The following is a 144,179-nucleotide window of genomic DNA, read 5'->3' as shown; positions in this document are numbered from 1 at the left end:
ATGTACAAGAATATAACTAGTATAATACTACCTCCTATATACAAGAATATAACTACTATAATACTGCTCCTATGTACAAGAATATAACTACTATAATACTACTCCTATGTACAAGAATATAACTACTATAATACTACTCCTATGTACAAGAATATAATTACTATAATACTACTCTTATGTACAAGAATATAACTACTATAATACTACCTCCTATGTACAAGAATATAACTACTATAATACTGCTCCTATGTACAAGAATATAACTACTATAATACTACTCCTATGTACAAGAATATAACTACTATAATACTACTATGTACAAGAATATAACTACTATAATACTACTCCTATGTACAAGAATATAACTACTATAATACTACTCCTATGTACAAGAATATAACTACTATAATACTACTCCTATGTACAAGAATATAACTACTATAATACTACCTCCTATATACAAGAATATAACTACTATAATACTACTCCTATGTACAGGAATATAACTACTATAATACTACTCCTATGTACAGGAATGTAACTACTATAATACTACCTCCTATATACAAGAATATAACTACTATAATACTGCTCCTATGTACAAGAATATAACTAGTATAATACTACCTCCTATGTACAAGAATATAACTACTATAATACTGCCTCCTATGTACAAGAATGTAACTACTATAATACTGCTCCTATGTACAAGAATATAACTAATATAATACTACCTCCTAGCTGTGAGGACGTGTTTTTTGTAGCTCTCCTGAGGCTCCTGATGTCTGGAGATAGCCCAGGGCGGGGCCACCCTGGGTGGGGAAGTTCCCCTGCCAAGGCCCAGGCTCCAAGGCCTTCTCTGGGAAGCAATTCCCAGACAACTAAAAAAAATGGATGGAAATCCTAAAGTCCCCAGTAATGGGAATTGTGTCCAGTGTGTCAGCAGTCCTAGTGCAGCAAGCCAAGATGGGAAGAAAGTTGTAAAGGAAGAAGTAACGGAAGCAAGCAGTAGTACGGTGCAACAACCAAGCAAAATGGTTGAATGTAAGGAGCAAACTTTGCAGCCTGTGCAGACTCCATTGCAGGTTGCAGGTGTCCAGTCCACCCCACCCTCCTGCAGACAGAGGAGAACATCCCCTGGAGAAGCAGACCATGCAGGAGAACATGCAGCAGTCTGTATTGGTACGGTCTGAGCGGACAAGATCTGGAAGCGGTAACTACAAAAATGTAGTGAAGGCAGTGGAGGAGATCAAAGGGAGACCAGCGGGGAAGCTTCAAGGTACCAGCAGTACAGTCACTGGAAATAAACTGGGACATAGTCCCCCAGTCTGGACATTGTGGGCCCATGGCAGTGACAACAGCCGTAGCATGTCAGAAATCACAGGCTACACCAACCAGAAGCCATACTGGGGGTAACCAACCTGCAAAGCTTTCCAACAATGCACAGACTGTCACAGCTACTGAGCGAGCACCAGAACTGCGCCTGGCAGATGAGATCCCAGCACTGGTCAAGCGACTGGAGACATTGAAGGCCAGTAAAATATATCTGCAGAGACAGATTGAATGTGCGTATAATCTAAAAAAGTCTGCATGCCCTGAGAAACTGGTGTTACTGGACAGGAAGCTGAGCGCACTGGCGAAAGAGCTCGCCGAGAACGTACGGGAGACCGAGACTGTACTGGAGCAAATGGGACCGGTGGGAGAATCATACAGAAACCAGCAGCGGTTCCAGGAATACCAGAAGTCACCATCACCTTGTGCTAAAGCTGGGTCTGAACCCTCTCAAGGTGGCAGCCAGCAGTCCCATGTAAAACCAGTTCTGCAGCCAGCAAGTTTCCCTTTTAAGGAAGGGAATTTGTACGGGAAAGCGACCAGTGTTCAGCAACAGCAAAAAACCTGCAGCAGTTCTCAGCAAGGCACCACAAGTCCCAGCAACCAGCACTTTGCAACCAGGTCATGGACCCCTGCCTAATGGTAATGAAGTAGCAGCTGTGCAGACACCACAAGTCCCAGGAGACAAGTCATTGCAGCAGGACTATGGACTCTTACCTGAAGGTACTGGGGGAGTAACATATTTGGGGTTACAGGTTGTGGACTCTGTTGTGCAGGACTCTGCTGCCGCTGACTGTAGTGGTAATATGGACTCTGCTATGCAGGACTCTGCTGCCGCTGACTATAATACTAATATGGACTCTGCTGTGCAGGACTCTGCTGCCGCTGATTGTCTGACTAATGTGCCTGATATTATGGATATTCCTGTATGTGATAACGGCCCAGCAGGGGAAGGTGTTTCTGGGGGGGATCCTTCACGATCTATGGCGTCAGACCCCTCTGCAGTCCAGTCTCTGGAGTCTGGTGATATTGCAGACATAGAGGTTGATGGTGGGGGCGGACACAGGACAGTCCAGTGTGCAGGACTTTCCCCCTCTGGATACTCGCACAGTAGCAGAACCACATGGTACAGGTGCTCAGCAGCCCACACAGCGCCCACAAACACGCCAAGATGGCGGATCCGGCCGTACCTCCTCAGGGAATGCCTGGAGCCGCGGTGCTCCATCTTTTGCATCAAACTCCAGTTATACAGGCCAGGCTTTCAGGAGGAGGAATGTAGTCAGGTTTAGGCACGGAGGTGCCAAGGAGGATCTGCCGGATAGGAGGTTTGTGGTCCGAGAGCTCCTATGTACCCAGATGGGCTTTGTGCCGACTGATATCCTGGCCGTCATAAACCTTCCTGACCGCCAGGGGTATGATGTTAGTTTTAAGCTGATGTCTGATCTGGACCGGTTCTGGGCCAATCTCACCAGGTTGAGAGATACGGAAGGTTGATCAGTTTCATCCCCATCTCTAGGCCAGATACAGCCTCTGTCACAATTGTATTTTGGAATGAAGCCGTTCCCCCTCAGGATATTGTCATCTGGCTCAGGAGGCATTGTGACCTCATGTCCGATCTTAGTAAGAACAGGGATGAAGACGGGGTCTGGACCGGTGGGTGGAGGGTCCTGGTGAAGTTGCGTCAGCAGAACAACATAACCCAACATCTGCCCAATTCGTTCTTTATAGGCCGAGAAAAAGGGATCTGCTTCTATGCGGGTCAGCCTCGCCGGTGCTTCAAGTGTGGGAAGGCCGGCCATGTGGCCAGTGTATGCTCCATGGTAAAGTGTAGCCTATGTAATGAAATGGGCCACGTGAGTGCCACATGCCAAAGCATTAGGTGTAACCTGTGCGGTCGGATCGGTCACCCCCACAGAGATTGTCCTGATGCCTGGCATAACATCTGTAAGGATAGCCCTGATGAGGACTTGCTGGCAGCGGCTGATGACATACAGGAGGAGGAGGAGGCGCTATTGTCAGGGTCAGTAGTCACGGAGGCGGAGCCTCAACCACATACAGGTGATACCACCCAAGACCAGGCCGAGTCAGGTCCCATTGAGACGACCATGGAGGTTGTCGAGCAGGTTGTACAACCCTCAGTGGTCGTCTCTTCTCCTGCCCGATCATCCAACAATAATAAAAGGAGGAAGAAGGATAAAGCCAGCCGTAAGCCTGAGGGTGAGTGGACCACGGTAAGAAAAAGAAAAAGCCCACAAAGATGAGAGTAAGTAGTGCAGGCGAGGTCACTGCAACGGGGAATAGATTTAGTGTCCTATCAGAGTCAGACGGAGAAGCAGAACTAGACAGAGAACTCTCACGAATGATGGCGGAGTATGAGGATGAACCAGAGGGTGATCCTCCCAATAAGAGGAGACCCCACCGAGATGAGGGGCAGTCCGAATCAGACATGGAAACAGCTGGTCACCAGGACACCTCTGACTCTGACCTATGACAATGGGGCCCATCTCTCTGTTTCTCATATTCCTAGTTGTTCTGATGGCAGGTTTCTATCTTAAAGTTATCTCTAGTAATGTGAATAGCATCCGAGCAAGGAGGACAAGACACGCAGTGTATGAACATCTGAGATATCTTGATGCCGATGTCTATTTCTTACAAGAAACCCGTTTAAATACTTTAGGACTAATACGAGAAGCAGAGAGAGAATGGAAATCTGGCCCGTCCTTCTGGTCTCTGGCGGTGGAGCCTTATGCCGGGGTTTCTATACTGTTTAACACCCCTGATGTCACCATACACAGACTCACTGAGGTTCTGATGGGGAGGTGTCTGGTTTTAGAAGTTACCATCCGAGGCAGAAGGCTCCGACTCATTAATATCTATGGTCCACCGCAGTCGGTGATTGAAAGGGCACGTCTGTTTGATGAAGTCAAGCAGTACTTGTTTACATCTGTTCCGGTAGTCATGGCAGGGGACTTCAATGCCACCATGTCATCCAGTGACAGACCTACTGGTCGGCCTCTCACCAGGGACTGCAAGGTCTTAAGCAGAATTATTTCACAGGCTGGTCTGTCTGATGTGTTTACTGAGGGTGGTAGGAAACCAAAATTCACTTACTCCTGCGCTGGTAGATGCAGTCGGATAGACTTAGCTCTGGTCAGTCCCGCTGAGCATGTTAGTGAGAAAAGTGAAAAGACAGTCCCTTATTCTGACCATCTGGCTTTGTATTTTTGCTTGGGCTCCACAAAACGCCCTGATATTGGGAGAGGCCTATGGAAGCTCAATTCCAGCCTCTTGGACGATGACTGTGTCCGGAGTTGTGTCCACTCTCTATTTCAGAACCAGCTTGAGAGAGTGGTGTTTTATGACAACATGGCAGACTGGTGGGAGGATGTCAAGGAGGAGATCAGATCCCTCTTAAGGAGACTGTCAGTTAAGAAGGGGAAGAGTAAGTATAGCCAGTATCTCAGGCTGCGGAAAGAATTAGAGTCACTCTATTCGGCGGGCGGGGATGACCAACAGAAGATTGACCGGCTGAAATCTGAGATCAGTCAGTATCAGTACCGCAGGTATACATCCCTGGTTCTTGAACGGGATTATGGGTCCTTAGGGGCTCCGGATCCTTTTGAGAATTGCAGGGAGCGGGTGGCAAATAAATCGGTCACAGGTCTCACTGACTCCCAGGGTGTGTTACAGGAGTCTCGGGAGGGTATCCTGGGGGTGGTGAGAACTTACTATGCTGACTTGTTTCAGAAGAAGGTTTTGGATAGAGAGAAGGTGGCTCAATTCTTGGAGGCAACTCCAGGTCCTGATACTAATGATTTGGACTTTTCTCCTTTGACAGCAGAGTTAACAGTGGAGGAGGTGAAAGAGGCCATAGATAAGTTACATCTGAAGAAGGCACCAGGTCCAGATGGGATTACAGCTGAGTTCTATAAGAAATTCCGAGACCTCTTGGCACCAATTCTCGTGGATGTATACAAAACTAGTCTAGAAAACCACCTGATGCCTCCATCCATGAGAGTGTCCTCCCTGATCCTGCTGTCTAAAGGTAAAGAGCCTAGTGACATCAAGAACTGGAGGCCGATTGCCCTCTTGAATGTCGATAGGAAGATTCTTGCAAAAATTCTGTTCTCTAGATTAGTTTGTTTGTCCCCGGCACTGTTGGCAGGCTCACAGTTTGGCACAGTTAAAGGGCGGAACATCTCTGGAGCAGTTATCTCGATAAGGGAGATGTTTGAGAGATGTAAAGCTCTGAGGTGTGGGAGATATGTTGTGAGTCTTGACCAGGCTAAGGCCTTTGACAGAGTAGACCATGAGTATCTATGGGCGACTTTGACAAAGTACGGTATTCCGGGACAATTTGTGGATTGGCTGAGAACTTTGTACCGTGAGGCGGAGAGCTTTCCTCTGATTAATGGTTGGCAGGGTGATGCTTTCAGGGTTGAGGCAGGGGTGAGACAAGGTTGCCCACTGAGTCCATTACTGTATGTGTTTGCCATAGACCCGTTTCTTAGGTCACTGCAGGAGTGTGATTTTCAGGGGGCGCCGGTCCCCCACTGCTTGCCCCTGAGAGTTGTTGCCTACGCGGATGATGTGACTGTGGTGATATCTGAGCCTCGTGAGGTGGAGATGTTGTCTGCAGCCATCAGAAGTTACTCAGAGGCCTCCGGGTCTCTTGTCAACCTTGAGAAGAGTCAAGCTCTCTGGACGGGTCATACTGGTCCTACATTTGATCTGCCGCAGTTTGCCCAGGCCTCCTCCTATATTAAGATCCTTGGGGTGAAATTCGGGAGGGATGATAATTGCAGACTAAATTGGGAAGAAAAGTTGGAATCCGGAAATGCAAAGGTTCAGCGATGGAAGAACTGGAGGCTGACCTATAGAGAAAGGGTTAAAATGTTGAAGACTTGGTCCCTGTCTTCTTGTACGTCTCTGTTGTCTTTCCTTTGCCAGAATCTTTCTCCGCTAGGCTCTTTAGCCTGTTCTTCCAACTTTTGTGGGGGAACAGGTTGAACCCAGTAAAAAGAGGGATAACCTACCTACAGAGGAGAGAGGGTGGGCTGGATATGTTAAATCCAAGGGTGTTTTTTGACTCCATGTTTCTAAAAGTAAATTTTGGTTGCCTGGACTCAGATAACAGCTCCCTGTGGGTAAATAGTATCAGGGACTGGATATTGCCTTTTGCAGAATCCTGGGTGCGAGGCGGCAGCCTTAAGAGGGGTCGATCGACTCGTGACTACCTCCCCCAGTATCTGGACTATGGCATAAGGTGCCTGAAAAAATGGGGTATTGAAAAGACCTATCTGGTGAGTAAGACCAGGAGAGATCTATACACCAGGGTATGTAAGACCTTCTATTGTCTCCAGCCGGCATTGAGGGACTGCACATCTATAACCCTGAAGGATAGTCTGAGGCTCCTCACTGGTCTGAGGCTCCCTGCAAAGTTCTTTGACATTGCCTGGCTATCTCTGCATGGGAAACTTTTTGTAAGAGGCAACTTAAAGCATCTCAGTGTGACAGATCGGGCATGTCCATTAGGTTGTCAGCAGGAGGAGACCATGGCACATTTTATATCAGAGTGCGGGGGAGGGCGAAAGATCTGGCAGGAAATATCCCGGAGGCTGAAAATTCCCCGATTACAATCACTCAAATACCCCGAAATCATATATGGCATCCCAACTAATATAGGTGACATTAACCGGGAGACCCTGTATATTATTATTACTGTCATCAAATATTATCACTGGCATACGAGGACCCAGGTGTCCCTACACAGAGAGCCCTTCCGTCATATGACCGCTGTCACATATATCATGTCTGAACTGAGGTGGATAAAGTCTCTGGAGGTCAGAAAAAAGCCAGATAATGTAAAATTGTGGAGAAATGTATATATCGATTGCTGAATATTCTGATAACACTGCAAATAAGTCTGTTCATTTATTTATGGATTTATTTATTTTTTCCCCCTCTTTATCCTGCCAGCAATGGACTCTTAAGTTAAAGTGATTCTCATTTTTGTTATCTGACAGACATGTCTGATTTATGTTATATTATTATTATTATTATTAATTAGTTATTAATTCTGCTGGAATGTAATGTATTTTTGTTTTGTTTTTACTAATAAAAATTACCTCCTATGTACAAGAATATAACTACTATAATACTGCTCCTATGTACAAGAATATAACTATTATAATACTGCTCCTATGTACAAGAATATAACTACTATAATACTACTCCTATGTACAAGAATATAACTATTATAATACTGCTCCTATGTACAAGAATATAACTACTATAATACTGCTCCTATGTACAAGAATATAACTACTATAATACTACTCCTATGTACAAGAATATAACTACTATAATACTGCTCCTATGTACAAGAATATAACTACTATAATACTACCTCCTATGTACAGGGATATAACTACTATAATACTACCTCCTATGTACAAGAATATAACTACTATAATACTACCTCCTATGTACAGGAATATAACTACTATAATACTACTCCTATGTACAAGAATATAACTACTATAATATTACTCCTATGTACAGGGATATAACTACTATAATACTGCTCCTATGTACAAGAATATAACTACTATAATACTACCTCCTATGTACAAGAATATAACTACTATAATACTGCTCCTATGTACAAGAATATAACTACTATAATACTGCTCCTATGTACAAGAATATAACTACTATAATACTACTCCTATGTACAAGAATATAACTACTATAATACTACTATGTACAAGAATATAACTACTATAATACTACTCCTATGTACAGGAATATAACTACTATAATACTACTCCTATGTACAAGAATATAACTACTATAATACTAGTCCTATGTACAAGAATATAACTACTATAATACTACTCCTATATACAAGAATATAACTACTATAATACTACCCCTATGTACAAGAATATAACTACTATAATACTACTCCTATGTACAGGAATATAACTAGTATAATACTGCTCCTATAACTACTATAATACTGCTCCTATGTACAAGAATATAACTACTATAATACTACACCTATGTACAAGAATATAACTACTATAATACTACTCCTATGTACTAGAATATAACTACTATAATACTACTATGTACAAGAATATAACTACTATAATACTACCTCCTATGTACAAGAATATAACTACTATAATACTACCTCCTATATACAAGAATATAACTACTATAATACTACTCCTGTGTACAAGAATATAACTACTATAATACTACACCTATGTACAAGAATATAACTACTATAATACTACTCCTATGTACTAGAATATAACTACTATAATACTACTATGTACAAGAATATAACTACTATAATACTACCTCCTATGTACAAGAATATAACTACTATAATACTACCTCCTATATACAAGAATATAACTACTATAATACTACTCCTATGTACAGGAATATAACTACTATAATACTGCTCCTATGTACAGGAATATAACTAGTATAATACCGCTCTGATGTACTAAATGTTTATTGATCCTATGATATATTTATTACCCTCAGGACCCTGATGGGATATATGAGAATTAATCTACCAGCCGCAGGTAACAGTAAGATTTCGTCATCTTATTGTATGTGATATAAATCCTTGTGTGAGTCTTCCGGGTATACGGTATATATTGTATATGTGTGCTGTGCACATGTCACCACCTCCAGCAGATAGGGCAGGTTTTCCCCATATACAGTGCAGCACTCAGAGGTCATGTCCTCTCGGCCACCTTCAGACAGTTTAAGCCCCTCCTACTATGTCAGGGGTGTCCCGCGCTGTGTTATGGGGGGGGGGGGGGGCTGTAGGTTTTGGAGCAGTATATATATATATAATATCACACGCCTGCTATACATATACAGTATATACTCCAGTACATCTTTGTTCGGCACTGACCGCTCCTTCCCTCATGTCTTGCAGGTCCTGTCTCTTAGCCCACAGACCAGACCTCGCTACAAGCCGTCTGATGGGCTGGATGTTCCCGGTCACTGTTTTTGCCCCTCCTGTATCTCACGCTCCGTATACTCCGTATATTGCTGTATATTTCCCTCCCGCTGTAATATTATACATTGTGAAGTCAAATATAAAACAGTTTTGAGTAGTCTTCAGTAGTTGAGACCTTTTTAATGCCTGACTAATACTGATGACATTTTTGGAGGTTTCGAGACTGCTCCGGCCCCTTCATCAGGCGGTGTAACACAATACCTGAGGCCGCACCTTGTACAGGAATAGAGGGTGCAAAGCAGAACAGGCAACGAAACGGCTCCGAGAAACTGATCTCTCAGTGCAGGAAGGTTCTCTGGGTCAGTCACGTGGTGTCTCGTAAAAATGTCATAACTCTGTGTGACTGGTGTAACCCCCCATTACAGACTAGTGTAACCCCCCATTACAGACTGGTGTAACCCCCCATTACAGACTGGTGTAACCCCCCATTACAGACTGGTGTAACCCCCCCATTACAGACTGGTGTAACCCCCCATTACAGACTGGTGTAACCCCCCATTACAGACTGGTGTAACCCCCCCATTACAGACTGATGTAACCCCCCCATTACAGACTGGTGTAACCCCCCCATTACAGACTGGTGTAACCCCCCCATTACAGACTGATGTAACCCCCCCATTACAGACTGGTGTAACCCCCCATTACAGACTGGTGTAACCCCCCCATTACAGACTGGTGTAACCCCCCATTACAGACTGGTGTAACCCCCCATTACAGACTGGTGTAACCCCCATTACAGACTGGTGTAACCCCCCCTTAAAGACTGGTGTAACCCCCATTACAGACTGGTGTAACCCCCCTTTACAGACTGGTGTAACCCCCCATTACAGACTGGTGTAACCCCCCTGTCACGGAACAAAGGTATACGTCTTCCTCCGGATGGTCTTTTGAATCAACACGGACGCAAGAGGTCGGGAGACAACAGCAATTTATTGTAATCCACAAAGTTAGTAGCCGGCGGCGGTCACATCAACCGTAATAACAATAAGTCCACAAAAGTCACAATCCAATGATAACTTTGGTTCCTTGGTCCTGTAACTAAGTCCTGGCTCTCTGCAGAGCTGTGCACAGGCCGGCTAACACATACTAACTGCTAGCTATATACTATATACTAAGACTGTTACACCTATATCTGTGGGTGGGAAGGGCTGAGCCACAGATCCTTCCCCCCTCACCTATGCCAAGGAGAGCAGACTCCCTGTCTACTATGGACAATGCACCATCCAACATCTTCTTGGAGACACTGATCAGATTATCTCCACCCATTGTCCTCACTAGTTAGAGGTATTTGCATACAATGTGCTAACACACTAGACCCGAATCAGCCAACTACACACTGATGTTTACAACAGGTTAGAGAATACATTCCACATGAAATATATATTACACATTGCCTATAGTATAGACTCTAACCATCCCGTGACAACCCCTCCCCCTCTCAAAACATGTGCATGACACAATTGGCCTACACAGGTAAATTGGGGAATGCACATCAGTCTCTATAGCTCATATTTCCTCCTGCCGGGATAACCCATCTGCGTTCTGGTGTTGGTTCCCTCGGCGGTACTGAATGGTAAAGTTGTAGGGTTGAAGGGCTGGCATCTGTCAGAAAATCCGGTGGATCCATGTTGGCTTCTCCCTGAGCTTGGCTTCGGGTCACTGCTCCCACAAAGTGGCACTGTAGATTTCCAACATCGTTGCCTAACGGAACATCGGCCGGCAGCCCGCTCATCACACCAATTGTGCATCGTTTTGGTCCATAACCATAGTCGAGTTCCACGGTAGCTTTAGGAATACGTCTTTGAGTACCCCCTGCCAACTTGATAGAAATGCCAGGGCCCTCCTCTAGGGCCTCGGGTCGCACAACTCGGGGGTCCGCTACCGTTAGGAAAGCTCCCGAGTCCCGGAATCCAACAACTGTTCGGCCATCCAGTAGGACCTCCTGCAAGTGCTTCCGCTGAAGGTTTGCGGGATGTGTGGCGGAAGGCTGAATCCCATAGACCCCTGGAGGTGGAACAGATGTGTCATTCATGGAGTCATCTGGAAATGGGGCCAAACTTTCTGTCCTAGGAGTGGTTCCCAGGTAGTGAATAGGCCGGGATGCCACGGTGGCCCGTGCCCCCATGTTAACAGGGCAACTAGCTTGCAAATGTCCAGGCCGCCCGCACCCAAAACATCTGCGCTCTAGCATTCTTCCAGTAGGTCGTTGTCTAGGGACAGGGTTGTTCATAGCTGGAGGCCGATGGGCTGGGACAGGGGTAGAGGGGGAATTGTAATCCTGAGGCCGGGCACGAAAGGTGGTTGGCTGGCTGAAGGGTGTCTGGCGGACTGTGGTAGTTTTCCGCTCCTCTGCAAACAACCTCTTCCACTGCGGCTTGATGGTCAGGCCCTCATCTGCAAGAGAAGCAGCTTGCTCAACTGTGGCTGGGTTCCGTTCCAGCACCCACTCACGGATCTCAGCGGGGCACTGGGAAAAGAACTGTTCCTTAAGTATGACTTGGAGGATCTTATCGACTGTGACAGCCTCCTCTCCTTCTAGCCAGCGCTTGCATGCTTGCTTCAACTTGTGGGCGAACATGTGGAAGGAGCTTCCCCATTGTAAGACAAAGAGCGGAACTGAACTCGGTAGGTCTCTGGAGTGACTGCATAATACTTCTGCACCGCTCTTTTAATGGCCTCATAGTCCCGCTGATCACTAGGGTCCATGGCTCTGAGAGCTTCCGCAGCCCCATCTCGTAGGTGCCCCACCAGATACCGGACCCAATCCTTCTCTGGGACTTCCATCAGGTGGCACTGGTGTTCGAAGTCCTGAAAATATCCATCAACATCCCCAGCCGCTTCCTCAAAGGTCTTGAAGTGTTTATGGGAGACATATGGTGGTTCTCTCACTGTTGGGCTGGGGGTCGACGTTTGATTATAATTCCGCGCAGTTATCTCAGCCATTCGCATTTCATGCGCCATTCTTTCCTTTTCATACGCCATTCTCTGTTCCTCCTTCTCCGTTTCCTGAGCCCTCTGTAACGCTCTACTCCTTTGCTCTGCAGTTGCTCCTAGCCCCAGCACTGCCAATTCCTCCTCATACAAAACAACCCATCTGCTCTTTTGGGTCTGTACCTGCCACTCCCGTATCTCTACTGTCTCCTGGGGGCAGCCCTCCTCATGGTCGCTTTGCAGGGTCATCTCCTCCAGTGCCTCGATCAGTGCTCTTTCGTTCTTCCCTGGTAACTCAGGTTTAGTTCCCGGGCCCTTACTTGTAGACTTGCCATAGTCCAGTTCCTGTATTCTGAGGTTGTGGCTCCATTAATCGCTGAGCTGCTGTAGTCCATCTCGCTGTCCGCTGTTGATCCCACCGCTGCCAACCAGTTGTCACGGAACAAAGGTATACGTCTTCCTCCGGATGGTCTTTTGAATCAACACGGACGCAAGAGGTCGGGAGACAACAGCAATTTATTGTAATCCACAAAGTTAGTAGCCGGCGGCGGTCACATCAACCGTAATAACAATAAGTCCACAAAAGTCACAATCCAATGATAGCTTTGGCTCCTTGGTCCTGTAACTAAGTCCTGGCTCTCTGCAGAGCTGTGCACAGGCCGGCTAACACATACTAACTGCTAGCTACAACTATATACTAAACTGTTACTTCCTATACCTGGGGGTGGGAAGGGCTGAGCCACAGATCCTTCCCCCCTCACCTATGCCAAGGAGAGCAGACTCCCTGTCTACTATGGACAATGCACCATCCAACATCTTCTTGGAGACACTGATCAGATTATCTCCACCCATTGTCCTCACTAGTTAGAGGTATTTGCATACAATGTGCTAACACACTAGACCCGAATCAGCCAACTACACACTGATGTTTACAACAGGTTAGAGAATACATTCCACATGAAATATATATTACACATTGCCTATTGCCGGACTCTAACCATCCCGTGACACCCCCCATTACAGACTGGTGTAACCCCCCATTACAGACTGGTGTAACCCCCCCATTACAGACTGGTGTAACCCCCCATTACAGACTGGTGTAACCCCCCATTACAGACTTGTGTAACCCCCCATTACAGACTGGTGTAACCCCCCCCATTACAGACTGGTGTAACCCCCCCCATTACAGACTGGTGTAACCCCCCCATTACAGACTGGTGTAACCCCCCATTACAGACTGGTGTAACCCCCCATTACAGACTGGTGTAACCCCCCCATTACAGACTGGTGTAACCCCCCCCATTACAGACTGGTGTAACCCCCCATTACAGACTGGTGTAACCCCCCCATTACAGACTGGTGTAACCCCCCCATTACAGACTGGTGTAACCCCCCATTACAGACTGGTGTAACCCCCCATTACAGACTGGTGTAACCCCCCCTTAAAGACTGGTGTAACCCCCCATTACAGACTGGTGTAACCCCCCTTTACAGACTGGTGTAACCCCCCATTACAGACTGGTGTAACCCCCCCTTACAGACTGGTGTAACCCCCCATTACAGACTGGTGTAACCCCCCCTTAAAGACTGGTGTAACCCCCCCTTACAGGCTGGTGTAACCCCCCATTACAGACTGGTGTAACCCCCCTTTACAGACTGGTGTAACCCCCCCATTACAGACTGGTGTAACCCCCCCTTACAGACTGGTGTAACCCCCCATTACAGACTGGTGTAACCCCCCCATTACAGACTGGTGTAACCCCCCCTTACAGACTGGTGTAACCCCCCCCATTACAGACTGGTGTAACCCCCCATTACAGACTGGTGTAACCCCCCCCTTAAAGACTGGTGTAACCCCCCATTACAGACTGGTGTAACCCCCCATTACAGACTGGTGTAACCCCCCATTACAGACTGGTGTAACCCCCCCTTAAAGACTGGTGTAACCCCCCATTACAGACTGGTGTAACCCCCCTTTACAGACTGGTGTAACCCCCCATTACAGACTGGTGTAACCCCCCTGTCACGGAACAAAGGTATACGTCTTCCTCCGGATGGTCTTTTGAATCAACACGGACGCAAGAGGTCGGGAGACAACAGCAATTTATTGTAATCCACAAAGTTAGTAGCCGGCGGCGGTCACATCAACCGTAATAACAATAAGTCCACAAAAGTCACAATCCAATGATAACTTTGGTTCCTTGGTCCTGTAACTAAGTCCTGGCTCTCTGCAGAGCTGTGCACAGGCCGGCTAACACATACTAACTGCTAGCTATATACTATATACTAAGACTGTTACACCTATATCTGTGGGTGGGAAGGGCTGAGCCACAGATCCTTCCCCCCTCACCTATGCCAAGGAGAGCAGACTCCCTGTCTACTATGGACAATGCACCATCCAACATCTTCTTGGAGACACTGATCAGATTATCTCCACCCATTGTCCTCACTAGTTAGAGGTATTTGCATACAATGTGCTAACACACTAGACCCGAATCAGCCAACTACACACTGATGTTTACAACAGGTTAGAGAATACATTCCACATGAAATATATATTACACATTGCCTATTGCCGGACTCTAACCATCCCGTGACACCCCCCATTACAGACTGGTGTAACCCCCCATTACAGACTGGTGTAACCCCCCCATTACAGACTGGTGTAACCCCCCATTACAGACTGGTGTAACCCCCCATTACAGACTGGTGTAACCCCCCATTACAGACTGGTGTAACCCCCCCATTACAGACTGGTGTAACCCCCCCATTACAGACTGGTGTAACCCCCCCATTACAGACTGGTGTAACCCCCCATTACAGACTGGTGTAACCCCCCATTACAGACTGGTGTAACCCCCCCATTACAGACTGGTGTAACCCCCCCCATTACAGACTGGTGTAACCCCCCATTACAGACTGGTGTAACCCCCCCATTACAGACTGGTGTAACCCCCCCATTACAGACTGGTGTAACCCCCCATTACAGACTGGTGTAACCCCCCATTACAGACTGGTGTAACCCCCCCTTAAAGACTGGTGTAACCCCCCATTACAGACTGGTGTAACCCCCCTTTACAGACTGGTGTAACCCCCCATTACAGACTGGTGTAACCCCCCCTTACAGACTGGTGTAACCCCCCATTACAGACTGGTGTAACCCCCCCTTAAAGACTGGTGTAACCCCCCCTTACAGGCTGGTGTAACCCCCCATTACAGACTGGTGTAACCCCCCTTTACAGACTGGTGTAACCCCCCCATTACAGACTGGTGTAACCCCCCCTTACAGACTGGTGTAACCCCCCATTACAGACTGGTGTAACCCCCCCATTACAGACTGGTGTAACCACCCATTACAGACTGGTGTAACCCCCCCATTACAGACTGGTGTAACCCCCCATTACAGACTGGTGTAACCCCCCATTACAGACTGGTGTAACCCCCCATTACAGACTGGTGTAACCCCCCATTACAGACTGGTGTAACCCCCCATTACAGACTGTGTAACCCCCCCATTACAGACTGGTGTAACCCCCCATTACAGACTGGTGTAACCCCCCATTACAGACTGGTGTAAACCCCCATTACAGACTGTGTAACCCCCCATTACAGACTGGTGTAACCCCCATTACAGACTGTGTAACCCCCCTTTACAGACTGGTGTAACCCCTCCCTTTACAGACTGGTGTAACCCCCCCCATTACAGACTGGTGTAACCCCCCCATTACAGACTGGTGTAACCCTACATTACAGACTGGTGTAACCCCCCATTACAGACTGTGTAACCCCCCTTACAGACTGGTGTAACCCCCCATTACAGACTGGTGTAACCCCCCTTTACAGACTAGTGTAACCCCCCCATTACAGACTGGTGTAACCCCCCTTACAGACTGGTGTAACCCCCCCATTACAGACTGGTGTAACCCCCCCTTACAGACTGGTGTAACCCCCCCATTACAGACTGGTGTAACCCCCCCATTACAGACTGGTGTAACCCCCCATTACAGACTGGTGTAACCCCCCTTTACAGACTGGTGTAACCCCCCATTACAGACTGGTGTAACCCCCCCTTACAGACTGGTGTAACCCCCCATTACAGACTGGTGTAACCCCCCATTACAGACTGGTGTAACCCCCCCATTACAGACTGGTGTAACCCCCCCATTACAGACTGGTGTAACCCCCCATTACAGACTGGTGTAACCCCCCTTTACAGACTGGTGTAACCCCCCATTACAGACTGGTGTAACCCCCCATTACAGACTGGTGTAACCCCCCATTACAGACTGGTGTAACCCCCCCATTACAGACTGGTGTAACCCCCCTTTACAGACTGGTGTAACCCCCCATTACAGACTGGTGTAACCCCCCATTACAGACTGGTGTAACCCCCCCATTACAGACTGGTGTAACCCCCCTTTACAGACTGTGTAACCCCCCATTACAGACTGGTGTAACCCCCCATTACAGACTGGTGTAACCCCCCCATTACAGACTGGTGTAACCCCCCCATTACAGACTGGTGTAACCCCCCCTTACAGACTGGTGTAACCCCCCATTACAGACTGGTGTAACCCCCCTTTACAGACTGGTGTAACCCCCCTTTACAGACTGGTGTAACCCCCCCATTACAGACTGGTGTAACCCCCCCATTACAGACTAGTGTAACCCCCCCTTTACAGACTGGTGTAACCCCCCTTTACAGACTGGTGTAACCCCCCATTACAGACTGGTGTAACCCCCCCATTACAGACTGGTGTAACCCCCATTACAGACTGGTGTAACCCCCCCTTACAGACTGGTGTAACCCCCCATTACAGACTGGTGTAACCCCCCCCTTACAGACTGGTGTAACCCCCCATTACAGACTGGTGTAACCCCCCCCATTACAGACTGGTGTAACCCCCCCTCACAGACTGGTGTAACCCCCCCATTACAGACTGGTGTAACCCCCCATTACAGACTGGTGTAACCCCCCTTTACAGACTGGTGTAACCCCCCCATTACAGACTGGTGTAACCCCCCCATTACAGACTGGTGTAACCCCCCATTACAGACTGGTGTAACCCCCCATTACAGACTGGTGTAACCCCCCTTTACAGACTGGTGTAACCCCCCCATTACAGACTGGTGTAACCCCCCATTACAGACTGGTGTAACCCCCCTTACAGACTGGTGTAACCCCCCATTACAGACTGGTGTAACCCCCCCATTACAGACTGGTGTAACCCCCCCTTACAGACTGGTGTAACCCCCCCATTACAGACTGGTGTAACCCCCCCCCATTACAGACTGGTGTAACCCCCCCATTACAGACTGGTGTAACCCCCCCTTACAGACTGGTGTAACCCCCCCATTACAGACTGGTGTAACCCCCCATTACAGACTGGTGTAACCCCCCTTTACAGACTGGTGTAACCCCCCATTACAGACTGGTGTAACCCCCCATTACAGACTGGTGTAACCCCCCATTACAGACTGGTGTAACCCCCCCATTACAGACTGGTGTAACCCCCCATTACAGACTGGTGTAACCCCCCATTACAGACTGGTGTAACCCCCCTTTACAGACTGGTGTAACCCCCCCATTACAGACTGGTGTAACCCCCCATTACAGACTGGTGTAACCCCCCCTTAAAGACTGGTGTAACCCCCCATTACAGACTGGTGTAACCCCCCATTACAGACTGGTGTAACCCCCCATTACAGACTGTGTAACCCCCCCATTACAGACTGGTGTAACCCCCCCATTACAGACTGGTGTAACCCCCCATTACAGACTGGTGTAACCCCCCATTACAGACTGGTGTAACCCCCCCATTACAGACTGGTGTAACCCCCCATTACAGACTGGTGTAACCCCCCTTTACAGACTGGTGTAACCCCCCCATTACAGACTGGTGTAACCCCCCATTACAGACTGGTGTAACCCCCCATTACAGACTGGTGTAACCCCCCTTTACAGACTGGTGTAACCCCCCCATTACAGACTGGTGTAACCCCCCCATTACAGACTGGTGTAACCCCCCATTACAGACTGGTGTAACCCCCCATTACAGACTGGTGTAACCCCCCCATTACAGACTGGTGTAACCCCCCCATTACAGACTGGTGTAACCCCCCCATTACAGACTGGTGTAACCCCCCCATTACAGACTGGTGTAACCCCCCATTACAGACTGGTGTAACCCCCCATTACAGACTGTGTAACCCCCCATTACAGACTGGTGTAACCCCCCATTACAGACTGGTGTAACCCCCCCCATTACAGACTGGTGTAACCCCCCCATTACAGACTGGTGTAACCCCCCCCATTACAGACTGGTGTAACCCCTTTGTGTCAGAGGTCGCCATTCCTTTATATTCACACACAGTCCGATCTTTTTTGCTGTTGAAATTTCCTCTTAACCCCTTCCTGACATACACCCTAATATTACGGCGCCCACACACCGCTGTAGTACTACGGCAGCTGCATGGTGCGCACACAGAACCTGTGTATGTTACGGCTGACAATGCCCTGTAAAACCCGCGGTCGGAACCAGGTTCGATCGCAGGTGTTAACCCCAATCAAACATGACCGCGGCATCTCAGGGGTTTCGATTAGAGATGAGCGAGTACTGTTGGGATCAGCCGATGCGAACAGCACGCTCGCATAGAAATGAATGGACGTAGCCGGCACGCGGGGGGTTAAGCGGCCGGCCGCCGTCAAAGCGGAAGTACCAGGTCCGTCCATTCATTTCTATGCGAGCGTGCTGTTCGGATCGGCTGATCCCCACAGTACTCACTCATCTCTAGTGTATATCTAGTGAAGCAGCGATCAGCCGATCCCATGGGGACAAAAAAAAAAGTGATAAAAAAGTAAAAATAAAAAAGTTTAAATAAGTTTAAAATAAATTATAAATAAATAAAGCCCCAAAAATCCCTTTTTCCCCATATAAAATGTTTTATTATGTAAAATAAAGAAAAATGGAAAAAAAACATTCCATATTTGTTATCGCCGCGTCCGTAATAACCTGAATAATAAAATGAAAACATTATTTAACCTGAACGGCAAACGTCATAAAAAAAAACCCGTAGAAAATAATAAATACAAAATAATGATTATTCACCACCTTTCCCTTACAAAATGTTCAATAAAAAGTAATCAAATAGTCAGAGGAAAACCAAAAGGGTTCCAATAAAAAGCAGAGGTCGTCCCGCAAAAATAAGCCCTCAGCCAGCTCTGTCTAGCGAAAAATAAAAACGTTATGCACTTTCAGAAGATGGCAATGCAAAAATAATTGATTTTTTTCCCCTAAATTGAATTTTTATTCTGCACAAATAGCAGCACATTAAAAAATCATATAAATGAGGCATCGCCGTAACCGTACCGACCCGAAGAATAAAGGTCACATGTTACTTATACTGTACACTGCACGCCGTAACCGTACCGACCCGAAGAATAAAGGTCACATGTTAATTATACTGTACACTGCACGCTGTAACCATACCGACCCGCAGAATAAAGGGAACATGTTACTTATACTGTACACTGCACGCTGTAACCGTACCGACCCGCAGAATAAAGGTCACATGTTACTTATACTGTACACTGCACGCCGTAACTGTACCGACCTGCAGAATAAAGGTCACATGTTACTTATACTGTACACTGCACGCCGTAACTGTACCGACCTGCAGAATAAAGGTCACATGTTACTTATACTGTACACTGCACGCCGTAACCATACCGACCCACAGAATAAAGGTCACATGTTACTTATACTGTACACTGCACGCCGTAACCGTACCGACCCGCAGAATAAAGGTCACATGTTACTTATACTGTACACTGCACGCTGTAACCATACCGACCCGCAGAATAAAGGGAACATGTTACTTATACTGTACACTGCACGCTGTAACCGTACCGACCCGCAGTATAAAGGTCACATGTTACTTATACTGTACACTGCACGCCGTAACCGTACCGACCCGCAGAATAAAGGTCACATGTTACTTATACTGTACACTGCACGCCGTAACTGTACCGACCTGCAGAATAAAGGTCACATGTTACTTATACTGTACACTGCACGCCGTAACCGTACCGACCCACAGAATAAAGGTCACATGTTACTTATACTGTACACTGCACGCCGTAACCGTACCGACCCGCAGAATAAAGGTCACATGTTACTTATACTGTACACTGCACGCTGTAACCGTACCGACCCGCAGAATAAAGGTCACATGTTACTTATACTGTACACTGCACGCCGTAACCGTACCGACCCGCAGAATAAAGGTCACATGTTACTTATACTGTACACTGCACGCCGTAACCGTACCGACCCGCAGAATAAAGGGAACATGTTACTTATACTGTACACTGCACGCCGTAACCGTACCGACCCGCAGAATAAAGGTCACATGTTACTTATACTGTACACTGCACGCCGTAACCGTACCGACCCGCAGAATAAAGGTCACATGTTACTTATACTGTACACTGCACGCCGTAACCGTACCGACCCGCAGAATAAAGGTCACGTTACTTATACTGTACACTGCACGCCGTAACCGTACCGACCCGCAGAATAAAGGTCACATGTTACTTATACTGTACACTGCACGCCGTAACCGTACCGACCCGCAGAATAAAGACCACATGTTACTTATACTGTACACTGCACGCCGTAACCATACCGACCCGCAGAATAAAGGCCACATGTTACTTATACTGTACACTGCACGCCGTAACCGTACCGACCTGCAGAATAAAGGTCACATTACTTATACTGTACACTGCACGCCGTAACCGTACCGACCTGCAGAATAAAGGTCACATGTTACTTATACTGTACACTGCACACCGTAACCGTACCGACCCGCAGAATAAAGGTCACATGTTACTTATACTGTACACTGCACGCCGTAACCGTACCGACCCGCAGAATAAAGGTCACATGTTACTTATACTGTACACTGCACGCCGTAACCGTACCGACCCGCAGAATAAAGGCCACATGTTACTTATACTGTACACTGCACGCCGTAACCGTACCGACCTGCAGAATAAAGGTCACATGTTACTTATACTGTACACTGCACGCCGTAACCGTACCGACCTGCAGAATAAAGGCCACATGTTACTTATACTGTACACTGCACGCCGTAACCGTACCGACCTGCAGAATAAAGGTCACATGTTACTTATACTGTACACTGCACGCCGTAAACGTACCGACCTGCAGAATAAAGGTCACATGTTACTTATACTGTACACTGCACGCCGTAACCGTACCGACCCGCAGAATAAAGGTCACATGTTACTTATGCTGTACACTGCACGCCGTAACCGTACCGACCCGCAGAATAAAGGTCACATATTACTTATACTGTACGCTGCACGCCGTAACCGTACCGACCCGCAGAATAAAGGTCACATGTTACTTATGCTGTACACTGCACGCCGTAACCGTACCGACCCGCAGAATAAAGGTCACATGTTACTTATACTGTACACTGCACGCCGTAACCGTACCGACCCGCAGAATAAAGGTCACATGTTACTTATACTGTACACTGCACGCCGTAACCGTACCGACCCGCAGAATAAAGGTCACGTTACTTATACTGTACACTGCACGCCGTAACCGTACCGACCCGCAGAATAAAGGTCACATGTTACTTATACTGTACACTGCACGCCGTAACCGTACCGACCCGCAGAATAAAGGTCACATGTTACTTATACTGTACACTGCACGCCGTAACCGTACCGACCTGCAGAATAAAGGTCACATGTTACTTATACTGTACACTGCACGCCGTAACCGTACCGACCCGCAGAATAAAGGTCACGTTACTTATACTGTACACTGCACGCCGTAACCGTACCGACCTGCAGAATAAAGGTCACATTACTTATACTGTACACTGCACGCCGTAACCGTACCGACCTGCAGAATAAAGGTCACATGTTACTTATACTGTACACTGCACGCCGTAACCGTACCGACCCGCATAATAAAGGTCACATGTTACTTATACTGTACACTGCACGCCGTAACCGTACCGACCCGCAGAATAAAGGTCACATGTTACTTATACTGTACACTGCACGCCGTAACCGTACCGACCTGCAGAATAAAGGTCACATGTTACTTATACTGTACACTGCACGCCGTAACCGTACCGACCTGCAGAATAAAGGTCACATGTTACTTATACTGTACACTGCACGCCGTAACCGTACCGACCCGCAGAATAAAGGTCACATGTTACTTATACTGTACACTGCACGCCGTAACCGTACCGACCTGCAGAATAAAGGTCACATGTTACTTATACTGTACACTGCACGCCGTAACCGTACCGACCCGCAGAATAAAGGTCACATGTTACTTATACTGTACACTGCACGCCGTAACCGTACCGACCTGCAGAATAAAGGTCACATGTTACTTATACTGTACACTGCACGCCGTAACCGTACCGACCCGCAGAATAAAGGTCACATGTTACTTATACTGTACACTGCACGCCGTAACCGTACCGACCCGCAGAATAAAGGTCACATGTTACTTATACTGTACACTGCACGCCGTAACCGTACCGACCCGCAGAATAAAGGTCACATGTTACTTATACTGTACACTGCACGCCGTAACCGTACCGACCCGCAGAATAAAGGTCACATGTTACTTATACTGTACACTGCACGCCGTAACCGTACCGACCCGCAGAATAAAGGTCACATGTTACTTATACTGTACACTGCACGCCGTAACCGTACCGACCCGCAGAATAAAGGTCACATGTTACTTATACTGTACACTGCACGCCGTAACCGTACCGACCCGCAGAATAAAGGTCACATGTTACTTATACTGTACACTGCACGCCGTAACCGTACCGACCCGCAGAATAAAGGTCATGTTACTTATACTGTACACTGTACGCCGTAACCGTACCGACCCGCAGAATAAAGGTCACATGTTACTTATACTGTACACTGCACGCCGTAACCGTACCGACCTGCAGAATAAAGGTCACATGTTACTTATACTGTACACTGCACGCCGTAACCGTATCGACCCGCAGAATAAAGGTCACATGTTACTTATACTGTACACTGCACGCCGTAACCGTACCGACCCGCAGAATAAAGGTCACATGTTACTTATACTGTACACTGCACGCCGTAACCGTACCGACCCGCAGAATAAAGGTCACATGTTACTTATACTGTACACTGCACGCCGTAACTGTACCGATCTGCAGAATAAAGGTCACATGTTACTTATACTGTACACTGCACGCCGTAACCGTACCGACCCGCAGAATAAAGGCCACATGTTACTTATACAGTACACTGCACGCCGTAACCGTACCGACCTGCAGAATAAAGGTCACATGTTACTTATACTGTACACTGCGCGCTGTAACCGTACCGACCCCCAGAATGAGTCACATGTTACTTATACTGTACACTGCACGCCGTAACCGTACCGACCCCCAGAATAAGTCACATGTTACTTATACTGTACACTGCACGCCGTAACCGTACCGACCCCCAGAATAAGTCACATGTTACTTATACTGTACACTGCACGCCGTAACCGTACCGACCTGCAGAATAAAGGTCACATGTTACTTATACTGTACACTGCACGACGTAACCGTACCGACCTGCAGAATAAAGGTCACATGTTACTTATACTGTACACTGCACACCGTAACCGAACCGACCTGCAGAATAAAGGTCACATGTTACTTATACTGTACACTGCACGCCGTAACCGTACCGACCCGCAGAATAAAGGTCACATGTTACTTATACTGTACACTGCACGCCGTAACCGTACCGACCCGCAGAATAAAGGTCACATGTTACTTATACTGTACACTGCACGCCGTAACCGTACCGACCCGCAGAATAAAGGTCACATGTTACTTATACTGTACACTGCACGCCGTAACCATACCGACCTGCAGAATAAAGGTCACATGTTACTTATACTGTACACTGCACGCCGTAACCGTACCGACCCGCAGAATAAAGGTCACATGTTACTTATACTGTACACTGCACGCCGTAACCGTACCGACCCGCAGAATAAAGGTCACATGTTACTTATACTGTACACTGCACGCCGTAACCGTACCGACCCGCAGAATAAAGGTCACGTTACTTATACTGTACACTGCACGCCGTAACCGTACCGACCCGCAGAATAAAGGTCACATGTTACTTATACTGTACACTGCACGCCGTAACCGTACCGACCCGCAGAATAAAGGTCACATGTTACTTATACTGTACACTGCACGCCGTAACCATACCGACCCGCAGAATAAAGGTCACATGTTACTTATACTGTACACTGCACGCCGTAACCGTACCGACCCGCAGAATAAAGGTCACGTTACTTATACTGTACACTGCACGCCGTAACCGTACCGACCCGCAGAATAAAGGTCACATGTTACTTATACTGTACACTGCACGCCGTAACCGTACCGACCTGCAGAATAAAGGTCACATGTTACTTATACTGTACACTGCATGCCGTAACCGTATCGACCCGCAGAATAAAGGTCACATGTTACTTATACTGTACACTGCACGCCGTAACCGTACCGACCCGCAGAATAAAGGTCACATGTTACTTATACTGTACACTGCACGCCGTAACCGTACCGACCCGCAGAATAAAGTTCACATGTTACTTATACTGTACACTGCACGCCGTAACCGTACCGACCCGCAGAATAAAGGTCACATGTTACTTATACTGTACACTGCACGCCGTAACTGTACCGATCTGCAGAATAAAGGTCACATGTTACTTATACTGTACACTGCACGCCGTAACCGTACCGACCCGCAGAATAAAGGCCACATGTTACTTATACAGTACACTGCACGCCGTAACCGTACCGACCTGCAGAATAAAGGTCACATGTCACTTATACTGTACACTGCGCGCTGTAATCGTACCGACCCCCAGAATGAGTCACATGTTACTTATACTGTACACTGCACGCCGTAACCGTACCGACCCCCAGAATAAGTCACATGTTACTTATACTGTACACTGCACGCCGTAACCGTACCGACCTGCAGAATAAAGGTCACATGTTACTTATACTGTACACTGCACGACGTAACCGTACCGACCTGCAGAATAAAGGTCACATGTTACTTATACTGTACACTGCACACCGTAACCGTACCGACCTGCAGAATAAAGGTCACATGTTACTTATACTGTACACTGCACGCCGTAACCGTACCGACCCGCAGAATAAAGGTAACATGTTACTTATACTGTACACTGCACGCCGTAACCGTACCGACCCGCAGAATAAAGGGCACATGTTACTTATACTGTACACTGCACGCCGTAACCGTACCGACCTGCAGAATAAAGGTCACATGTTACTTATACTGCACGCCGTAACCGTACCGACCCGCAGAATAAAGGTCACATGTTACTTATACTGTACACTGCACGCTGTAACCATACCGACCCGCAGAATAACAGTCACATGTTACTTATACTGTACACTGCACGCCGTAACCGTACCGACCCGCAGAATAAAGGTCACATGTTACTTATACTGTACACTGCACGCCTTAACCGTACCGACCCGCAGAATAAAGGTCACATGTTACTTATACTGTACACTGCACGCCGTAACCGTACTGACCCGCAGAATAAAGGCCACATGTTACTTATACTGTACACTGCACGCCGTAACCGTACCGACCTGCAGAATAAAGGTCACATGTTACTTATACTGTACACTGCACGCCGTAACCGTACCGATCCGCAGAATAAAGTGCACATGTTACTTATACTGTACACTGCACGCCGTAACTGTACCGACCTGCAGAATAAAGGTCACATGTTACTTATACTGTACACTGCACACCGTAACCGTACCGACCTGCAGAATAAAGGTCACATGTTACTTATACTGTACACTGCACGCCGTAACCGTACCGACCCGCAGAATAAAGGTAACATGTTACTTATACTGTACACTGTACGCCGTAACCGTACCGACCCGCAGAATAAAGGTCACATGTTACTTATACTGTACACTGCACACCGTAACCGTACCGACCTGCAGAATAAAGGTCACATGTTACTTATACTGTACACTGCACGCCGTAACCGTACCGACCCGCAGAATAAAGGTCACATGTTACTTATACTGTACACTGCACGACGTAACCGTATCGACCTGCAGAATAAAGGTCACATGTTACTTATACTGTACACTGCACACCGTAACCGTACCGACCTGCAGAATAAAGGTCACATGTTACTTATACTGTACACTGCACGCCGTAACCGTACCGACCCGCAGAATAAAGGTAACATGTTACTTATACTGTACACTGTACGCCGTAACCGTACCGACCCGCAGAATAAAGGGCACATGTTACTTATACTGTACACTGCACGCCGTAACCGTACCGACCTGCAGAATAAAGGTCACATGTTACTTATACTGCACGCCGTAACCGTACCGACCCGCAGAATAAAGGTCACATGTTACTTATACTGTACACTGCACGCCGTAACCGTACCGACCCGCAGAATAAAGGTCACATGTTACTTATACTGTACACTGCACGCTGTAACCATACCGACCCGCAGAATAACAGTCACATGTTACTTATACTGTACACTGCACGCCGTAACCGTACCGACCCGCAGAATAAAGGTCACATGTTACTTATACTGTACACTGCACGCTGTAACCATACCGACCTGCAGAATAACAGTCACATGTTACTTATACTGTACACTGCACGCCGTAACCGTACCGACCCGCAGAATAAAGGTCACATGTTACTTATACTGTACACTGCACGCCGTAACCGTACCGACCCGCAGAATAAAGGTCACATGTTACTTATACTGTACACTGCACGCCGTAACCGTACTGACCCGCAGAATAAAGGCCACATGTTACTTATACTGTACACTGCACGCCGTAACCGTACCGACCTGCAGAATAAAGGTCACATGTTACTTATACTGTACACTGCACGCCGTATCCGTACCGATCCGCAGAATAAAGTGCACATGTTACTTATACTGTACACTGCACGCCGTAACTGTACCGACCTGCAGAATAAAGGTCACATGTTACTTATACTGTACACTGCACGCCGTAACCGTACCGACCCACAGAATAAAGGTCACATGTTACTTATACTGTACACTGCACGCCGTAACCGTACCGACCCGCAGAATAAAGGTCACATGTAACTTATACTGTACTCTGCACGCCGTAACCGTACCGACCTGCAGAATAAAGGTCACGTTACTTATACTGTACACTGCACGCCGTAACCGTACCGACCCCCAGAATAAAGGTCACATGTTACTTATACTGTACACTGCACGCCGTAACGGTACCGATCCGCAGAATAAAGGTCACGTTACTTATACTGTACACTGCACGCCGTAACCGTACCGACCTGCAGAATAAAGGTCACATGTTACTTATACTGTACACTGCACGCCGTAACCGTACAGACCTGCAGAATAAAGGTCACATGTTACTTATACTGTACACTGCACGCTGTAACCGTACCGACCCGCAGAATAAAGGTCACATGTTACTTATACTGTACACTGCACGCCGTAACCGTACCGACCCGCAGAATAAAGGGAACATGTTACTTATACTGTACACTGCACGCCGTAACCGTACCGACCCGCAGAATAAAGGTCACATGTTACTTATACTGTACACTGCACGCCGTAACCGTACCGACCCGCAGAATAAAGGTCACATGTTACTTATACTGTACACTGCACGCCGTAACCGTACCGACCCGCAGAATAAAGGTCACGTTACTTATACTGTACACTGCACGCCGTAACCGTACCGACCCGCAGAATAAAGGTCACATGTTACTTATACTGTACACTGCACGCCGTAACCGTACCGACCCGCAGAATAAAGGTCACATGTTACTTATACAGTACACTGCACGCCGTAACCGTACCGACCCGCAGAATAAAGGTCACATGTTACTTATACTGTACACTGCACGCCGTAACCGTACCGACCCGCAGAATAAAGGTCACATGTTACTTATACTGTACACTGCACGCCGTAACCGTACCGACCCGCAGAATAAAGGTCACATGTTACTTATACTGTACACTGCACGCCGTAACCGTACCGACCCGCAGAATAAAGGTCACATATTACTTATACTGTACACTGCACGCCGTAACCATACCGACCCGCAGAATAAAGGCCACATGTTACTTATACTGTACACTGCACGCCGTAACCGTACCGACCTGCAGAATAAAGGTCACATTACTTATACTGTACACTGCACGCCGTAACCGTACCGACCCGCAGAATAAAGGTCACATGTTACTTATACTGTACACTGCACGCCGTAACCGTACCGACCTGCAGAATAAAGGTCACATGTTACTTATACTGTACACTGCACACCGTAACCGTACCGACCCGCAGAATAAAGGCCACATGTTACTTATACTGTACACTGCACACCGTAACCGTACCGACCTGCAGAATAAAGGTCACATGTTACTTATACTGTACACTGCACGCTGTAACCGTACCGACCCGCAGAATAAAGGTCACATGTTACTTATACTGTACACTGCACGCCGTAACCGTACCGACCTGCAGAATAAAGGTCACATGTTACTTATACTGTACACTGCACGCCGTAACCGTACCGACCTGCAGAATAAAGGTCACATGTTACTTATACTGTACACTGCACGCCGTAACCGTACCGACCCGCAGAATAAAGGTCACGTTACTTATACTGTACACTGCACGCCGTAACTGTACCGACCCGCAGAATAAAGGTCACGTTACTTATACTGTACACTGCACGCCGTAACCGTACCGACCCGCAGAATAAAGGTCACATGTTACTTATACTGTACACTGCACGCCGTAACCGTACCGACCCGCAGAAAAAAGGTCACATGTTACTTATACTGTACACTGCACGCCGTAACCGTACCGACCCGCAGAATAAAGGTCACATGTTACTTATACTGTACACTGCACGCCGTAACCGTACCGACCCGCAGAATAAAGGTCACATGTTACTTATACGGTACACTGCACGCCGTAACCGTACCGCCCTGCAGAATAAAGGTCAGATGTTACTTATACTGTACACTGCACTCCGTAACCGTACCGACCCGCAGAATAAAGGTCACATGTTACTTATACTGTACACTGCACGCCGTAACTGTACCGATCTGCAGAATAAAGGTCACATGTTACTTATACTGTACACTGCACGCCGTAACCGTACCGACCCGCAGAATAAAGGCCACATGTTACTTATACAGTACACTGCACGCCGTAACCGTACCGACCCGCAGAATAAAGCTCATATGTTACTCATACTGTACACTGCACGCCGTAACTGTACCGATCTGCAGAATAAAGGTCACATGTTACTTATACTGTACACTGCGCGCTGTAACCGTACCGACCCCCAGAATGAGTCACATGTTACTTATACTGTACACTGCATGCCGTAACCGTACCGACCCCCAGAATAAGTCACATGTTACTTATACTGTACACTGCACGCCGTAACCGTACCGACCCCCAGAATAAGTCACATGTTACTTATACTGTACACTGCACGCCGTAACCATACCGACCTGCAGAATAAAGGTCACATGTTACTTATACTGTACACTGCACGACGTAACCGTACCGACCTGCAGAATAAAGGTCACATGTTACTTATACTGTACACTGCACGCCATAACCGTACCGACCCGCAGAATAAAGGTAACATGTTACTTATACTGTACACTGTACGCCGTAACTGTACCAACCCGCAGAATAAAGGGCACATATTACTTATACTGTACACTGCACGCCGTAACCGTACCGACCTGCAGAATAAAGGTCACATGTTACTTATACTGCACGCCGTAACCGTACCGACCCGCAGAATAAAGGTCACATGTTACTTATACTGTACACTGCACGCCGTAACCGTACCGACCCGCAGAATAATGGTCACATGTTACTTATACTGTACACTGCACGCCGTAACCGTACCGACCTGCAGAATAAAGGTCACATGTTACTTATACTGTACACTGCACGCCGTAACCGTACCGACCCGCAGAATAATGGTCACATGTTACTTATACTGTACACTGCACGCCGTAACCGTACCGACCTGCAGAATAAAGGTCACATGTTACTTATACTGTACACTGCACGCCGTAACCGTACCGACCCGCAGAATAAAGGTCACATGTTACTTATACTGTACACTGCACGCCGTAACTGTACCGACCCGCAGAATAAAGGTCACATGTTACTTATACTGTACACTGCACGCCGTAACCGTACCGACCTGCAGAATAAAGGTCACATGTTACTTATACTGCACACCGTAACCGTACCGACCCGCAGAATAAAGGTCACATGTTACTTATACTGTATACTGCACGCCGTAATTGTACCGACCCGCAGAGTAATGGTCACATGTTACTTATACTGCACACCGTAACCGTACCGACCCGCAGAATAAAGGTCACATGTTACTTATACTGTACACTGCATGCCGTAACTGTACCGACCCGCAGAATAAAGTTCACATGTTACTTATACTGTACACTGCACGCCGTAACCGTACCGACCCGCAGAATAAAGTTCACATGTTACTTATACTGTACACTGCACGCCGTAACCGTACCGACCCGCAGAATAAAGGTCACATGTTACTTATACTGTACACTGCACGCCGTAACAGTACCGACCCGCAGAATAAAGGTCACATGTTACTTATACTGTACACTGCACGCCGTAACCGTACCGACCCGCAGAATAAAGGTCACATGTTACTTATACTGTACACTGCACGCCGTAACCGTACCGACCCGCAGAATAAAGGTCACATGTTACTTATACTGTACACTGCACGCCGTAACCGTACCGACCTGCAGAATAAAGGTCACATGTTACTTATACTGCACACCGTAACCGTACCGACCCGCAGAATAAAGGTCACATGTTACTTATACTGTACACTGCACACCGTAACCGTACCGACCCGCAGAATAAAGGTCACTTGTAACGTATACTGTACTCTGCACGCCGTAACCGTACCGACCTGCAGAATAAAGGTCACGTTACTTATACTGTACACTGCGCGCCGTAACCGTACCGACCCCCAGAATAAAGGTCACATGTTACTTATACTGTACACTGCACGCCGTAACCGTACCGATCCGCAGAATAAAGGTCACGTTACTTATACTGTACACTGCACGCTGTAACCGTACCGACCTGCAGAATAAAGGTCACATGTTACTTATACTGTACACTGCACGCCGTAACCGTACCGACCCGCAGAATAAAGGCCACATGTTACTTATACTGTACACTTCACGCCGTAACCGTACCGACCCGCAGAATAAAGGTCACATGTTACTTATACTGTACACTGCACGCCGTAACCGTACCGACCCGCAGAATAAAGGTCACATGTTACTTATACTGTACACTGCACGCCTTAACCGTACCGACCCGCAGAATAAAGGTCACATGTTACTTATACTGTACACTGCACGCCGTAACCGTACCGACCCGCAGAATAAAGGGAACATGTTACTTATACTGTACACTGCACGCCGTAACCGTACCGACCCGCAGAATAAAGGTCACATGTTACTTATACTGTACACTGCACGCCGTAACCGTACCGACCCGCAGAATAAAGGCCACATGTTACTTATACAGTACACTGCACGCCGTAACCGTACCGACCTGCAGAATAAAGGTCACATGTTACTTATACTGTACACTGCGCGCTGTAACCGTACCGACCCCCAGAATAAGTCACATGTTACTTATACTGTACACTGCACGCCGTAACCGTACCGACCCCCAGAATAAGTCACATGTTACTTATACTGTACACTGCACGCCGTAACCGTACCGACCCCCAGAATAAGTCACATGTTACTTATACTGTACACTGCACGCCGTAACCGTACCGACCTGCAGAATAAAGGTCACATGTTACTTATACTGTACACTGCACGACGTAACCGTACCGACCTGCAGAATAAAGGTCACATGTTACTTATACTGTACACTGCACACCGTAACCGTACCGACCTGCAGAATAAAGGTCACATGTTACTTATACTGTACACTGCACGCCGTAACCGTACCAACCCGCAGAATAAAGGTAACATGTTACTTATACTGTACACTGTACGCCGTAACCGTACCGACCCGCAGAATAAAGGGCACATGTTACTTATACTGTACACTGCACGCCGTAACCGTACCGACCTGCAGAATAAAGGTCACATGTTACTTATACTGTACACTGCACGCTGTAACTGTACCGACCCACAGAATAAAGGTCACATGTTACTTATACTGTACACTGCACGCCGTAACCGTACCGACCCGCAGAATAAAGGTCACATGTTACTTATACTGTACACTGCACGCCGTAACCGTACCGACCTGCAGAATAAAGGTCACATGTTACTTATACTGCACACCGTAACCGTACCGACCCGCAGAATAAAGGTCACATGTTACTTATACTGTATACTGCACGCCGTAATTGTACCGACCCGCAGAATAATGGTCACATGTTACTTATACTGCACACCGTAACCGTACCGACCCGCAGAATAAAGGTCACATGTTACTTATACTGTACACTGCACGCCGTAACCGTACCGACCCGCAGAATAAAGGTCACATGTTACTTATACTGTACACTGCACGCCGTAACCGTACCGACCCGCAGAATAAAGGTCACATGTTACTTATACTGTACACTGCACGCTGTAACCGTACCGACCCGCAGAATAAAGGTCACATGTTACTTATACTGTACACTGCACGCCGTAACCGTACCGACCCGCAGAATAAAGGTCACATGTTACTTATACTGTACACTGCACGCCGTAACCGTACCGACCCGCAGAATAAAGGTCACATGTTACTTATACTGTACACTGCACGCCGTAACCGTACCGACCTGCAGAATAAAGGTCACATATTACTTATACTGTACACTGCACGCCGTAACCGTACCGACCCGCAGAATAAAAGTCACATGTTACTTATACTGTACACTGCACGCCGTAACCGTACCGACGTGCAGAATAAAGGTCACATGTTACTTATACTGTACACTGCACACCGTAACCGTACCGACCCGCAGAATAAAGGCCACATGTTACTTATACTGTACACTGCACACCGTAACCGTACCGACCTGCAGAATAAAGGTCACATGTTACTTATACTGTACACTGCACGCCGTAACCGTACCGACCCGCAGAATAAAGGTCACATGTTACTTATACTGTACACTGCACGCCGTAACCGTACCGACCTGCAGAATAAAGGTCACATGTTACTTATACTGTACACTGCACGCCGTAACCGTACCGACCCGCAGAATAAAGGTCACATGTTACTTATACTGTACACTGCACGCTGTAACCGTACCGACCCGCAGAATAAAGGTCACATGTTACTTATACTGTACACTGCACGCCGTAACCGTAAAGACCCGCAGAATAAAGGTCACATGTTACTTATACTGTACACTGCACGCCGTAACCGTACCGACCCGCAGAATAAAGGTCACATGTTACTTATACTGTACACTGCACGCCGTAACCGTACCGACCCGCAGAATAAAGGTCACATATTACTTATACTGTACACTGCACGCCGTAACCATACCGACCCGCAGAATAAAGGCCACATGTTACTTATACTGTACACTGCACGCCGTAACCGTACCGACCTGCAGAATAAAGGTCACATTACTTATACTGTACACTGCACGCCGTAACCGTACCGACCCGCAGAATAAAGGTCACATGTTACTTATACTGTACACTGCACGCCGTAACCGTACCGACCTGCAGAATAAAGGTCACATGTTACTTATACTGTACACTGCACACCGTAACCGTACTGACCCGCAGAATAAAGGCCACATGTTACTTATACTGTACACTGCACACCGTAACCGTACCGACCTGCAGAATAAAGGTCACATGTTACTTATACTGTACACTGCACGCCGTAACCGTACCGACCCGCAGAATAAAGGTCACATGTTACTTATACTGTACACTGCACGCCGTAACCGTACCGACCTGCAGAATAAAGGTCACATGTTACTTATACTGTACACTGCACGCCGTAACCGTACCGACCCGCAGAATAAAGGTCACATGTTACTTATACTGTACACTGCACGCTGTAACCGTACCGACCCGCAGAATAAAGGTCACATGTTACTTATACTGTACACTGCACGCCGTAACCGTACCGACCCGCAGAATAAAGGTCACATGTTACTTATACTGTACACTGCACGCCGTAACCGTACCGACCCGCAGAATAAAGGTCACATGTTACTTATACTGTACACTGCACGCCGCAACCGTACCGACCCGCAGAATAAAGGTCACATGTTACTTATACTGTACACTGCACGCCGTAACCGTACCGACCTGCAGAATAAAGGTCACATGTTACTTATACTGTACACTGCACGCCGTAACCGTACCGACCCGCAGAATAAAGGTCACATGTTACTTATACTGTACACTGCACGCCGTAACCGTACCGACCCGCAGAATAAAGGTCACGTTACTTATACTGTACACTGCACGCCGTAACTGTACCGACCCGCAGAATTAAGGTCACGTTACTTATACTGTACACTGCACGCCGTAACCGTACCGACCCGCAGAATAAAGGTCACATGTTACTTATACTGTACACTGCACGCCGTAACCGTACCGACCCGCAGAAAAAAGGTCACATGTTACTTATACTGTACACTGCACGCCGTAACCGTACCGACCCGCAGAATAAAGGTCACATGTTACTTATACTGTACACTGCACGCCGTAACCGTACCGACCCGCAGAATAAAGGTCACATGTTACTTATACGGTACACTGCACGCCGTAACCGTACCGCCCTGCAGAATAAAGGTCAGATGTTACTTATACTGTACACTGCACTCCATAACCGTACCGACCCGCAGAATAAAGGTCACATGTTACTTATACTGTACACTGCACGCCGTAACCGTACCGACCCGCAGAATAAAGCTCATATGTTACTCATACTGTACACTGCACGCCGTAACTGTACCGATCTGCAGAATAAAGGTCACATGTTACTTATACTGTACACTGCACGCCGTAACCGTACCGACCCGCAGAATAAAGGCCACATGTTACTTATACAGTACACTGCACGCCGTAACCGTACCGACCCGCAGAATAAAGCTCATATGTTACTCATACTGTACACTGCACGCCGTAACTGTACCGATCTGCAGAATAAAGGTCACATGTTACTTATACTGTACACTGCGCGCTGTAACCGTACCGACCCCCAGAATGAGTCACATGTTACTTATACTGTACACTGCATGCCGTAACCGTACCGACCCCCAGAATAAGTCACATGTTACTTATACTGTACACTGCACGCCGTAACCGTACCGACCCCCAGAATAAGTCACATGTTACTTATACTGTACACTGCACGCCGTAACCATACCGACCTGCAGAATAAAGGTCACATGTTACTTATACTGTACACTGCACGCCGTAACCGTACCGACCTGCAGAATAAAGGTCACATGTTACTTATACTGTACACTGCACGCCGTAACCGTACCGACCCGCAGAATAAAGGTAACATGTTACTTATACTGTACACTGTACGCCGTAACTGTACCAACCCGCAGAATAAAGGGCACATATTACTTATACTGTACACTGCACGCCGTAACCGTACCGACCTGCAGAATAAAGGTCACATGTTACTTATACTGCACGCCGTAACCGTACCGACCCGCAGAATAAAGGTCACATGTTACTTATACTGTACACTGCACGCCGTAACCGTACCGACCCGCAGAATAATGGTCACATGTTACTTATACTGTACACTGCACGCCGTAACCGTACCGACCTGCAGAATAAAGGTCACATGTTACTTATACTGTACACTGCACGCCGTAACCGTACCGACCCGCAGAATAATGGTCACATGTTACTTATACTGTACACTGCACGCCGTAACCGTACCGACCTGCAGAATAAAGGTCACATGTAACTTATACTGTACACTGCACGCCGTAACCGTACCGACCTGCAGAATAAAGGTCACATGTTACTTATACTGTACACTGCACGCCGTAACCGTACCGACCCGCAGAATAAAGGTCACATGTTACTTATACTGTACACTGCACGCCGTAACTGTACCGACCCGCAGAATAAAGGTCACATGTTACTTATACTGTACACTGCACGCCGTAACCGTACCGACCTGCAGAATAAAGGTCACATGTTACTTATACTGCACACCGTAACCGTACCGACCCGCAGAATAAAGGTCACATGTTACTTATACTGTATACTGCACGCCGTAATTGTACCGACCCGCAGAATAATGGTCACATGTTACTTATACTGCACACCGTAACCGTACCGACCCGCAGAATAAAGGTCACATGTTACTTATACTGTACACTGCATGCCGTAACTGTACCGACCCGCAGAATAAAGTTCACATGTTACTTATACTGTACACTGCACGCCGTAACCGTACCGACCCGCAGAATAAAGTTCACATGTTACTTATACTGTACACTGCACGCCGTAACCGTACCGACCCGCAGAATAAAGGTCACATGTTACTTATACTGTACACTGCACGCCGTAACAGTACCGACCCGCAGAATAAAGGTCACATGTTACTTATACTGTACACTGCACGCCGTAACCGTACCGACCCGCAGAATAAAGGTCACATGTTACTTATACTGTACACTGCACGCCGTAACCGTACCGACCCGCAGAATAAAGGTCACATGTTACTTATACTGTACACTGCACGCCGTAACCGTACCGACCTGCAGAATAAAGGTCACATGTTACTTATACTGCACACCGTAACCGTACCGACCCGCAGAATAAAGGTCACATGTTACTTATACTGTACACTGCACACCGTAACCGTACCGACCCGCAGAATAAAGGTCACATGTAACGTATACTGTACTCTGCACGCCGTAACCGTACCGACCTGCAGAATAAAGGTCACGTTACTTATACTGTACACTGCGCGCCGTAACCGTACCGACCCCCAGAATATAGGTCACATGTTACTTATACTGTACACTGCACGCCGTAACCGTACCGATCCGCAGAATAAAGGTCACGTTACTTATACTGTACACTGCACGCTGTAACCGTACCGACCTGCAGAATAAAGGTCACATGTTACTTATACTGTACACTGCACGCCGTAACCGTACCGACCCGCAGAATAAAGGCCACATGTTACTTATACTGTACACTTCACGCCGTAACCGTACCGACCCGCAGAATAAAGGTCACATGTTACTTATACTGTACACTGCACGCCGTAACCGTACCGACCCGCAGAATAAAGGTCACATGTTACTTATACTGTACACTGCACGCCTTAACCGTACCGACCCGCAGAATAAAGGTCACATGTTACTTATACTGTACACTGCACGCCGTAACCGTACCGACCCGCAGAATAAAGGGAACATGTTACTTATACTGTACACTGCACGCCGTAACCGTACCGACCCGCAGAATAAAGGTCACATGTTACTTATACTGTACACTGCACGCCGTAACCGTACCGACCCGCAGAAAAAAGGCCACATGTTACTTATACAGTACACTGCACGCCGTAACCGTACCGACCTGCAGAATAAAGGTCACATGTTACTTATACTGTACACTGCGCGCTGTAACCGTACCGACCCCCAGAATGAGTCACATGTTACTTATACTGTACACTGCACGCCGTAACCGTACCGACCCCCAGAATAAGTCACATGTTACTTATACTGTACACTGCACGCCGTAACCGTACCGACCCCCAGAATAAGTCACATGTTACTTATACTGTACACTGCACGCCGTAACCGTACCGACCTGCAGAATAAAGGTCACATGTTACTTATACTGTACACTGCACGACGTAACCGTACCGACCTGCAGAATAAAGGTCACATGTTACTTATACTGTACACTGCACACCGTAACCGTACCGACCTGCAGAATAAAGGTCACATGTTACTTATACTGTACACTGCACGCCGTAACCGTACCGACCCGCAGAATAAAGGTAACATGTTACTTATACTGTACACTGTACGCCGTAACCGTACCGACCCGCAGAATAAAGGGCACATGTTACTTATACTGTACACTGCACGCCGTAACCGTACCGACCTGCAGAATAAAGGTCACATGTTACTTATACTGTACACTGCACGCTGTAACTGTACCGACCCACAGAATAAAGGTCACATGTTACTTATACTGTACACTGCACGCCGTAACCGTACCGACCCGCAGAATAAAGGTCACATGTTACTTATACTGTACACTGCACGCCGTAACCGTACCGACCTGCAGAATAAAGGTCACATGTTACTTATACTGCACACCGTAACCGTACCGACCCGCAGAATAAAGGTCACATGTTACTTATACTGTATACTGCACGCCGTAATTGTACCGACCCGCAGAATAATGGTCACATGTTACTTATTCTGCACACCGTAACCGTACCGACCCGCAGAATAAAGGTCACATGTTACTTATACTGTACACTGCATGCCGTAACTGTACCGATCCGCAGAATAAAGGTCACATGTTACTTATACTGTACACTGCACGCCGTAACCGTACCGACCCGCAGAATAAAGGTCACATGTTACTTATACTGTACACTGCACGCCGTAACCGTACCGACCCGCAGAATAAAGGTCACATGTTACTTATACTGTACACTGCACGCTGTAACCGTACCGACCCGCAGAATAAAGGTCACATGTTACTTATACTGTACACTGCACGCCGTAACCGTACCGACCCGCAGAATAAAGGTCACATGTTACTTATACTGTACACTGCACGCCGTAACCGTACCGACCCGCAGAATAAAGGTCACATGTTACTTATACTGTACACTGCACGCCGTAACCGTACCGACCTGCAGAATAAAGGTCACATATTACTTATACTGTACACTGCACGCCGTAACCGTACCGACCCGCAGAATAAAGGTCACATGTTACTTATACTGTACACTGCACGCCGTAACCGTACCGACGTGCAGAATAAAGGTCACATGTTACTTATACTGTACACTGCACACCGTAACCGTACCGACCCGCAGAATAAAGGCCACATGTTACTTATACTGTACACTGCACACCGTAACCGTACCGACCTGCAGAATAAAGGTCACATGTTACTTATACTGTACACTGCACGCCGTAACCGTACCGACCCGCAGAATAAAGGTCACATGTTACTTATACTGTACACTGCACGCCGTAACCGTACCGACCTGCAGAATAAAGGTCACATGTTACTTATACTGTACACTGCACGCCGTAACCGTACCGACCCGCAGAATAAAGGTCACATGTTACTTATACTGTACACTGCACGCCGTAACCGTACCGACCCGCAGAATAAAGGTCACATGTTACTTATACTGTACACTGCACGCCGTAACCGTACCGACCCGCAGAATAAAGGTCACATGTTACTTATACTGTACACTGCACGCCGTAACCGTACCGACCCGCAGAATAAAGGTCACATGTTACTTATACTGTACACTGCACGCCGTAACCGTACCGACCCGCAGAATAAAGGTCACATATTACTTATACTGTACACTGCACGCCGTAACCATACCGACCCGCAGAATAAAGGCCACATGTTACTTATACTGTACACTGCACGCCGTAACCGTACCGACCTGCAGAATAAAGGTCACATTACTTATACTGTACACTGCACGCCGTAACCGTACCGACCCGCAGAATAAAGGTCACATGTTACTTATACTGTACACTGCACGCCGTAACCGTACCGACCTGCAGAATAAAGGTCACATGTTACTTATACTGTACACTGCACACCGTAACCGTACTGACCCGCAGAATAAAGGCCACATGTTACTTATACTGTACACTGCACACCGTAACCGTACCGACCTGCAGAATAAAGGTCACATGTTACTTATACTGTACACTGCACGCCGTAACCGTACCGACCCGCAGAATAAAGGTCACATGTTACTTATACTGTACACTGCACGCCGTAACCGTACCGACCCGCAGAATAAAGGTCACATGTTACTTATACTGTACACTGCACGCCGTAACCGTACCGACCCGCAGAATAAAGGTCACATGTTACTTATACTGTACACTGCACGCCGCAACCGTACCGACCCGCAGAATAAAGGTCACATGTTACTTATACTGTACACTGCACGCCGTAACCGTACCGACCTGCAGAATAAAGGTCACATGTTACTTATACTGTACACTGCACGCCGTAACCGTACCGACCCGCAGAATAAAGGTCACATGTTACTTATACTGTACACTGCACGCCGTAACCGTACCGACCCGCAGAATAAAGGTCACGTTACTTATACTGTACACTGCACGCCGTAACTGTACCGACCCGCAGAATTAAGGTCACGTTACTTATACTGTACACTGCACGCCGTAACCGTACCGACCCGCAGAATAAAGGTCACATGTTACTTATACTGTACACTGCACGCCGTAACCGTACCGACCCGCAGAATAAAGGTCACATGTTACTTATACTGTACACTGCACGCCGTAACCGTACCGACCCGCAGAATAAAGGTCACATGTTACTTATACTGTACACTGCACGCCGTAACCATACCGACCCGCAGAATAAAGGTCACATGTTACTTATACGGTACACTGCACGCCGTAACCGTACCGCCCTGCAGAATAAAGGTCACATGTTACTTATACTGTACACTGCACTCCGTAACCGTACCGACCCGCAGAATAAAGGTCACATGTTACTTATACTGTACACTGCACGCCGTAACCGTACCGACCCGCAGAATAAAGCTCATATGTTACTCATACTGTACACTGCACGCCGTAACTGTACCGATCTGCAGAATAAAGGTCACATGTTACTTATACTGTACACTGCACGCCGTAACCGTACCGACCCGCAGAATAAAGGCCACATGTTACTTATACAGTACACTGCACGCCGTAACCGTACCGACCCGCAGAATAAAGCTCATATGTTACTCATACTGTACACTGCACGCCGTAACTGTACCGATCTGCAGAATAAAGGTCACATGTTACTTATACTGTACACTGCGCGCTGTAACCGTACCGACCCCCAGAATGAGTCACATGTTACTTATACTGTACACTGCACGCCGTAACCGTACCGACCCCCAGAATAAGTCACATGTTACTTATACTGTACACTGCACGCCGTAACCGTACCGACCCCCAGAATAAGTCACATGTTACTTATACTGTACACTGCACGCAGTAACCGTACCGACCTGCAGAATAAAGGTCACATGTTACTTATACTGTACACTGCACGACGTAACCGTACCGACCTGCAGAATAAAGGTCACATGTTACTTATACTGTACACTGCACGCCGTAACCGTACCGACCCGCAGAATAAAGGTAACATGTTACTTATACTGTACACTGTACGCCGTAACCGTACCGACCCGCAGAATAAAGGGCACATGTTACTTATACTGTACACTGCACGCCGTAACCGTACCGACCTGCAGAATAAAGGTCACATGTTACTTATACTGCACGCCGTAACCGTACCGACCCGCAGAATAAAGGTCACATGTTACTTATACTGTACACTGCACGCCGTAACCGTACCGACCCGCAGAATAATGGTCACATGTTACTTATACTGTACACTGCACGCCGTAACAGTACCGACCTGCAGAATAAAGGTCACATGTTACTTATACTGTACACTGCACGCCGTAACCGTACCGACCCGCAGAATAATGGTCACATGTTACTTATACTGTACACTGCACGCCGTAACCGTACCGACCTGCAGAATAAAGGTCACATGTAACTTATACTGTACACTGCACGCCGTAACCGTACCGACCTGCAGAATAAAGGTCACATGTTACTTATACTGTACACTGCACGCCGTAACCGTACCGACCCGCAGAATAAAGGTCACATGTTACTTATACTGTACACTGCACGCCGTAACTGTACCGACCCGCAGAATAAAGGTCACATGTTACTTATACTGTACACTGCACGCCGTAACCGTACCGACCTGCAGAATAAAGGTCACATGTTACTTATACTGTACACTGCACGCCGTAATTGTACCGACCCGCAGAATAATGGTCACATGTTACTTATACTGTATACTGCACGCCGTAATTGTACCGACCCGCAGAATAATGGTCACATGTTACTTATACTGCACACCGTAACCGTACCGACCCGCAGAATAAAGGTCACATGTTACTTATACTGTACACTGCATGCCGTAACTGTACCGATCCGCAGAATAAAGGTCACATGTTACTTATACTGTACACTGCACGCCGTAACCGTACCGACCCGCAGAATAAAGGTCACATGTTACTTATACTGTACACTGCACGCCGTAACCGTACCGACCCGCAGAATAAAGGTCACATGTTACTTATACTGTACACTGCACGCCGTAACCGTACCGACCCGCAGAATAAAGGTCACATGTTACTTATACTGTACACTGCGCGCTGTAACCGTACCGACCCCCAGAATAAGTCACATGTTACTTATACTGTACACTGCACGCCGTATCCGTACCGACCCCCAGAATAAAGGTCACATGTTACTTATACTGTACACTGCACGCCGTAACCGTACCGACCCGCAGAATAAAGGTCACATTTTACTTATACTGTACACTGCACACCGTAACCGTACCGACCTGCAGAATAAAGGTCACATGTTACTTATACTGTACACTGCACGCCGTAATCGTACCGACCCGCAGAATAAAGGTCACATGTTACTTATACTGTACACTGCACGCCGTAACCGTACCGACCTGCAGAATAAAGGTCACATGTTACTTATACTGCACACCGTAACCGTACCGACCCGCAGAATAAAGGTCACATGTTACTTATACTGTATACTGCACGCCGTAATTGTACCGACCCGCAGAATAATGGTCACATGTTACTTATACTGCACACCGTAACCGTACCGACCCGCAGAATAAAGGTCACATGTTACTTATACTGTACACTGCATGCCGTAACTGTACCGATCCGCAGAATAAAGGTCACATGTTACTTATACTGTACACTGCACGCCGTAACTGTACCGACCCGCAGAATAAAGGTCACATGTTACTTATACTGTACACTGCACGCCGTAACCGTACCGACCCGCAGAATAAAGGTCACATGTTACTTATACTGAACACTGCACGCCGTAACCGTACCGACCTGCAGAATAAAGGTCACATGTTACTTATACTGTACACTGCGCGCTGTAACCGTACCGACCCCCAGAATAAGTCACATGTTACTTATACTGTACACTGCACGCCGTAACCGTACCGACCCCCAGAATAAGTCACATGTTACTTATACTGTACACTGCACGCCGTAACCGTACCGACCCCCAGAATAAGTCACATGTTACTTATACTGTACACTGCACGCCGTAACCGTACCGACCCCCAGAATAAAGGTCACATGTTACTTATACTGTACACTGCACGACGTAACCGTACCGACCTGCAGAAAAAAGGTCACATGTTACTTATACTGTACACTGCACGCCGTAACCGTACCGCCCCGCAGAATAATGGTCACATGTTACTTATACTGCACACTGCACGCCGTAACCGTACCGACCTGCAGAATAAAGGTCACATGTTACTTATACTGTACACTGCACGCCGTAACCGTACCGACCCGCAGAATAAAGGTCACATGTTACTCATACTGTACACTGCACGCCGTAACTGTACCGACCCGCAGAATAAAGGTCACATGTTACTTATACTGTACACTGCACGCCGTAACCGTACCGACCTGCAGAATAAAGGTCACATGTTACTTATACTGTACACTGCACGCCGTAACCGTACCGACCCGCAGAATAAAGGTCACATGTTAATTATACTGTACACTGCACGCCGTAACCGTACCGACCTGCAGAATAAAGGTCACATGTTACTTATACTGCACACCGTAACCGTACCGACCCGCAGAATAAAGGTCACATGTTACTTATACTGTATACTGCACGCCGTAATTGTACCGACCCGCAGAATAATGGTCACATGTTACTTATACTGCACACCGTTACCGTACCGACCCGCAGAATAAAGGTCACATGTTACTTATACTGTACACTGCATGCCGTAACTGTACCGATCCGCAGAATAAAGGTCACATGTTACTTATACTGTACACTGCACGCCGTAACCGTACCGACCCGCAGAATAAAGGTCACATGTTACTTATACTGTACACTGCACGCCGTAACCGTACCGACCCGCAGAATAAAGGTCACATGTTACTTATACTGTACACTGCACGCCGTAACCGTACTGACCCGCAGAATAAAGGTCACATGTTACTTATACTGTACACTGCACGCCGTAACCGTACCGACCCGCAGAATAATGGTCACATGTTACTTATACTGTACACTGCACGCCGTAACCGTACCGACCCGCAGAATAAAGGTCACATGTTACTTATACTGTACACTGCACGCCGTAAGCGTACCGACCCGCAGAATAATGATCACATGTTACTTATACTGTACACTGCACGCCGTAACCGTACCGACCCGCAGAATAAAGGTCACATGTTACTTATACTGTACACTGCACACCGTAACCGTACCGACCCGCAGAATAAAGGTCACATGTTACTTATACTGTACACTGCACACCGTAACCGTACCGACCTGCAGAATAAAGGTCACATGTTACTTATACTGTACACTGCACGCCGTAACCGTACCGACCCACAGAATAAAGGTCACATGTTACTTATACTGTACACTGTACGCCGTAACCGTACCGACCCGCAGAATAAAGGGCACATGTTACTTATACTGTACACTGTACGCCGTAACCGTACCGACCCGCAGAATAAAGGGCACATGTTACTTATACTGTACACTGCACGCCGTAACCGTACCGACCCGCAGAATAAAGGTAACATGTTACTTATACTGTACACTGTACGCCGTAACCGTACCGACCCGCAGAATAAAGGGCACATGTTACTTATACTGTACACTGCACGCTGTAACCGTACCGACCTGCAGAATAAAGGTCACATGTTACTTATACTGCACACCGTAACCGTACCGACCCGCAGAATAAAGGTCACATGTTACTTATACTGTACACTGCACGCCGTAACCGTACCGACCCGCAGAATAATGGTCACATGTTACTTATACTGTACACTGCACGCCGTAACCGTACCGACCTGCAGAATAAAGGTCACATGTTACTTATACTGTACACTGCACGCCGTAACCGTACCGACCTGCAGAATAAAGGTCACATGTAACTTATACTGTACACTGCACGCCGTAACCGTACCGACCTGCAGAATAAAGGTCACATGTTACTTATACTGTACACTGCACGCCGTAACCGTACCGACCCGCAGAATAAAGGTCACATGTTACTTATACTGTACACTGCACGCCGTAACCGTACCGACCCGCAGAATAAAGGTCACATGTTACTTATACTGTACACTGCACGCCGTAACCGTACCGACCTGCAGAATAAAGGTCACATGTTACTTATACTGCACACCGCAACCGTACCGACCCGCAGAATAAAGGTCACATGTTACTTATACTGTACACTGCACGCCGTAACCGTACCGACCCGCAGAATAAAGGTCACATGTTACTTATACTGTACACTGCACGCCGTAACCGTACCGACCCGCAGAATAAAGGTCACATGTTACTTATACTGTACACTGCACGCCGTAACCGTACCGATCTGCAGAATAAAGGTCACATGTTACTTATACTGTACACTGCACACCGTAACCGTACCGACCCCCAGAATAAGTCACATGTTACTTATACTGTACACTGCACGCCGTAACCGTACCGACCCCCAGAATAAGTCACATGTTACTTATACTGTACACTGCACACCGTAACCGTACCGACCCCCAGAATAAGTCACATGTTACTTATACTGTACACTGCACGCCGTAACCGTACCGACCTGCAGAATAAAGGTCACATGTTACTTATACTGTACACTGCACGCCGTAACCGTACCGACCCCGAGAATAAGTCACATGTTACTTATACTGTACACTGCACGCCGTAACCGTACCGACCCCCAGAATAAAGGTCACATGTTACTTATACTGTACACTGCACGACGTAACCGTACCGACCTGCAGAATAAAGGTCACATGTTACTTATACTGTACACTGCACGCCGTAACCGTACCGACCTGCAGAATAAAGGTCACATGTTACTTATACTGTACACTGCACGCCGTAACCGTACCGACCCGCAGAATAAAGGTCACATGTTACTCATACTGTACACTGCACGCCGTAACCGTACCGACCCGCAGAATAAAGGTCACATGTTAGTTATACTGTACACTGCACGCCGTAACCGTACCGACCCGCAGAATAAAGGTCACATGTTACTTATACTGTACACTGCACGCCGTAACCGTACCGACCCGCAGAATAAAGGTCACATGTTACTTATACTGTACACTGCACGCCGTAACCGTACCGACCCGCAGAATAAAGGTCACATGTTACTTATACTGTACACTGCACGCCGTAACCGTACCGACCCGCAGAATAAAGGTCACATGTTACTTATACTGTACACTGCACGCCGTAACCGTACCGACCTGCAGAATAAAGGTCACATGTTACTTATACTGCACACCGTAACCGTACCGACCCGCAGAATAAAGGTCACATGTTACTTATACTGTATACTGCACGCCGTAATTGTACCGACCTGCAGAATAATGGTCACATGTTACTTATACTGCACACCGTAACCGTACCGACCCGCAGAATAAAGGTCACATGTTACTTATACTGTACACTGCACGCCGTAACCGTACCGACCCGCAGAATAAAGGTCACATGTTACTTATACTGTACACTGCACGCCGTAACCGTACCGACCCGCAGAATAAAGGTCACATGTTACTTATACTGTACACTGCACGCCGTAACCGTACCGACCTGCAGAATAAAGGTCACATGTTACTTATACTGTACACTGCGCGCTGTAACCGTACCGACCTGCAGAATAAGTCACATGTTACTTATACTGTACACTGCACGCCGTAACCGTACCGACCCCCAGAATAAGTCACATGTTACTTATACTGTACACTGCACGCCGTAACCGTACCGACCCCCAGAATAAGTCACATGTTACTTATACTGTACACTGTACGCCGTAACCGTACCGACCCCCAGAATAAGTCACATGTTACTTATACTGTACACTGCACGCCGTAACCGTACCGACCCCCAGAATAAAGGTCACATGTTACTTATACTGTACACTGCACGACGTAACCGTACCGACCTGCAGAATAAAGGTCACATGTTACTTATACTGTACACTGCACGCCGTAACCGTACCGACCCACAGAATAAAGGTCACATGTTACTCATACTGTACACTGCACGCCGTAACCGTACCGACCCGCAGAATAAAGGTCACATGTTACTTATACTGTACACTGCACGCTGTAACTGTACCGACCCGCAGAATAAAGGTCACATGTTACTTATACTGTACACTGCACGCCGTAACCGTACCGACCCGCAGAATAAAGGTCACATTTTACTTATACTGTACACTGCACGTGGGGGGGGGATGCTAAAAAGCAATGCCAGAATTGATGTTTCTTTTTACATTCCACCTAGTAAGAGTTAGTAAAATGTAGTAACAAAAAGAAATATTAGGAAGGGCTCTCCCCCACTCAGAGGCTTTCTATGCCATTTATGCTGTATTTGCATATTCCTCCCATGTTCCTTTGCAGTGGAGCAACTATGGCTATAAGTCTCCACACCCCTGAGAAGGTGGTCTCTCCCTAAGGATGGACGTTATCCCCACAATAAGAAACGTTGTGATACCTTAATAAAGGATGTTCTTTTAAAAGAAGAAAAGCCTCGGAGTGGGGGAGCGCCCTTCCTAATATGTTAATTACTGGATGTCGAGCACCCCCACGCCTTTATTCACATTGGGTTATATCCCTGTTGACCTCCCATCTGTCTATCAGCAGCTATATCATATACAGGACGTAATATTACAGGCGTACTTTACTATAGAACTAATGGAAATATCTTTTTATGGCCGTAAAAATAAGCACAAAAACCGCCTGGCATTACTCCGTGTGAATGGACCCTAATACCGCAAACACCGAACCCTCATAGGGCCACATTGCCAGAAAATACAAATCTAGCTTGTACAATGTGAAGACAAAACCCCAAAAGTCGCCCAATCATTAGGACATAAGTGGCTGCGACTAGAAGGAAATGTATAAGCGGTGCGAGCGTTTTCAGGGGACCCCCCATAGTTAGAGCTTATGTGAGAGAAGACACCAGGGCTGACCCCCCAGAATGCCCCTCTCCCCCGTCCGTGTCATAGGAACTAGTGGGAACATAGAATGGGATCTGGTGTACCCAATTTACTCCGCACAGCTTACATAGTCACTTCGGGGTTACTAACGCTACTACATCACTTCATAAATTCTTTGAGGGGGGCGGTTTTCACAACGGGGGGGGGGGGGGTGTCACTGCTAGAGGTTTCCACTGTTTTGTAAATGCGACATGGTTCCTGAAACTGATCCCAGCCAGATCTGCCCTCTACAAGCTCCTTGGCGCGCCTTCCCTTCTACGTCTCGCTGTGCGTCCATATATTAGTTTACACCCATAAGTGGGGTACTAAGGTAGTCGGGAGAACTTGCCTAACAAATTGTGGGATGCGTTTTCTCCTTTAACCCCTTGGGAATGTGCAAATTCTAGGGCTAAACGAAAATATTAGGAAAATAAAATCAAATTTGAAAATTTCACCTCCATTTTGTCTTCATTCCTGTTAAGCACTTATAGGGTTAAACTACTAGGTATATGTTGCTTTGGCTTATTTAAGGGGTGCAGTTCTGAAAATGGGGTGATTTATGGGGGGGGTTAATACAGGGGTCTTTCATAACCCCTTCATAACTGGATTCGTCCCTTAACCCCTTCCCGCCGATGGCACTTTTTGACTTCCTGACCAAGCTCGATTTTTCAAAACTGACATGTGTCACTTTATGTGGCAATAACTTTGGAACGCTTTAACTTACCAAAGTGATTTTAAGATTGTTTTTTCGTAACACATTGTACTTCATGTTAGTGGTAAATTTTGGTTGATATGTTTTGTGTTTAATTATAAAAAAATTGGAAATTTGGTGGAAATTTTGAAAAATATGCATTTTATAAAGTTTGAAATGATGTACATTACATACAGATAGTCAGACCGCCAAAATTATATCATAAATCTCATGTCCCAGATCTCGGCTTTATGTCGGCATCAAACTTTAGTCACCCTTTTAATTTTTACGGACATTATAAGATTTACAAGTGAAACAACAATATTCAAAATTTTCAAGAAATTTCCAAAACCCATTTTTTAAAGGGCCTAATCCAGTTATGAAGGGGTTATGAAAGACCCTTGTATTAAAGCCCCCCATAACTCACCCCATTTTCAAAACTGCAGCCCTTAAATAAGCCAAAACAACATATACCTAGTAATTTAACCCTATAAGTGCTTAACAGGAATTAATACAAAATGGAGGTGACATTTTCAAATTTGAATTTATTTTACTAATATTTTCGTTTAGCCCTAGAATTTGCACATTCCCAAGGGGTTAAAGGAGAAAACGCCCCCCACAATTTGTTAGGCAAGTTCTCTGGACTACCATAGTACCCCACTTGTGGGTGTAATGTAATATATGGACGCACAGCGAGACGCAGAAGGGAAGGCGCGCCAAAGAGCTTTTAGAGGGCAGATCTGGCTGGGATCAGTTTCAGGAACCATGTCGCATCTACAAAGTCCTTGAGGAGTCAAAACAGTGGAAACCTCTAGAAAGTGACCCCATTTTGAAAACCGCACCCCTCAAAGAATTTATCAAGTGATGTAGTGAGCATTAGTAACCCCGAAGTGAATGTGTAAGCTGTGCGGAGTAAATTGGGTACACCAAATCCCATTCTATTTTCCCACTAGCTCCTATGACACGGACGGGGGAGAGGGGCATTCTGGGGGATCAGCGCTGGTGTATAATCTCTCACATAAGCTCTAAATATGGGGGGTCCCCTGAAAACGCTCGCACCGCTTATACATTTCCTTCTAGTCACAGCCACTTATGTCCTAATGATTGGGCGACCTTTGGGGTTTTTGTCTTCACATTGTACAAGGTAGATTTTTATTTTTATCATCTGGCAATGTGACCATATGAGGGCTTGGTGTTTGCGGTATTAGATGTGCTTTTCAATGCCGCCATTTTGGGGCATGTCACTTATTGACTACATTTTATTAACTCTTTCTGGGTGGGATGTAAAAGGAAACATCAATTCTGGCATTGCTTTTTAGCATTTATTTTTTTTCCCGTGCAGTGTACAGTATAAGTAACATGTGACCTTTATTCTGCGGGTCGGTACGGTTACGGCGATACCTCATTTATATGATTTTTTAATGCGTTGCTATTTGTGCAGAATAGAATTCAATTCAGGGAAAAAAATCTATTGTTTTTGCATCGCCATCTTCTGAAAGGCATAACGTTTTTATTTGTCACTAGACAGAGCTGGCTGAGGGCTTATTTTTTGCGGGAAGACCTCTTCTTTTTATTGGTACCATTTTGGTTTTCATCTGACCATTTGATTACTTTTTATTGAACATTTTGTAAGGGAAAGGTGGTGAATAATCATTATTTTGTGCGGTTTTCTACGTTTTTTTTTTATGACATTGGCCGTTCGGGTTAAATAATATTTTAATTTTATTGTTCAGGTTATTACGGACGCGGCGATACCAAATATGTAATGTTTTTTTCTATTTTTCTTTATTTTACATAATAAAACATTTTATATGGGGAAAAAGGGATTTTTGGGGCTTTATTTATTTATAATTTATTTTAAACTTATTTAAACTTTTTTATTTTGACTTTTTTTCACTTTTTTTTTCTGTCCCCATGGGGGATTGAAGTAGTGACCGGCTGATCACTGCTTCAATAGAGATACGCTGCAATACACGTGTTACACGTGTATTGCAGTGTATAGGAAGCTGTCAGCCTGTCTAGACGCACAGGCTGACAGCTTCATTTACGGCAGGATCGGCCAGGCGCGAGGACAGGGTAAGTGATGGGGCAGACCCGGGGTCACTGATCAGACCCCGGGCTGCCCCCTACGAACACCGGCACCCCCCGAAACCGGCGCGGGGGGTGCCGATCGGCACCATATGACGTTGTAACCCCGGAGGTGCCGGTGGTCATGTTGATCACTGGCATCTCAGGGGTTAACACCCGCGATCGGACCTGGTTCCGACCGCGGGTGTTACGGGGCATTGTCAGCCGTGTATTACGGCTGTCACCCGCTGTGCATGGTGCGCACACAGTTTCTGTGTGCGCACCATGCATCCGCAGTAATAGTACGGCGGTTTGCGGGAAGCCTTTCCCAGCAGCGCCGTACTATTACGGCGAATGTCGGGAAGGGGTTAAAAAATGGGTTTTGGAAATTTCTTGAAAATGTTGACTATTGTTGTTTCACTTGTAAATCTTATAATGTCCGTAAAAATAAAAGGGCGACTAAAGTCTGATGCGACATAAAGCCGGGACCTGGGCCATGAGATTCAGGGTAGATGGCGGGCTGACTATCTGTATGCAATGCACATCGTATCACACTTTATAAAATGCAGAGTTTTCAAAATTTCCACCAAATTTCCTATTTTTTCATAACTAAACACAAAACATATCAACCAAAATTTACCACTGACATGAAGTACAATGTGTTACGAGAAAACAATCTCACAATCACTTTGGTAAGGTAAAGCGTTCCAGAGTTATTGCCACATAAAGTGACACGTGGCAGCTATGAAAGATCGAGCTCGGTCAGGAAGTCAAAAAGTGGCATCGGCGGGAAGGGGTTAAAACCACAATCTTCATGTCATTGATGATATTCTGACACGGGAAGGTCCATTCTCTGCTCTGTGATCATGTGACGGTGCAAGTTCATCCTCATCCTGAGTGTCTGCCCCGTCTCCCCCACATACAGACCCCAGGACACTTAGTACATATTATTGTCCCGTCTCCCCCACATACAGATTATCAGGGGGACACTTGGTGCACATTATTACATACACTACATGCGGTGTGTTACAGGTGAAGGTACCTGGGGTCTTATATTCCCTGTTAGTTTGGTATCTCTATCCTGTCAGGGGTCAGTATGTGGGGGCAGGTCTTGCTCCTCTTCTCTCCACATGGGAATGTTCCTGTGTTAGTTGGAGGTGACAGTGAGCTGCTGACAATCACCATATTCCTGAGGTTTGGTGTCTGTAGCACAGGAGAGGGGGGTCTGGAGATTTGGATATTAGACGGTGGTCTTTTTGCAGTAGTGGATGTAATTTGCGTGTGATTCCTCTCAGCGTCTCCAGGTGGGGGTTATATGTGACACCAGGGGGGGGCACCCGATTGTTCTCCTGTTTGGTATTGTATCTTAATAACTCCGATCTTGGTATCCTGGTGGCCCTGGTGATTTGGTTATCAGTTGTTCTTGGATGGTAACCCTGCCCTAAGAATGTGTCTCTGAGGACTCCGAGGTGTTCGTCTCTATCTGCAGGGTCTGAACATATGTGATGGTATCTGATGGCCTGGCTGTAGACAATGGAGATCTTTATGTGTTTGGGATGAAAGCTATCCCATCTTAGGTAGGTTGGTCGGTCAATCGGCTTCCGATACAGCAATGTCTCCATTTTGTTGTCCTGTATCTTGATGACGGCGTCCAGGACATTTATTTCAGAGAAGGAGTGATTGAGCTTCAGGTTGAGAATCTCCAATACATTTCCTTCCTCCTCGCACTTGTTCACACTTGTTGTTGATTCTTCCCTAAAAAATTATAATTTTATAACTTTATGTCTGAAACCTGAAATGTGGCAAAAGGGCGAAAAGTTCAAGGGGACGAATACTGTAACAAGGCGCTGTACCTGCCCCGTCACTGGTGTTCTGGACTACCTACCTTCACCACCACCACCAAGCCTGGCTAAGCCACCTGAGCAAACCAGACACTCACCAACCAAACAGCAGCCAACCACCAAACCAAAAACACCAACAGATGATAACCAAGGCCGAAATAAAGGCGACCACAGAGGCAAACAGAGAGCGGTACATTGAAGAATGGAGAAACGAAATAAATAACTCCAAGAAACTCACCAATGTGTACCAATCCCTACAAAGGGACTACACCATGGCCACCTACCTGGAGAGAATACGCCACCCCAAGCACAGACAGACCCTGAGCCGATACAGACTGAGCGCCCACAACCTAGAGATAGAGACGGGGCGATACAGGCAGACGTACAAGCCACGGGAGAAGAGACTGTGCCAGCACTGTGACCAGGGGGTCCTAGAAGACCAGACCCACTTCCTGCTACACTGCACCAAATACTCAGCTGTGAGGGCCGTCTACTACCAAAGACTCTCTGCCCACATCCCAGACTGGGAGAAGAGGAAACTCTACATCCTACTGGGAGAAGAAGAGGCCACTGTGGAGATCGCTGCCCAATACATGTCCAGCTGTCACCAACCAGAGGAAGATGAGACTCCATGGACTGTTATATTTATCCCAAAACACCCGCCCCACCCCCACCCCCACCTCCCCATATAGCGGTCACCAACGAAGAGGAAGATGAGACTCCATGGACTGTTATATTTATCCCAATACACCCACCCCACCCCCACCCCCCCATATAGCGGTCACCAAACCAGAGGAAGATGAGACTCCACGGACTGTTATATTTATCCCAATACACCCGCCCCACCCCCACCTCCCCATATAGCAGTCACCAACTAAGAGGAAGATGAGACTCCACGGACTGTTATATTTATCCCAATACACCCGCCCCACCCCCACCCCCATATAGCGGTCACCAAACCAGAGGAAGATGAGACTCCATGGACTGTTATATTTATCCCAATACACCCACCCCGCCCCCACCCCACCCCCACCTCCCCATATAGCAGTCACCAACTAAGAGGAAGATGAGACTCCACGGACTGTTATATTTATCCCAATACACCCGCCCCACCCCCACCCCCACCTCCCCATATAGCGGTCACCAAACCAGAGGAAGATGAGACTCCACGGACTGTTATATTTATCCCAATACACCCGCCCCACCCCCACCTCCCCATATAGCGGTCACCAACTAAGAGGAAGATGAGACTCCATGGACTGTTATATTTATCCCAATACACCCACCCCACCCCCACCTCCCCATATAGCGGTCACCAACTAAGAGGAAGATGAGACTCCATGGACTGTTATATTTATCCCAATACACCCGCCCCACCCCCACCTCCCCATATAGCGGTCACCAACTAAGAGGAAGATGAGACTCCACGGACTGTTATATTTATCCCAATACACCCGCCCCACCCCCACCACCCCATATAGCGGTCACCAACGAAGAGGAAGATGAGACTCCACGGACTGTTATATTTATCCCAATACACCCGCCCCACCCCACCCCCACCTCCCCATATAGCGGTCACCAAACCAGAGGAAGATGAGACTCCACGGACTGTTATATTTATCCCAATACACCCACCCCGCCCCCACCTCCCCATATAGCAGTCACCAACTAAGAGGAAGATGAGACTCCACGGACTGTTATATTTATCCCAATACACCCGCCCCACCCCCACCCCCCCATATAGCGGTCACCAAACCAGAGGAAGATGAGACTCCATGGACTGTTATATTTATCCCAATACACCCGCCCCACCCCACCCCACCCCCCACCTCCCTATATAGCGGTCACCAACTAAAAGGAAGATGAGACTCCACGGACTGTTATATTTATCCCAATACACCCGCCCCACCCCCACCCCCACCTCCCCATATAGCGGTCACCAAACCAGAGGAAGATGAGACTCCACGGACTGTTATATTTATCCCAATACACCCGCCCCACCCCCACCTCCCCATATAGCGGTCACCAACTAAGAGGAAGATGAGACTCCATGGACTGTTATATTTATCCCAATACACCCACCCCGCCCCCACCTCCCCATATAGCGGTCATCAACTAAGAGGAAGATGACACTCCATGGACTGTTATATTTATCCCAATACACCCGCCCCACCCCCACCTCCCCATATAGCGGTCACCAACTAAGAGGAAGATGAGACTCCACGGACTGTTATATTTATCCCAATACACCCGCCCCACCCCCACCACCCCATATAGCGGTCACCAACGAAGAGGAAGATGAGACTCCACGGACTGTTATATTTATCCCAATACACCCGCCCCACCCCCACCCCCACCTCCCCATATAGCGGTCACCAAACCAGAGGAAGATGAGACTCCACGGACTGTTATATTTATCCCAATACACCCGCCCCACCCCCACCTCCCCATATAGCGGTCACCAACTAAGAGGAAGATGAGACTCCATGGACTGTTATATTTATCCCAATACACCCGCCCCACCCCACCCCACCCCCACCTCCCCATATAGCGGTCACCAACTAAGAGGAAGATGAGACTCCACGGACTGTTATACCCCAAACCAACCGCACCGCCCCACCCCACCTCCCCATATCCAACGAAGAGGAAGATGAGACTCCACGGACTGTTATATTTATCCCAATACACCCACCCCACCCCCACCTTCAACCCCACCCCCCCCATATAGCGGTCACCAACGAAGAGGAAGATGAGACTCCACGGACTGTTATATTTATCCCAATACACCCACCCCACCCCCACCTTCAACCCCACCCCCCCATATAGCAGTCACCAACTAAGAAGAAGATGAGACTCCACGGACTGTTATATTTATCCCAATACACCCGCCCCACCCCCACCTCCCCATATAGCGGTCACCAACTAAGAGGAAGATGAGACTCCACGGACTGTTATATTTATCCCAATACACCCGCCCCACCCCCACCTCCCCATATAGCGGTCACCAACTAAGAGGAAGATGAGACTCCACGGACTGTTATACCCCAAACCAACCGCACCGCCCCACCCCACCTCCCCATATCCAACGAAGAGGAAGATGAGACTCCATGGACTGTTATATTTATCCCAATACACCCGCCCCACCCCCACCTCCCCATATAGCAGTCACCAACTAAGAGGAAGATGAGACTCCATGGACTGTTATACCCCAAACCACCCAAAGACCTTTAAGCCTCCCCCCATCACCCACCCACACGTCCCAAACAAGAACGATGAGACCCCAAGGACTATTATACCCCAAATCACCCATACCCACCCACCATGTGTCCACTGTCCACCTAATGAGAACAATGAGACCCCAAGGACTATTGTACCCCATTACTGCCCCCTCTAATCACCCACCACGTATGTCCCAAACTCACCCCCACCCCCATTCTCTTTGCTATAGCAATGGCAAATGTCTACTCAGACGTGTCAATAAAGCTTTTGTGATTTGATCTAGGTATGGCACGGGGGGCTATTAGGGGATATATTACATGGGGGGGGTCTGGTGTCCATTTGTCAGAGTCAGGGCCCCCTCCTCATAACCCCCTGGATTGGCTGATTTATTCCAGTTGCCCCCCATCTTGTCCCTCTGTTGTTCCTCCTGGTAGGATTAGGTTCCTGGGCCCCGCTCTTCACCTCAGCCCTTATTCACACGTCCAGCTCAGTTATATCATCTATGACCCCATCCCCCAATATAAGTCACATGACCGCGCAGATGCCGTGTCCATGGTGACAGGCCTATTGTCTGACGGCGCAGGTGTGACCACATAGAGCTCCACGTGTGTATTACCAGGAGGAGTAACAGAGGGGCGGCACTATTTATTATGGCAGACATCAGTGGCCATGAGCGAGGCGGCGCAGGTGTGACCACACAGAGATCCACGTGTGTATTACCAGGAGGAGTAACAGAGGGGCGGCACTATTTACTATGGCAGACATCAGTGGCCATGAGCGAGGCGGCGCAGGTGTGACCACATAGAGCTCCATGTATTACCAGGAGGAGTAACAGAGGGGCGGCACTATTTACTATGGCAGACATCAGTGGCCATGAGCGAGGCGGCGCAGGTGTGACCACATAGAGCTCCACGTGTGTATTACCAGGAGGAGTAACAGAGGGGCGGCACTATTTACTATGGCAGACATCAGTGGCCATGAGCGAGGCGGCGCAGGTGTGACCACACAGAGATCCACGTGTGTATTACCAGGAGGAGTAACAGAGGGGCGGCACTATTTACTATGGCAGACATCAGTGGCCATGAGCGAGGCGGCGCAGGTGTGACCACACAGAGATCCACGTGTGTATTACCAGGAGGAGTAACAGAGGGGCGGCACTATTTACTATGGCAGACATCAGAGGCCATGAGCGAGGCGGCGCAGGTGTGACCACACAGAGCTCCATGTATTACCAGGAGGAGTAACAGAGGGGCGGCACTATTTACTATGGCAGACATCAGTGGCCATGAGCGAGGCTGCGCAGGTGTGACCACATAGAGCTCCATGTATTACCAGGAGGAGTAACAGAGTGGCGGCACTATTTACTATGGCAGACATCAGAGGCCATGAGCGAGGCGGCGCAGGTGTGACCACATAGAGATCCACGTGTGTATTACCAGGAGGAGTAACAGAGGGGCGGCACTATTTACTATGGCAGACATCAGTGGCCATGAGCGAGGCTGCGCAGGTGTGACCACATAGAGCTCCATGTATTACCAGGAGGAGTAACAGAGGGGCGGCACTATTTACTATGGCAGACATCAGAGGCCATGAGCGAGGCGGCGCAGGTGTGACCACATAGAGATCCATGTATTACCAGGAGGAGTAACAGAGGGGCGGCACTATTTACTATGGCAGACATCAGAGGCCATGAGCGAGGCGGCGCAGGTGTGACCACATAGAGCTCCATGTATTACCAGGAGGAGTAACAGAGGGGCGGCACTATTTACTATGGCAGACATCAGAGGCCATGAGCGAGGCGGCGCAGGTGTGACCACATAGAGCTCCACGTGTGTATTACCAGGAGGAGTAACAGAGGGGCGGCACTATTTACTATGGCAGACATCAGAGGCCACGAGCGAGGCGGCGCAGGTGTGACCACATAGAGATCCATGTATTACCAGGAGGAGTAACAGAGGGGCGGCACTATTTACTATGGCAGACATCAGAGGCCATGAGCGAGGCGGCGCAGGTGTGACCACATAGAGCTCCATGTATTACCAGGAGGAGTAACAGAGGGGCGGCACTATTTACTATGGCAGACATCAGTGGCCATGAGCGAGGCTGCGCAGGTGTGACCACATAGAGCTCCATGTATTACCAGGAGGAGTAACAGAGGGGCGGCACTATTTACTATGGCAGACATCAGTGGCCACGAGCGAGGCGGCGCAGGTGTGACCACATAGAGATCCACGTGTGTATTACCAGGAGGAGTAACAGAGGGGCGGCACTATTTACTATGGCAGACATCAGTGGCCATGAGCGAGGCTGCGCAGGTGTGACCACATAGAGAGAGCCAGGAGGAGTAACAGAGGGACGGCACTATTTACTATGGCAGACATCAGAGGCCACGAGCGAGGCGGCGCAGGTGTGACCACATAGAGATCCACGTGTGTATTACCAGGAGGAGTAACAGAGGGGCGGCACTATTTACTATGGCAGACATCAGAGGCCACGAGCGAGGCGGCGCAGGTGTGACCACATAGAGATCCATGTATTACCAGGAGGAGTAACAGGGGGGGCGGCACTATTTACTATGGCAGACATCAGAGGCCATGAGCGAGGCGGCGCAGGTGTGACCACATAGAGATCCACGTGTGTATTACCAGGAGGAGTAACAGAGGGGCGGCACTATTTACTATGGCAGACATCAGTGGCCATGAGCGAGGCGGCGCAGGTGTGACCACATAGAGCTCCATGTATTACCAGGAGGAGTAACAGAGGGGCGGCACTATTTACTATGGCAGACATCAGAGGCCACGAGCGAGGCGGCGCAGGTGTGACCACATAGAGATCCACGTGTGTATTACCAGGAGGAGTAACAGAGGGGCGGCACTATTTACTATGGCAGACATCAGAGGCCATGAGCGAGGCGGCGCAGGTGTGACCACATAGAGCTCCATGTATTACCAGGAGGAGTAACAGAGGGGCGGCACTATTTACTATGGCAGACATCAGTGGCCATGAGCGAGGCGGCGCAGGTGTGACCACATAGAGATCCACGTGTGTATTACCAAGAGGAGTAACAGAGGGGCGGCACTATTTACTATGGCAGACATCAGAGGCCATGAGCGAGGCGGCGCAGGTGTGACCACATAGAGCTCCATGTATTACCAGGAGGAGTAACAGAGGGGCGGCACTATTTACTATGGCAGACATCAGAGGCCATGAGCGAGGCGGCGCAGGTGTGACCACATAGAGCTCCATGTATTACCAGGAGGAGTAACAGGGGGACGGCACTATTTACTATGGCAGACATCAGAGGCCACGAGCGAGGCGGCGCAGGTGTGACCACATAGAGATCCACGTGTGTATTACCAGGAGGAGAAACAGAGGGGCGGCACTATTTACTATGGCAGACATCAGAGGCCACGAGCGAGGCGGCGCAGGTGTGACCACATAGAGATCCACGTGTGTATTACCAGGAGGAGTAACAGAGGGGCGGCACTATTTACTATGGCAGACATCAGAGGCCACGAGCGAGGCGGCGCAGGTGTGACCACATAGAGATCCATGTATTACCAGGAGGAGTAACAGAGGGGCGGCACTATTTACTATGGCAGACATCAGTGGCCATGAGCGAGGCGGCGCAGGTGTGACCACATAGATATCCACGTGTGTATTACCAGGAGGAGTAACAGAGGGGCGGCACTATTTACTATGGCAGACATCAGTGGCCATGAGCGAGGCTGCACAGGTGTGACCACATAGAGCTCCACGTGTGTATTACCAGGAGGAGTAACAGAGGGGCGGCACTATTTACTATGGCAGACATCAGTGGCCACGAGCGAGGCTGCACAGGTGTGACCATATAGAGCTCCATGTATTACCAGGAGGAGTAACAGAGGGGCGGCACTATTTACTATTGCAGACATCAGAGGCCACGAGCGAGGCGGCGCAGGTGTGACCACATAGAGCTCCATGTATTACCAGGAGGAGTAACAGAGGGGCGGCACTATTTACTATGGCAGACATCAGAGGCCACGAGCGAGGCTGCGCAGGTGTGACCACATAGAGATCCATGTATTACCAGGAGGAGTAACAGGGGGGCGGCACTATTTACTATGGCAGACATCAGAGGCCACGAGCGAGGCGGCGCAGGTGTGACCACATAGAGCTCCCTGTATTACCAGGAGGAGTAACAGAGGGGCGGCACTATTTACTATGGCAGACATCAGAGGCCACGAGCGAGGCGGCGCAGGTGTGACCACATAGAGATCCATGTATTACCAGGAGGAGTAACAGGGGGGCGGCACTATTTACTATGGCAGACATCAGTGGCCACGAGCAAGGCTGCGCAGGTGTGACCACATAGAGATCCATGTATTACCAGGAGGAGTAACAGAGGGGCGGCACTATTTACTATGGCAGACATCAGTGGCCACGAGCAAGGCTGCGCAGGTGTGACCACATAGAGATCCATGTATTACCAGGAGGAGTAACAGGGGGGCGGCACTATTTACTATGGCAGACATCAGTGGCCACGAGCGAGGCTGCGCAGGTGTGACCACATAGAGCTCCACGTGTGTATTACCAGGAGGAGTAACAGAGGGGCGGCACTATTTACTATGGCAGACATCAGAGGCCACGAGCGAGGCTGCACAGGTGTGACCACATAGAGCTCCATGTATTACCAGGAGGAGTAACAGAGGGGCGGCACTATTTACTATGGCAGACATCAGTGGCCACGAGCGAGGCTGCGCAGGTGTGACCACATAGAGCTCCACGTGTGTATTACCAGGAGGAGTAACAGAGGGGCGGCACTATTTACTATGGCAGACATCAGTGGCCACGAGCAAGGCTGCGCAGGTGTGACCACATAGAGATCCATGTATTACCAGGAGGAGTAACAGGGGGGCGGCACTATTTACTATGGCAGACATCAGTGGCCACGAGCAAGGCTGCGCAGGTGTGACCACATAGAGATCCATGTATTACCAGGAGGAGTAACAGAGGGGCGGCACTATTTACTATGGCAGACATCAGTGGCCATGAGCGAGGCTGCGCAGGTGTGACCACATAGAGATCCATGTATTACCAGGAGGAGTAACAGAGGGGCGGCACTATTTACTATGGCAGACATCAGTGGCCATGAGCGAGGCTGCGCAGGTGTGACCACATAGAGATCCATGTATTACCAGGAGGAGTAACAGAGGGGCGGCACTATTTACTATGGCAGACATCAGTGGCCACGAGCGAGGCGGCGCAGGTGTGACCACATAGAGCTCCATGTATTACCAGGAGGAGTAACAGAGGGGCGGCACTATTTACTATGGCAGACATCAGTGGCCATGAGCGAGGCTGCGCAGGTGTGACCACATAGAGCTCCACGTGTGTATTACTAGGAGGAGTAACAGAGGGGCGGCACTATTTACTATGGCAGACATCAGTGGCCATGAGCGAGGCGGCGCAGGTGTGACCACATAGAGCTCCATGTATTACCAGGAGGAGTAACAGAGGGGCGGCACTATTTACTATGGCAGACATCAGTGGCCACGAGCGAGGCGGCGCAGGTGTGACCACATAGAGATCCACGTGTGTATTACCAGGAGGAGTAACAGAGGGGCGGCACTATTTACTATGGCAGACATCAGTGGCCACGAGCGAGGCGGCGCAGGTGTGACCACATAGAGCTCCATGTATTACCAGGAGGAGTAACAGAGGGGCGGCACTATTTACTATGGCAGACATCAGTGGCCACGAGCGAGGCTGCACAGGTGTGACCACATAGAGCTCCATGTATTACCAGGAGGAGTAACAGAGGGGCGGCACTATTTACTATGGCAGACATCAGTGGCCACGAGCGAGGCGGCGCAGGTGTGACCACATAGAGATCCATGTATTACCAGGAGGAGTAACAGGGGGGCGGCACTATTTACTATGGCAGACATCAGAGGCCACGAGCGAGGCGGCGCAGGTGTGACCACATAGAGATCCATGTATTACCAGGAGGAGTAACAGGGGGGCGGCACTATTTACTATGGCAGACATCAGAGGCCACGAGCGAGGCGGCGCAGGTGTGACCACATAGAGATCCACGTGTGTATTACCAGGAGGAGTAACAGAGGGGCGGCACTATTTACTATGGCAGACATCAGAGGCCATGAGCGAGGCGGCGCAGGTGTGACCACATAGAGCTCCATGTATTACCAGGAGGAGTAACAGAGGGGCGGCACTATTTACTATGGCAGACATCAGTGGCCATGAGCGAGGCTGCGCAGGTGTGACCATATAGAGCTCCACGTGTGTATTACCAGGAGGAGTAACAGAGGGGCGGCACTATTTACTATGGCAGACATCAGTGGCCATGAGCGAGGCGGCGCAGGTGTGACCACATAGAGCTCCATGTATTACCAGGAGGAGTAACAGAGGGGCGGCACTATTTACTATGGCAGACATCAGTGGCCACGAGCGAGGCGGCGCAGGTGTGACCACATAGAGCTCCATGTATTACCAGGAGGAGTAACAGAGGGGCGGCACTATTTACTATGGCAGACATCAGAGGCCATGAGCGAGGCGGCGCAGGTGTGACCACATAGAGCTCCATGTATTACCAGGAGGAGTAACAGAGGGGCGGCACTATTTACTATGGCAGACATCAGTGGCCATGAGCGAGGCTGCGCAGGTGTGACCACATAGAGCTCCACGTGTGTATTACCAGGAGGAGTAACAGAGGGGCGGCACTATTTACTATGGCAGACATCAGTGGCCATGAGCGAGGCGGCGCAGGTGTGACCACATAGAGCTCCATGTATTACCAGGAGGAGTAACAGAGGGGCGGCACTATTTACTATGGCAGACATCAGAGGCCACGAGCGAGGCGGCGCAGGTGTGACCACATAGAGCTCCATGTATTACCAGGAGGAGTAACAGAGGGGCGGCACTATTTACTATGGCAGACATCAGAGGCCACGAGCGAGGCGGCGCAGGTGTGACCACATAGAGATCCATGTATTACCAGGAGGTGTAACAGAGGGGCGGCACTATTTACTATGGCAGACATCAGTGGCCATGAGCGAGGCGGCGCAGGTGTGACCACATAGATATCCACGTGTGTATTACCAGGAGGAGTAACAGAGGGGCGGCACTATTTACTATGGCAGACATCAGTGGCCATGAGCGAGGCTGCACAGGTGTGACCACATAGAGCTCCACGTGTGTATTACCAGGAGGAGTAACAGAGGGGCGGCACTATTTACTATGGCAGACATCAGAGGCCACGAGCGAGGCTGCGCAGGTGTGACCACATAGAGCTCCATGTATTACCAGGAGGAGTAACAGGGGGGCGGCACTATTTACTATGGCAGACATCAGAGGCCACGAGCGAGGCGGCGCAGGTGTGACCACATAGAGCTCCATGTATTACCAGGAGGAGTAACAGAGGGGCGGCACTATTTACTATGGCAGACATCAGAGGCCATGAGCGAGGCTGCGCAGGTGTGACCACATAGAGATCCATGTTTTACCAGGAGGAGTAACAGAGGGGCGGCACTATTTACTATGGCAGACATCAGTGGCCACGAGCGAGGCTGCGCAGGTGTGACCACATAGAGATCCATGTATTACCAGGAGGTGTAACAGAGGGGCGGCACTATTTACTATGGCAGACATCAGTGGCCATGAGCGAGGCGGCGCAGGTGTGACCACATAGAGATCCATGTATTACCAGGAGGAGTAACAGGGGGGCGGCACTATTTACTATGGCAGACATCAGAGGCCACGAGCGAGGCGGCGCAGGTGTGACCACATAGAGATCCACGTGTGTATTACCAGGAGGAGTAACAGAGGGGCGGCACTATTTACTATGGCAGACATCAGAGGCCATGAGCGAGGCGGCGCAGGTGTGACCACATAGAGCTCCATGTATTACCAGGAGGAGTAACAGAGGGGCGGCACTATTTACTATGGCAGACATCAGTGGCCATGAGCGAGGCTGCGCAGGTGTGACCATATAGAGCTCCACGTGTGTATTACCAGGAGGAGTAACAGAGGGGCGGCACTATTTACTATGGCAGACATCAGTGGCCATGAGCGAGGCGGCGCAGGTGTGACCACATAGAGCTCCATGTATTACCAGGAGGAGTAACAGAGGGGCGGCACTATTTACTATGGCAGACATCAGTGGCCACGAGCGAGGCGGCGCAGGTGTGACCACATAGAGCTCCATGTATTACCAGGAGGAGTAACAGAGGGGCGGCACTATTTACTATGGCAGACATCAGAGGCCATGAGCGAGGCGGCGCAGGTGTGACCACATAGAGCTCCATGTATTACCAGGAGGAGTAACAGAGGGGCGGCACTATTTACTATGGCAGACATCAGTGGCCATGAGCGAGGCTGCGCAGGTGTGACCACATAGAGCTCCACGTGTGTATTACCAGGAGGAGTAACAGAGGGGCGGCACTATTTACTATGGCAGACATCAGTGGCCATGAGCGAGGCGGCGCAGGTGTGACCACATAGAGCTCCATGTATTACCAGGAGGAGTAACAGAGGGGCGGCACTATTTACTATGGCAGACATCAGAGGCCACGAGCGAGGCGGCGCAGGTGTGACCACATAGAGCTCCATGTATTACCAGGAGGAGTAACAGAGGGGCGGCACTATTTACTATGGCAGACATCAGAGGCCACGAGCGAGGCGGCGCAGGTGTGACCACATAGAGATCCATGTATTACCAGGAGGTGTAACAGAGGGGCGGCACTATTTACTATGGCAGACATCAGTGGCCATGAGCGAGGCGGCGCAGGTGTGACCACATAGATATCCACGTGTGTATTACCAGGAGGAGTAACAGAGGGGCGGCACTATTTACTATGGCAGACATCAGTGGCCATGAGCGAGGCTGCACAGGTGTGACCACATAGAGCTCCACGTGTGTATTACCAGGAGGAGTAACAGAGGGGCGGCACTATTTACTATGGCAGACATCAGAGGCCACGAGCGAGGCTGCGCAGGTGTGACCACATAGAGCTCCATGTATTACCAGGAGGAGTAACAGGGGGGCGGCACTATTTACTATGGCAGACATCAGAGGCCACGAGCGAGGCGGCGCAGGTGTGACCACATAGAGCTCCATGTATTACCAGGAGGAGTAACAGAGGGGCGGCACTATTTACTATGGCAGACATCAGAGGCCATGAGCGAGGCTGCGCAGGTGTGACCACATAGAGATCCATGTTTTACCAGGAGGAGTAACAGAGGGGCGGCACTATTTACTATGGCAGACATCAGTGGCCACGAGCGAGGCTGCGCAGGTGTGACCACATAGAGATCCATGTATTACCAGGAGGTGTAACAGAGGGGCGGCACTATTTACTATGGCAGACATCAGTGGCCATGAGCGAGGCGGCGCAGGTGTGACCACATAGAGATCCATGTATTACCAGGAGGAGTAACAGAGGGGCGGCACTATTTACTATGGCAGACATCAGTGGCCATGAGCGAGGCGGCGCAGGTGTGACCACATAGAGATCCACGTGTGTATTACCAGGAGGAGTAACAGAGGGGCGGCACTATTTACTATGGCAGACATCAGTGGCCATGAGCGAGGCGGCGCAGGTGTGACCACATAGAGATCCACGTGTGTATTACCAGGAGGAGTAACAGAGGGGCGGCACTATTTACTATGGCAGACATCAGTGGCCATGAGCGAGGCTGCACAGGTGTGACCACATAGAGCTCCATGTATTACCAGGAGGAGTAACAGGGGGGCGGCACTATTTACTATGGCAGACATCAGAGGCCACGAGCGAGGCGGCGCAGGTGTGACCACATAGAGCTCCATGTATTACCAGGAGGAGTAACAGAGGGGCGGCACTATTTACTATGGCAGACATCAGAGGCCACGAGCGAGGCGGCGCAGGTGTGACCACATAGAGCTCCATGTATTACCAGGAGGAGTAACAGAGGGGCGGCACTATTTACTATGGCAGACATCAGAGGCCATGAGCGAGGCTGCGCAGGTGTGACCACATAGAGATCCATGTATTACCAGGAGGAGTAACAGGGGGGCGGCACTATTTACTATGGCAGACATCAGAGGCCACGAGCGAGGCGGCGCAGGTGTGACCACATAGAGATCCACGTGTGTATTACCAGGAGGAGTAACAGGGGGGCGGCACTATTTACTATGGCAGACATCAGAGGCCATGAGCGAGGCGGCGCAGGTGTGACCACATAGAGCTCCACGTGTGTATTACCAGGAGGAGTAACAGAGGGGCGGCACTATTTACTATGGCAGACATCAGTGGCCATGAGCGAGGCTGCACAGGTGTGACCACATAGAGCTCCATGTATTACCAGGAGGAGTAACAGGGGGGCGGCACTATTTACTATGGCAGACATCAGAGGCCACGAGCGAGGCGGCGCAGGTGTGACCACATAGAGCTCCATGTATTACCAGGAGGAGTAACAGAGGGGCGGCACTATTTACTATGGCAGACATCAGAGGCCACGAGCGAGGCGGCGCAGGTGTGACCACATAGAGCTCCATGTATTACCAGGAGGAGTAACAGAGGGGCGGCACTATTTACTATGGCAGACATCAGAGGCCATGAGCGAGGCTGCGCAGGTGTGACCACATAGAGATCCATGTATTACCAGGAGGAGTAACAGGGGGGCGGCACTATTTACTATGGCAGACATCAGAGGCCACGAGCGAGGCGGCGCAGGTGTGACCACATAGAGATCCACGTGTGTATTACCAGGAGGAGTAACAGGGGGGCGGCACTATTTACTATGGCAGACATCAGAGGCCATGAGCGAGGCGGCGCAGGTGTGACCACATAGAGCTCCATGTATTACCAGGAGGAGTAACAGAGGGGCGGCACTATTTACTATGGCAGACATCAGAGGCCACGAGCGAGGCGGCGCAGGTGTGACCACATAGAGATCCACGTGTGTATTACCAGGAGGAGTAACAGAGGGGCGGCACTATTTACTATGGCAGACATCAGTGCGCTATGCTCCGCCATTCTTAAAGGGGTGTTCTAGTCACAGCTGGTTCCCCCTCGGCCTATGGACTACAGCAGCCCTGTCACTGATGCGCCCCCTTCAGCCTGACTTCTGTACCCCACTGCCCCAGTTCCCCCATATTTGCAGCATGTCGGTCGCCATCTTTCCTTTGCTCCTCTTTTAACCCTCTAGGTGCGGCCAGTCTATCTCTTACGTCATTTGTGTGACATACAAGACAGGCTCCTCCTCCTGGTTGTGTCTCTCGACCAATCAGAGCTGAGCTCTCATCCTTCAAACCTGGCGTGGTGAACTGTAAGCTGAGCGCTGATTGGTTACTCTGGGTTCACGGGGTTTCTCTGCTGACTCCGCCCCTCCCGTGTGCAGGGCGCCTGAGGTAACCATGACACCGACACCTGTACTCACGTGACCGCCCCTGTGGTGGGAGGGGACTGAGAAAGGGGCGTGTTCGTCCTGTCAGTCGATCGATGACGTCACGAAAAGATGGCGCCGGCCGGGGACGGGGAGGAAGTACCGGAGAGGAACGGCTATGCGGGTAAGAGATGTCGTGTGTACAGGGAGTAATTACCGGAACAGTGCGTGTGGGGGAGGGGCTGAGCTGGGAGACCTGTCATGTGCGGGTGTGGGGCTGTCTGCTCATAGTGCTGCCCCCTACTGGGAGAGGGGAGAAGGTGACCGCGCCCTCAGGACCGACACAGAGACACCCCAACTAAGAGAGACCCCCCCCCAGGACATGAGAGGTAAGAGAGACCCCCCCAGGACACAGAGACCCCCCAAGTAAGAGAGACCTCCCCCCCAGAGACACAGAGACACCCCAAATAAGAGAGACCCCCCCAGGACACGAGGGGTAAGAGAGACACCCCCTCCAAGACACCCCAAGTAAGAGAGACCGCCAGAGACATGAGAGGTAAGAGAGACCCCCCCAGGACACGAGGGGTAAGAGAGACACCCCCTCCAAGACACCCCAAGTAAGAGAGACCGCCAGAGACACGAGGGGTAAGAGAGACACGAGGGGTAAGAGAGAGACCGCCAGAGACACGAGGGGTAAGAGAGAGACCGCCAGAGACACGAGGGGTAAGAGAGAGACCGCCAGAGACACGAGGGGTAAGAGAGAGACCGCCAGAGACACGAGGGGTAAGAGAGACCGCCAGAGACACGAGGGGTAAGAGAGACCGCCAGAGACACGAGGCGTAAGAGAGACCGCCAGAGACACGAGGCGTAAGAGAGACCGCCAGAGACACGAGGGGTAAGAGAGACCGCCAGAGACACGAGGCGTAAGAGAGAGACCGCCAGAGACACGAGGCGTAAGAGAGAGACCGCCAGAGACACGAGGCGTAAGAGAGAGACCGCCAGAGATACGAGGGGTAAGACAGACCGCCAGAGACACGAGAGGTAAGAGAGACCGCCACAGACACGAGGCGTAAGAGAGAGACCGCCAGAGATACGAGGCGTAAGAGAGACCGCCACAGACACGAGGCGTAAGAGAGAGACCGCCAGAGATACGAGGGGTAAGACAGACCGCCAGAGACACGAGGGGTAAGACAGACCGCCAGAGACACGAGGGGTAAGACAGACCGCCAGAGACACGAGGGGTAAGAGAGACCGCCAGAGACACGAGGGGTAAGACAGACCGCCAGAGACACGAGGGGTAAGACAGACCGCCAGAGACACGAGGGGTAAGACAGACCGCCAGAGACACGAGGGGTAAGACAGACCGCCAGAGACACGAGGCGTAAGAGAGACCGCCAGAGACACGAGGGGTAAGACAGACCGCCAGAGACACGAGGGGTAAGACAGACCGCCAGAGACACGAGGGGTAAGAGAGACCGCCAGAGATACGAGGGGTAAGACAGACCGCCAGAGATACGAGGCGTAAGAGAGACCGCCAGAGACACGAGGGGTAAGACAGACCGCCAGAGACACGAGGGGTAAGACAGACCGCCAGAGACACGAGGCGTAAGAGAGACCGCCAGAGACACGAGGGGTAAGACAGACCGCCAGAGACACGAGGGGTAAGACAGACCGCCAGAGACACGAGGGGTAAGAGAGACCGCCAGAGACACGAGGGGTAAGAGAGACCGCCAGAGACACGAGGGGTAAGAGAGAGACCGCCAGAGACACGAGGGGTAAGAGAGACCGCCAGAGACACGAGGGGTAAGAGAGAGACCGCCAGAGACACGAGGGGTAAGAGAGACCGCCAGAGACACGAGGGGTAAGAGAGACCGCCAGAGACACGAGGGGTAAGAGAGACCGCCAGAGACACGAGGGGTAAGAGAGACCGCCAGAGACACGAGGGGTAAGAGAGACACGAGGGGTAAGAGAGAGATCGCCAGAGTCACGAGGGGTAAGAGAGACCGCCAGAGACACGAGGGGTAAGAGAGACCGCCAGAGACACGAGGGGTAAGAGAGACCGCCAGAGACACGAGGGGTAAGAGAGACACGAGGGGTAAGAGAGAGACCGCCAGAGACACGAGGGGTAAGAGAGACCGCCAGAGACACGAGGGGTAAGAGAGACCGCCAGAGACACGAGGGGTAAGAGAGACCGCCAGAGACACGAGGGGTAAGAGAGACCGCCAGAGACACGAGGGGTAAGAGAGACCGCCAGAGACACGAGGGGTAAGAGAGAGACCGCCAGAGACACGAGGGGTAAGAGAGACCGCCAGAGACACGAGGGGTAATAGAGACCGCCAGAGACACGAGGGGTAATAGAGACCGCCAGAGACACGAGGGGTAAGAGAGACCGCCAGAGACACGAGGGGTAAGAGAGACCGCCAGAGACACGAGGGGTAAGAGAGACCGCGAGAGACACGAGGGGTAAGAGAGACCGCCAGAGACACGAGGGGTAAGAGAGACCGCCAGAGACACGAGGCGTAAGAGAGAGACCGCCAGAGACACGAGGCGTAAGAGAGAGACCGCCAGAGACACGAGGCGTAAGAGAGAGACCGCCAGAGATACGAGGGGTAAGACAGACCGCCAGAGACACGAGAGGTAAGAGAGACCGCCACAGACACGAGGCGTAAGAGAGAGACCGCCAGAGATACGAGGCGTAAGAGAGACCGCCACAGACACGAGGCGTAAGAGAGAGACCGCCAGAGATACGAGGGGTAAGACAGACCGCCAGAGACACGAGGGGTAAGAGAGACCGCCAGAGACACGAGGGGTAAGACAGACCGCCAGAGACACGAGGGGTAAGACAGACCGCCAGAGACACGAGGGGTAAGACAGACCGCCAGAGACACGAGGGGTAAGACAGACCGCCAGAGACACGAGGCGTAAGAGAGACCGCCAGAGACACGAGGGGTAAGACAGACCGCCAGAGACACGAGGGGTAAGACAGACCGCCAGAGACACGAGGGGTAAGAGAGACCGCCAGAGATACGAGGGGTAAGACAGACCGCCAGAGATACGAGGCGTAAGAGAGACCGCCAGAGACACGAGGGGTAAGACAGACCGCCAGAGACACGAGGGGTAAGACAGACCGCCAGAGACACGAGGCGTAAGAGAGACCGCCAGAGACACGAGGGGTAAGACAGACCGCCAGAGACACGAGGGGTAAGACAGACCGCCAGAGACACGAGGGGTAAGAGAGACCGCCAGAGACACGAGGGGTAAGAGAGACCGCCAGAGACACGAGGGGTAAGAGAGAGACCGCCAGAGACACGAGGGGTAAGAGAGACCGCCAGAGACACGAGGGGTAAGAGAGAGACCGCCAGAGACACGAGGGGTAAGAGAGACCGCCAGAGACACGAGGGGTAAGAGAGACCGCCAGAGACACGAGGGGTAAGAGAGACCGCCAGAGACACGAGGGGTAAGAGAGACCGCCAGAGACACGAGGGGTAAGAGAGACACGAGGGGTAAGAGAGAGATCGCCAGAGTCACGAGGGGTAAGAGAGACCGCCAGAGACACGAGGGGTAAGAGAGACCGCCAGAGACACGAGGGGTAAGAGAGACACGAGGGGTAAGAGAGAGACCGCCAGAGACACGAGGGGTAAGAGAGACCGCCAGAGACACGAGGGGTAAGAGAGACCGCCAGAGACACGAGGGGTAAGAGAGACCGCCAGAGACACGAGGGGTAAGAGAGACCGCCAGAGACACGAGGGGTAAGAGAGACCGCCAGAGACACGAGGGGTAAGAGAGAGACCGCCAGAGACACGAGGGGTAAGAGAGACCGCCAGAGACACGAGGGGTAATAGAGACCGCCAGAGACACGAGGGGTAATAGAGACCGCCAGAGACACGAGGGGTAAGAGAGACCGCCAGAGACACGAGGGGTAAGAGAGACCGCCAGAGACACGAGGGGTAAGAGAGACCGCGAGAGACACGAGGGGTAAGAGAGACCGCCAGAGACACGAGGGGTAAGAGAGACCGCCAGAGAGACTCCTGGTAACAGCGCCAGGCCCCTCTCTAATCAAATCAAATCAAAAAAGCTTTATTGGCACGTCCGAATAGATATTTGGCATTGCCAAAGCTAGTAAAGTGTGTGGGGGGGGGGGGGAGTTGGACTCGGGTGGGTGAGTGGTGGGGGGTGGGGTGGATGGTTTGGGGTATAACAGTCTATACCCGGTATATACTTCTGTGCTGTAGATCTGTACTAGGAATGGTCTGATATATAGAGATTGAGAGTTCTCAGTCCAGGCTGATGAAGGGGCCGGAGCAGTCCTGAAAGTTCCTGCAATATGTCATCACTTATTGTAGCCAATCAGAAAGCTCTCATCTGCTGAAGACTCTCCATCCTTATAAGACACATCCTCTGCCTAATACCCTACTAATACATGTCTTATAGCAATGGTCTGGAAAGACGTGAAGTCTCTAATGTGACCTCAGCGCTGTGTATATATTATATATCTATGTCCCATCCCTCTATATCCTCCTAATATTATATATAGTGTTATACTGTATATCCTACTACTATTATATATAGGGTGTTGTATTATATATAGTGTTATACTGTATGTCCTATCCTTCCTAATAATATTATTATACATATCCTACTAATATTATACATGTGACAGTTTGGATGTTTGTTACTCAATCACGCAATAACAGCTGAGTGGATTTGCATGAGATTTGTCCCATAGATGTAACTTGGAGTAACACATCGGATACTTTGTATCCCAGTAAATGACATGGCTTCACTACTGTTCTGGATTTATGGTCACATACTATATTACATTAGTAAAACAATTAAGAATAGCATGTAAGGCAGCGGAGGCAGCAGCTGTAGACGCCACAGGGACGTAGGATACTGGTATGTAATGGTATGATTCCCTTGAGGAAGTCGGTCCATTACATACCAGCATACTATATTACATGTCCCATAGATACTCTGTAACCTGGAGTAACACATCGGCTACTTTGTATCCCGGTAAATGACATGGCTTCACTACTGTTCTGGATTTATGGTCACATACTATATTACATGTCCCATAGATACTCTGTAACCTGCAGTAACACATCGGCTACTTTGTATCCCGGTAAATGACATGGCTTCACTACTGTTCTGGAGATTTCTCTCTGCTCGGCTGTAGATTCCCCTCTGCTCGGCTGTAGATTCCCCTCTGCTCGGCTGTAGATTCTCCTCTGCTCGGCTGTAGATTCTCCTCTGCTCGGCTGTAGATTCCCCTCTGCTCGGCTGTAGATTCCCCTCTGCTCGGCTGTAGATTCTCCTCTGCTCTGCTGTAGATTCCTCTCTGCTCGGCTGTAGATTCCCCTCTGCTCGGCTGTAGATTCCCCTCTGCTCGGCTGTAGATTCCCCTCTGCTCGGCTGTAGATTCCCCTCTGCTCGGCTGTAGATTCCCCTCCCCTCTGCTCGGCTGTAGATTCCCCTCTGCTCGGCTGTAGATTCCCCTCTGCTCGGCTGTAGATTCTCCTCTGCTCGGCTGTAGATTCTCCTCTGCTCGGCTGTAGATTCCCCTCTGCTCGGCTGTAGATTCCCCTCTGCTCGGCTGTAGATTCCCCTCTGCTCGGCTGTAGATTCCCCTCTGCTCGGCTGTAGATTCCCCTCTGCTCGGCTGTAGATTCCCCTCTGCTCGGCTGTAGATTCCCCTCTGCTCGGCTGTAGATTCCCCTCTGCTCGGCTGTAGATTCCCCTCTGCTCGGCTGTAGATTCCCCTCTGCTCGGCTGTAGATTCCCCTCTGCTCGGCTGTAGATTCCCCTCTGCTCGGCTGTAGATTCCCCTCTGCTCCGCTGTAGATTCTCCTCTGCTCCGCTGTAGATTCTGCTCTGCTGTAGATTCCTCTCTGCTCGGCTGTAGATTCTCCTCTGCTCGGCTGTAGATTCTCCTCTGCTCGGCTGTAGATTCTCCTCTGCTCGGCTGTAGATTCTCCTCTGCTCGGCTGTAGATTCTCCTCTGCTCGGCTGTAGATTCTCCTCTGCTCGGCTGTAGATTCTCCTCTGCTCTGCTGTAGATTCCTCTCTGCTCGGCTGTAGATTCTCCTCTGCTCGGCTGTAGATTCTCCTCTGCTCGGCTGTAGATTCTCCTCTGCTCGGCTGTAGATTCTCCTCTGCTCGGCTGTAGATTCTCCTCTGCTCTGCTGTAGATTCCCCTCTGCTCGGCTGTAGATTCCCCTCTGCTCGGCTGTAGATTCTCCTCTGCTCGGCTGTAGATTCTCCTCTGCTCGGCTGTAGATTCTCCTCTGCTCGGCTGTAGATTCTCCTCTGCTCGGCTGTAGATTCTCCTCTGCTCGGCTGTAGATTCTCCTCTGCTCGGCTGTAGATTCCCCTCTGCTCGGCTGTAGATTCCCCTCTGCTCGGCTGTAGATTCCCCTCTGCTCGGCTGTAGATTCCCCTCTGCTCGGCTGTAGATTCCCCTCTGCTCGGCTGTAGATTCCCCTCTGCTCGGCTGTAGATTCCCCTCTGCTCGGCTGTAGATTCCCCTCTGCTCGGCTGTAGATTCCCCTCTGCTCGGCTGTAGATTCCCCTCTGCTCGGCTGTAGATTCCCCTCTGCTCGGCTGTAGATTCCCCTCTGCTCGGCTGTAGATTCCCCTCTGCTCGGCTGTAGATTCCCCTCTGCTCGGCTGTAGATTCCCCTCTGCTCGGCTGTAGATTCCCCTCTGCTCGGCTGTAGATTCCCCTCTGCTCGGCTGTAGATTCCCCTCTGCTCGGCTGTAGATTCCCCTCTGCTCGGCTGTAGATTCCCCTCTGCTCGGCTGTAGATTCCCCTCTGCTCGGCTGTAGATTCCCCTCTGCTCGGCTGTAGATTCCCCTCTGCTCGGCTGTAGATTCCCCTCTGCTCGGCTGTAGATTCCCCTCTGCTCGGCTGTAGATTCCCCTCTGCTCGGCTGTAGATTCCCCTCTGCTCGGCTGTAGATTCCCCTCTGCTCGGCTGTAGATTCCCCTCTGCTCGGCTGTAGATTCCCCTCTGCTCGGCTGTAGATTCCCCTCTGCTCGGCTGTAGATTCCCCTCTGCTCGGCTGTAGATTCCCCTCTGCTCGGCTGTAGATTCCCCTCTGCTCGGCTGTAGATTCCCCTCTGCTCGGCTGTAGATTCCCCTCTGCTCGGCTGTAGATTCCCCTCTGCTCGGCTGTAGATTCCCCTCTGCTCGGCTGTAGATTCCCCTCTGCTCGGCTGTAGATTCCCCTCTGCTCGGCTGTAGATTCCCCTCTGCTCGGCTGTAGATTCCCCTCTGCTCGGCTGTAGATTCCCCTCTGCTCGGCTGTAGATTCCCCTCTGCTCGGCTGTAGATTCCCCTCTGCTCGGCTGTAGATTCCCCTCTGCTCGGCTGTAGATTCCGCTCTGCTCGGCTGTAGATTCCGCTCTGCTCGGCTGTAGATTCCCTTCTGCTCGGCTGTAGATTCCCTTCTGCTCGGCTGTAGATTCCCCTCTGCTCGGCTGTAGATTCCCCTCTGCTCGGCTGTAGATTCCCCTCTGCTCGGCTGTAGATTCCCCTCTGCTCGGCTGTAGATTCCCCTCTGCTCGGCTGTAGATTCTCCTCTGCTCTGCTGTAGATTCCTCTCTGCTCGGCTGTAGATTCCTCTCTGCTCGGCTGTAGATTCCCCTCTGCTCGGCTGTAGATTCTCCTCTGCTCGGCTGTAGATTCTCCTCTGCTCGGCTGTAGATTCTCCTCTGCTCGGCTGTAGATTCTCCTCTGCTCGGCTGTAGATTCTCCTCTGCTCGGCTGTAGATTCTCCTCTGCTCGGCTGTAGATTCCCCTCTGCTCGGCTGTAGATTCCTCTCTGCTCGGCTGTAGATTCTCCTCTGCTCGGCTGTAGATTCTCCTCTGCTCGGCTGTAGATTCTCCTCTGCTCGGCTGTAGATTCTCCTCTGCTCGGCTGTAGATTCTCCTCTGCTCGGCTGTAGATTCTCCTCTGCTCGGCTGTAGATTCTCCTCTGCTCGGCTGTAGATTCTCCTCTGCTCGGCTGTAGATTCTCCTCTGCTCGGCTGTAGATTCTCCTCTGCTCGGCTGTAGATTCTCCTCTGCTCGGCTGTAGATTCCCCTCTGCTCGGCTGTAGATTCCCCTCTGCTCGGCTGTAGATTCCTCTCTGCTCGGCTGTAGATTCCCCTCTGCTCGGCTGTAGATTCTCCTCTGCTCGGCTGTAGATTCTCCTCTGCTCGGCTGTAGATTCTCCTCTGCTCGGCTGTAGATTCTCCTCTGCTCGGCTGTAGATTCTCCTCTGCTCGGCTGTAGATTCCCCTCTGCTCGGCTGTAGATTCCCCTCTGCTCGGCTGTAGATTCTCCTCTGCTCGGCTGTAGATTCCCCTCTGCTCGGCTGTAGATTCCTCTCTGCTCGGCTGTAGATTCCTCTCTGCTCGGCTGTAGATTCCCCTCTGCTCGGCTGTAGATTCTCCTCTGCTCGGCTGTAGATTCTCCTCTGCTCGGCTGTAGATTCTCCTCTGCTCGGCTGTAGATTCTCCTCTGCTCGGCTGTAGATTCTCCTCTGCTCGGCTGTAGATTCTCCTCTGCTCGGCTGTAGATTCCCCTCTGCTCGGCTGTAGATTCCCCTCTGCTCGGCTGTAGATTCCCCTCTGCTCGGCTGTAGATTCCCCTCTGCTCGGCTGTAGATTCCCCTCTGCTCGGCTGTAGATTCCCCTCTGCTCGGCTGTAGATTCCCCTCTGCTCGGCTGTAGATTCCCCTCTGCTCGGCTGTAGATTCCCCTCTGCTCGGCTGTAGATTCCCCTCTGCTCGGCTGTAGATTCCCCTCTGCTCGGCTGTAGATTCCCCTCTGCTCGGCTGTAGATTCCCCTCTGCTCGGCTGTAGATTCCCCTCTGCTCGGCTGTAGATTCCCCTCTGCTCGGCTGTAGATTCCCCTCTGCTCGGCTGTAGATTCCCCTCTGCTCGGCTGTAGATTCCCCTCTGCTCGGCTGTAGATTCCCCTCTGCTCGGCTGTAGATTCCCTTCTGCTCGGCTGTAGATTCCCCTCTGCTCGGCTGTAGATTCCCCTCTGCTCGGCTGTAGATTCCCCTCTGCTCGGCTGTAGATTCCCCTCTGCTCGGCTGTAGATTCCCCTCTGCTCGGCTGTAGATTCTCCTCTGCTCTGCTGTAGATTCCCCTCTGCTCGGCTGTAGATTCCCCTCTGCTCGGCTGTAGATTCTCCTCTGCTCGGCTGTAGATTCTCCTCTGCTCGGCTGTAGATTCTCCTCTGCTCGGCTGTAGATTCTCCTCTGCTCGGCTGTAGATTCTCCTCTGCTCGGCTGTAGATTCTCCTCTGCTCGGCTGTAGATTCTCCTCTGCTCGGCTGTAGATTCTCCTCTGCTCGGCTGTAGATTCTCCTCTGCTCGGCTGTAGATTCTCCTCTGCTCGGCTGTAGATTCTCCTCTGCTCGGCTGTAGATTCTCCTCTGCTCGGCTGTAGATTCCTCTCTGCTCGGCTGTAGATTCTCCTCTGCTCGGCTGTAGATTCTCCTCTGCTCGGCTGTAGATTCTCCTCTGCTCGGCTGTAGATTCTCCTCTGCTCGGCTGTAGATTCCTCTCTGCTCGGCTGTAGATTCTCCTCTGCTCGGCTGTAGATTCTCCTCTGCTCGGCTGTAGATTCTCCTCTGCTCGGCTGTAGATTCTCCTCTGCTCGGCTGTAGATTCCCCTCTGCTCGGCTGTAGATTCCCCTCTGCTCGGCTGTAGATTCCCTTCTGCTCGGCTGTAGATTCCCTTCTGCTCGGCTGTAGATTCCCTTCTGCTCGGCTGTAGATTCCCTTCTGCTCGGCTGTAGATTCCCCTCTGCTCGGCTGTAGATTCTCCTCTGCTCGGCTGTAGATTCCCCTCTGCTCGGCTGTAGATTCACCTACCTGGGGCTGGAGCTCAGCCAATCAGGAAGCTTCAAAGCAGCAATAGAAACCCTGAAAGCAAAAGCCTGCAGAACCTTCTACGCCATCAGAAGACAACTGTGCCACCTCAAACCACCGGTGAGGGTCTGGCTGAAGATATTTGACGCTGTCATCACCCCGATCCTTCTCTATGGCAGCGAGGTTTGGGGCCCAGCCACCTAACCAGACCAGTCACAGTGGGATTCCAGCCCAACAGAGAACTTCCACCTGGAGTTCTGCAAATACCTGCTCCATGTCCATCGCAACACCTCCAACATGGCCTGCAGGGCAGAGCTAGGCAGACTCCCCCTATGGCTCACCATACAGAAGAGGGCGCTAGCTTTCCAGGCACACATCCAGGGGAGCAAGCCTGACTCCTACCACCACCAAGCATGGCTAAGCCACCTGAGCAAACCAGACACTCACCAACCAAACAGCAGCCAACCACCAAACCAAAAACACCAACAGATGATAACCAAGGCCGAAATAAAGGCGACCACAGAGGCAAACAGAGAGCGGTACATTGAAGAATGGAGAAACCAAATAAGTAACTCCAAGAAACTCACCAATGTGTACCAATCCCTACAAAGGGACTACACCATGGCCACCTACCTGGAGAGGATACGCCACCCCAAGCACAGACAGACCCTGAGCCGGTACAGACTGAGCGCCCACAACCTAGAGATAGAGACGGGGCGATACAGGCAGACGTACAAGCCACGGGAGAAGAGACTGTGCCAGCACTGTGACCAGGGGGCCCTAGAAGACCAGACCCACTTCCTGCTACACTGCACCAAATACTCAGCTGTGAGGGCCGTCTACTACCAAAGACTCTCTGCCCACATCCCAGACTGGGAGAAGAGGAAACTCTACATCCTACTGGGAGAAGAAGAGGCCACTGTGGAGATCGCTGCCCAATACGTGTCCAGCTGCCACCAAACCAGAGGAAGATGAGACTCCATGGACTGTTATATTTATCCCAATACACCCGCCCCACCCCCACCTCCCCATATAGCAGTCACCAACTAAGAGGAAGATGAGACTCCACGGACTGTTATATGCCATTACTGCCCCCTCTAATCACTCATCCACCCTACACCTGCCCCACCCACCATACTCATGTCCCTTCTGCTTTATACTGCAGCTCTGCTTGTTCACATTGACTTGTGCCTATGAACTTGTCAGGTGTCAGTCTGTGGCAGGTGTACGGATAGAATAGATCAGTAAATATCCACCTATGAGGCAGATTACTGACATTATATAGGAATAGATGTGTGTGGCGTGTACTGCGCCCCAGTATGTGCTGGCACTATAGAGCCTCGCCCCTGCCAGTACACCTGAGGCAGTGACAGCTAGGAGGAGGCGTGTGCTGCTGTCAGGTGAGGCCACAGATTGGCAGGCACGTGTTCACACCAGAAGCAAAACAAGATGACACCATAGTCTGTGTATGAGAAATAGGCGAGAGCTGGAGATGACGGACACACGTAAGTCACTGACTCCTACCAGCCCCGGGAGCGATCTCACATGTCACTGCGGCCCGGAACCGTGCCGGGTCTATATACAGGATGTGAGGGGGCAATATATAGTGTGTGTGTACAGGAGGGATACTATATAGTGTATATACTGGTCCTGTGTATACTGAGGATACTATATAGTGTATATACTGGTCCTGTGTATACTGAGGATACTATATAGTCTATATACTGGTCCTGTGTGTACTGAGGATACTATATAGTGTATATACTGGCCCTGTGTGTACTGAGGATACTATATAGTGTATATACTGGTCCTGTGTGTACTGAGGATACTATATAGTGTATATACTGGTCCTGTGTATACTGAGGATACTATATAGTCTATATACTGGTCCTGTGTGTACTGAGGATACTATATAGTGTATATACTGGTCCTGTGTGTACTGAGGATACTATATAGTGTATATACTGGTCCTGTGTGTACTGAGGATACTATATAGTGTATATACTGGTCCTGTGTGTACTGAGGATACTATATAGTGTATATACTGGTCCTGTGTGTACTGAGGATACTATATAGTGTATATACTGGTCCTGTGTGTACTGAGGATACTATATAGTGTATATACTGGTCCTGTGTGTACTGAGGATACTATATAGTGTATATACTGGTCCTGTGTGTACTGAGGATACTATATAGTGTATATACTGGTCCTGTGTGTACTGAGGATACTATATAGTCTATATACTGGTCCTGTGTGTACTGAGGATACTATATAGTGTATATACTGGTCCTGTGTGTACTGAGGATACTATATAGTGTATATACTGGTCCTGTGTATACTGGAGGGATACTATATAGTGTATATACTGGTCCTGTGTGTACTGAGGATACTATATAGTGTATATACTGGTCCTGTGTGTACTGAGGATACTATATAGTGTATATACTGGTCCTGTGTGTACTGAGGATACTATATAGTGTATATACTGGTCCTGTGTGTACTGAGGATACTATATAGTCTATATACTGGTCCTGTGTGTACTGAGGATACTATATAGTGTATATACTGGTCCTGTGTGTACTGAGGATACTATATAGTGTATATACTGGTCCTGTGTGTACTGAGGATACTATATAGTGTATATACTGGTCCTGTGTGTACTGAGGATACTATATAGTGTATATACTGGTCCTGTGTGTACTGGAGGGATACTATATAGTGTATATACTGGTCCTGTGTGTACTGAGGATACTATATAGTGTATATACTGGTCCTGTGTGTACTGAGGATACTATATAGTGTATATACTGGTCCTGTGTGTACTGAGGATACTATATAGTGTATATACTGGTCCTGTGTGTACTGGAGGGATACTATATAGTGTATATACTGGTCCTGTGTGTACTGAGGATACTATATAGTGTATATACTGGTCCTGTGTGTACTGAGGATACTATATAGTGTATATACTGGTCCTGTGTGTACTGAGGATACTATATAGTGTATGTCACGGGATGGTTAGAGTCTATACTATAGGCAATGTGTAATATATATTTCATGTGGAATGTATTCTCTAACCTGTTGTATACATCAGTGTGTAGTTGGCTGATTGGGGTCTAGTGTGTTAGCACATTGTATGCAAATACCTCTAACTAGTGAGGACAATGGGTGGAGATAATCTGATCAGTGTCTCCAAGAAGATGTTGGATGGTGCATTGTCCATAGTAGACAGGGAGTCTGCTCTCCTTGGTATAGGTGAGGGGGGAAGGATCTGTGACTCAGCCCTTCCCACCCACAGATATAGGTGTAACAGTCTTAGTATATAGTATATAGCTAGCAGTTAGTATGTGTTAGCCGGCCTGTGCACAGCTCTGCAGAGAGCCAGGACTTAGTTACAGGACCAAGGAACCAAAGCTATCATTGGATTGTGACTTCTGTGGACTTATTGTTATTACGGTTGATGTGACCGCCGCCGGCTACTAACTTTGTGGATTACAATAAATTGCTGTTGTCTCCCGACCTCTTGCGTCCCTGTTGATTCAAAAGACCATCCGGAGGAAGACGTATACCTTTGCTCCGTGACAACTGGTTGGCAGCGGTGGGATCAACAGCGGACAGCGAGATGGACTACAGCAGCCCAGCGATTAATGGAGCCACAACCTCAGAATACAGGAACTGGACTATGGCAAGTCTACAAGTAAGGGCCCGGGAACTAAACCTGAGTTACCAGGGAAGAACGAAAGATCAACTGATCGAGGCACTGGAGGAGATGACCCTGCAAAGCGACCATGAGGAGGGCTGCCCCCAGGAGACTGGAGAGATACGGGAGTGGCAGGTACAGACCCAAAAGAGCAGATGGGTTGTTTTGTATGAGGAGGAATTGGCAGTGCTGGGGCTAGGAGCAACTGCAGAGCAAAGGAGTAGAGCATTACAGAGGGCTCAGGAAACGGAGAAGGAGGAACAGAGAATGGCGCATGAAAAGGAAAGAATGGCGCATGAAATGCGAATGGCTGAGATAACTACGCGGAATTATAATCAAACGTCGACCCCCAGCCCAACAGTGAGAGAACCACCATATGTCTCCCATAAACACTTCAAGACCTTTGATGAAGCGGCTGGGGATGTTGATGGATATTTTCAGGACTTCGAACACCAGTGCCACCTGATGGAAGTCCCAGAGAAGGATTGGGTCCGGTATCTGGTGGGGCACCTACGAGATGGGGCTGCGGAAGCTCTCAGAGCCATGGACCCTAGTGATCAGCGGGACTATGAGGCCATTAAAAGAGCGGTGCAGAAGTATTATGCCGTCACTCCAGAGACCTACCGAGTTCAGTTCCGCTCTTTGTCTTACAATGGGGGAAGCTCCTTCCACATGTTCGCCCACAAGTTGAAGCAAGCATGCAAGCGCTGGCTAGAAGGAGAGGAGGCTGTCACAGTCGATAAGATCCTCCAAGTCATACTTAAGGAACAGTTCTTTTCCCAGTGCCCCGCTGAGATCCGTGAGTGGGTGCTGGAACGGAACCCAGCCACAGTTGAGCAAGGTGCTTCTCTTGCAGATGAGGGCCTGACCATCAAGCCGCAGTGGAAGAGGTTGTTTGCAGAGGAGCGGAAAACTACCACAGTCCGCCAGACACCCTTCAGCCAGCCACCCACCTTTCGTGCCCGGCCTCAGGATTACAATTCCCCCTCTACCCTTGCCCCAGCCCATCGGCCTCCAGCTATGAACAACCCTGTCCCTAGACAACGACCTACTGGAAGAATGCTAGAGCGCAGATGTTTTGGGTGCGGGCGGCCTGGACATTTGCAAGCTAGTTGCCCTGTTAACATGGGGGCACGGGCCACCGTGGCATCCCGGCCTATTCACTACCTGGGAACCACCCCTAGGACAGAAAGTTTGGCCCCATTTCCAGATGACTCCATGAATGACCCATCTGTTCCACCTCCAGGGGTCTATGGGATTCAGCCTTCCGCCACACATCCCGCAAACCTTCAGCGGAAGCACTTGCAGGAGGTCCTACTGGATGGCCGAACAGTTGTTGGATTCCGGGACTCGGGAGCTTTCCTAACGGTAGCGGACCCCCGAGTTGTGCGACCCGAGGCCCTAGAGGAGGGCCCTGGCATTTCTATCAAGTTGGCAGGGGGTACTCGGAGACGTATTCCTAAAGCTACCGTGGAACTCGACTATGGTTATGGACCAAAACGATGCACAATTGGTGTGATGAGCGGGCTGCCGGCCGATGTTCTGTTAGGCAACGATGTTGGAAATCTACAGTGCCACTTTGTGGGAGCAGTGACCCGAAGCCAAGCTCAGAGAGACGCCAACATGGATCGACCGGATTTTCTGACAGATGCCAGCCCTTCAACCCTACAACTTTACCATTCAGTACCGCCGAGGGAACCAACACCAGAACGCAGATGAGTTATCCCGGCAGGAGGACATATGAGCTATAGAGACTGATGTGCATTCCCCAATTTACCTGTGTAGGCCAATTGTGTCATGCACATGTTTTGAGAGGGGGAGGGGTTGTCACGGGATGGTTAGAGTCCATACTATAGGCCATGTGTAATATATATTTCATGTGGAATGTATTCTCTAACCTGTTATATACATCAATGTGTAGTTGGCTGATTAGGGTCTAGTGTGTTAGCACATTGTATGCAAATACCTCTAACTAGTGAGGACAATGGGTGGAGATAATCTGATCAGTGTCTCCAAGAAGAGGTTGGATGGTGCATTGTCCATAGTAGACAGGGAGTCTGCTCTCCTTGGTATAGGTGAGGGGGGAAGGATCTGTGACTCAGCCCTTCCCACCCACAGATATAGGTGTAACAGTCTTAGTATATAGTTGTAGCTGCAGTTAGTATGTGTTAGCCGGCCTGTGCACAGCTCTGCAGAGAGCCAGGACTTAGTTACAGGACCAAGGAACCAAAGCTATCATTGGATTGTGACTTCTGTGGACTTATTGTTGTTACGGTTGATGTGACCGCCGCCGGCTACTAACTTTGTGGATTACAATAAATTGCTGTTGTCTCCCGACCTCTTGCGTCCGTGTTGATTCAAAAGACCATCCGGAGGAAGACGTATACCTTTGCTCCGTGACAGTGTATATACTGATCCTGTGTGTACTGAGGATACTATATAGTGTATATACTGGTCCTGTGTGTACTGAGGATACTATATAGTGTATATACTGGTCCTGTGTGTACTGAGGATACTATATAGTGTATATACTGGTCCTGTGTGTACTGGAGGGATACTATATAGTGTATATACTGGTCCTGTGTGTACTGAGGATACTATATAGTGTATATACTGATCCTGTGTGTACTGAGGATACTATATAGTCTATATACTGGTCCTGTGTGTACTGAGGATACTATATAGTGTATATACTGGTCCTGTGTGTACTGGAGGGATACTATATAGTGTATATACTGGTCCTGTGTATACTGAGGATACTATATAGTGTATATACTGGTCCTGTGTATACTGAGGATACTATATAGTCTATATACTGGTCCTGTGTGTACTGAGGATACTATATAGTGTATATACTGATCCTGTGTGTACTGAGGATACTATATAGTGTATATACTGGTCCTGTGTGTACTGAGGATACTATATAGTGTATATACTGGTCCTGTGTGTACTGAGGATACTATATAGTGTATATACTGGTCCTGTGTATACTGAGGATACTATATAGTGTATATACTGGTCCTGTGTGTACTGAGGATACTATATAGTGTATATACTGGTCCTGTGTGTACTGGAGGGATACTATATAGTGTATATACTGGTCCTGTGTGTACTGAGGATACTATATAGTGTATATACTGGTCCTGTGTATACTGAGGATACTATATAGTGTATATACTGGTCCTGTGTGTACTGAGGATACTATATAGTGTATATACTGGTCCTGTGTGTACTGAGGATACTATATAGTCTATATACTGGTCCTGTGTGTACTGAGGATACTATATAGTGTATATACTGGTCCTGTGTGTACTGAGGATACTATATAGTGTATATACTGGTCCTGTGTGTACTGAGGATACTATATAGTGTATATACTGGTCCTGAGTGTACTGAGGATACTATATAGTGTATATACTGGTCCTGTGTATACTGGAGGGATACTATATAGTGTATATACTGGTCCTGTGTGTACTGAGGATACTATATAGTGTATATACTGGTCCTGTGTATACTGAGGATACTATATAGTGTATATACTGGTCCTGTGTATACTGAGGATACTATATAGTGTATATACTGGTCCTGTGTGTACTGGAGGGATACTATATAGTGTATATACTGGTCCTGTGTGTACTGAGGATACTATATAGTGTATATACTGGTCCTGTGTATACTGGAGGGATACTATATAGTGTATATACTGGTCCTGTGTGTACTGAGGATACAAATCAAATCAAAAATGCTTTATTGGCACGTCCGAATAGGTATTTGGCATTGCCAAAGCTGGTAAAGTGGGTGGGTGGGGGGAGTTGGATTGGGTGAGTGGTGGGTATGGGGGGGTGGTTTGGGTTATAACAGTCCATGGAGTCTCATCTTCCTCTTCGTTGGTGACTGCTATATGGGGAGGGTTGGAGGTGGGGTGGGGCAGGGCGGTTGGTTTGGGGTATAACAGTCCGTGGAGTCTCATCTTCCTCTTCGTTGGTGACTGCTATATGGGGAGGGTTGGAGGTGGGGTGGGGCAGGGCGGTTGGTTTGGGGTATAACAGTCCGTGGAGTCTCATCTTCCTCTTCGTTGGTGACTGCTATATGAGGAGGTGGGGGGTGGGGCGGGTGTATTGGGATAAATATAACAGTCCGTGGAGTCTCATCTTCCTCTTGACAGCTGGACACGTATTGGGCAGCGATCTCCACAGTGGCCTCTTCTTCTCCCAGTAGGATGTAGAGTTTCCTCTTCTCCCAGTCTGGGATGTGGGCAGAGAGTCTTTGGTAGTAGACGGCCCTCACAGCTGAGTATTTGGTGCAGTGTAGCAGGAAGTGGGTCTCGTCTTCTAGGACCCCCTGGTCACAGTGCTGGCACAGTCTCTTCTCCCGTGGCTTGTACGTCTGTCTGTATCGCCCCGTCTCTATCTCTAGGTTGTGGGCGCTCAGTCTGTACCGGCTCAGGGTCTGTCTGTGCTTGGGGTGGCGTATTCTCTCCAGGTAGGTGGCCATGGTGTAGTCCCTTTGTAGGGATTGGTACACATTGGTGAGTTTCTTGGAGTTATTTATTTTGTTTCTCCATTCTTCAATGTACCGCTCTCTGTTTGCCTCTGTGGTCGCCTTTATTTCGGCCTTGGTTATCATCTGTTGGTGTTTTTGGTTTGGTGGTTGGCTGCTGTTTGGTTGGTGAATGTCTGGTTTGCTCAGGTGGCTTAGCCAGGCTTGGTGGTGGTAGGAGTCGCTCCCCTGGATGTGTGCCTGGAAAGCTAGCGCCCTCTTCTGTATGGTGAGCCATAGGGGGAGTCTGCCTAGCTCTGCCCTGCAGGCCATGTTGGTGGTGTTGCGATGGACATGGAGCAGGTATTTGCAGAACTCCAGGTGGAAGTTCTCTGTTGGGCTGGAATCCCACTTTGACTGGTCTGGGTAGGTGGCTGGGCCCCAAACCTCGCTGCCATAGAGAAGGATCGGGGTGATGACAGCGTCAAATATCTTCAGCCAGACCCTCACCGGTGGTTTGAGGTGGTACAGTTGTCTTCTGATGGCGTAGAAGGTTCTGCAGGCTTTTGCTTTCAGGGTTTCTATTGCTGCTTTGAAGCTTCCTGATTGGCTGAGCTCCAGCCCCAGGTAGGTGTAGCTGTTGGTTTTCTCCAGTGTGGAGCCGTTCAGTGTGAATTGTGAGGTGGTGGAGGCTTTATTGTGGCCCTTCTTCTGGAATACCATGACTTTGGTCTTCTTCTGGTTGATGGGTAGGGCCCATGTGATGCTGAATTTTTCCAGCACTGACAGGCTTTCTTGGAGGTCTTTCTCGGTGGGGGCCAGGAGTAGGAGGTCGTCGGCGTATAGCAGGAACTTCACCTCTCGATTGTTCAGGGCGAGGCCTGGGGTTGGTGAGGCCTCCAGGGCTGTAGCCAGTTCATTGATATAGATGTTGAAGAGCGTTGGGCTCAGGCTACAGCCTTGTCTGACCCCTCGGGCCTGTTGGAAGTATGCGGTCCTTTTCCCATTCACCTTCACACTGCACTGGTTTCCGGTGTAGGAGCTCTTGATGACGTCGTACGTTCTTCCTCCTATTCCACTCTCTAGGAGTTTTAGGAGTAGGCCTGGGTGCCATACTGAATCAAATGCCTTCTTAAAGTCCACGAAGCAGGCGAATATCTTGCCTCTTCTGGTGTTGTGGACGTGCGTCTTGATGAGGCTGTGCAGGGTGTAGATATGGTCTGTGGTGCGGTGGTTTGGCATGAACCCTGCTTGGCTCTTGCTGAGGACCCCGTGTTGTGTGAGGAAGGTGAGGATTCTGTTATTGATTATGCTGTTGAACAGTTTCCCCAGCTATGTGCTGCTGACGCAGATCCCTCTGTAGTTGTTGGGGTCATATTGGTCCCCATTCTTGTAGATGGGGGTTATGAGCCCTTTGTTCCAGTCTTCGGGGAAGTGTCCAGCATTGAGCACGAGGGTGAATAGCTTTGCCAGTGCCGCGTGTATTGCTGGAGAGCTGTATTTCATCATCTCTGGTAGGATGCCGTCAGGGCCACTGGCCTTTTTGCCTTTCAGCAGGACAATTCTTTCCTGTATATCTTTTATGGTGATTGGCGAGTCCAGAGGGTTCTGGAAGTCTTTGATGACTTTCTCCATGTCCCTCAGTTTGGTGATTATCTGTTGCTGTTCTGGAGTTAGTTCTTCTTCTGGGATGTTTTTGTAGAGACCTCTGAAGTAGTTGAGCCAGATATTGCCATTTTGGATGTGGAGAGAGTTTTTCTTGGGCTTTGTGCCCATGTGGTGCCAGGTCTCCCAGAATGAGCTGTCCTGGAGGGAGTCCTCTAGTTGCTGTATTTTGTGGGAGAGGTATCTCTGTTTCTTCTCTCTGAGGGTGCCCTTGTATTGCTTGCATAGATTGCTGTAGGCTTCCCTCACCTCCTTGTTGTTGGGGTCCCTGTGTTTTTGGTTGGAGGCTGTTCTTAGGGTATGGCGTAGTGCTTTGCAGTCGCTGTCGAACCATTTGTGGGACTGTTTGTTGGTTTGTCTTATGGGTTTGGTTGGTTTCAGGCCTGCTAGTTCTGCTGTGGTCTGTAGGATGTACTTGAGATCCTTCACAGCTCTGGTGACTCCCTGTTGGTCTGGCTGATAGTTGTTTGTATGGAAGTTTGTGAGCAGTGTCTTGATTTCGGGTCGGTTGGTTGCGTTGGTATATTCTATGGCCTGGTGGTTGGCCCATGTGAAATGTCTTGGTAGGTTGTAGAGGCCGGACTGTTGGGGCTCATGTGTGGGTGTTTTGTTCCTGGTTCTCATGTATAGTAGGATCTGGTTGTGGTCTGATAGATGGGAGTCAGGTGCGATTGTGAAGTCTTCAATGTCTGACAGGTCTGCGTCTGTAATGGCATAGTCCACCACGCTGTTGCCCACTTGAGAGTTTAGTGTGAAGCGTCCTCTGGGATCGCCTGTGGTACGTCCGTTTATTATGTACAGTCCTAGGCTTCGGCACATGTTCAGCAGTTGTCTCCCACTCTTGTTGACAATTCTGTCTTGGCTGTTTCTTCTTGTCTGTGTGGGTTCTGGGTGGTGGATCTCACTACCGTGCGTATGTGGGTTGTCGTCCGGGGGCAGGTAGTCTAACTCTGTGCCTGTCCTTGCATTCAGGTCTCCGCATATTAGTACTCTGCCTTTGGGTTGGAAGTGGACAGCTTCCCTTTGTAGGACCTCGTAAGTGTCGGGGTGGTGGTAGGGGGACCCTGGTGGGGGCATATATACTGCACAGAGATAGATGTCCTGCTGGCCGCTGAGGATGGAGCTGCTTATTTTTATCCATATGTGATTAGTTCCACGTTTGGTAGCTTTTACGTGTTCTTTGAGCTCCTCCTTGTACCATATTAGTATGCCTCCTGAGTGGCGGCCATGTTTGGTTGTCTTGTTTTTCTGGGCGGGCACTGAGAATTCCTTGTAGCCCATGGGTGTTAGGGACTCGTCATCTGCCCGGGTCCATGTCTCTAGGAGGATTTGAATGTCTATACTGGTCCTGTGTGTACTGAGGATACTATATAGTGTATATACTGGTCCTGTGTGTACTGAGGATACTATATAGTGTATATACTGGTCCTGTGTGTACTGAGGATACTATATAGTGTATATACTGGTCCTGTGTGTACTGAGGATACTATATAGTGTATATACTGGTCCTGTGTGTACTGAGGATACTATATAGTGTATATACTGGTCCTGTGTATACTGAGGATACTATATAGTGTATATACTGGTCCTGTGTGTACTGAGGATACTATATAGTGTATATACTGGTCCTGTGTGTACTGAGGATACTATATAGTGTATATACTGGTCCTGTGTGTACTGAGGATACTATATAGTGTATATACTGGTCCTGTGTGTACTGAGGATACTATATAGTGTATATACTGGTCCTGTGTGTACTGAGGATACTATATAGTGTATATACTGGTCCTGTGTATACTGAGGATACTATATAGTCTATATACTGGTCCTGTGTGTACTGAGGATACTATATAGTGTATATACTGGTCCTGTGTGTACTGGAGGGATACTATATAGTGTATATACTGGTCCTGTGTGTACTGAGGATACTATATAGTGTATATACTGGTCCTGTGTGTACTGAGGATACTATATAGTGTATATACTGGTCCTGTGTGTACTGAGGATACTATATAGTGTATATACTGGTCCTGTGTGTACTGGAGGGATACTATATAGTGTATATACTGGTCCTGTGTGTACTGAGGATACTATATAGTGTATATACTGGTCCTGTGTATACTGAGGATACTATATAGTGTATATACTGATCCTGTGTGTACTGAGGATACTATATAGTGTATATACTGGTCCTGTGTGTACTGGAGGGATACTATATAGTGTATATACTGGTCCTGTGTGTACTGAGGATACTATATAGTGTATATACTGGTCCTGTGTATACTGAGGATACTATATAGTGTATATACTGGTCCTGTGTGTACTGAGGATACTATATAGTGTATATACTGGTCCTGTGTATACTGAGGATACTATATAGTCTATATACTGGTCCTGTGTGTACTGAGGATACTATATAGTGTATATACTGGTCCTGTGTGTACTGGAGGGATACTATATAGTGTATATACTGGTCCTGTGTGTACTGAGGATACTATATAGTGTATATACTGGTCCTGTGTGTACTGAGGATACTATATAGTGTATATACTGGTCCTGTGTGTACTGAGGATACTATATAGTGTATATACTGGTCCTGTGTGTACTGAGGATACTATATAGTGTATATACTGGTCCTGTGTATACTGAGGATACTATATAGTGTATATACTGATCCTGTGTGTACTGAGGATACTATATAGTGTATATACTGGTCCTGTGTGTACTGAGGATACTATATAGTGTATATACTGGTCCTGTGTGTACTGAGGATACTATATAGTGTATATACTGGTCCTGTGTATACTGAGGATACTATATAGTCTATATACTGGTCCTGTGTGTACTGAGGATACTATATAGTGTATATACTGGTCCTGTGTGTACTGAGGATACTATATAGTGTATATACTGGTCCTGTGTGTACTGAGGATACTATATAGTGTATATACTGGTCCTGTGTGTACTGAGGATACTATATAGTCTATATACTGGTCCTGTGTGTACTGAGGATACTATATAGTCTATATACTGGTCCTGTGTGTACTGAGGATACTATATAGTGTATATACTGGTCCTGTGTGTACTGAGGATACTATATAGTGTATATACTGGTCCTGTGTATACTGAGGATACTATATAGTGTATATACTGGTCCTGTGTGTACTGGAGGGATACTATATAGTGTATATACTGGTCCTGTGTGTACTGAGGATACTATATAGTGTATATACTGGTCCTGTGTATACTGAGGATACTATATAGTGTATATACTGGTCCTGTGTGTACTGAGGATACTATATAGTCTATATACTGGTCCTGTGTGTACTGAGGATACTATATAGTGTATATACTGGTCCTGTGTGTACTGGAGGGATACTATATAGTGTATATACTGGTCCTGTGTGTACTGAGGATACTATATAGTGTATATACTGGTCCTGTGTGTACTGAGGATACTATATAGTCTATATACTGGTCCTGTGTGTACTGAGGATACTATATAGTCTATATACTGGTCCTGTGTATACTGAGGATACTATATAGTGTATATACTGGTCCTGTGTATACTGAGGATACTATATAGTCTATATACTGGTCCTGTGTGTACTGAGGATACTATATAGTGTATATACTGGTCCTGTGTGTACTGAGGATACTATATAGTGTATATACTGGTCCTGTGTGTACTGAGGATACTATATAGTGTATATACTGGTCCTGTGTGTACTGAGGATACTATATAGTGTATATACTGGTCCTGTGTGTACTGAGGATACTATATAGTGTATATACTGGTCCTGTGTGTACTGGAGGGATACTATATAGTGTATATACTGGTCCTGTGTGTACTGAGGATACTATATAGTCTATATACTGGTCCTGTGTGTACTGAGGATACTATATAGTGTATATACTGGTCCTGTGTGTACTGAGGATACTATATAGTGTATATACTGGTCCTGTGTGTACTGAGGATACTATATAGTGTATATACTGGTCCTGTGTGTACTGAGGATACTATATAGTGTATATACTGGTCCTGTGTATACTGAGGATACTATATAGTGTATATACTGATCCTGTGTGTACTGAGGATACTATATAGTGTATATACTGGTCCTGTGTGTACTGAGGATACTATATAGTGTATATACTGGTCCTGTGTGTACTGAGGATACTATATAGTGTATATACTGGTCCTGTGTGTACTGAGGATACTATATAGTGTATATACTGGTCCTGTGTGTACTGAGGATACTATATAGTGTATATACTGGTCCTGTGTGTACTGAGGATACTATATAGTGTATATACTGGTCCTGTGTGTACTGAGGATACTATATAGTGTATATACTGGTCCTGTGTGTACTGAGGATACTATATAGTGTATATACTGGTCCTGTGTGTACTGAGGATACTATATAGTGTATATACTGGTCCTGTGTGTACTGGAGGGATACTATATAGTGTATATACTGGTCCTGTGTGTACTGAGGATACTATATAGTGTATATACTGGTCCTGTGTGTACTGAGGATACTATATAGTGTATATACTGATCCTGTGTGTACTGAGGATACTATATAGTGTATATACTGGTCCTGTGTGTACTGAGGATACTATATAGTGTATATACTGGTCCTGTGTGTACTGAGGATACTATATAGTGTATATACTGGTCCTGTGTGTACTGAGGATACTATATAGTGTATATACTGGTCCTGTGTGTACTGAGGATACTATATAGTGTATATACTGGTCCTGTGTGTACTGAGGATACTATATAGTGTATATACTGGTCCTGTGTGTACTGAGGATACTATATAGTGTATATACTGGTCCTGTGTGTACTGAGGATACTATATAGTGTATATACTGGTCCTGTGTGTACTGAGGATACTATATAGTCTATATACTGGTCCTGTGTGTGCTGAGGATACTATATAGTGTATATACTGGTCCTGTGTGTACTGGAGGGATACTATATAGTCTATATACTGGTCCTGTGTGTACTGAGGATACTATATAGTGTATATACTGGTCCTGTGTATACTGAGGATACTATATAGTCTATATACTGGTCCTGTGTGTACTGAGGATACTATATAGTGTATATACTGGTCCTGTGTATACTGAGGATACTATATAGTCTATATACTGGTCCTGTGTGTACTGAGGATACTATATAGTGTATATACTGGTCCTGTGTATACTGGAGGGATACTATATAGTGTATATACTGGTCCTGTGTGTACTGAGGATACTATATAGTGTATATACTGGTCCTGTGTATACTGGAGGGTGTAATGAAGAGACAGCCCCTCGCCCTGCAGACACCCTGTATAACATCAGGCCCTCGCCCTGTAGTGTGCACAGTATATACTAGCACCTATATACCTGCCGTCCACCACCAAGCACATGATATACTGTGTTGTCTAGGAGTAGACATATATACTTGAATGAAGTGTATACAGGACACGTGTGGCCCCTCCTGTGTTATGGAGCCGCAGGCTGTGAGATCTGTTGCTGTGATATATATCCATACAGTTCCGCCCCATGTATATAGGTCTCTGTATTACCACATATAAGGGTCCTGGCCTCGGCCTCACCATCTGCTCTGTGTCCTGTAGTGCCTGGCATCAGCTGGCACATGGGCAGGCATAGCTGACAGTGTAAGCTGGTACCAGGATGGGGGAGTCACCAGATCCTCGGGCCCCGGGCAGCAGGTTTAGGGTAACAGACACCCAATCTGCCGTCTTCAGTTCCAATTCTCTATACAATATTGATGAGGACGAAGAGAAAGACAGTGGCAGAATGGACATGGAGGAAGGTGAGTGATGTATAGGAAGACGGGCACAGGGCAGATAGATGTGATGGGTGTATAGGGCCTGGGGGTAGTACAGGGTATGTAGGTGTGAGGTCTGGGGGTAGTACGGGGTATGTAGGTGTGAGGTCTGGGGTTAGTACGGGGTATGTAGGTGTGAGGCCTGGGGGTAGTACAGGGTATGTAGGTGTGAGGTCTGGGGGTAGTACGGGGTATGTAGGTGTGAGATCTGGGGTTAGTACGGGGTATGTAGGTGTGAGGTCTGGGGTTAGTACGGGGTATGTAGGTGTGAGGTCTGGGGGTAGTACGGGGTATGTAGGTGTGAGGTCTGGGGGTAGTACGGGGTATGTAGGTGTGAGGTCTGGGGGTAGTACGGGGTATGTAGGTGTGAGGTCTGGGGGTAGTACGGGGTATGTAGGTGTGAGGTCTGGGGGTAGTACGGGGTATGTAGGTGTGAGGTCTGGGGGTAGTACGGGGTATGTAGGTGTGAGGTCTGGGGGTAGTACGGGGTATGTAGGTGTGAGGTCTGGGGGTAGTACGGGGTATGTAGGTGTGAGGTCTGGGGGTAGTACGGGGTATGTAGGTGTGAGGTCTGGGGGTAGTACGGGGTATGTAGGTGTGAGGTCTGGGGGTAGTACGGGGTATGTAGGTGTGAGGTCTGGGGGTAGTACGGGGTATGTAGGTGTGAGGTCTGGGGGTAGTACGGGGTATGTAGGTGTGAGGTCTGGGGGTAGTACGGGGTATGTAGGTGTGAGGTCTGGGGGTAGTACGGGGTATGTAGGTGTGAGGTCTGGGGGTAGTACGGGGTATGTAGGTGTGAGGTCTGGGGGTAGTACGGGGTATGTAGGTGTGAGGTCTGGGGGTAGTACGGGGTATGTAGGTGTGAGGTCTGGGGGTAGTACGGGGTATGTAGGTGTGAGGTCTGGGGGTAGTACGGGGTATGTAGGTGTGAGGTCTGGGGGTAGTACGGGGTATGTAGGTGTGAGGTCTGGGGGTAGTACGGGGTATGTAGGTGTGAGGTCTGGGGGTAGTACGGGGTATGTAGGTGTGAGGTTTGGGGGTAGTACGGGGTATGTAGGTGTGAGGTCTGGGGGTAGTACGGGGTATGTAGGTGTGAGGTCTGGGGGTAGTACGGGGTATGTAGGTGTGAGGTCTGGGGGTAGTACGGGGTATGTAGGTGTGAGGTCTGGGGGTAGTACGGGGTATGTAGGTGTGAGGTCTGGGGTAGTACGGGGTATGTAGGTGTGAGGTCTGGGGGTAGTACGGGGTATGTAGGTGTGAGGTCTGGGGGTAGTACGGGGTATGTAGGTGTGAGGTTTGGGGGTAGTACGGGGTATGTAGGTGTGAGGTCTGGGGTAGTACGGGGTATGTAGGTGTGAGGTTTGGGGGTAGTACGGGGTATGTAGGTGTGAGGTCTGGGGGTAGTACGGGGTATGTAGGTGTGAGGTCTGGGGGTAGTACGGGGTATGTAGGTGTGAGGTCTGGGGGTAGTACGGGGTATGTAGGTGTGAGGTCTGGGGGTAGTACGGGGTATGTAGGTGTGAGGTCTGGTGGTAGTACGGGGTATGTAGGTGTGAGGTCTGGGGGTAGTACGGGGTATGTAGGTGTGAGGTCTGGGGGTAGTACGGGGTATGTAGGTGTGAGGTCTGGGGGTAGTACGGGGTATGTAGGTGTGAGGTCTGGGGGTAGTACAGGGTATGTAGGTGTGAGGTCTGGGTGTATGTTATGGTGTCTTTGCCTTTTTCTTGCATTATGGCTGTATTAACCCCTTCCTGTACTGATCCTAATTGTAATACTCCTGGTTGTTGTATAGGGGGCAGCTTGGAGTCTTCTGTTAGGACAGATCAGCCCCTTCTCCCTCCTATGGACTGACCCTCAGCCCTGCCCATCACACCACCACTGACCCGCAGATTATTGGCCGCCTCTGACCTTTCATTCTTGCCCAAAACACTAGGTAGTGAGCAGGGGGGGCACAAACTATACGTGCTACAGACCTGCACCTCCTCTGTAAGTATCCTATAGGTGTCTGCATCAGTCCTCTGTAGCCTGTACAGTCAGTGGAGGGTCCGGATCCTCTCTGGGTATAGTGTATACTGTCAGTGAAGGGTCTGGGTGTAGTGTATACAGTCAGTGTAGGGTCTGGGTGTAGTGTATACTGTCAGTGAAGGGTCTGGGTGTAGTGTATACAGTCAGTGTAGGGTCTATGTGTAGTGTATACAGTCAGTGTAGGGTCTGGGTGTAGTGTATACTGTCAGTGTAGGGTCTGTACGTAGTGTATACAGTCAGTGTAGGGTCTGCGCGTAGTGTATACAGTCAGTGTAGGGTCTGGGTGTAGTGTATACAGTCAGTGTAGGGTCTGGGTGTAGTGTATACAGTCAGTGTAGGGTCTGGGTGTAGTGTATACAGTCAGTGTAGGGTCTGGGTGTAGTGTATACTGTCAGTGTAGGGTCTGTACGTAGTGTATACAGTCAGTGTAGGGTCTGGGTGTAGTGTATACAGTCAGTGGAGGGTCTGTGCGTAGTGTATACAGTCAGTGTAGGGTCTGGGTGTAGTGTATACTGTAAGTGAAGGGTCTGGGTGTAGTGTATACAGTCAGTGTAGGGTCTGGGTGTAGTGTATACAGTCAGTGTAGGGTCTATGTGTAGTGTATACAGTCAGTGTAGGGTCTGGGTGTAGTGTATACTGTCAGTGTGGGGTCTGTGCATAGTGTATACAGTCAGTGTAGGGTCTATGTGTAGTGTATACAGTCAGTGTAGGGTCTATGTGTAGTGTATACAGTCAGTGTGGGGTCTGTGCATAGTGTATACAGTCAGTGTAGGGTCTGGGTGTAGTGTATACTGTCAGTGTGGGGTCTGTGCATAGTGTATACAGTCAGTGTAGGGTCTATGTGTAGTGTATACAGTCAGTGTAGGGTCTGGGTGTAGTGTATACAGTCAGTGTGGGGTCTGTGCATAGTGTATACAGTCAGTGTAGGGTCTGGGTGTAGTGTATACTGTCAGTGTGGGGTCTGTGCATAGTGTATACAGTCAGTGTAGGGTCTGGGTGTAGTGTATACTGTCAGTGTGGGGTCTGTGCATAGTGTATACAGTCAGTGTAGGGTCTGGGTGTAGTGTATACAGTCAGTGTAGGGTCTGTACGTAGTGTATACAGTCAGTGTAGGGTCTGGGTGTAGTGTATACAGTCAGTGGAGGGTCTGTGCGTAGTGTATACAGTCAGTGTAGGGTCTGGGTGTAGTGTATACTGTCAGTGTGGGGTCTGTGCATAGTGTATACAGTCAGTGTAGGGTCTGGGTGTAGTGTATACAGTCAGTGTAGGGTCTGTACGTAGTGTATACAGTCAGTGTAGGGTCTGGGTGTAGTGTATACAGTCAGTGGAGGGTCTGTGCGTAGTGTATACAGTCAGTGTAGGGTCTGGGTGTAGTGTATACTGTAAGTGAAGGGTCTGGGTGTAGTGTATACAGTCAGTGTAGGGTCTATGTGTAGTGTATACAGTCAGTGTAGGGTCTGTACGTAGTGTATACAGTCAGTGTAGGGTCTGTACGTAGTGTATACAGTCAGTGTAGGGTCTGGGTGTAGTGTATACAGTCAGTGTAGGGTCTATGTGTAGTGTATACAGTCAGTGTAGGGTCTGGGTGTAGTGTATACTGTAAGTGAAGGGTCTGGGTGTAGTGTATACAGTCAGTGTAGGGTCTGGGTGTAGTGTATACAGTCAGTGTAGGGTCTGGGTGTAGTGTATACAGTCAGTGTAGGGTCTGGGTGTAGTGTATACTGTCAGTGTGGGGTCTGTGCATAGTGTATACAGTCAGTGTAGGGTCTATGTGTAGTGTATACAGTCAGTGTAGGGTCTATGTGTAGTGTATACAGTCAGTGTGGGGTCTGTGCATAGTGTATACAGTCAGTGTAGGGTCTGGGTGTAGTGTATACTGTCAGTGTGGGGTCTGTGCATAGTGTATACAGTCAGTGTAGGGTCTATGTGTAGTGTATACAGTCAGTGTAGGGTCTATGTGTAGTGTATACAGTCAGTGTAGGGTCTATGTGTAGTGTATACAGTCAGTGTAGGGTCTGTGTGTAGTGTATACTGTCAGTGGAGGGTCTGTACGTAGTGTATACAGTCAGTGAAGGGTCTGGGTGTAGTGTATACAGTCAGTGTAGGGTCTGGGTGTAGTGTATACAGTCAGTGTAGGGTCTATGTGTAGTGTATACAGTCAGTGTAGGGTCTGGGTGTAGTGTATACAGTCAGTGTAGGGTCTGGGTGTAGTGTATACTGTCAGTGTAGGGTCTATGTGTAGTGTATACAGTCAGTGTGGGGTCTGTGCATAGTGTATACTGTCAGTGAAGGGTCTGGGTGTAGTGTATACAGTCAGTGTAGGGTCTGGGTGTAGTGTATACAGTCAGTGTAGGGTCTGTGCGTAGTGTATACAGTCAGTGTAGGGTCTGGGTGTAGTGTATACAGTCAGTGTAGGGTCTGGGTGTAGTGTATACAGTCAGTGCCGGGTTTGTATATGTCCTATATGTGAGGGTATATATATAATACTCAGAGGTCTCTCTTTGAGCAGGGAGACCTGCCTAGATCTGTCCGCCATATAGACATAGTACATTTAGGGTTTTGTAGTCTTCGCTCTCCGTTCCTTATCTTCTTGGGGTCGGCACAGTCACGTCGATGACAAGTCTCTGTAGTTTTTGCCATGGTGTGGTTAGGTGGCGGTTACACCGTCATACACCAGACTGTTAGTAGTCCTGAAGAACCATGAAGTGGGACTACATATCTGGTGGGGATGGAGAAAGGTCCACCATGTCCTGGTCATTCCTGGTCAGTAGATCTGGTGGACCTCGATGTCTCCCGTGTGGGTGGCTTTGACCTCCATTGCTTTGTTGTGATCACATTGTCTCTGTTCTTAGGGTTTGTTATTGGTCCATTATTTTGGGCCCTGGTGTTGGTGTAGAGATGAGTCTTGTCTGATGGAGTTCAGTCGTTGTGCCCAGTGGTCCCGTGTTGTTGTTGTATGTGAGTCATGGGTTCCTGTTATTCCTCCATGGTCTTCTCCAGCGTTGGCCAGGGCTCTGTGTACAGAGGGTGACTGTGTCCGGCTTGTTCCATGGGACATCTGGTAATGGGATGATATGACTTGTCCCAGGGGTGGGGGGAGTTCTGTCCGCTCCTCTCGGTTTCTGAGTAATAAGGCTTAATGTTCTGCCAGAGAATGTAGGGCGCAGGGCGGTATTATACCGAGATGTGTGTGAGACGTGCACGGGGTCTCGTGTGTGATCCAGACAACATGGATGAACAATAATCCACCAGGATGGCCTAGAAGATCTAATGAGGTAGAGAGGCCACCTTAGGAGGACAGGACCTAATGCTCCACCTCTGAGGGTCCGAAATATCTCCCTGACGTGTAGCTGTATCCCGAGCAGAGACTTAAAGGGATCCATCATTAAAATGGAGTTTGTTTCTGACTAACACGTAGGAATATCCTTAAGAAAGATTGTTCTCCTCCTACCTTTCGATGTCTTCTCTGCGCCGCCGTAGATATCCCGATTTTCTTTGGTATGCAAATGAGTTCTCTCGCAGCACTGGGGGCGGGTCTCAGCGCTCAAAAGCTTCAAAAACACCCCCATGTGCTCTGCTCTCCTCCCTCATTGGCTCTTTGGTGTTTTCTATCACTTTGGATTTTCTTCTCTCCCCCCCCCCCTCCATTCCTTTCGGCTCTTCCCTGCTCTCTCTATTTCTATATCTTTTATTCCTTTTTCTTTTGGCTCCACTTTCTCTTCAGTCCTTCCTCTCTTTCTGGCTCCTCCTCTCTCTTTTTGGCTCTTCCTTTCTCCATGGCCCATACTCTCTACTTGGCTCCTCCTCCCCCTGACTCCTCCTCTTTTGGCTCCTCCTCTCCTTGGCTCCTCCTCTCCCTGGCTCCTCCTCTCTTCTGGGCTCTCTCACTGACTTTCCGTGTGTCATTGGCTCTTCCTCTCAATTTGGCTCATTCTCTATGTTTTACTCTTCTCTCTCTAGGCCCCTCCTCTCTCTAGGCCCCACCACTCTTTGGCCCCTCCTCTCTCTAGGCCCCTCCTCTCTCTAGGCCCCACCACTCTTTGGCCCCTCCTCTCTCTAGGCCCCACCACTCTTTGGCCCCTCCTCTCCTTTGCCCCCTCCTCTCTCTAGGCCCCTCCTCTCCTTTGCCCCCTCCTCTCTCTAGGCCCCTCCTCTCCTTTGCCCCATCCTCTCTCTAGGCCCCTCCTCTCCTTTGCCCCATCCTCTCTCTAGGCCCCACCACTCTTTGGCCCCTCCTCTCTCTAGGCCCCACCACTCTTTGGCCCCTCCTCTCCTTTGCCCCCTCCTCTCTCTAGGCCCCTCCTCTCCTTTGCCCCCTCCTCTCTCTAGGCCCCTCCTCTCCTTTGCCCCATCCTCTCTCTAGGCCCCACCACTCTTTGGCCCCTCCTCTCTCTAGGCCCCACCACTCTTTGGCTCCTCCTCTCTCTAGGCCCCTCTTCTCTCTAGGCCCCACCACTCTTTGGCCCCTCCTCTCCTTTGGCCCCTCCTCTCTCTAGGCCCCTCTTCTCTCTAGGCCCCTCCTCTTTCTAGGCCCCACCACTCTATTTCCCCAGCAGTGAGGACGTAGAGTCCCGGCCCGCGCAGTTATAGAGACTCCAGATGAGATGAGATATCACTTGTATTATTCATCACCGATCCGGGGCTCAGGTAACCGACACGTTTCTAGAGATATCCGAAGAGCGGGTACAGCAGAGACTCTTTCTGAACATTTTTGGCCTAACTATGGCCGCCTTCAGGCTCTCAGACTCTAATAGGAGGGGGAACAGAAAAATGGTCCACTGGTCAAAAAAGGGTTAGTGGACCGGGTGGGCAGCTATATGATGGCGGGATGCCACATAGACGTGGCACAGAGGGGGCGGAGCCTTTACCTCTTCTGCCATTGAACAGACATATCCTTGGCATGTGGGAGGTTAGAAAGAATAGTGGGTGGGGTATAACTTATGGGGGGACTATGTGGTTGGGGTATGTGAGTAGTATGTGGGTTATGTATTCGAGACTACGGTTGTTGTATGGGGAGTATGCTGATAGTATATGGTGTATGGGGGACTATGTTAGTATACGGTGTATGGGGGGACTATATGGTTGGTATATGGGGGGACTATATGGTTGGTATATGGGGGGACTATATGGTTGGTATATGGGGGGACTATATGTCTGGTATATGGGGGACTATATGGTTGGTATATGGGGGGACTATGTGGTTGGTATATGGGGGGACTATGTGGTTGGTATATGTGGGACTATATGGTTGGTATATGGGGGGACTATATGGTTGGTATATGGGGGACTATGTGGTTGGTATATGGGGGACTATATGTCTGGTATATGGGGGACTATATGGTTGGTATATGGGGGGACTATGTGGTTGGTATATGGGGGGACTATGTGGTTGGTATATGGGGGGACTATATGGTTGGTGTATGGGGGACTATATGGTTGGTATATGGGGGACTATATGGTTGGTATATGGGGGGACTATATGGTTGGTATATGGCGGACTATGTAGTTGGTATATGGGGGGACTATATGGTTGGTATATGGGGGGACTATATGGTTGGTATATGGGGGGACTATATGGTTGGTATATGGGGGGACTATATGTCTGGTATATGGGGGACTATATGGTTGGTATATGGGGGGACTATATGGTTGGTATATGGGGGGACTATGTGGTTGGTATATGGGGGGACTATGTAGTTGGTATATGGGGGGACTATATGGTTGGTATATGGGGGGACTATATGGTTGGTATATGGGGGGACTATGTGGTTGGTATATGGGGGGACTATGTGGTTGGTATATGGGGGGACTATATGGTTGGTATATGGGGGGACTATGTAGTTGGTGTATGGGGGGACTATATGGTTGGTATATGGGGGACTATATGGTTGGTATATGGGGGACTATGTGGTTGGTATATGGGGGGACTATGTGGTTGGTATATGGGAGGACTATGTAGTTGGTATATGTGGGACTATGTGGTTGGTATATGGGGGACTATATGGTTGGTATATGGGGGGACTATATGGTTGGTATATGGCGGACTATGTAGTTGGTATATGGGGGGACTATATGGTTGGTATATGGGGGACTATATGGTTGGTATATGTGGGACTATATGGTTGGCATATGGGGGAACTATGTAGTTGGTATATGGGGGGACTATATGGTTGGTATATGGGGGGACTATGTGGTTGGTATATGGGGGGACTATGTGGTTGGTATATGGGAGGACTATGTAGTTGGTATATGTGGGACTATGTGGTTGGTATATGGGGGGACTATATGGTTGGTATATGGGGGGACTATGTAGTTGGTGTATGGGGGGACTATATGGTTGGTATATGGGGGACTATATGGTTGGTATATGGGGGGACTATATGGTTGGTATATGGGGGGACTATATGGTTGGTATATGGGGGACTATGTGGTTGGTATATGGGGGACTATATGGTTGGTATATGGGGGGACTATATGGTTGGTATATGGGGGACTATGTAGTTGGTATATGGGGGGACTATATGGTTGGTATATGGGGGACTATATGGTTGGTATATGTGGGACTATATGGTTGGTATATGGGGGGACTATGTAGTTGGTATATGGGGGGACTATATGGTTGGTATATGGGGGGACTATGTGGTTGGTATATGGGGGGACTATGTGGTTGGTATATGGGAGGACTATGTAGTTGGTATATGTGGGACTATGTGGTTGGTATATGGGGGGACTATATGGTTGGTATATGGGGGGACTATGTAGTTGGTGTATGGGGGGACTATATGGTTGGTATATGGGGGACTATATGGTTGGTATATGGGGGGACTATATGGTTGGTATATGGGGGGACTATATGGTTGGTATATGGGGGGACTATATGGTTGGTATATGGGGGGACTATATGGTTGGTATATGGGGGGACTATATGGTTGGTATATGGGGGGACTATATGGTTGGTATATGGGGGGACTATATGGTTGGTATATGGGGGACTATATGGTTGGTGTATGGAGGACTGTGGTTGGTATATGGGGGGACTATGTGGTTGGTATATGGGGGGACTATATGGTTGGTATATGGGGGACTGTGGTTGGTATATGGGGGGACTATATGGTTGGTATATGGGGGGACTATGTAGTTGGTATATGGGGGGACTATATGGTTGGTATATGGGGGGACTATATGGTTGGTATATGGGGGGACTATATGGTTGGTATATGGGGGGACTATATGGTTGGTATATGGGGGGACTATATGGTTGGTATATGGGGGGACTATATGGTTGGTATATGGGGGGACTATATGGTTGGTATATGGGGGGACTATATGGTTGGTATATGGGGGGACTATATGGTTGGTATATGGGGGACTATATGGTTGGTATATGGGGGGACTATATGGTTGGTATATGGGGGACTATATGGTTGGTATATGGGGGGACTATATGGTTGGTATATGGGGGACTATGTGGTTAGTATATGGGGGGACTATATGGTTGGTATATGGGGGGACTATATGGTTGGTATATGGGGGACTATATGGTTGGTATATGGGGGGACTATATGGTTGGTATATGGGGGGACTATGTGGTTAGTATATGGGGGGACTATGTGGTTGGTATATGGGGGACTATATGGTTGGTATATGGGGGGACTATATGGTTGGTATATGGGGGGACTATATGGTTGGTATATGGGGGACTATATGGTTGGTATATGGGGGGACTATATGGTTGGTATATGGGGGGACTATATGGTTGGTATATGGGGGACTATGTGGTTGGTATATGGGGGGACTATGTGGTTGGTATATGGGGGGACTATATGGTTGGTATATGGGGGACTATATGGTTGGTATATGGGGGGACTATGTAGTTGGTGTATGGGGGGACTATATGGTTGGTATATGGGGGACTATATGGTTGGTATATGGGGGACTATGTGGTTGGTATATGGGGGGACTATATGGTTGGTATATGGGGGGACTATATGGTTGGTATATGGGGGGACTATATGGTTGGTATATGGGGGGACTATATGGTTGGTATATGGGGGGACTATATGGTTGGTATATGGGGGACTATATGGTTGGTGTATGGAGGACTGTGGTTGGTATATGGGGGGACTATGTGGTTGGTATATGGGGGGACTATGTGGTTGGTATATGGGGGGACTATATGGTTGGTATATGGGGGACTGTGGTTGGTATATGGGGGGACTATATGGTTGGTATATGGGGGGACTATGTGGTTGGTATATGGGGGGACTATATGGTTGGTATATGGGGGGACTATATGGTTGGTATATGGGGGGACTATATGGTTGGTATATGGGGGGACTATATGGTTGGTATATGGGGGGACTATGTGGTTGGTATATGGGGGGACTATATGGTTGGTATATGGGGGGACTATGTGGTTGGTATATGGGGGGACTATATGGTTGGTATATGGGGGGACTATGTGGTTGGTATATGGGGGACTATATGGTTGGTATATGGGGGGACTATATGGTTGGTATATGGGGGGACTATATGGTTGGTATATGGGGGGACTATATGGTTGGTATATGGGGGACTATATGGTTGGTATATGGGGGGTGTCACGGGATGGTTAGAGTCCATACTATAGGCAATGTGTAATATATATTTCATGTGGAATGTATTCTCTAACCTGTTATATACATCAATGTGTAGTTGGCTGATTGGGGTCTAGTGTGTTAGCACATTGTATGCAAATACCTCTAACTAGTGAGGACCAGTGAGGACAATGGGTGGAGATAATCTGATCAGAGTCTCCAAGAAGAGGTTGGATGGTGCATTGTCCATAGTAGACAGGGAGTCTGCTCTCCTTGGTATAGGTGAGGGGGGAAGGATCTGTGACTCAGCCCTTCCCACCCACAGATATAGGTGTAACAGTCTTAGTATATAGATGTAGCTAGCAGTTAGTATGTGTCAGCCGGCCTGTGCACAGCTCTGCAGAGAGCCAGGATTTAGTTACAGGACCAAGGAGCCAAAGCTATCATTGGATTGTGACTTCTGTGGACTTATTGTTATTACGGTTGATGTGACCGCCGCCGGCTACTAACTTTGTGGATTACAATAAATTGCTGTTGTCTCCCGACCTCTTGCGTCCCTGTTGATTCAAGATATTTTCCGGAGGAAGGACGTATACCTTTGCTCCGTGACAACTGGTTGGCAGCGGTGGGATCGACAGCGGACAGCGAGATGGACTACAGCAGCCCAGCGATTAATGGAGCCACAACCTCAGAATACAGGAACTGGACTATGGCAAGTCTAAAATTAAGGGCCCGGGAACTAAACCTGAGTTACCAGGGAAGAACGAAAGATCAACTGATCGAGGCACTGGAGGAGATGACCCTGCAAAGCGACCATGAGGAGGGCTGCCCCCAGGAGACTGGAGAGATACGGGAGTGGCAGGTACAGACCCAAAAGAGCAGATGGGTTGTTTTGTATGAGGAGGAATTGGCAGTGCTGGGGCTAGGAGCAACTGCAGAGCAAAGGAGTAGAGCGTTACAGAGGGCTCAGGAAACGGAGAAGGAGGAACAGAGAATGGCGCATGAAAAGGAAAGAATGGCGCATGAAATGCGAATGGCTGAGATAACTATGAGGAATTATAATCAAACGCCGACCCCCAGCCCAACAGTGAGAGAACCACCATATGTCTCCCATAAACACTTCAAGACCTTTGAGGAAGCGGCTGGGGATGTTGATGGATATTTTCAGGACTTCGAACACCAGTGCCACCTGATGGAAGTCCCAGAGAAGGATTGGGTCCGGTATCTGGTGGGGCACCTACGAGATGGGGCTGCGGAAGCTCTCAGAGCCATGGACCCTAGTGATCAGCAGGACTATGAGGCCATTAAAAGAGCGGTGCAGAAGTATTATGCAGTCACTCCAGAGACCTACCGAGTTCAGTTCCGCTCTTTGTCTTACAATGGGGGAAGCTCCTTCCACATGTTCGCCCACAAGTTGAAGCAAGCATGCAAGCGCTGGCTAGAAGGAGAGGAGGCTGTCACAGTCGATAAGATCCTCCAAGTCATACTTAAGGAACAGTTCTTTTCCCAGTGCCCCGCTGAGATTCGTGAGTGGGTGCTGGAATGGAACCCAGCCACAGTGGAGCAAGCTGCTTCTCTTGCAGATGAGGGCCTGACCATCAAGCCGCAGTGGAAGAGGTTGTTTGCAGAGGAGCGGAAAACTACCACAGTCCGCCAGACACCCTTCATCCAGCCACCCACCTTTCGTGCCCGGCCTCAGGATTACAATTCCCCTCTACCCCTGCCCCAGCCCATCGGCCTCCAGCTATGAACAACCCTGTCCCTAGACAACGACCTACTGGAAGAATGCTAGAGCGCAGATGTTTTGGGTGCGGGCGGCCTGGACATTTGCAAGCTAGTTGCCCTGTTAACATGGGGGCACGGGCCACCGTGGCATCCCGGCCTATTCACTACCTGGGAACCACCCCTAGGACTGAAAGTTTGGCCCCATTTCCAGATGACTCCATGAATGACCCATCTGTTCCACCTCCAGGGGTCTATGGGATTCAGCCTTCCGCCACACATCCCGCAAACCTTCAGCGGAAGCACTTGCAGGAGGTCCTACTGGATGGCCGAACAGTTGTTGGATTCCGGGACTCGGGAGCTTTCCTAACGGTAGCGGACCCCCGAGTAGATCGACCCGAGGCCCTAGAGGAGGGCCCTGGCATTTCCATCAAGTTGGCAGGGGGTACTCGGAGACGTATTCCTAAAGCTACCGTGGAACTCGACTATGGTTATGGACCAAAACGATGCACAATTGGTGTGATGAGCGGGCTGCCGGCCGATGTTCTGTTAGGCAACGATGTTGGAAATCTACAGTGCCACTTTGTGGGAGCAGTGACCCGAAGCCAAGCTCAGAGAGGCGCCAACATGGATCGACCGGATTTTCTGCCAGATGCCAGCCCTTCAACTCTACAACTTTACCATTCAGTACCGCCGAGGGAACCAACACCAGAACACAGATGGGTTATCCCGGCAGGAGGAAATATGAGCTATAGAGACTGATGTGCATTCCCCAATTTACCTGTGTAGGCCAATTGTGTCATGCACATGTTTTGAGAGGGGGAGGGGTTGTCACGGGATGGTTAGAGTCTATACTATAGGCCATGTGTAATATATATTTCATGTGGAATGTATTCTCTAACCTGTTATATACATCAATGTGTAGTTGGCTGATTAGGGTCTAGTGTGTTAGCACATTGTATGCAAATACCTCTAACTAGTGAGGACAATGGGTGGAGATAATCTGATCAGTGTCTCCAAGAAGAGGTTGGATGGTGCATTGTCCATAGTAGACAGGGAGTCTGCTCTCCTTGGTATAGGTGAGGGGGGAAGGATCTGTGACTCAGCCCTTCCCACCCACAGATATAGGTGTAACAGTCTTAGTATATAGTTGTAGCTGGCAGTTAGTATGTGTTAGCCGGCCTGTGCACAGCTCTGCAGAGAGCCAGGATTTAGTTACAGGACCAAGGAACCAAAGCTATCATTGGATTGTGACTTCTGTGGACTTATTGTTATTACGGTTGATGTGACCGCCGCCGGCTACTAACTTTGTGGATTACAATAAATTGCTGTTGTCTCCCGACCTCTTGCGTCCCTGTTGATTCAAGATATTTTCCGGAGGAAGGACGTATACCTTTGCTCCGTGACAGGGGGACTATATGGTTGGTATATGGGGGGACTATGTAGTTGGTATATGGGGGGACTATATGGTTGGTATATGGGGGGACTATGTGGTTGGTATATGGGGGGACTATATGGTTGGTATATGGGGGGACTATATGGTTGGTATATGGGGGGACTATGTGGTTGGTATATGGGGGGACTATGTGGTTGGTATATGGGGGGACTATATGGTTGGTATATGGGGGGACTATGTGGTTGGTATATGGGGGACTATATGGTTGGTATATGGGGGGACTATATGGTTGGTATATGGGGGGACTATATGGTTGGTATATGGGGGACTATATGGTTGGTATATGGGGGGACTATATGGTTGGTATATGGGGGACTATGTGGTTGGTATATGGGGGGACTATATGGTTGGTATATGGGGGGACTATGTGGTTGGTATATGGGGGGACTATGTGGTTGGTATATGGGGGGACTATGTGGTTGGTATATGGGGGGACTATGTGGTTGGTATATGGGGGGACTATGTGGTTGGTATATGGGGGGACTATGTGGTTGGTATATGGGAGGACTATATGGTTGGTATATGGGGGGACTATGTGGTTGGTATATGGGGGGACTATGTGGTTGGTATATGTGGGACTATATGGTTGGTATATGGGGGGACTATGTGGTTGGTATATGGGGGACTATGTGGTTGGTATATGGGGGGACTATGTGGTTGGTATATGGGGGGACTATGTGGTTGGTATATGGGGGGACTATGTGGTTGGTATATGGGGGGACTATATGGTTGGTATATGGGAGGACTATATGGTTGGTATATGGGGGGACTATATGGTTGGTATATGGGGGACTATATGGTTGGTATATGGGGGGACTATATGGTTGGTATATGGGGGGACTATATGGTTGGTATATGGGGGGACTATATGGTTGGTATATGGGGGACTATATGGTTGGTATATGGGGGGACTATATGGTTGGTATATGGGGGACTATATGGTTGGTATATGGGGGGACTATATGGTTGGTATATGGGGGGACTATGTGGTTGGTATATGGGGGGACTATATGGTTGGTATATGTGGGACTATATGGTTGGTATATGGGGGACTATGTGGTTGGTATATGGGCACCTATAGATTGGACACCGCTGTTGTGTACAGTTAGACAGCTATAAGGAATATTCCAGATAGTCTCTGCCCCTTCCCGGTATGTTTGGGTTGGATGGACAGTTTTGTGCTTTTCTTGATAACGTTGCGACCTCTCCTGGCTCGTGTCCCGTTGCTGCGGCCGCTCCTCGCCCACTCTGTACACAGGGCACAATGTCATGTACAACCATGTGAGGCCGTGGTACCAGGCAGGACCGAGCCAACTACACCCGGGGGGGCCCAGAGAGGGCAGACATTGTATGATATCAGCTCAGGGGTATAATGTGATGGATATACAGACTGCACCGTGCCTAACACTGCCGTAACCCCCTGATCAGCCCCTGTCTCATATGTAGGGGGCGCACTGAGGGATGGGCAGTGCATCCTCAGGAGACTCCAGGGCTGTGGGCGGCTCCAGCTGCGGCTCCCTCCTCCCCCTCCTCCTCGGGGTTTATAGCCCTGTGAGGAGGCCGCCTCTGAGATGTCACTGTGCGACCAAGCAAAGTCCATCCACCGAGAGGAGCGAGAGGTCTGCGGTCCCCGGTGCAGGTATGAGGGTGATGATGGGGGTTGTAGGTCCGGGGTTCAGTCTTACTGCCGCCTTGTAGTTTCTTCTCGTCCTTGTCCTTGTCGCCTCTAGATAAGGGGCAGATATGGGGGAAGACGGGGGGGAAGACGGGGGGGGGGGGGGGGGGGGGGTCCCTGCCACTACGAGGCCGTCTCTTAAAGGGCCACTCACATGTCTCTGAGGTTGTGGCAGGCGATGCTGGGACCGAGGGCTCCCGAGTTTTCTGGACAGTCTAGAACTAGAGTCGGAGCTCCTAAACTGGCTGATAACAGAGAGTAACAGGTGACAGTGAGCAGGCTGGTGTCTGCTGACAGGCGGTGCGCTCGGACATGGTCGCCCCCATCCTCAGTACTACAGCTCCCGGTCTCCGCCACCTCGTGTACGTCTTTAAGGCGTCTTCTCTCTCCTTCTCTTTGCTCCGTATAAACCATTGTGTCTCCAGGGCCTGTCACCCAGCTTTTCCACATCCCTGACTTCCAAGGTTGCCCTGTAGAGCAGCTGTATGGGGGAGGGGATTGTAGAGAGGCTGAGTGCTGACCCCTGGCTGGTATTGTAGTGCCCAGCTTTTCCAGGATGGGATATTTCTATATATAGTGCAGGGTGTGCACAGCGCTCCAGCCTATGTGGCCGATACCGGGCGCCGTCCTCTTGTTGGGTGAGTGCAGTCTGTTGTGCGGCGACGCTACCTCCGTTGCGGGTGATATTCCTGTATATTCAGCTTCCTTTCCTGTCTTTTAGGTTTGGTGGTTGTGCCCCCCGAGCAGATGGATCCTCGGCCCCTCTTCCAGGCGGTGGACGCCCTGTGCCAGGAGAACATCCTTCACTTTGGGGAGTCGGGCTCTGACGTCTCCTCCCGGCTGGTCCAGGCATTTACCCGCATCCAAGAACAAGCCCACGGTCTGGAGCCTGCGGTGCGAGCCCTGGCCGCCGTGTGTCCGCTCTTTGACCTGGACCCCGACACCCCCGCTAACGGCTACCGCAGCCTGCTGAAGGTGGTCTTGGCTTGTACCCAGCACATCCTCCACAAGTGCCGCTATGTCACCGCCAGCCGCCGTAGCCTCTTCTTCAGGGCGGCCCACAACTGCTCGGAGCTGGAGGCCTACGGTGCGGCCCTCACGCAGCTCCGCGCCTTGCTCTGTTTCGCACAGCGGCTGCTCACCGCCAATCGTCATGGAGACCTGTTCTTTCGCCAGGAGCGCGGCCTGTCCGAGGAGTTCCTGAAGGAGTACAGCACCATGCACAAAGGCTGCTTCTATGGCCGCTGTCTGGGCTTCCAGGTGAGTGGGGGCGACCGCGGCATAGCCATTACCAGGCGGTAGAGTCAGGACGGACGGCTCTATGACTGACCCCCCCCCCTATATGTGACCTATGACTGACCCCCTGCCCATATGACTGACCCCCCCCCCCCCCTATATGTGCCCAATGACTGACCTCATATGTGCTCTATGACTGACCCCCCCATATGACTGACCCCCCCCTATATGTGCCCAATGACTGACCTCATATGTGCTCTATGACTGACCCCCCCATATGACTGACCCCCCCATATGACTGACCCCCCCATATGTGGCCTATGACTGACACCCCCCCTATATGTGCCCAGTGACTGACCTCATGTGTGCTCTATGACTGTCCCCCCATATGACTGACCCCCCAATGACTGACTCCCCCCCTATGTGTGCCCTATAACTGCCCCCTCTATGACTGACCCCCCCCCCTATATGTGACCTATGACTGACCCCCTGCCCATATGACTGACCCCCCCCCTATATGTGACCTATGACTGACCCCCTGCCCATATGACTGACCCCCCCCCTATATGTGCCCAGTGACTGACCTCATGTGTGCTCTATGACTGTCCCCCCATATGACTGACCCCCCTATGACTGACTCCCCCCCCTATGTGTGCCCTATAACTGCCCCCTCTATGACTGACCCCCCCATATGACTGACCCCCCCCTATATGTGCCCAATGACTGACCTCATGTGTGCTCTATGACTGTCCCCCCATATGACTGACCCCCCTATGACTGACTCCCCCCCTATGTGTGCCCTATAACTGCCCCCTCTATGACTGTCCCCCCATATGTGTGCCCTATAACTGCCCCCTCTATGACTGACCCCCCCCATATGTGTGCCCTATAACTGCCCCCTCTATGACTGACCCCCCCATATGTGTGCCCTATAACTGCCCCCTCTATGACTGACCCCCCCATATGTGTGCCCTATAACTGCCCCCTCTATGACTGACCCCCCCATATGTGTGCCCTATAACTGCCCCCTCTATGACTGACCCCCCCATATGTGTGCCCTATAACTGCCCCCTCTATGACTGACCCCCCCATATGTGTGCCCTATAACTGCCCCCTCTATGACTGACCCCCCCATATGACTGACCCCCCCCCTATATGTGCCCAGTGACTGACCTCATGTGTGCTCTATGACTGTCCCCCCATATGACTGACCCCCCTATGACTGACTCCCCCCCATATGTTCCCTATAACTGCCCCCTCTATGACTGACCCCCCCCATATGACTGACCCCCCCCTATATGTGCCCAGTGACTGACCTCATGTGTGCTCTATGACTGACCCCCCCATATGACTGACCCCCCCATATGACTGACCCCCCTATGACTGACCCCCCCCCCTATATGTGCCCAGTGACTGACCTCATGTGTGCTCTATGACTGACCCCCCCATATGACTGACCCCCCTATGACTGACCCCCCCCCTATATGTGCCCAGTGACTGACCTCATGTGTGCTCTATGACTGACCCCCCTATATGACTGACCCCCCTATGACTGACTCCCCCCCCTATGTGTGCCCTATAACTGCCCCCCTCATATGACTGTCCCCCAACCCCCCCCCCCCCCCCCCTGCCCCTCTGTCACTTTCCCTCCCCCGCACATTCCCGGCCCTGCGCCTCCTCCGCCCTCGGCCTTCACTGCAGCCTTGATCTTCTTGGTGACATCATGGCTTATCTGTGTCAGTGATAAGATGGCAGTGAGATTGCAGGGACTCTCCGGCCGCCGCCGCCGCTCAGTGTCTCCTCGTGACGCCCGTTACGTGACTCATTTAGGGACCGTCCTCGTATCTTCGCATATAGATGTGACTAAGGAGTCGCCAGGATCAGTGAGGGGGCCGTTATATTCGGGTTACTGGTGCCCTGACACTGCAGTGCTGAGTATACACAGGGGGCCCGGGGCACCGCACGCCTCTGCAGACACCTGTAGGGGGCGACGACGCTTTAGGCACCGCTGTTACTTGGCCTTGTCCAGTCCTGAGTGGTATCATAGCAAACCAAAGTCTTCCTCCTTCTCACATGTGGCTTCCTGTATGTCCGACCTTTGACCCCCCAGCTTATCCTCTTCTCTTGACCTTTAACCTTAGTTTTGACTTTTCCTCTTTCCTCTCCTTGTTTTTGCTCTTCCAGTTCACCCCGTCCATCCGCCCGTTCCTGCAGACCATCTCCATCGGGCTCGTATCGTTTGGGGAGAACTACAAGCGACATGAATCTGGAATAAGTAAGTCTCCGTATTGGGGGGTCCGCGCTGCCCCCTGAGGCCGCTGGACTGTATGTCTCAGTGTATGCGGAGCACCTTGTGTGTACGGGTCACTGTACTATCTGCAGTGCTGTGAGCGCCCCCTAGTGTACAGGTCACTGTGTAATAGAGGCCGCACTGTCCGCAGTGCTGTGAGCGCCCCCTAGTGTACGGGCACTGTACTGTACGTGTCTGGCCCCGGCAGCCATCTTCTGTCGGCTCCTTGCTGTGTATAGTCTTTATATTTGCACGTGTGCAGACACTTGTGTTTGGTACCATGTGACTCTCTCCCCTCTTCCTCCTCGCCATGCTCTCACTGACAGCGGAGGGGGCGCTCTCCACCTATTACGGTAAGTCTGCTATGTCTACACAGTGGCTGCCATGTTGTGCTCTCTCCTCTCTTGTATCTATGATGGCCGCCTCACGCGCCCCTCCCCCTCCGCAGGTGTCGCCGCCAGTTCCTTCTTTATCAGCGGCCGGTACGCCATCGATCCCGAGCTCCGGGGCGCAGAGTTTGAGAGAATCACTCAGAACCTGGACGTGAACTTCTGGAAAGCCTTCTGGAACATCACCGAGATGGAGGTGCTGACGGTGAGTGACCGGGCGACTGTACGGAAGTGTATACAAGGGTATAGAAGTATATAGGACTGTATAGAAGTATATAGGACTGTATAGAAGTGCATAGGAGTGTATAATAGTATATAGGAGTGTATAGGACTATATAGAAGTATATAGGAGTGTATAGAAGTATATAGGACTGTAAAGAAGTGTATAGGACTGTATAGAAGTGCATAGGACTGTATAGAAGTGTATAGGACTGTATAGAAGTATATAGGACTGTATAGAAGTGTATAGGACCGTATAGAAGTGTATAGGACTGTATAGGAGTGCATAGGCCTGTATAGGAGTGTATATGACTGTATAGGAGTGTATAGGACTGTATAGAAGTGTATAGGACTGTATAGAAGTATATAGGACTGTATAGAAGTATATAGGACTGTATAGAAGTATATAGGACTGTATAGAAGTATATAGGATTGTATAGAAGTATATAGGAGTGTATAATAGTATATAGGAGTGTATAATAGTATATAGGAGTGTATAGGACTATATAGAAGTATATAGGAGTGTATAGAAGTATATAGGACTGTATAGAAGTATATAGGACTGTATAGAAGTGTATAGGACTGTATAGGAGTGCATAGGACTGTATAGGAGTGTATAGGAGTGTATAGGACTGTATAGAAGTGTATAGGACTGTATAGGAGTGTATAGGACTGTATAGAAGTGTATAGGACTGTATAGAAGTATATAGGACTGTATAGAAGTATATAGGACTGTATAGAAGTATATAGGACTGTATAGAAGTATATAGGACTGTATAGAAGTATATAGGAGTGTATAATAGTATATAGGAGTGTATAATAGTATATAGGAGTGTATAGGACTATATAGAAGTGTATAGGACTATATAGAAGTATATAGGAGTGTATAGAAGTATATAGGACTGTATAGAAGTGTATGGACTGTATAGGGAGTGTATAGAAGTGTATAGAGTGTATAGGAGTGTATAGAAGTGTATAGAAGTGTATAGGAGTGTATAGGAGTGTATAGGACTGTATAGAAGTATATAGGACTGTATAGAAGTATATAGGACTGTATAGAAGTATATAAGATTGTATAGAAGTGTATAGGAGTGCATAGAAGTGTATAGGACTGTATAGAAGTGTATAGGAGTGTATAGAAGTGTATAGGAGTGTATAGAAGTGTATAGGAGTGTATAGAAGTGTATAGGACTGTATAGAAGTGTATAGGACTGTATAGAAGTGTATAGGACTGTATAGAAGTGTATAGGACTGTATAGAAGTATATAGGACTGTATAGAAGTGTATAGGACTGTATAGAAGTGTATAGGACTGTATAGAAGTGTATAGGACTGTATAGAAGTATATTGGAGAGTGTATAGAAGTATATAGGAGTGTATAGAAGTGTATAGGACTGTATAGAAGTGTATAGGACTGTATAGAAGTGTATAGGACTGTATAGAAGTGTATAGGACTGTATAGAAGTGTATAGGACTGTATAGAAGTATATTGGAGAGTGCATAGAATTATATAGGACTGTATAGGAGTGCATAGAAGTGTATAGGACTGTATAGAAGTGTATAGGACTGTATAGAAGTGTATAGGACTGTATAGAAGTATATTGGAGAGTGCATAGAAGTATATAGGACTGTATAGGAGTGCATAGAAGTGTATAGGACTGTATGGAAGTGTATAGAAGTGTATAGGACTGTATGGAAGTATAAAGGAGTGTATAGGACTATATAGAAGTGTATAGGACTGTATAGAAGTGTATAGGACTGTATAGAAGTGTATAGGACTGTATAGAAGTGCATAGGACTGTATAGGACTGTATAGAAGTGTATAGGACTGTATAGAAGTATATAGGACTGTATAGAAGTATATAGGACTGTATAGAAGTATATATGACTATAGAAGTGTATAGGACTGTATAGAAGTGTATAGGACTGTATAGAAGTGCATAGGACTGTATAGAAGTATATAGGACTGTATAGAAGTATATAGGACTGTATAGAAGTGTATAGGACTGTATAGAAGTATATAGGACTGTATAGAAGTATATAGGACTGTATAGAAGTGTATAGGACTGTATAGAAGTGTATAGGACTGTATAGAAGTGTATAGGACTGTATAGAAGTGTATAGGAGTGCATAGGACTGTATAGGACTGTATAGAAGTATATAGGACTGTATAGAAGTATATAGGACTGTATAGAAAAATATAAGACTGTATAGAAGTATATAGGACTGTATAGAAGTGTATAGGACTGTATAGAAGTGCATAGGACTGTATAGGACTGTATAGCAGTATATAGGACTGTATATAAGTATATAGGACTGTATAGAAGTGTATAGGACTGTATAGGAGTGCATAGGACTGTATAGGAGTGTATAGGACTGTATAGAAGTGCATAGGACTGTATAGGAGTGCATAGGACTGTATAGGAGTGTATATGACTGTATAGGAGTGTATAGGACTGTATAGAAGTATATAGGATTGTATAGAAGTATATAGGAGTGTATAATAGTATATAGGAGTGTATAGGACTATATAGAAGTGTATAGGACTGTATAGAAGTATATAGGACTGTATAGAAGTGTATAGGACTGTATAGAAGTGTATAGGACTGTATAGAAGTATATAGGACTGTATAGAAGTATATAGGACTGTATAGAAGTATATAGGACTGTATAGAAGTATATAGGACTGTATAGAAGTGTATAGGAGTGTATAGAAGTGCATAGGACTATATAGGACTGTATAGGACTATAGGAGTGTATAGGACTGCATAGAAGTGTATAGGACTGTAGAAGTATATAGGAGTGTATAGGAGTGTATAGAAGTATATAGGACTGTATAGAAGTGTATAGGACTGTATAGGAGTGTATAGGAGTGTATAGAAGTATATAGGACTGTATAGAAGTGTATAGAAGTATATAGGAGTGTATAGGACTGTATAGGAGTGCATAGAAGTATATAGGCCTATATAGGAGTGTATAGGAGTGCATAGAAGTATATAGGACTGTAGAGGAGTATATAGGAGTGTATAGGACTGTATAGAATTGTATAGGACTGTGCCAACCCCTCAGCTGTGAGCAGGTTCTCAGTCTTACTCTGGAAATGAGAATGTCCCTGTCACTGACAACAAGCAGAGATCCTGACAACAGAAGAATTGTGAGAGAGGATTAGGCCGGTGATATAATGGATACACTCCATGTTCTCTCTCTCTATCTCTTGCAGTCTCTTCTCTTCTGTCTCTCTTACCCATGCTGTCTCTTCTGTCTCTTACCCATCTGTCTCTTTTCTCTCCCGGCAGTCTCTGGTCGGTATCGCTTCCACTACAATGCGCATCAATAAGACGCTGACGGTGCCCCCCGAGCCCTTGGAGATGCCGCTGTCCTCGGATCCGCACCGCACGGTCACCATCAATCCTCCGGTCGCCCACACTGGCCCTGGCCCTGTACATCTGCGCCTCATCTCATACCAGCTGCGGGAGGGGCAGGTAGGTGACATCTCCCCCCCCCCCCCAAGCGAGACCCTCCCCTATATATCCTTATGTGCTTGGAGTCCTTGTACGTCTGCAGGGCAGTGCGTGGTGCTCTATGTATAACACTAGGGTTGAGCGGTCGTATTCGGAAAAGATCGGATTCCAATTGGCGATCGAGAAAATTTCACAATCGCCATCGGAATTCCAAATACGATCTTTTTAGGTGGGATCGAGATCGGTGATTATTTCTCACAATGCTTTGCTACTGGCCAAGCATTGTGGGAAAAGCTAACACTGTTAGCCTTCACACTGAGTATATGCTCCACTCATTCTGAGCGCAGTGTATACTCAGTGTGAAGGCTCCGCTGCGGTTCCATAGGAATGAATGGAAGCAGCCGGCACACAGCCTTAACCCCTTGTGCGCTGGCTGCGTCCATTCATTCTAATGGGAGACTATCTAACATCTCTAGTAGCTACTTACCTGCAGAGATGGCTGCTCCGGTGTTCTCGTTCTTCTCCTCGCTGCCCCCGCCTCCCGGGTTAGAGTTAAAGAGCTAGGAAGAAGGCAGGGCTTGTGGCTTAGGAGAGTGTGGGCGGGTACAGAGCGGGGAGACGTGACGTGACCCTCCCAGTACCCGCCCACACTCTCCTAACCTTGGAGGCGGGGGCAAAGAGGCGAAGAAGAACGAGAACACCGGGCACCGGAGCAGCCATCTCTGCAGGTAAGTGGACACCAGGGGGGACTAAGTAGCCAGAGGATTATAAGCCAATCACTACACAGCGTGGATTCTAACAATAAAAGCGTTCACTTGTTAGACTCCATGCTTTATAGTGAATAGGATTGTTTTTAAAATCCGATCTCCGATTAGTAAAATAATCCCATTGACTTGCATTGGGATCGGAATTGGGTTCGAATGAAAAATGATCGGAAATCGGATTTCAAAATCGATCCTGAAAAGTCAAGATCGGCTGAACCCTACTAGCAGTGAGAACAAGGCCCTGACCCTGCTGTGGGGGTGTGTGGAGCAGAACATAAGACCCCGCGTCAGTAAGAAGAGAGTGTATGGGGTTAGTTGTACATTACAGGGCCCCGCTCCACTGCCGGCTTCTGTCTCCCCCTCTGGGGCCCGGGGCAGTAATGGAGGTGACGGCACTGGCGCAGCAGTAAGGAGTTGTCACACACAGAGAGCCGTCTCTTCTCGTTACTTCAGTCCTGACCTGACTCTGCAGCACAGTCTGACTCTACACAGTGAAGGAGCCGCCTCCTCCTCCCGATCTGTGACCTGTGCAGGGGCCGCAAAATTCTCACATGGTGGAGGCCTTGTCGTTGTCAGACACACTCTGGTTGTCGCGTTCTCCTCACCTCTCCTCCCATCTTTGTTTCAGGAAAGTGATGAACTGAACGCTTTCTCCAAACCCGAGGGCCCGCTGAGCCTGGACCTGCGCCTCCGATCCCGCCCCGCCCCGCTCTCTCCGCACCTCATTATTCACTTCCATGGGGGAGGTTTTGTGGCCCAGACGTCCAAGTCTCATGAACCTTACCTGAGGACGTGGGCGCAGGAGCTGGAGGCCCCCATTTTGTCTGTGGATTACTCTCTGGCCCCGGAGGCTCCCTTCCCGAGGGCCCTGGAGGAATGCTTCTATGCGTACTGCTGGGCCCTGCAGCACTGCCGCCTGCTGGGTGAGTGGAGCGCATTATACTGTGTGTGTGCAGCGCTATATAGGGTATACGTGCTGTGCTATTCCTGTATACTACACCTACCCTCTGTGAGGCCAGGCTCGCTGTATACAGTATACGTGGTTTGGTATTCCTGTATACTACAGTGGCTCTGATGATAGTCCGCCATGTTCACAGTGACGTGTGCATTCCGTCAGTATATGATATACGGCTGCTTCATGTCTCCCTCCTTCCTTGCAGGCTCTACAGGAGAGCGGGTCTGTCTGGCTGGTGACAGCGCTGGCGGGAACCTTTGTATCACCGTTGCGCTCCGCGCCGCCTCTGTGGGCATCAGATTACCAGACGGTATCATGGTCGCCTACCCGGCCACATTACTGCAGGCTACAGCATCCCCCTCCCGCTTACTGACCCTCATGGACCCGCTGCTGCCCCTCAGTGTCCTGTCCAAGTGTCTCAGCGCCTACGCAGGTAATGCTCCAGTCGCAATGTTTTCCACGTATGTTATTCATATATAGCATAGCGAGCCCCGGAACATAGGGCAGAATGGCCCCATCCTCTACTGGTGACATCACCCATATCCTCCATCACTGGTGACATCCCCCATATCCTCCATCACTGGTGACATCACCCATATCCTCCATCACTGGTGACATCCCCCATATCCTCCATCACTGGTGACATCCCCCATATCCTCTACCACTGGTGACATCCCACATATCCTCCATCACTGGTGACATCACCCATATCCTCTACCACTGGTGACATCCCCCATATGCTCTACCACTGGTGACATCACCCATATCCTCCATCACTGCTGACATCCCCCATATCCTCTACCACTGGTGACATCCCCCATATCCTCTACCACTGGTGACATCCCCCATATGCTCTACCACTGGTGACATCACCCATATCCTCCATCACTGGTGACATCCCCCATATCCTCTACCACTGGTGACATCCCCCATATCCTCTACCACTGGTGACATCCCCCATATGCTCTACCACTGGTGACATCACCCATATCCTCCATCACTGGTGACATCCCCCATATCCTCTACCACTGGTGACATCCCCCATATCCTCCATCACTGGTGGCATCCCCCATATCCTCCATCACTGGTGACATCCCCCATATCCTCCATCACTGGTGACATCCCCCATATCCTCCATCACTGGTGACATCCCCCATATCCTCCATCACTGGTGACATCCCCCATATCCTCCATCACTGGTGACATCCCCCATATCCTCTACCACTGGTGACATCCCCCATATCCTCTACCACTGGTGACATCCCCCATATCCTCTACCACTGGTGACATCACCCATATCCTCCATCACTCATGAAATCCCCCATATGCTCTACCACTGGTGACATCTCCCATATCCTCCATCATTGGTGACATCACCCATATCCTCCATCACTGGTGACATCACCCATATCCTCCATCACTGGTGACATCCCCCATATCCTCTACCACTGGTGACATCACCCATATCCTCTACCACTGGTGACATCCCCCATATCCTCCATCACTGGTGACATCACCCATATCCTCCATCACTGGTGACATCCCCCATATCCTCCATCACTGGTGACATCCCCCATATCCTCTACCACTGGTGACATCCCACATATCCTCCATCACTGGTGACATCCGCCATATCCTTTACCACTGGTGACATCACCCATATCCTCCATCACTGATGACATCCCCCATATGCTCTACCACTGGTGACATCACCCATATCCTCCATCACTGATGACATCCCCCATATGCTCTACCACTGGTGACATCCCCCATATCCTCCATCACTGGTGACATCCCCCATATCCTCTACCCCTGGTGACATCCCACATATCCTCCATCACTGGTGACATCCCCCATATCCTCCATCACTGGTGACATCCCCCATATCCTCCATCACTGGTGACATCCCCCATATCCTCCATCACTGGTGGCATCCCCCATATCCTCCATCACTGGTGACATCCCCCATATCCTCCATCACTGGTGACATCCCCCATATCCTCTACCACTGGTGACATCCCACATATCCTCCATCACTGGTGACATCCCCCATATCCTCCATCACTGGTGACATCCGCTATATCCTTTACCACTGGTGACATCACCCATATCCTCCATCACTGATGACATCCCCCATATGCTCTACCACTGGTGACATCACCCATATCCTCCATCACTGATGACATCCCCCATATGCTCTACCACTGGTGACATCCCCCATATCCTCCATCACTGGTGACATCCCCCATATCCTCTACCACTGGTGACATCCCACATATCCTCCATCACTGGTGACATCCGCCATATCCTTTACCACTGGTGACATCACCCATATCCTCCATCACTGATGACATCCCCCATATGCTCTACCACTGGTGACATCACCCATATCCTCCATCACTGGTGACATCCCCCATATCCTCCATCACTGGTGACATCACCCATATCCTCCATCACTGGTGACATCCCCCATATCCTCTACCACTGGTGACATCACCCATATCCTCCATCACTGGTGACATCCCCCATATCCTCTACCACTGGTGACATCATCCATATCCTCCATCACTGGTGACATCACCCATATCCTCTACCACTGGTGACATCCCCCATATCCTCTACCACTGGTGACATCCCCCATATCCTCCATCACTGGTGACATCACCCATATCCTCCATCACTGGTGACATCCCCCATATCCTCTACCACTGGTGACATCCCCCATATCCTCTACCACTGGTGACATCACCCATATCCTCTACCACTGGTGACATCCCCCATATCCTCCATCACTGGTGACATCCCCCATATCCTCCATCACTGGTGACATCCCCCATATCCTCTACCCCTGGTGACATCCCCCATATCCTCTACCCCTGGTGACATCCCCCATATCCTCTACCACTGGTGACATCCCCCATATCCTCCATCACTGGTGACATCCCCCATATCCTCTACCACTGGTGACATCACCCATATCCTCTTCCCCTGGTCATATCAACACCTAACGTCTTGTCTCCTGCAGGCACCGAGCGGGTCCCGGTAGAGGAGCAAAGTCTTGAGAAGCTGAGTGCCGTCAACCAAGTGAAGAGAGGAACCGCCTTGTTTCTTCGAGACATCCGTCAGGGCGCGGCCTCCTGGCTGAGCAATCTCATGGAGGGTAATAAGGAGAAGACCAGTCCTGGTGAGTGATGTGGCCCCCGGGGCCCCTGTGAGGCGCTGCCTGGATGGATCTAACTTTTCTACATATCCGTATTTCAGAGACCATGAGGAAAAGTGTATCAGAGGCCGCGCTGGCGGGCGAGGAGGCGATAAACAGGCGGGTGTCCCTGAAGAGCAAGACCATTCAGGACCTCAGCCGACACCAGTACAGCGAGCGCAGCTCTGGAGGCCTGAGCCAGCACAACAGCCAAAGAGGAGCCCAGACCAGGTCAGAGGGCAGCAGTGGGCGGAGCCAGCCTTCACCACCGCCCCCGTCTATCCAGTCCTGCCCCGATGCAGGCGAGCGGCACTCCCTAAACAGCCCGCAGGAACAGGTCAATTTCTTCCTGACTGAGAGTGAGGGCGAGACCTTCACCGACCAAGACCTCGCAACGCACTCCACCGACAGAGACCTCGCAACGCACTCCACCGACAGAGACCTCGCAACGCACTCCACCGACAGAGACCTCACAACGCACTCCGCCGACCGAGACCCCGCGACACACTCCAAGGAGAACATACCTCCAGTGCACTTACCTGAGGACAGGTCCGGCTACTACTCGCTGGGGTTCCCTGAGGGGTTCCAGCCTCTGCGCTCCCAGAATGGGGTGGCCAACATGAGCCTACAGACGTCTGCCATTGTAAACAACCCCTACATGTCACCCCTCCTGGCACCTGACAGCATGCTGCAAGGTCTGCCCCCACTGCACATTGTGGTGAGTACTGCCGCCAGGATGCCCCCCAGTCCTGTGTTACCCTATGGTACATGCCCCTGATGCCGCCTCTGATGCCCTTTTCTTCTCTTTTCACAGGCTTGTGCCCTGGACCCGATGCTCGATGACTCTGTGATGTTTGCCAAGCGTCTGCGCGCCCTCAACCGTCCGGTCACCCTGAAAGTAGTCGACGACCTCCCTCACGGCTTCCTGACTCTCGCGCACCTGTCACAGGAGACACGAAACGCCACCAATGTGTGTATACAACGCATCAAGCAAGTCCTACGCGAGGACCCGCCAGCGCCACCCGCAGCCGCTCCCAGGAAGCACCGCAAGCTGGAGAGGACCCTGGGAAAGAGCCCGGTGACTGATCGAGAGATCGGAGCGTGAGCACCTAGTAACCAGCCTCATAAAGTACAATAACCTCAGAGGGCGCTGTGTGCTAGTAGTGCACCCTGTGCTGCCCCGGGCCAAGATGAGGGTATAAGGACCGCCCATTTTGTAGACTCCTCCTATCCTTTCAGCAGGTCATGTGACTGACAGGCAGATTGGTGGTCACCCGAAGGCCACGTTACCTCCATGATGATTGTATTCACACAGCTGAGGGGCTGTTACAGTGTATTCTCTGTGAGACCTGACATCACCAGCACATCACTCCCCGGAGCCTCCATATACAGGTGCAGCAGATCTCAGCGCGTTCACATTCACTGACTGCAAGCAGAGGAGCAAAGCTGTCACTCGGCTCCTGGGGCCCCTACAGTGCAGGACCTGTGAGGTGCAAAGTCCAGGCGCCTGCACGGTCTGACCACAAGAGCAATGTTAGAGGTGCAGGTGTAGCACCCCGAGGGAAGGACATACAGGTGCAGCGCCCCCCGACTGCTGTAGATATTGGTGCAGCACCTCATGACTGGTACAGGTGCAGCGCCCCCCCCAACTCCTGCAGATATTGGTGCAGCACCTCATGACTGGTACAGGTGCAGCGCCCCCCCCCCAACTCCTGCAGATATTGGTGCAGCACCTCATGACTGGTACAGGTGCAGCGCCCCCCCGACTCTTGCAGATACAGGTGCAGCACCCTGTGACCGGGGCAAATACAGGTGCAGCACCCTCCACCCCCTTCCTGACTGGTGCACATGTAGGTGCAGCACCACCCCAATTGGGGCAAATACAGGTGCACCACCGTCTTCCCCTAACGCTGCAGATACAGGTGTAGAGTCCCATTCCTTCCCAATGATGCAGATACAGGAGCAGCACGGCCCGATCGCTGCAGATACAGGTGTAGAGTGTGTGTGTCCATCCCTGACTGGCACAGATCCAGGTGCGTCGTCCCCTGACTAATGCCAGTGCAGAGCCCCGTCCTTCCCGACCAGTGCAGATCCAGGTGAGTCACCCACCCCCACCCCCACCCCAATCCTTCCTTGTCTGACACGGGTCCCTGTGCAGATTTTATAGATTCAGGTTTTATATTCTTCATTATAATCATTTGGTGCTTTTATATTTCTGAGAACTCCTGGTAATATCTGCACATCTGGTAGCTCCAGTATCCGGTCCGTTGCGGGGCTGCACCAGTGTCCGGTCCGTTGCGGGGCTGTACCAGTGTCCGGTCCGTTGCGGGGCTGCTCCAGTATCCGGTCCGTTGCGGGGCTGCACCAGTGTCCGGTCCGTTGCGGGGCTGCACCAGTGTCCGGTCCGTTGCGGGGCTGCACCAGTGTCCGGTCCGTTGCGGGGCTGCACCAGTGTCCGGTCCGTTGCGGGGCTGCACCAGTGTCCGGTCCGTTGCGGGGCTGCTCCAGTATCCGGTCCCTTGCGGGGCTGCACCAGTATTCTGCCTCCGCCCCTGCGCTCTGACCAGTTCTTTTTGGGTCTCACCACTTACCCAGCTCGCTACCTCTATACGTTGACGCGGTTAGCCGTGCGTCATATGTGCGTTACGTTTATCTGTCCCTTCAGTATTTGGCGACCTTTCTTGCTCAGTGATGGGGATATTACAGGAGACGTCCGCCATCGCCTGCACAACCTGCTGAACGCTGCAGGACTACAACTCCCAGCAGGCCCGGACCGCTGCATCTGAATAACCATAATACCGTATGTTACACCAGCACTATCCTGTATATACAGCACATGTCATTATGTATATACCTGTAAACAGGCGGCCTGTACATGACTGTATATATATACGGGCCTAGGTAGCAGTGTAAATATATATATATCTTATGTACATGAGTTGGACGCAGCCGCATAGTGTGCACATGCCCTGTGAGCAGCGAGTATATACGTCTACTATATATATGTATATAACATGTGCACTGTCTCTTATATATGTGTGTATATAATGTCTACTGTCTCTTATGTGTGTATATAACATGTATGTGCATATAACGTCTACTCTCATATGTGTGTATAACATGTACTGTACTCTCTCTTATATATAGTGTATATATTGTCTGCGTTGTCTCTTACACGAGGGGAGAATCTTATTTTTCTGTGGTTTTTACCAATAATAAAGTGACTTGTAAGATGTCGGGGGTGCGGGGCTTTATTTTGGTCGTGTCCCGGTCTTCTCGGTCTCCGTCTGGGCTCACACCTTCAGGTTCTCAGGCCCTTCCTTACTCTGAGCCGTGTATTACACTGATGTTCTTCAGGCTCCGGGCCTTGCCGTCTTCTCTCCTTCTGCTCGGCCCAGACCTCCTTGTTGCCGTCTCACTGTGACCTCAGCATCACCAAATGAGGTCAATCTGACCAAGATCCCGGATTACAGGATAGTGGGGACATGGAGGAGGCCAAGCTGTATTAGGTAGGTGTCTGTGGTCGCCCTCGCAGTCCCCGTGAGGCCGGGTAACATGGTCGATGCCTTTGTTGTAACTTCCTTGTGCACTTTCTTTCGCTTTACGAATAGAAACAAGGAATCTCCGAAATCTAAACCTGATAGAAATGTATTATATACTGTAATAAGCCCCCAATGTGCTGACAACGGGAGACCTGAGAGCTCTGCTCCATGAGGAGGGTCAGGCTTCTGTCTCAGACCCCCCCCCCCCAAAGAAGTGACCTCATATACAAGAGTGCAAGGCCGACCCCGAGATCTCGTCTGAGGCTGAAGACAAAATTGTGACCGAGTCACTGAAGGAAGTAAAGTAAGATGTCGGCGGTCTGGTTACGGCAGTGAGAGGTACAAGGTAGAACTGGTCAGGACGGAACGTTACAGCCTAAACCTTGTCACTGAGGACCAGAAGAGTTTGATGTCGGAGCCGTCTCAGATCTAACTGCTTGAAATGCAGATCTGACTGTCAGTGCAGCCCCGTCCACATACATGAGAGCCCCGTGGTCGGGCCCCTGCAGTCTGACACACATCCCCATCTGTGGGCCCCAGGACTTATTAGTAGGTCACAGCCCCTGGATAGACGTGACTAGCGGCCACATCACGAGCCTCAGCACATGTTACTGACCCCAATCCCCTGTGCTCCGGCTGTAATCCCTTCAGCTGCTTTCCAGGAAAGATTTCTGTGCTATGTAATATGTGGTGGGGGGAGTTACTGCAAGTAGGGGCCTAGATATCGGGGTGCAGAGGTGGCCGTTACTACCGGGCCCTGGTCTATGAGTGGGCCCCATATACCTGCTGACACATGGTGGGATGGGGCCCCCTAGCAGGTTATACATTGGGCCCCGGGGCTTCTTCTTACACCTCTGTGTAATCCTGATCTTAGCTGAGAATATCGACATATTGTGACATCATAGAACGACCCCGACCTGGTGCACGGGGGGTCCATAGTACATGGATAGCATCGATGACCTCCTACTCCTGGCCCCCACCGAGAAAGACCTCCAAGAAAGCCTGTCAGTGCTGGAAAAATTCAGCACCACATGGGCCCTACCCATCAACCAGAAGAAGACCAAAATCATGGTATTTCAGAAGAAGGGCCACAATAAAGCCTCCACCACCCCACAATTCACACTGAACGGCTCCACACTGGAGAAAACCAACAGCTACACCTACCTGGGGCTGGAGCTCAGCCAATCAGGAAGCTTCAAAGCAGCAATAGAAACCCTGAAAGCAAAAGCCTGCAGAACCTTCTACGCCATCAGAAGACAACTGTACCACCTCAAACCACCGGTGAGGGTCTGGCTGAAGATATTTGACGCTGTCATCTCCCCGATCCTTCTCTATGGCAGCGAGGTTTGGGGCCCAGCCACCTACCCAGACCAGTCAAAGTGGGATTCCAGCCCAACAGAGAACTTCCACCTGGAGTTCTGCAAATACCTGCTCCATGTCCATCGCAACACCTCCAACATGGCCTGCAGGGCAGAGCTAGGCAGACTCCCCCTATGGCTCACCATACAGAAGAGGGCGCTAGCTTTCCAGGCACACATCCAGGTGAGCAAGCCCGACTCCTACCACCACCAAGCATGGCTAAGCCACCTGAGCAAACCAGACACTCACCAACCAAACAGCAGCCAACCACCAAACCAAAAACACCAACAGATGATAACCAAGGCCGAAATAAAGGCGACCACAGAGGCAAACAGAGAGCGGTACATTGAAGAATGGAGAAACGAAATAAATAACTCCAAGAAACTCACCAATGTGTACCAATCCCTACAAAGGGACTACACCATGGCCACCTACCTGGAGAGAATACGCCACCCCAAGCACAGACAGACCCTGAGCCGGTACAGACTGAGCGCCCACAACCTAGAGATAGAGACGGGGCGATACAGGCAGACGTACAAGCCACGGGAGAAGAGACTGTGCCAGCACTGTGACCAGGGGGCCCTAGAAGACCAGACCCACTTCCTGCTACACTGCACCAAATACTCAGCTGTGAGGGCCGTCTACTACCAAAGACTCTCTGCCCACATCCCAGACTTCAGATCTGCAGACGAGAAGAGGAAACTCCACATCCTACTGGGAGAAGAAGAAGCCACTGTGGAGATCGCTGCCCAATACGTGTCCAGCTGTCACCAAACCAGAGGAAGATGAGACTCCACAGACTGTTATATTTATCCCAAAACACCCGCCCCGCCCCCACCTCCCCATATAGCAGTCACCAACGAAGAGGAAGACGAGACTCCACGGACTGTTATACCCCAAACCAACCGCCCTGCCCCACCCCACCTCCAACCCCCCCCCCATATAGCAGTCACCAACGAAGAGGAAGATGAGACTCCATGGACTGTTATAACCCAAACCCCCCCCCATACCCACCACCCACCCAACCCAACTCCCCCCCCCACACACACACACACACTTTACTAGCTTTGGCAATGCCAAATACCTATTCGGACGTGCCAATAAAGCATTTTTTGATTTGATTTGATTTGCATCACAAAGGGTAATAATGTGCAGGACAGGATGGTGCCCCCTCTGGTGGTCACACACGGGTACTACAATGCCACTGACTGCTGCAGTCCCAGCCATGGCCAGTGAGTGGCGCTGTGTCTTACCTCATGTACTCAGCACTTGTGTTAGTCAGTGACCACCAGGTCGGGCCCCACCATCAGGTGTCCATTATACTGTAGGGCTCACGTTAATGGGATCCGTCTGTTGGGGTGAAGTCACACATGCAGGATTTGTCAGTAACGCAGGAGAGAAAACTGCAGCAATGACTGTGTGTGAATCCAGTCCTAGTCAGCGGATCCCTCATATCAGACGCGGCTCCTGCAATGATGTCAGTGTGAACAGGGTCTTGTGTGTGTGTATATGTGTGTGTGTGTATATATATATATATATATGTGTGTGTGTGTATATATACAGTGTTGGCCAAAAGTATTGGCCCCCCTGCACTTCTGTCAGATAATCCTCGTGTTCTTCCAGATAATGATTACAGTCACAAATTCTTTGGTATTTTCTTCATTTAATTTGTCTTCAATGGAAAACCACAAAAAGAATTGTCAAAAAGCCAAATTGGATATAATTCCACAGCAAACATAAAAAAGGGGGTGGACAAAAGTATTGGCACTGTTTGATAAATCATGTGATGCTTCTGTAATTAGTGTAATTACCAGCACCTGTTACTTACCTGAGGCACCTAACAGGTGGTGGCAATAACTAAATCACACTTGCAGCCAGTTGAAATGTATTAAAGTTGACTCCACCTCTGTCCTGTGTCCTTGTGTGACCACATTGAGCATGGAGAAAAGAAGGAAGACCAACGAACTGTCTGAGGACTTGAGAAGCAAAATTGTGAGGAAGTCTGAGCAATCTCAAGGCTACAAGTCCATCTCCAAAGCCCTGAATGTTCCTGTGTCTACCGTGCGCAGTGTCAGTAAGAAGTGCAAAGCCCATGGCACTGTGGCTAACCTCCCTAGATGTGGACGCAAAAGAAACATTGGCCAGAGATTTCACCGCAAGATTGTGCGGATGGCGGATAAAGAACCGCGACTAACATCCAAACAAGTCCAAGCTGCCCTGCAGTCCGAGGGTACAACAGTGTCACCCCGTACTATCCAGTGTCAGCGTCTGAATGAGAAGGGACTGTATGGTAGGAGACCCAGGAAGACCCCACTTCTTACCCACAGACAGAAGCCAGGCTGGAGTTTGCCAAAACTTACCCGAGAAAGCCAAAACCGTTCTGGAAGAATGTTCTCTGGTCAGAGGAGACAAAAGTAGGAGAAGGCCTCAACATAGAGATTACAGGGAAAAAGAGAAGAAGACGCCCCCTACAGTCAGACATGGCGGAGGTCCCTGATGGTTTGGGGTTGCTTTGCTGCCTCTGGCACTGGACTGCTTGACCGTGTGCATGGCATTATGAAGTCTGAAGACGACCAACACATTGTGCAGCATCATGTAGGGCCCAGTGTGAGAAAGCGGGGTCTCCCTCAGAGGTCAGGGCTCTTCCAGCAGGACAAGGACCCAAAACACACTTCAGGTCAGCACTAGAAAATGGTGGTGAGAGAAAGCCCTGGAGACTTGTAAAGTGGCAGCAATGAGTCCAGCCCTGAATCCCATAGAACACCTGTGGGGGAGGGGGAGGAGAGATCTCTTGGTGGCAGTTTGGAGAAGGCCCCCTTCACATCTCAGGGGGGACCGCGAGCAGGAGCCAAAGAAGAAGGGTCTAAGATTCCAGCAGAGCCTTGTAAGAAACTCATTGCTGGTTAGCGGAAGCGGTTGTGCGCAGTTATTGTGTCTACCCTACTACCTGCCCCCTGTACCTGCCCCTATATCTACCAAAGTACCTGCCCTTGTATCTGCCCCCAATACCTGCCACGACAAGGCAACCTCCTATAAATGGGACCCTACACTAGACAGACCTCTCTTGGACCTGGACAGGTCTGCAGTGTGAACACAGGGCGAGCGGGGTCCGGAGCAAAATCTACTTCAAAATAACCTGGAGAATATATATATATATATATATATATATATATATATATATATATATACTATGTCAACTGGGGAGGGCTGGTCAGACCATGCAGGCGACAGCTCCTCACTAACTCCATGGTCTGTGCAGCCCTGCCCTCTAATTGCACAGGTTTACCCAGTTGATATAGTGTATATATATATATATATATATATATATATATATATATATTCTCCACTTCCCCATAGTATAAGAGATGGAGAACCCTCCAATTTGGTTCCAAACTCAGTGACTGGCAGAGTCCTGACACTGGCGCCCCCTGCCTGTGAATGGCGTCACCCAGGAGGCCACAAGACATTTGGATACCACAAGAGATGTAGGAAGGTGAGTTTGGTGTCTGCAGACCCTGGAGTATGAGAGCGAGTCCTGGGCCAAGGTGATCCAAACCCAACATATCTGGCTACGAAGCAAATCTCTCATCTCTATCTGCAATCATTCACACTGAGTGTACGCTGCGCTCATTCTGAATGTAAGACATTGAGCGCGTACAAAGCAGATCCCACTGACTTCTATAGGTGCCGCATACGCGCGTATCACATGGAAATGAATGGGCTGCTTGTTTCCCTATTGCTTTCAATGTGATATTCGCGTATGCCGGCACCCATAGAAGTCAGTGGGATCTGCTTTGTACGCGCTCAACGTGTTTTATATTCAGAATGAGCTGAGCGTATACGCAGTGTGAATGCACCCTAATGACTGGGAGCTTGTAGTGTGATCAATCCTCTGCTCTACGCCAACCATACACTGGATGGCGCCACTGGCCTTCAGAATATAGAAGAATAGAGCGTATCGGTGTAATGTACAATATATAGTGTCAGATGGAGGGGTGTAATGTACAATATATAGTGTCAGATGGAGGGGTGTAATGTACAATATATAGTGTCAGATGGAGGGTGTAATGTACAATGTATAGTGTCAGATGGAGGGGTGTAATGTACAATATATAGTGTCAGATGGAGGGTGTAATGTACAATATATAGTGTCAGATGGAGGGTGTAATGTACAATGTATAGTGTCAGATGGAGGGTGTAATGTATAATATATAGTGTCAGATGGAGGGGTGTAATGTACAATATATAGTGTCAGATGGAGGGTGTAATGTACAATATATAGTGTCAGATGGAGGGGTGTAATGTACAATATATAGTGTCAGATGGAGGGGTGTAATGTACAATATATAGTGTCAGATGGAGGGTGTAATGTACAATGTATAGTGTCAGATGGAGGGGTGTAATGTACAATATATAGTGTCAGATGGAGGGTGTAATGTACAATATATAGTGTCAGATGGAGGGGTGTAATGTACAATGTATAGTGTCAGATGGAGGGGTGTAATGTACAATATATAGTGTCAGATGGAGGGTGTAATGTACAATATATAGTGTCAGATGGAGGGGTGTAATGTACAATATATAGTGTCAGATGGAGGGGTGTAATGTACAATATATAGTGTCAGATGGAGGGTGTAATGTACAATGTATAGTGTCAGATGGAGGGGTGTAATGTACAATATATAGTGTCAGATGGAGGGTGTAATGTACAATATATAGTGTCAGATGGAGGGGTGTAATGTACAATGTATAGTGTCAGATGGAGGGTGTAATGTATAATATATAGTGTCAGATGGAGGGTGTAATGTACAATGTATAGTGTCAGATGGAGGGTGTAATGTATAATATATAGTGTCAGATGGAGGGTGTAATGTACAATGTATAGTGTCAGATGGAGGGGTGTAATGTACAATGTATAGTATCAGATGGAGGGGTGTAATGTACAATATATAGTGTCAGATGGAGGGGTGTAATGTACAATGTATAGTGTCAGATGGAGGGGTGTAATGTACAATGTATAGTGTCAGATGGAGGGGTGTAATGTACAATGTATAGTGTCAGATGGAGGGGTGTAATATACAATATATAATGTCAGATGGAGGGGTGTAATGTACAATATATAGTGTCAGATGGAGGGTGTAATGTACAATGTATAGTATCAGATGGAGGGTGTAATGTACAATGTATAGTGTCAGATGGAGGGTGTCACGGGATGGTTAGAGTCCGGCAATAGGCAATGTGTAATATATATTTCATGTGGAATGTATTCTCTAACCTGTTGTAAACATCAGTGTGTAGTTGGCTGATTGGGGTCTAGTGTGTTAGCACATTGTATGCAAATACCTCTAACTAGTGAGGACCAGTGAGGACAATGGGTGGAGATAATCTGATCAGTGTCTCCAAGAAGATGTTGGATGGTGCATTGTCCATAGTAGACAGGGAGTCTGCTCTCCTTGGTATAGGTGAGGGGGGAAGGATCTGTGACTCAGCCCTTCCCACCCACAGATATAGGTGTAACAGTTTTAGTATATAGTTGTAGCTGGAGTTAGTATGTGTTAGCCGGCCTGTGCACAGCTCTGCAGAGAGCCAGGACTTAGTTACAGGACCAAGGAACCAAAGTTATCATTGGATTGTGACTTCTGTGGACTTATTGTTATTACGGTTGATGTGACCGCCGCCGGCTACTAACTTTGTGGATTACAATAAATTGCTGTTGTCTCCCGACCTCTTGCATCCGTGTTGATTCAAAAGACCATCCGGAGGAAGACGTATACTTTTGCTCCGTTACAACTGGTTGGCAGCGGTGGGATCAACAGCGGACAGCGAGATGGACTACAGCAGCTCAGCGATTAATGGAGCCACAACCTCAGAATACAGGAACTGGACTATGGCAAGTCTACAAGTAAGGGCCCGGGAACTAAACCTGAGTTACCAGGGAAGAACGAAAGATCAACTGATCGAGGCACTGGAGGAGATGACCCTGCAAAGCGACCATGAGGAGGGCTGCCCCCAGGAGACAGTAGAGATACGGGAGTGGCAGGTACAGACCCAAAAGAGCAGATGGGTTGTTTTGTATGAGGAGGAATTGGCAGTGCTGGGGCTAGGAGCAACTGCAGAGCAAAGGAGTAGAGCATTACAGAGGGCTCAGGAAACGGAGAAGGAGGAACAGAGAATGGCGCATGAAAAGGAAAGAATGGCGCATGAAATGCGAATGGCTGAGATAACTACGCGGAATTATAATCAAACGCCGACCCCCAGCCCAACAGTGAGAGAACCACCATATGTCTCCCATAAACACTTCAAGACCTTTGATGAAGCGGCTGGGGATGTTGATGGATATTTTCAGGACTTCGAACACCAGTGCCACCTGATGGAAGTCCCAGAGAAGGATTGGGTCCGGTATCTGGTGGGGCACCTACGAGATGGGGCTGCGGAAGCTCTCAGAGCCATGGACCCTAGTGATCAGCGGGACTATGAGGCCATTAAAAGAGCGGTGCAGAAGTATTATGCAGTCACTCCAGAGACCTACCGAGTTCAGTTCCGCTCTTTGTCTTACAATGGGGGAAGCTCCTTCCACATGTTCGCCCACAAGTTGAAGCAAGCATGCAAGCGCTGGCTAGAAGGAGAGGAGGCTGTCACAGTCGATAAGATCCTCCAAGTCATACTTAAGGAACAGTTCTTTTCCCAGTGCCCCGCTGAGATCCGTGAGTGGGTGCTGGAACGGAACCCAGCCACAGTGGAGCAAGCTGCTTCCCTTGCAGATGAGGGCCTGACCATCAAGCCGCAGTGGAAGAGGTTGTTTGCAGAGGAGCGGAAAACTACCACAGTCTGCCAGACACCCTTCAGCCAGCCACCCACCTTTCGTGCCCGGCCTCAGGATTACAATTCCCCCTCTACCCCTGCCCCAGCCCATCGGCCTCCAGCTATGAACAACCCTGTCCCTAGACAACGACCTACTGGAAGAATGCTAGAGCGCAGATGTTTTGGTTGCGGGCGGCCTGGACATTTGCAAGCTAGTTGCCCTGTTAACATGGGGGCACGGGCCACCGTGGCATCCCGGCCTATTCACTACCTGGGAACCACCCCTAGGACAGAAAGTTTGGCCCCATTTCCAGATGACTCCATGAATGACCCATCTGTTCCACCTCCAGGGGTCTATGGGATTCAGCCTTCTGCCACACATCCCGCAAACCCTCAGCGGAAGCACTTGCAGGAGGTCCTACTGGATGGCCGAACAGTTGTTGGATTCCGGGACTCGGGAGCTTTCCTAACGGTAGCGGACCCCCGAGTGGTTCGACCCGAGGCCCTAGAGGAGGGCCCTGGCATTTCTATCGAGTTGGCAGGAGGTACTCGGAGACGTATTCCTAAAGCTACCGTGGAACTCGACTATGGTTATGGACCAAAACGATGCACAATTGGTGTGATGAGCGGGCTGCCGGCCGATGTTCTGTTAGGCAACGATGTTGGAAATCTACAGTGCCACTTTGTGGGAGCAGTGACCCGAAGCCAAGCTCAGAGAGACGCCAACATGGATCGACCGGATTTTCTGCCAGATGCCAGCCCTTCAACCCTACAACTTTACCATTCAGTACCGCCGAGGGAACCAACACCAGAACACAGATGGGTTATCCCGGCAGGAAGACATATGAGCTATAGAGACTGATGTGCATTCCCCAATTTACCTGTGTAGGCCAATTGTGTCATGCACATGTTTTGAGAGGGGGAGGGGTTGTCACGGGATGGTTAGAGTCCGGCAATAGGCAATGTGTAATATATATTTCATGTGGAATGTATTCTCTAACCTGTTGTAAACATCAGTGTGTAGTTGGCTGATTGGGGTCTAGTGTGTTAGCACATTGTATGCAAATACCTCTAACTAGTGAGGACAATGGGTGGAGATAATCTGATCAGTGTCTCCAAGAAGATGTTGGATGGTGCATTGTCCATAGTAGACAGGGAGTCTGCTCTCCTTGGTATAGGTGAGGGGGGAAGGATCTGTGACTCAGCCCTTCCCACCCACAGATATAGGTGTAACAGTTTTAGTATATAGTTGTAGCTGGAGTTAGTATGTGTTAGCCGGCCTGTGCACAGCTCTGCAGAGAGCCAGGACTTAGTTACAGGACCAAGGAACCAAAGTTATCATTGGATTGTGACTTCTGTGGACTTATTGTTATTACGGTTGATGTGACCGCCGCCGGCTACTAACTTTGTGGATTACAATAAATTGCTGTTGTCTCCCGACCTCTTGCATCCGTGTTGATTCAAAAGACCATCCGGAGGAAGACGTATACTTTTGCTCCGTTACAGAGGGGTGTAATATACAATGTATAGTGTCAGATGAAGGGGTGTAATGTACAATATATAGTGTCAGATGGAGGGTGTAATGTACAATGTATAGTGTCAGATGGAGGGGTGTAATGTACAATATATAGTGTCAGATGGAGGGGTGTAATGTACAATATATAGTGTCAGATGGACGGGTGTAATGTACAATGTATAGTGTCAGACGGAGGGTGTAATGTACAATGTATAGTGTCAGATGGAGGGGTGTAATGTACAATGTATAGTGTCAGATGGAGGGTGTAATGTACAATGTATAGTGTCAGATGGAGGGGTGTAATGTACAATATATAGTGTCAGATGGACGGGTGTAATGTACAATGTATAGTGTCAGACGGAGGGTGTAATGTACAATGTATAGTGTCAGATGGAGGGGTGTAATGTACAATGTATAGTGTCAGATGGAGGGTGTAATGTACAATGTATAGTGTCAGATGGAGGGGTGTAATGTACAATATATAGTGTCAGATGGAGGGTGTAATGTACAATGTATAGTGTCAGACGGAGGGTGTAATGTACAATGTATAGTGTCAGATGGAGGGGTGTAATGTACAATGTATAGTGTCAGATGGAGGGTGTAATGTACAATGTATAGTGTCAGATGGAGGGGTGTAATGTACAATATATAGTGTCAGATGGAGGGGTGCAATGTACAATATATAGTGTCAGATGGAGGGGTGTAATGTACAATATATAGTGTCAGATGGAGGGGTGTAATGTACAATGTATAGCGTCAGATGGAGGGTGTAATGTACAATGTATAGCGTCAGATGGAGGGTGTAATGTACAATATATAGCGTCAGATGGAGGGGTGTAATGTACAATGTATAGCGTCAGATGGAGGGGTGTAATGTACAATGTATAGTGTCAGATGGAGGGGTGTAATGTACAATGTATAGTGTCAGATGGAGGGGTGTAATGTACAATGTATAGTGTCAGATGGAGGGGTGTAATGTACAATGTATAGTGTCAGATGGAGGGTGTAATGTACAATATATAGTGTCAGATGGAGGGGTGTAATGTATAATATATAGTGTCAGATGGAGGGGTGTAATATACAATGTATAATGTCAGATGGAGGGGTGTAATGTACAATGTATAGTGTCAGATGGAGGGGTGTAATATACAATATATAATGTCAGATGGAGGGGTGTAATGTACAATGTATAGTGTCAGATGGAGGGGTGTAATGTACAATGTATAGTGTCAGATGAAGGGGTGTAATGTACAATGTATAGTGTCAGATGGAGGGTGTAATGTACAATGTATAGTGTCAGATGGAGGGGTGTAATGTACAATATATAGTGTCAGATGGAGGGGTGTAATGTACAATATATAGTGTCAGATGGAGGGGTGTAATGTACAATGTATAGTGTCAGATGGAGGGTGTAATGTACAATATATAGTGTCAGATGGAGGGGTGTAATGTACAATGTATAGTGTCAGATGGAGGGTGTAATGTACAATATATAGTGTCAGATGGAGGGGTGTAATGTACAATATATAGCGTCAGATGGAGGGTGTAATGTACAATGTATAGTGTCAGATGGAGAGTGTAATGTATAATATATAGTGTCAGATGGAGGGTGTAATGTACAATGTATAGTGTCAGATGGAGGGTGTAATGTACAATGTATAGTGTCAGATGGAGGGTGTAATGTACAATGTATAGTGTCAGATGGAGGGTGTAATGTACAATATATAGTGTCAGATGGAGGGGTGTAATGTACAATATACAGTGTCAGATGGAGGGTGTAATGTACAATGTATAGTGTCAGATGGAGGGGTGTAATGTACAATGTATAGTGTCAGATGGGGGGTTTAATGTACAATGTATAGTGTCAGATGGAGGGGTGTAATGTACAATATATAGTGTCAGATGGAGGGTGTAATGTACAATGTATAGTGTCAGATGGAGGGGTGAAATGTATAATATATAGTGTCAGATGGAGGGGTGTAATGTACAATATATAGTGTCAGATGGAGGGTGTAATGTACAATATATAGTGTCAGATGGAGGGTGTAATGTACAATGTATAGTGTCAGATGGAGAGGTGTAATGTACAATGTATAGTGTCAGATGGAGGGGTGTAATGTACAATATATAGTGTCAGATGGAGGGGTGTAATGTACAATATATAGTGTCAGATGGGGGGTGTAATGTACAATGTATAGTGTCAGGTGGAGGGTGTAATGTACAATATATAGTGTCAGATGGAGGGGTGTAATGTACAATATATAGTGTCAGATGGGGGGTGTAATGTACAATATATAGTGTCAGATGGGGGGTGTAATGTACAATGTATAGTGTCAGATGGAGGAGTGTAATGTACAATGTATAGTGTCAGATGGAGGGTGTAATGTACAATGTATAGTGTCAGATAGAGGGTGTAATGTACAATATATAGTGTCAGATGGAGGGGTGTAATGTACAATGTATAGTGTCAGATGGAGGGGTGTAATGTACAATGTATAGTGTCAGATGGAGGGTGTAATGTACAATGTATAGTGTCAGATGGAGGGTGTAATGTACAATATATAGTGTCAGATGGAGGGTGTAATGTACAATATATAGTGTCAGATGGAGGGGAGTAATGTATAATATATAGTGTCAGATGGAGGGGTGTAATGTACAATATATAGTGTCAGATGGAGGGGTGTAATGTATAATATATAGTGTCAGATGGAGGGGTGTAATGTATAATATATAGTGTCAGATGGAGGGTGTAATGTACAATATATAGTGTCAGATGGAGGGGTGTAATGTACAATATATAGTGTCAGATGGAGGGTGTAATGTACAATATATAGTGTCAGATGGAGGGGTGTAATGTACAATGTATAGTGTCAGATGGAGGGGTGTAATGTACAATGTATAGTGTCAGATGGAGGGGTGTAATGTACAATATATAGTGTCAGATGGAGGGTGTAATGTACAATGTATAGTGCCAGATGGAGGAGTGTAATGTACAATATATAGTGTCAGATGGAGGGGTGTAATGTACAATGTATAGTGTCAGATAGAGGGTGTAATGTACAATATATAGTGTCAGATGGAGGGGTGTAATGTACAATGTATAGTGTCAGATGGAGGGGTGTAATGTACAATGTATAGTGTCAGATGGAGGGGTGTAATGTACAATATATAGTGTCAGATGGAGGGTGTAATGTACAATATATAGTGTCAGATGGAGGGGTGTAATGTACAATGTATAGTGTCAGATGGAGGGGTGTAATGTACAATATATAGTGTCAGATGGAGGGGTGTAATGTACAATATATAGTGTCAGATGGAGGGTGTAATGTACAATGTATAGTGTCAGATGGAGGGTGTAATGTACAATATATAGTGTCAGATGGAGGGTGTAATGTACAATATATAGTGTCAGATGGAGGGTGTAATGTACAATATATAGTGTCAGATGGAGGGGAGTAATGTATAATATATAGTATCAGATGGAGGGGTGTAATGTACAATATATAGTGTCAGATGGAGGGGTGTAATGTATAATATATAGTGTCAGATGGAGGGGTGTAATGTATAATATATAGTGTCAGATGGAGGGGTGTAATGTACAATGTATAGTGTCAGATGGAGGGTTGTAATGTACAATGTATAGTGTCAGATGGAGGGGTGTAATGTACAATATATAGTGTCAGATGGAGGGTGTAATGTACAATGTATAGTGTCAGATGGAGGGGTGTAATGTACAATGTATAGTGTCAGATGGAGGGGTGTAATGTACAATGTATAGTGTCAGATGGAGGGGTGTAATGTACAATGTATAGTGTCAGATGGAGGGGTGTAATGTACAATATATAGTGTCAGATGGAGGGTGTAATGTACAATGTATAGTGTCAGATGGAGGATGTAATGTACAATATATAGTGTCAGATAGAGGGATGTAATGTACAATATATAGTGTCAGATGGAGGGTGTAATGTACAATGTATAGTGTCAGATGGAGGGTGTAATGTACAATGTATAGTGTCAGATGGAGGGTGTAATGTACAATATATAGCGTCAGATGGAGGGGTGTAATGTACAATGTATAGTGTCAGATGGAGGGTGTAATGTACAATATATAGTGTCAGATGGAGGGTGTAATGTACAATATATAATGTCAGATGGAGGTGTGTAATGTACAATGTATAGTGTCAGATGGAGGGTGTAATGTACAATATATAGTGTCAGATAGAGGGTGTAATGTACAATATATAGTGTCAGATGGAGGAGTGTAATGTACAATATATAGTGTCAGATGGAGGGGTGTAATGTACAATGTATAGTGTCAGATGGAGGGGTGTAATGTACAATATATAGTGTCAGATGGAGGGTGTAATGTACAATGTATAGTGTCAGATGGAGGATGTAATGTACAATATATAGTGTCAGATAGAGGGGTGTAATGTACAATATATAGTGTCAGATGGAGGGTGTAATGTACAATGTATAGTGTCAGATGGAGGGTGTAATGTACAATATATAGCGTCAGATGGAGGGGTGTAATGTACAATATATAGTGTCAGATGGAGGGCGTAATGTACAATGTATAGTGTCAGATGGAGGGTGTAATGTACAATATATAGCGTCAGATGGAGGGGTGTAATGTACAATATATAGTGTCAGATGGAGGGTGTAATGTACAATATATAGTGTCAGATGGAGGGGTGTAATGTACAATATATAGTGTCAGATGGAGGGTGTAATGTACAATATATAGTGTCAGATGGAGGGGTGTAATGTACAATATATAGTGTCAGATAGAGGGGTGTAATGTACAATATATAGTGTCAGATGGAGGGGTGTAATGTACAATGTATAGTGTCAGATAGAGGGTGTAATGTACAATATATAGTGTCAGATGGAGGAGTGTAATGTACAATATATAGTGTCAGATGGAGGGGTGTAATGTACAATGTATAGTGTCAGATAGAGGGTGTAATGTACAATATATAGTGTCAGATGGAGGGGTGTAATGTACAATGTATAGTGTCAGATGGAGGGGTGTAATGTACAATGTATAGTGTCAGATGGAGGGGTGTAATGTACAATATATAGTGTCAGATGGAGGGTGTAATGTACAATGTATAGCGTCAGATGGAGGGTGTAATGTACAATGTATAGTGTCAGATGGAGGGGTGTAATGTACAATGTATAGTGTCAGATGGAGGGGTGTAATGTACAATATATAGTGTCAGATAGAGGGGTGTAATGTACAATATATAGTGTCAGATGGAGGGGTGTAATGTACAATGTATAGTGTCAGATAGAGGGTGTAATGTACAATGTATAGTGTCAGATGGAGGAGTGTAATGTACAATATATAGTGTCAGATGGAGGGGTGTAATGTACAATGTATAGTGTCAGATAGAGGGTGTAATGTACAATATATAGTGTCAGATGGAGGGGTGTAATGTACAATGTATAGTGTCAGATGGAGGGGTGTAATGTACAATGTATAGTGTCAGATGGAGGGGTGTAATGTACAATATATAGTGTCAGATGGAGGGTGTAATGTACAATGTATAGCGTCAGATGGAGGGTGTAATGTACAATGTATAGTGTCAGATGGAGGGGTGTAATGTACAATGTATAGTGTCAGATGGAGGGGTGTAATGTACAATGTATAGTGTCAGATGGAGGGTGTAATGTACAATATATAGTGTCAGATGGAGGGGTGTAATGTACAATGTATAGTGTCAGATGGAGGGGTGTAATGTACAATGTATAGTGTCAGATGGAGGGTGTAATGTACAATGTATAGTGTCAGATGGAGGGTGTAATTTACAATGTATAGTGTCAGATGGAGGGTGTAATGTACATTGTATAGTGTCAGATGGAGGGTGTAATGTACAATGTATAGTGTCAGATGGAGGGTGTAATGTACAATGTATAGTGTCAGATGGAGGGGTGTAATGTACAATGTATAGTGTCAGATGGAGGGTGTAATTTACAATGTATAGTGTCAGATGGAGGGTGTAATGTACATTGTATAGTGTCAGATGGAGGGTGTAATGTACAATGTATAGTGTCAGATGGAGGGTGTAATGTACAATGTATAGTGTCAGATGGAGGGTGTAATGTACAATGTATAGTGTCAGATGGAGGGTGTAATGTACAATGTATAGTGTCAGATGGAGGGTGTAATGTACAATGTATAGTGTCAGATGGAGGGGCGTAATGTACAATATATAGCGTCAGATGGAGGGTGTAATGTACAATGTATAGCGTCAGATGGAGGGGTGTAATGTACAATATATAGTGTCAGATGGAGGGGTGTAATGTACAATGTATAGTGTCAGATGGAGGGTGTAATGTACAATGTATAGAGTCAGATGGAGGGGTGTAATGTACAATGTATAGTGTCAGATGGAGGGTGTAATGTACAATATATAGTGTCAGATGGAGGGGTGTAATGTACAATGTATAGTGTCAGATGGAGCGGTGTAATGTACAATGTATAGTGTCAGATGGAGGGGTGTAATGTACAATATATAGCGTCAGATGGAGGGTGTAATGTACAATATATAGTGTCAGATGGAGGGGTGTAATGTACAATATATAGAGTCAGATGGAGGGGTGTAATGTACAGTATATAGTGTCAGATGGAGGGGTGTAATGTACAATATATAGTGTCAGATGGAGGGGTGTAATGTACAATATATAGCGTCAGATGGAGGGGTGTAATGTACAATGTATAGCGTCAGATGGAGGGGTGTAATGTACAATATATAGCGTCAGATGGAGGGTGTAATGTATAATATATAGTGTCAGATGGAGGGTGTAATGTATAATATATAGTGTCAGATGGAGGGGTGTAATGTACAATGTATAGTGTCAGATGGAGGGGTGTAATGTACAATGTATAGTGTCAGATGGAGGGGCGTAATGTACAATATATAGCGTCAGATGGAGGGTGTAATGTACAATGTATAGCGTCAGATGGAGGGGTGTAATGTACAATATATAGTGTCAGATGGAGGGTGTAATGTACAATGTATAGTGTCAGATGGGGGGTGTAATGTACAATATATAGTGTCAGATGGAGGGTGTAATGTACAATATATAGTGTCAGATGGAGGGGTGTAATGTACAATATATAGAGTCAGATGGAGGGGTGTAATGTACAATATATAGTGTCAGATGGAGGGGTGTAATGTACAATATATAGCGTCAGATGGAGGGGTGTAATGTACAATGTATAGCGTCAGATGGAGGGGTGTAATGTACAATTTATAGTATCAGATGGAGGGTGTAATGTACAATGTATAGTGTCAGATGGAGGGGTGTAATGTACAATATACAGTGTCAGATGGAGGGGTTTAATGTACAATGTATAGTGTCAGATGGAGGGTGTAATGTACAATATATAGTGTCAGATGGAGGGTGTAATGTACAATATATAGTGTCAGATGGAGAGTGTAATGTACAATATATAGTGTCAGATGGAGGGTGTAATGTACAATGTATAGTGTCAGATGGAGGGGTGTAATGTACAATATACAGTGTCAGATGGAGGGGTTTAATGTACAATGTATAGTGTCAGATGGAGGGTGTAATGTACAATATATAGTGTCAGATGGAGGGGTGTAATGTACAATGTATAGTGTCAGATGGAGGGGTGTAATGTACAATATATAGTGTCAGATGGAGGGGTGTAATGTACAATGTATAGTGTCATATGGAGGGTGTAATGTACAATATATAGTGTCAGATGGAGGGTGTAATGTATAATATATAGTGTCAGATGGAGGGGTGTAATGTACAATGTATAGAGTCAGATGGAGGGTGTAATGTACAATGTATAGTGTCAGATGGAGAGTGTAATGTATAATATATAGTGTCAGATGGAGGGGTGTAATGTACAATGTATAGTGTCAGATGGAGGGTGTAATATACAATATATAGTGTCAGATGGAGGGGTGTAATGTACAATATACAGTGTCAGATGGAGGGTGTAATGTACAATGTATAGTGTCAGATGGAGGGGTGTAATGTATAATATATAGTGTCAGATGGAGGGTGTAATGTACAATATATAGTGTCAGATGGAGGGTGTAATGTACAATGTATAGTGTCAGATGGAGAGGTGTAATGTACAATGTATAGTGTCAGATGGAGGGGTGTAATGTACAATATATAGTGTCAGATGGAGGGGTGTAATGTACAATATATAGTGTCAGATGGGGGGGTGTAATGTACAATGTATAGTGTCAGATGGGGGGGTGTAATGTACAATGTATAGTGTCAGATGGAGGGTGTAATGTACAATATATAGTGTCAGATGGAGGGTGTAATGTACAATGTATAGTGTCAGATGGAGGGGTGTAATGTACAATGTATAGTGTCAGATGGAGGGTGTAATGTACAATATATAGTGTCAGATGGAGGGTGTAATGTACAATGTATAGTGTCAGATGGAGGGTGTAATGTACAATGTATAGTGTCAGATGGAGGGTGTAATGTACAATGTATAGTGTCAGATGGAGGGTGTAATGTACAATATATAGTGTCAGATGGAGGGTGTAATGTACAATGTATATTGTCAGATGGAGGGGGGTGTAATTGTACAATATATAGTGTCAGATGGGGGGTGTAATGTACAATGTATAGTGTCAGATGGAGGGTGTAATGTACAATGTATATTGTCAGATGGAGGGGTGTAATGTACAATGTATAGTGTCAGATGGAGGGTGTAATGTACAATATATAGTGTCAGATGGAGGGGTGTAATGTACAATATACAGTGTCAGATGGAGGGTGTAATGTACAATATATAGTGTCAGATGGAGGGTGTAATGTACAATGTATAGTGTCAGATGGAGGGTGTAATGTACAATGTATAGTGTCAGATGGAGGGTGTAATGTACAATGTATAGTGTCAGATGGAGGGGTGTAATGTACAATATATAGTGTCAGATGGAGGAGTGTAATGTACAATGTATTGTGTCAGATGGAGGGGTGTAATGTACAATGTATAGTGTCAGATGGAGGGTGTAATGTACAATGTATAGTGTCAGATGGAGGGGTGTAATGTACAATGTATATTGTCAGATGGAGGGTGTAATGTACAATATATAGTGTCAGATGGAGGGTGTAATGTACAATGTATAGTGTCAGATGGAGGGGTGTAATGTACAATGTATAGTGTCAGATGGAGGGGTGTAATGTACAATGTATAGTGTCAGATGGAGGGTGTAATGTACAATGTATAGTGTCAGATGGAGGGTGTAATGTACAATGTATAGTGTCAGATGATGGGGTGTAATGTACAAT

At 48.5% G+C, this 144,179-nt stretch overlaps 1 protein-coding gene across 3 annotated transcripts; it reads left to right on the top strand.

The window, feature by feature from the left end:
* Positions 1-68,256: 68,256 nt before the first annotated feature.
* Positions 68,257-124,893, top strand: LIPE (lipase E, hormone sensitive type). 3 transcript variants are annotated; one of them, XM_075278010.1, is made up of 11 exons: positions 68,257-68,314; positions 109,868-110,406; positions 112,567-112,657; positions 112,999-113,025; positions 113,121-113,266; positions 116,576-116,761; positions 118,133-118,427; positions 118,665-118,892; positions 121,485-121,643; positions 121,721-122,376; positions 122,473-124,893. In XM_075278010.1, the coding sequence occupies exons 1-11, from the start codon at positions 68,263-68,265 to the stop codon at positions 122,761-122,763; spliced, it is 2,670 nt and encodes an 889-aa protein (XP_075134111.1). In that variant the 5' UTR covers positions 68,257-68,262; the 3' UTR covers positions 122,764-124,893. The 3 variants fall into 3 exon arrangements, with proteins under 3 accessions (XP_075134111.1, XP_075134112.1, XP_075134113.1); XM_075278012.1 differs by lacking the exon at positions 68,257-68,314 and adding an exon at positions 79,491-79,504; XM_075278011.1 differs by lacking the exon at positions 112,999-113,025.
* Positions 124,894-144,179: the final 19,286 nt, after the last annotated feature.

This window comes from Leptodactylus fuscus, chromosome 6, assembly GCF_031893055.1.
Source record: "Leptodactylus fuscus isolate aLepFus1 chromosome 6, aLepFus1.hap2, whole genome shotgun sequence".
Classification (NCBI taxonomy): Eukaryota; Metazoa; Chordata; class Amphibia; order Anura; family Leptodactylidae; genus Leptodactylus; species Leptodactylus fuscus.
Note: the sequence above shows the minus strand (reverse complement) of the source record. Positions and strands in the feature narration are given on the sequence as shown.

Coding starts and splice junctions, on each gene's coding strand:
- LIPE (XM_075278010.1), top strand. CDS start 68,263: ATGGCGCCGGCCGGGGACGGGGAGGAAGTACCGGAGAGGAACGGCTAT. Junction 113,267..116,575: donor CCGAGATGGAGGTGCTGACG/GTGAGTGACCGG, acceptor CTCTCCCGGCAG/TCTCTGGTCGGTATCGCTTC. Junction 116,762..118,132: donor ACCAGCTGCGGGAGGGGCAG/GTAGGTGACATC, acceptor TCTTTGTTTCAG/GAAAGTGATGAACTGAACGC.